A 113,150-nucleotide genomic window follows, 5' to 3' on the forward strand; every position below is an offset into this window, starting at 1 on the left:
AAATAAATAAATCTTAAAAAAAAAAAAAAAAAAAGAATGAATAGATAAAAGGAAATGACTGGCTTCAAAATGCTTATTTAAGTGAAGTCCTCCTATGAGTAAAATCTTGTTTGCCAAGGGTCAAGTCATTAACTTCACAATGATCTTTAAAGAGGTCCTTGTTGGGGCGCCTGGGTGGCTCAGATGGTTGGGCATCTGCCTTCAGCTTGGGTCATGGTCTCCAGGTCCTGGGATCAAGCCCTCCATCAGGCTCCTAGCTCAGCGGGGAGTCTGCTTCTCCCTCTCCCTCTGCCTCTCCCCCCTGCTTGTGCTCTCTGTCTCTCTCTCAAATGAATAAATAAAATCTTTTAAAAAAAATTAAAAATTGTACATATCCCAGCTGTCGAAACCCACATACGTCTTTATTAAGCAGTACTTCTTGTTAATTAAAAAAAAAAAAAAAAAAAAAGAGGTCCTTGTCCAGAACAGAAAGTTTGGTTATACTGCTTGACATGAAAAGCATTAAACTAATTCTCTTTCTGAAAATGGGAAAATAACACCATACAATTCAGGTTTCCTTTGAGTACCAAAGAAGATGTTTTAAAAATGTGTGCTTGGGGCGCCTGGGTGGAGTCTCCCTTCGGCTCAGGTCATGATCTTGGGGTCCTGGGATCGAGCCCTGCATTGGGCTCCCTGCTCAGCCAGGAGCCTGCTTCTCCCTCTCCCACTCCCCCTGCTTGTGTTCCCTCTCTCGCTGTGTCTCTATCAAATAAATAAATAAAATATTAAAAAAAATAAAAACGTGTGCTTAAAATAAAAAGTACACAGACACATATAATAGTGTCTAGGTATGGTACTATACACATATAATAGTCTCTAATCTCTATTATTGATCTGGTTATATTTTTAAAGTATCACTATGAAAAAATAAAAAAATAAAAGTATCACTCAATTAAGACAGAAGGAGAAGTAAATCTCTGTGGGGAAAGAAAGCACAACAATTATATCAGTGAGTCCTTTAAGTTGTTCTTGTTGTTGTTTTTAAGATTTTACCTACCTATTCATTTGAGAGAGAGTGGGAGAGAGTGAGAGAGCACAAGCCGGGGACAGCAAGAGGGAGAAGCAGGGAGAAAGGCTCCCTGCTCAGCGGGGAGCCCCACTCAGGGCTCAATCCCAGGACCCTGGGATCATCACCTGAGCCAAAGGCAGATGCTTAACCAACTGAGCCACCCAAAACAAACCTCGGCAATCAGGCAGCTTCCCAGAGGCCACAAGGATCCATAAATACATCCATATCTTTAAAATGCTCTTTTCCCTCCAAACACTTTTAGTGTGTGATCTTAGTCTATCTCAAACTTCCTCTGGTTCTGCTGAATATTCTTCATATATGACCCCTAAGCAAGGTAACTTCTGCTTGCCCTACCTCTCACAGTTTGGCCAGCTGCACAGCCCTATCAGAACTTCCCCTAATCCCAATGCTTCCCTTCCCTGGTCAATTCCTCTGTTACCTAAGTGGCATTATCAACACCACCATAAGTTCTTAAAGATGGATGTTCAATCATATTCGACGCAAAGCCAAGCTCTAGGTTTCTACTCTCACGTGCTAATACCACCCAGGAATCTCTTCACTAGTGGAAGTATTGTCCCTTCTACTAAACAATTTAAGAAACCTCCTATCTGCGACTTGCTTTTCTAAACCTTGGACTTTTAATCTTTTCATCTAGGCTCTAAGCTATCCTCCTCTCCCACTCCAAAATACTGCTGCTACAATTATTTTTGACATCTGCCACCAAAATAACCCGGGGCTCTCAAACATTTGTTCAACTTCTGACCTTGACATCTGTTCCGCAGTTTACAAGTTACAAAAGTATCTACTTCTGAACTTCTCAACCCATAAGGTGGGGGTGCCAAATATTGCTACCCTGGCTTTAACAGTAAGGCACCAGGGCCTGGGAGATGTGGTCGCCTTCGCTCAAGGTCACACAGCAAGTCCTCGAAGGTAAAAGGCTCTTCCCATCCAGAAGGTCCCCGTAAGCACTCCCCTACTCCCCCTCCTGCAGCCCTTGCCCCCACCGGATCCGCCCTCTGGGGCTCCGAAAGGGCCAGGACAACCCTCACACTTTCCCCGAGGTGATTCTGCGGTTCCTCTCCTGAGAGGCAGGGTCCAGGACACCCTCTCAGAGTCACTAACACCGCCCCCGCCCGGCCCCTACCCAAGCCGGGAAAGAGGGGTCCGGTCTGAGGGCCAGAGCCCCTGCCCCTGGGCCTGGGCGGCGTAAACGCGGGTCCAGGGCTCACCACTGCGCCCCACGTTGGAGCGTGGTCCTCATCAAGGCCCCGAGCTCGGATTTCTGGGTCTCCGCATCCGGTCGCTCACAGGAGCCTCCACCTTCCGCCATCTCGTCCACAGCCCCGGCCCAGCCGGCCCGGACATCCGCCTCGCGCACGGCGTGCTGTGGGCCGCGCCCACGCACGCACGCACGCACGCACGCGCGCGCGCGCGTGCTCCAAGCCCCACCTCGCGCCGCGGCCTCGAACGCCCTCCCTCCCGCCTCTGCCTTTCCTCCCCGCCTCTCACGCGCCGTCCCTCTCCCACGGGTGCGCCGCGGAAGCCAGGAGGGGGCCGGAAGAGGAGGTGGGCGCTGGCAAACTAGTCGCCCAGTGCTCCCGCCCTGTGGGCGGAGCCGCGGCGTGGTTATTCCGAGTCGCTTTCTCTGTCTAGCCCGGCCATCTCTAGGCCCCTGACCGCAGGCCCCTTGACCCCTCGGGCAACCCATCCGGGCCCGCGGTGTTAGCCTACTCTTAGATAAACCCAGGGCCAGGTACGAAAAGCCCAGGAACTAGCTTTTCTTGCTTTGAGCTGGAGACCTTAGGCCAGTCGTTAGCCGCCCAAACGTGAGATCGGGGTGCCTGCCCTAGCCCTACAGGGATTTTGGGGACTGCTGGGTGCACCAGCGCGTTGGGATCGGGTCTCGATGGTGTGGTCTAGTCGTTAACACTCCTCTCAAACAGTCTAGACGCCAGAATCACCCACGACAGAATTCCCCAAGCCCTCCACACTGAGCTAGCTACTTGCCTTGGCAGGGAGACAAGCAGCCGCTGAGTGGCGATAGCAACGGGGGAAGAAGGAGAGGTCCAGGTGTGTTCTCCACATTAGGTGCTCAAGCTGCTTCTTAATTTGTTGCTGCAACAAGATGCAGTGTCCTGAACACTATGTTTTCCACTCAACCCTGCATACAAAAAAAAAAAAAAAAAAAAAAAAAACCCAGCCCTCCTCATGGAGTGGGAAGTAAGCCCAGAGCAAGGAGGAGACCGGGCAGCTGGCTAGCCGCTTGTCTAGCAGTGACTGCCCTCAAAAATAAGTCCCGGGCACCTGGGTGGCTCAGTTGGTTGGGCGACTGCCTTCGGCTCAGGTCATGATCCTGGAGTCCAGGGATTGAGTCCCTCATCGGGCTCCCTGCTCGGCAGGGAGTCTGCTTCTCCCTCTGACCCTCCCCCCTCTCATGTTCTCTCTATCTCATTCTCTCTCTCAAATAAATAAATAAATATCTTAAAAAAAAAAAAAGTCACAGTGCCCGACTTGAAACAATCTAATGGAGAAGAGATCCTCCACAAATAACCCCAGGGTCAAGCAGTGTGTGGTAGGTAAGTGCCATTAAAGGGTATGAACCAAAGACTGTAGACCCCCCAGCTTGTGAACGGCAGACTTTGGCTTGGTAGCATTTGAGTGTGGTTTTAAAGAAGCATAGAAATCGTGGTGCATGCTATAGGAAGGGAAATTACCGGATCAGTTTTTGGAACAAGAAGGGCAGAATCAAAGAGTGAGTGTTAGACTAGTTAGGTTGGGCACAGACTACTGGAAAGAACCTTCGATCTAAAGCTAAAACAGAGGCCAGATGGGCCACATATTCTGCTTTAAATGGCCCACAGATATTGTAAAAGGTTTTGGAGCAGAGACAAAATGGCTGAGGGTGCTTTATACCCACAATGGTGAAGCCCAGGAGAGACCTATTAAGAACCTTTAACTGGAGAGATGGCAATGAGGGAGGAGAGGAGAAAGAGATGAGCCTTGTTCAGTGTTGGGGATGGAGGAAGGAGCACTGGCTAGGTGAAGGTGTGGTAGGTCTTTTGAAAAGATTTACTATTTTAATGTCCGGGTTTGGCTAATTGAAATTAACATGAATGGAATTTGCACTGCCTGGGACACCCCTCAGGTACCATCTGGTAACACAGGCCTCTTGGTAGTTGGGTAGATAGGAGAGGAAAAGAAAATTTGGAATTAAAACCGCCTTGAATAGGGCGCCTGGGTGGCTCAGTCGTTAAGCGTCTGCCTTCAGCTCAGGTCATGATCCCAGGGTCCTGGGATCGAGCCCCACATCGGGCTCCCTGCTCGGCGGGAAGCCTGCTTCTCCCTCTCCCACTCCCCCTGCTTGTGTTCCTGCTCTCGCTATCTCTCTCTCTGTCAAATAAATAAATACAATCTTTAAAAAAAAAAAAAAAACCGCCTTGAATAACCGAATAACCTTATAGCTGTTAATCCTCTGCAGACAAGAGTTACCACCATGTGGTAATTCTACATCTGGGAAGCCAGCCCTGACAATCTGAGTGCCTTTCTGTGAAAGTTATTTGAAAGCATTAAAAATGTTGTGAAATGAGAAACACTACCTTTAGCCCTGTTGTTTATGGAAAAAGAAAGCTGGGTTATCGACATGACTTCAGAACCTACATTAGAGGGTGTCTACTCTCTTCTTTTTCTTTAGCAACTTCTCCTATACCATTTATGACATGGGTCAGAGTCTTAAGGAAGTAGGACAAGTCCTCGGCTCCACTAGAAAAGGGGACAAAACCTAATTGTAAATAAGAAAACTTTGGAAAACCTTTTTAAGGCAGGATCTCTTCGGTGCTATTAAATGGCTGTAAAAATCTTGCTCTGATTGTGGGTAGTTCCTAAAAAATTTATACTAAGATCACAAAGTGCCGGTAGTTAAAATACCAGGAATAGGGGCGCCTGGGTGGCTCAGTCGGTTAAGCGGCTGCCTTCAGCTCAGGTCATGATGGATCGAGCCTTGCGTCGGGCTCCCTGCTCAGCGGAGAGCCTGCTTCTCTCTCTCCCTCTGCCTGCCTCTCTGCCTACTTGTGCTCTCTATCTCTCTGCCAAACAAATAAATAAAATCTTTAAAAAAATATTAATGCGAGGAATAATGTGAAACTTCATAGTCAGAAAATCATTATTTCCAAAGTATTAAAACATTTTTAATGGGGTGCCTGACTGGCTCAGTCGCAAGAGCATGTGACTCTTGATCTCAGGGTTGTGAGTTTGAGCCCCATGTTGGGTACAGAGATTACTTAAATAAATAGAAATTTTTAAAAAATAAATTAAAAAACAGAACAGTTTTAGTGAGTTTCATTAAAATGTTAAAGGTTGGGAACTAGAAACAATGAACATCTGCCTGTGTGTTCCTGCTGCTGTGGATGACCTGTGGATTTGGGAGGAAATGAGTGATTCATCTCAGGAGACACCCTGGCACCAGGGCATATTCTCTGTTGGGCCTTTTACCCTAGGGGGAGGTGTAGTCCAACTAGGGCACTCACCTGGCCTCATAACCAAACTCCAGGACTGAACAACCCACCCATTGCCATGATAGCTTGGGCCACAGGGACAGGAAAGAAAGCATGAAGGGAGCTAGAGGAAACAGATTTGACTGACTGGTCACATACTGCTTGATCGTGGACTGTGATGACCTAATTGAGAGTTTGTAATGTCTGGGTGTGTGAACTTGAAGCTTTATTTGGTTCCAAATCATAAAGTTCTTGCCTTGGCTGGCACTGTGGCTTGCTCTACACCTAACTAGAGTCGGCCCTCCAGGGCAAGCGGCGGTGCACACTAGGCCAGCAGTGACAGGGCATGTGTGGCAGTGCTCACAAACACTGGGCAGCTTCTGATTACAGTTCTCTTCAGGGAAGAATGATTGTCTCCTTCTTGTCTGTGCTCCTTTAACCCGCCCAGGGGACTGTGAAAAAGGAAAAGCCTCTAGAAGTACATTTCAGAAGAATTAAACATCTTATCAGTGGCATTATCACTTCTGTTACAGAAGGATTAGATTGCTGGGGAAGGTGACAGACAAAGACCTGAAGGAATCTCAGAGAGGAAGTGGGATCATCTTTCGGGCAGTGAAGACTCATGCTGTTGGACAGATTCCATTCTGGTTATGCCACTATTGGTGGCCAGGCCTGACTGGGCAGAAGGGGGGTGGGTTCCTGGGCCCAGGTGTGGCCAGTATCTTCTCTTCCTCCTCTAATTCTATTACCATTGGTGTCTTCCCAAATACACAAGTATTTAGCTTTTAATTGTGTTGTTTGCCCTTTGTACAGAGAAAATTCTCAATAGGCCTTTCCGGGATGAATGAATGGAAGAATACCAGATACTAGTCATTTTTTCATTTGACTAATAATCTATTACACACTGGTACTCATAGTCCCTTCCCTCCACAGAGATAAACAGCCAGTATGGTTGGGGTAGATGTTTTCACATGTAATTACAGTTTGTGTGGTGTGTGACAAAGTGCTCCAGGAACATGGAGGGTGATGCTGCAGACACTTTGCTGGGGAGGAAACCTAAGCAACTGGTACAGGGGGCAAGAGATGCTAACATTCCCACTGGACTTTGGGCATGTATGATGAGTCTGCAAGGGATGCTCAGGGAACCAACACGTCTTTGGATTCACACACACATGTACAGAGGCATAGCTATGTGCTGGGGACAGAGGAGGCTAGGGTAACAGGTGCTTCCTCTGCAGGGAGAATCGGATCCCCTCTACTTGCCTCCCTGTGGGAGCCAGGTGGCCTGTAGGACTGTAAGACACCACCCAAGGCCGGCTACACATTCCCCTGGATACTGCTTGGACTCTAGGCATTTGGATGAAGTGGGCCTGTTTTGTGGTCTCTTACTCTAGCCTTTCTGGCTGCAACTATACTAGGCCTGGGGAGGGGGGCATTGGGAGGGGGTGTTCTGTCTGAGAGATGAGTGATGGAAAGGCTGCTGGGCCTCTGCCTAGCACAACACTGTCATATCAGGTCAGTCTCCGTGCCTCTGGATGCAACTAACAGAATACCCATCAGCAGGCTGCCTACCTAGTTGATGATTTTTGTTTTGCTTTCTCACATGACAAATCTAGAGTTGAGTTCTTAGGGAGGTCAAAGCTGAAGGATGTCGGGGCTCAGAGTTTGCTTCTCTGTTACTCCCAGGGTTAGGGTCCGGACCCATGAGCCCTTACTGCTTAGGCAAGAACTTCTCTTATTTGGGCTCCCAGCTCCCAATCCAGCAATGCCTGATGCAAAGCATGTGTCTGGTAACTTGTGTGACCAGCTGGAGCTGGGCTTTATTTTAGAGCCATCCCAGCCATGTCACACCTCCGTATATGAAAGCATGTTCTTCCAGCCTATTTGTTGATTGTTAATATAACAAAAACCTGCCAACTTCAGGGTCCTTTGGCAGGAATCACTGCCCATTCTTTATAGATCCATGCTGCGTTCTCTTAGGGAAATCTTTAGGCAGTGTTTTTTACTTAGTATTATCCAAAAGTTTAAACTTAAGAGATTTATTGAACTGGGGTGCCTGGGTGGCTCAGTCGTTTGAGCGTCCGACTCTTGATTTCCACTCAGGTCATGATCTCAGGGTCGTGGGATCAAACCCTGTGTCAGGTTCTGCGATGCATATGGAGCCACTTGGGATTCTCTCTCTCTCTCCCTCTACCCGTTCCACCCCACACCTCCCTTGTGCACGTGCTCTCCCTCCCTCTCTTTCAAAAAAAAAAAAAAAGATATAAAGAGATTTATTGAACTGATAAGGCCAGGAGTACTTCTGAGAAAATAAACCTGTTTTACTTGTTTATTCATTTATTTTTAAATTTTTAAAAAAGATTTTATGTATTTGTTTGAAAGAGAGACAGAGGGACCATGAGCAGGGGGAGGGGCAGAGGGAGAGGGAGAGAGAGAGAAGCAGACTCCCCGCTGAGTGCAGAGCCAGACATGGGGCTCAATCCCAGGACTCTGAGATCATGACCTGAGTCCAAATCAGACGTTTAATCAGCTGAGCCACCTAAGCACCCCTATTTTTAATTTAAAAAAAAATAAGCTAGTTTTAAATGTTGTTTGTGGAACTACACTGAGACAGAATGAGGAAGTCATCTGATAAAGAGCTAACTGTGCAAGAAGTGTCTATTTTATCAGATTTTTTTTTGTTTTATTGAGGGTTAATTGACCAATAAAATTGTAAAATTTATAGGGTACATAGAGGTAATTTGATGTACTTCTACATGATTTTATGAGATTTAATGCTTTAAAAACAAAAAGAAAACCCTATTTCTGGAAGAACTGCAAAAACTAAAGCTTCCAAACCTGAGTAACAGCAGGGCCCATTCCGTTTTCAGAAGGCCTGTGGCCGAAATGCTGTTGCCTGCTCCCAGATCAAGCAATGTCCTGCGGCCACTTTAACTAAACACTTGGACCTCAGGCAGGCTTGCTGGGATTCCTTTGCTTTTACTTGTTCATTTGAACTGCGGATTCACGATGGGGTGGGGTGGGTGCAGATCAGAGCCAGTAGCGGTTTCATGGTTGAATGATAAGGAATGTGTATGTGTAGGAGTGTGTATTTGTATGTGTTGGGGGAAGATGTCCAGTTTCTTGGGGAGGAAGAGGTAGTGTTAATTGGCTTTACTCTTGATTCTTCCTGAAGGACAACGAGTTGGAAATGACTTTCAGTTAAGGGAGGCCGGCAGCTTGAAGTCTTAGGAGGACAGGGGCAGCCACATTGGGAACTCAGAAGTTCCCTTCTTTGGCAACCCAAGGCAAAAACTGAGAGGAAAAAAAAGTGAGCGAGTAAGAGTGAGTCACCAAGCAGCTTGGGAGGGAAGCGGTTGAAGTTAGTCTGGAAAGCCTTTGGGTTCCCATTTAGAGCCTAACCAGACAATGTGGCCTGGGCGGCACTGACCCTTTACAGGAAAGGGGACACTTGGAGCAGAAAGTCTGTCCTCAGGTTCAGCTGGTAGGTAGCTGAGTAGGATCCTAAGTCCCCAGACTTTCCAAAGCACCATCTCTGGGTGAGGGCCATGGAACATTTTAACAAGTACCCTGGCGATTCTTGGGGGCTCTATGTTTAGCTCCTAGAACAGGACCTGACACATCTCGGACACTTGGTTATCTGGTTTCAATTCCAGCTGCCCCCCTGCAACTGTACTTGCTGAGGAACACTCAGTCCACAAGCACTTGCCCCAGCCACCGTTATGAAATATCCCTCCTCACGGCCCCTTGACTCCATCCTGGTTCTACCAGCTGTTCCTGTTAGCTGACCCAGGATTGGGAATCCATAGGCCTCGGGCCTAGGCCCCCCTGGTGTATTTCTTTTTCTTTTTTTTAAATGTTTTATTTATTTATTCATAAAAGTCAGAGAGAGAGGCAGAGGCAGAGGGAGAAGCAGGCTCCCCACTGAGCAGGGAGCCCGATGTGGGGCTCGATCCCAGGACCCTGGGATTATGACCTGAGCCGAAGGCAGACGCTTAACGACTGAGCCACCCAGGAGCCCCTCCCCCCCCCCCCCCCGCTCTATTTCTCACCATTCTCCCCAGGTGATCTGTTACTCTCCAATGGCTACTTACTGTCCCCGGGGCTAGATCTTTGTCTCCAACCCATACTTCTTTTCTGAGCCTCTTATAACTACCTGCTCCAGACACTCCATCTGGATGTCTCATGCAAAATGTCTGAATCTGAACACTCTTCTCCCCAAACCTGCTTGTCCTTGTGTTGTCCAGCTCAGTCAGTGGTGCCCCCTTCCCACTCAGACCCTTGCACACTGTACCCCTTGCCTGTCCACCCTCCATCAGTTCATTCCTCAGCTAAATGCTTCTTGACTTCTCTTCAGCTTCACTGTCATTTCCTCCAGGAGGGAAGCAGGGTCCTGCCTACTGGGCCAGGCTCTCTTAGTCTCAAAGTACCCTGTACTGCCTCAGAACTACACATGCTTTTCAGAACTATATATTTCTGCCTTTCTGAGGACTGCATTCCTGGCAGCCAACAGAACACATGACACAGGACCGAACGATGAGCCCACATTCTGGACTGGGAGACGCTGCTAATGTGTTTTTGCATCCTTGTCTGCCCAAGTAGGAGCTGCATCCAAGCCGCCCAGAGTCCCCTGGGCTGTGATAGGAAGTGGCTTCAGGTCTGTTTCAAAAGATAGGCATTAGAGACAGGAGAGGGAGAGAGAGGTTAGACCCAAACCACACCTGAGAAGCAGCAGCTGGCTTCGAAGATAAGCCCCTACCGGGGGCCTGACCATGCAATTCCAACTGCTAAGTGCCAAGCAGGGCATGGTCAGAAGGCCCAGTTGCATACTCTTCTCACTCTGAATACATGAGAGGCAACAAGCAGTAAGGGTGGCATGGGAGTAGACATAAACAAGCCTGGGCGGCAACATGCAAAGATCTAACAAATAGGAAAAAATTTATAAAATTGCATGGGCTTACAACTGTGTGAAGCGGGTGGACCTCACACTTGGAGAAGCCACAGATTCTGAATGTGAGTGGGAACTCGTGGTGTTCTCTTTTATGAATGTCCTTTCATGCCTCAATACTTAGAAAGGTGGCCTACTGCTGGGATTAGGCAGTTGGCTCTTGACTTGTCTTCCTCTTTTTGGAATCTGGATTTTCTCTTTTAACAGGACCTTGGGATGGCCCTACTAAATATCCTGGCAGAAGGAAAAACACTGGGACAGGAGTTAGGCTTTCCAGACACTATAGACAAAAGCTTAGGAAGTTCAGGCTTGGCTAAAACAAAGGCCAGGGGCGCCAGGGTGGCTCCGTTGTTAGGTGTCTGCCTTTGGCTCAGGTCATGACCCCAGGGTCCTGGCATCGAGCCCCGCATCGGGAAGCCTGCTTCTCCCTCCCCCACTCCCCCCGCTTGTGTTCCCTCTCTCGCTGTGTCTCTCTCTGTCAAATAAATAAACAAAATCTTTCAAAAAAAATAAATAAAGGCCAAGGGGTGGGGGGGGGACACGACACTTAAGCTCACAGCCCTGTGACAATGAGGTTACTAGGAAAGATGTCCCCAACTGACACAGGACACACACAAAGTTGGCTGACACCCACCACTTTATTACTGAGGAGGCTTGTTAGGGAGGGGGTGCTGGGATGGACAAAAGCGCCTAGCTCAGGGGATTTTTCTGGAAATCAGGTGTTCCTCCATGCAGATTTCGAGGAAACACCGTCATCGATGAAATCCCGAGGGCAGCGCTGCCAAGCATCAGGGGTAGGAGGGTTGCCTAGGCACTGCTGGGCCCCTGGGACAGCAGGGCTTCGATGTCAGGCTCGATATCGATGGTTGGAAAGCGGCGGCTGTACCTGCGCACAGGCACACCATCTGGGCCCACCAGGAACTTCTCAAAGTTCCAGGCGATGTCGTTGCGGCACACGGGAGACCAGATGATGAACTTGGGGTCGGTCATGAGAGCAGTGGCATCGTCACTGGGGGCAGGCAGGGACTCCCGCAGGAAGGCGAAGAGGCTGTGCGCCTGTGCGCCATTCACTTCACACTTCTCAAAAAGGGTGAAGTTGGGCTCGAACCCGTCGCCAGGTCGGACGTACTTGAGGGAATTCAGGATCTCTGCGTTCTTAGCGTTCTCCTGATGCCCGAGCTGGTTGCACGGGAAGGGGAGCACAACCAGGCCCCGGGGCCCGAGGCGCCGCTGCAGCTCGTTCATCTGGGTGTAGTCCCGGACCGTTGTGCCTCAGAGCGACGCCACATTCTCGATGAGCAGCACCTTGCCCCGCAGGGAACCCAGGCTCAGGGGCTCCCCGCCGGCCAGCGGGCGCGCAGAGAAGGCATACACGGAGCGCGGGGCCGCCGCCCCAAGGGCGGCGGCGGCGGTGGCGAGCGGAGCGGCACACATGACGGGCTTTCTGACTACAGTGCGTAGCTTCGGCAGCGGACAGCGAGGACTGCGGGGTCACGTGGCGCAGGGACTTTTCCAGCCGCTCCCCCCCCCCGCCTCGGCCCCGCCTCATCCGGCCTCCGCCCTCCCTCCAGCCGGGTGGGAGGGTGCGGCCTGGCCGGATGCGGGCACCGCCCAGGCAGTGCGGAACCGCAGGCACGCCAGGTCCCGTCTAGGCAGCGCGGGGCTGGTGGCGTTCCCGCGAGTTACCCAGGGCTCGGGTTCAAGAGGGCTCCGGTTCCTTCTCAAGGGTTTTTAGTTAAGGGATGGGGCAGGGCCCAAGGAGACTGGGCAGCAACAGCAGCGGCTGCCGCTCCTGGCCACACAGCCCTCCCAGGCTAAGCCACATTACTTCTCTTGCACTCTGTCTCCTATTGTCGCCAGGTGCACAGAGCGAGCTGTGACTTGCGGTGGCGGTGCAGTTGGCAGTGGCTGCCAAGGCAAGTTCTCTCTGCGATGACGCGCTGTGGCTCTAGGAAGGTTAAGTTGGAGGAAAGTGGGCATTGCCGGGGGCAGCCAGGGCTCAGGCTCCAAAATGCAGCTCTTAACTCTGTTCCCTGCATTCTGGGGCTGCCTGGCGCGTCTTCTCATCCAGGCCTCTGGTCTCTTTTTAGATCTCCAGTGTGGCACTGTCCTTAACACTGGTTTTCCCAAGGAGCACTGAGACCCAGCCCCCTCCCTGGCTTCTGGGGTGGACCCAGCCGATTTCAGGCCATCCTCTATACCTAATCAGCTTAATCTGAGGCTCAGGCCTGTAAGTAAAAGACACTGAAAATGGGCAGGAAGAGAAAAATGTCACTCCTGAGATTCCTCCAGAAGAATGACTGCTTGGAGTACCCTTCATGTATCCTCCATACAATGCATTCCCCACACTAGGCCACTGTGAACTTTGACACAAAATGATCCTTTCCACCTTCTTAGGAGCAGCCAGGTTAGTGCCAAATTGGGGGGGGGGGTTGTGTCAGAATGGGGGCAAGCTGGTTTTTGCACTTTGAAGGAAACTTCCAAGGAGAGCTAAGCTGGATATATCCTCCCACTCCCGGCCCTGGAGAGAGCAACACAAACACCAGGATACAGGAAGTTTAGAAAACTGCCTTTATTCTATTAGTAGTTGGAAAAATTAACTGGTACAGAAAAAAAGTTCAGTCAGCTGGAGAGAAGAAAGAGTGCCACCCAAGAGAACTGGTGGCTCCTGTGGGAGGGAACCTGGATACAGTGAGGAAAAAGAGCACTGTGAACTAGAGCCAGACCCTGCAGTCCAGGTGAGACAGGTCATGCCACCTTCTGAAGTGTCTAAGTGCCTCAGGCATGAAACCAAATTCCTATTTATTTAGCCCAGCTCTGGGGAGGGGGTACTGGAATATGTGGGGCCAAAAACAGGTGATATGGGCCATCTTTTTTATCAGAGAAACTGACAAAACGGGAATTTTAAAAATGAATTTTTCCATCTGACTTTATTTTCAAATACACTTTCTTTTTTAAAAAACCAATACACTTTCTGCAGGATGACAAATATCAGTATTAGGAAATCCAATTATACAAAAAATACTACATCTAGTCTGGGGTAGATATATTTATTTTTTGGTAACATACATTAAGTGGCACTAATTACACAGTAACTATAAGGTAACTAACATGAAACCACAGAACTGTAACTCTGCCACAGCTGCATGGACTTGGGCCTTTCTGGATGAGCATTTTCAAAAAACTGGATGCCCATCACAGAGCTATGCCAATAAAATCTGTTAAGGAGTAAAGCTCTGAAGTAGGGACTCACCAGAGTACCTTGCAGCTGACAGATGGCAGGCAGGACATGTTAGTTATAAAGTAGTTACAGCCTAATTCACAAAAGTTACCAACTGTTTCTCTTTCTAGAAAGAAGCAGGAAGTTAAGAAATCCCTTGAATTAGCGCCTGGTGTGTCAGGTGGGAGTGCAGAGGAGGGCTGTTAGAGCAGTGTCAGAAGGACCCCGGTGGTCGGGTAAGTTGGACATCATTAATAATCACGGTTGGCTTCTAAATACTGGTAGCAAGATGACTTCTGATTTGTAATCTTAGGTAAATTATAGATAAATGAAAAAAGGCCAGTAATCATACACTAAGATTAATAAACAGCACTTCAAAATTAACCGCATGAGGGCTGTGCTTGCAGCAGGGTTTCACAAGACAAGGCACCCAGATTTTTTCTTCCCACGTCTGGCTTGCAGAGCAGCTCTTGTGGCCATTTCAAAAACTTCCCTCACTCCATCTTTGGTCTTTGCTGAACACTCCATGTAACCGAAAGCGCCAATCCTGTTTGCCATATCTCTGCCTTCTTCCGGTTTCACCGGCTCCTAACAAAGAGAAAAGAGCACTTTCAGTTAAGTGTCACATATATGAAGTAAGTGCAAAGTACTCAAATTCAGCTTAAAAGATTTCTTTTAAAAGCTGCCAAACCCAGATTTGAGTTCTGTCTTATGAAAATCATATGCAGTGATCCTCCCTACCCCAATATAAAATCTCTATCAAACAAGCTCTTCTCTGGGACGAAGAGAGAAAGAAGGGAGAAGCCAGAGAGCCCTGCAAGGTTTAGGAGGGAATCAAGGGCAAAATGATTCAAGCTTTCAGTCCAGGGTAAGCACTTGGATCTTCCTGTAGTTAGCTTCACAGAGGAATGAATGCCTCTAGAAGGAAACAGATCCTGACCTTAACATTCAGAGAGGAACCTCAGTGGAAGAACCTGGGCTGAAGACCTCAAGGCTCTTGCCCTGCACTAGGGAAGCCCTGCCATTGGGCCACCTGGCTTCTCAGAAGCCAAGATGCGAACTCCATCATGCCTTTTATAAAGGCATCAGGGCTCTCTGGACTCCTTGTCCTCAGGATTTCTTGATCCTTTAGTTGCCACCAATTTAATCTTTGGCCTCACATATACCAAGATAATAACTAGAGAGGGAAATCAAGAGCCTGATAAAAAGTTCCTGCATTTGGAGTACTGACTACTGCTATTGATAGTCCCTTCTCAGGCAGGCAATCCTTGGAAGCACAGTACTACCTCACTGGAGAGCTTCCCATCTCACATGAATATGGAGTCTTAAGGACCCTATGAGCAGGCCCCAGTGAATGACGGACAGGTGGAGAAAGAAAGGCTTCTGGGACTCTCTGAAATAGCCTGGCTTGTGAGTTTCTGCTGGGCCCCCTCAACAACCAACCTTCGGCCCTGGGTTTTAGAATACTACAGGACAACAGAGCCCTGCCCCAGACAATACCTGCTTCATCTTGGCTAGCTCCCGCCTTGTGTGCTCATCATTCCGAAGATCCTTCTTGTTCCCAACCAGGATGATGGGCACGTTGGGACAGAAGTGCTTGACTTCCGGGGTCCATTTTTCTGGGATGTTTTCTGAAAGCAGCAAAATTTGGATATACAATTCTACCCTGAACAATGTCCAAGAGCCCTAAATTGCAAGGAAACTACTTAAAAAAGTATGCTCAACATTTAATGGAGTCTCACTAGTTTCAAAAGCACAGAAAAAGGCAAAAATCTAACCCCCTTCCATTAAGCACAGAATCACCAGCTTTTCCTCAGTCCCCACTAAGGAACTCAGTTCCTGTAGAAGCAGGGCCCAGTTAAAGCCTTTGGAGGAGCAAAGGATCCAGGACACAAGGTGGCTCCACAACGGTACAACCTGACCCAAGGAGGGAAGCTATCCATGGACCATTTTGTCACTGCTGGCTAGTAATTCTGACTACATCTTACAGAAAGGGTCTCCATTCAAGGGCTGCAGCTGGCCCAGGGTCCCCATGTTCTCTCGATACCTTCCTTTTGGACCTTCAGCATGACCCCCATAGTGTAGGTTATTGGTATTTCAAATGGCTCAAGAATGACTTATGAAAATGAGTGAGTTTATAGCAGCAATGTCCACAATAGCCAAACTGTGGAAAGAGCCAAGATGCCCATCGACAGATGAATGGATAAAGAAGATGTGGTATATATACACAATGGAATATTATGCAGCCATCAAAAGGAATGAGATCTTGCCATTTGCAACGACGTGGATGGAACTGGAGGGTGTTATGCTGAGTGAAATAAGTCAATCAGAGAAAGACATGTATCACATGAACTCACTGATATGAGGAATTCTTAATCTCAGGAAACAAACTGAGTGTTACTGGAGTGGTTGGGGGTGGGAGGGATGGGGTGGCTGGGTGATAGACATTGGGGAGGGTATGTGCTACGGTGAGCGCTGTGAATTGTGCAAGACTGTTGAATCACAGATCTGTACTTCTGAAACAAATAACGCAACATATTTTAAGAAAAAAAGAAAAAGAAGAAGATAACAGGAGAGGAAGAAAAGGGGAGTATGTCAGAGGGGGAGACGAACCATGAGAGATGATGGACTCTGAAAAACAAACTGAGGGCTCTAGAGGGGAGGGGGGGAGGGGGATGGGTTATCCTGGTGATGGGTATTGAGGAGGGCACGTTCTGCATGGAGCACTGGGTGTTATGAACAATGAATCATGGAACACTGCACCAAAAACTAATGATGTAATATATGGTGATTAACATAACAATAAAAAAATTAAAAAAAAAAAAGAAAATGAGTGATAACCAGCTTCTCGCCAATACTGTACTAATTTACAAAGGTTGGACGTACATCATGGTGTGTAAGTGGCCCAGGTTCAACCTCCCACAACCTGGCCTTGGGCATCTGCATCTCAGTGTCAGGCATTTTATAAAATGGGGATAACAGTATTACCTATCTCACATAGGGTTATTCAGAGTCAATGCATACAAAGTACTTATTGACAATCATTTAAATAGTCTGCTTGTAATCTGAGGCTATATTTTGGAAATAAATTGTTCAGGGGCGCCTTGGGTGGCTCAGTTGGTTAAGCGTCTGCCTTCAACTCGGGTCATGATCCCAGGGTCCTGGGATGGAGCGCCATGTCGAGCTTTCTGCTCAGTGGGGAGCCTGATTCTCTCTCTCCCTGCCGCTCTGCCTGTTTGTGCACGCTAACAAATAAATTAATAAATAAAATCTTAAAAAAAAAAGTAAACTTCATTCTCTGACTTCAAGACAAATTACCAAAAGGCAAGAGTTATTTAGAATATGGAAAGATGCTCTGTCTTCTGGCTGAAAGACCGTATCAGATAAAGAAGATATATGAGTAAGGTCAGGAAACTTATACATACTACTCTTCAGCACACAAAATGGACACTTGACTGTGCTTTGCTACAGCCAACAATAGAGTCAATTGTATTACTAATGTCACAACTTAAAACTCAAAAGTTTTATTCTGAAACAAAGAGGTTTCCAAGAAGTGCAGTGTTCCAGTCCTCAGAACAATACAGAGTAATACAGAGAAAAGGGCCAACCCATCTAACAACCACGCCAAACAACCTCAGCCTGAACCTTGCTCTCACCTCTGCACCTGCGGTCACTTTTCAGTTCAGCTGTGACAGTGATCACTTTAAAAGGTAAGTGAGACATCACTCCTTTGTTCAATCCTTCTCACAATCCAGCTCCCAACTCACTCATGATGAAAGGAAAAGTCCACACCATTAAGCACATGGCTTTGCAACCCTCATTCCCACCTCTTCTGCTACACTGGATTCCTTCCTTCCTCTTCCTGCCTTGGTGACTTTGCATCTGCTGTTCCCCCTACCTGGAAGGTTCTTTTATTAGATATCTGTATTTGCTTCCCTCAGATCCTGTAGGTCTCTCCCAGAAGTCACCTTTTCAGTAGGGTTGCTGACCATTCTATGGTCATCCTCTAAAACAGAATACTACCATGGCCCATTCCATACCCACCTCTAAGAATGCTATTTGTAAAATTTCTTGCTATCAGATTGGTTTTTTTTTTTTTTTGGATTTACTGTTGTTTTTGCTCTTCTGTCTCCCTTAATCTAGAAATTTCTTCCATAAATAGGTGCTCAGTAATTATTTGCTGAATATATGAAATTATTACTCCAATAGTCTCCTCACCCCCTGGAATTCAGGACACATATATTAAAATGAATTGCCTCTGTCTTGCCTTCTCTTTTCATGAATAACTTTAAAATGTAACTTTTTTCTTTTCTGCACCGCCCCCCGCTTTTTTAAAAGTAGGCTCCATGCCCAATATGAGGCTTGAACTCACAGCCCTGAGGCAAGAGTCTCATGCTTTACTGATGACTGAGCCAACCAGGCGCCCCTAAAACTTTATTTAATCCAATGATGGCAATCACCTATAGTACCTCCCACCCCCAAAATAATCTGATAACATTGAGCCTTATCACTCTGTGTGGATTTACAGTGGGGTTGTATGAGGGCCTTTGGGAATTCCAGAAAGCTAGAGAGTAGAAATCCTTATCATCTAGATCAGGGTCAGCAAATAAAATCTTGTCTGGAGTCTACTTTTAAAAAATACTTATAAAAATAAGGGGCACGTGGGTGGCTCAGTCAGTTAAGCATCTGCCTTTGGCTCAGGTCATGAACCCAGGGTGCTGGGATGGAGCCCCACATGGGGCTCCCTGCTCAGTGGGGAGCCTGCTTCTTCCTCTCCCTCCACTGCTCCCCCTGCTTGTGTGAGCACACATGCACTCATTCGCTCTCTCAAAAAATAGCATCTTTGGGGAGCCTGAGTGGCTCAGGCAGTTAAGCATCCGACTCTTGGTTTCAGCTCAGGTCATGGTCTCACAGTGGTGGGACTGAGCCCTTTGTCCAGCTCAGTGCTGAGTACAGAGTTGGCTTCAGATTCTCGTTCCCTCCCTCTGCTCCCCCCACCCCTGCTCTCTCAAACTCTCTCTCTAAAATAAATAAAATCTTTTTTTCTTGGGCACCTGGGTGGCTCAGTTGGTTAAGCGACTGCCTTCAGCTCAGGTCATGATCCTGGAGTCCCGGGATCGAGTCCCGCATTGGGCTCCCTGCTCGCAGGGAGTCTGCTTCTCCCTCTGACCCTCTGCCCTCTCGTGCTCTCTATTTCTCATTCTCTCTCAAATAGATAAAATCTTAAAAAAAAAAACAACTTTTTTTTCTTAAAATAAGTTTTACTGGAACATAGCCAAGCTCATTCATTATATATATTCTGGGCTGCTTTTGTGATACAACAGTGTGAAATTGAGTAGTTGTGGCCAAGTTTGGTACAACATATGGCCAACAAAGCCTAAAATATTTACTATTTGGTCTTTTACAAGTTTGCTACCCCAGGTCTCAACTAGAATATAGACTCTAGAACAACTGCCAGTCCAGATAACAGACGCTCAAAAAGTAAAATTATCACAGGGTTGGCTGGCAGCAGGGCTGAAACCTTCACATCAATATTCTGATTCCTGATCAAACTTGTTACCCTATACCTACATATGGGACCATAGTCTAGTAACATCCAATCAAGTAAAACAAAGTTTAACATTAGGTTGACATTAGCTTTTCATTTTCTTGATCCACACTTTTTGAGTTCCCATAACACATTTTACTTGGGCAAACTACTGGTGAGATTCTCCCCATATCCAAGCCAAGACAACAGAACTTTTAAAAGGACTTTGGCATAACTTGGCAAAACCAAGCTAGTTAAGTCAGCTCAGCAAAGGGGTTCCACCCAACCACACTCCTGCAATGACCTCCAGGGAAGGCAGAGCATCCTCCAACATCAGACCCTCTCCCCAGGTGTATCTGTATTTCAGAGATCTCTCCTTTGCCTCTTTACTTTCTACCTCTGCTCTCCTCCCCAGGGCCTGCCCTCTGGGAGAAGGGCCAGCAAAAAACAAGTCATGGCTAGTAAAGAGAAGTCAAAAGCTAAAGAGGGGCACCTGGGTGGCTCAGTCAGCTAAGCATCTGACTCTTGATTATCAGCTCAGGTCTTGATCTCAGGGTTCAAGCCCCACACTGGGCTCCACGCCGGGTGTGGAGCCTACTTTAAAAAAAGGGAGGGGTGCTAAAAACCTCCTCTGAGATGAGGAAACATGGAGAAAAATAACTTTTGCCTCTGAAGTGTTTTTGTCCCTAAAGGATTATACCTTGGATGATGAGATATAGGGCAGCATTCCTCTGCATTCCCACAGGACTTAGACAAAGTCCACAATGTGTGTGTGAAGGGAGGGTGTCGCATGGCTCTATTTTTTCTATGCCCCATCTTCTCGGGCCTTCCAAGAGACCCCCAAAGGAAGTCAGGTTCGTTTGAGAAACCAAAACTGAAACAACTGTTGAAAATAACCAAAGTGAACCAATGGCAGAGAGTACCTGCTCTATCTGTCTCAGTCTTGGGAGACACTGCACAGAGGGCTCAGTCTCAGCTTGATGCCTTGGGATGCATAACCCTGATCAAGGGGCTCAAAATCTTGGAGCACCCAAATATTGTCATTGAGTATAACCATGACCAAAAAAAAAAAAAAAAAAGATCATATAACCCTAACTGGCCAGCGCAAGCCCACATCACCAGCAGGCCCTCCAAGGTTGTTTGTGTTAATGATGACAATATTCTTGGCCTGACTGCTACCTTGTAAAGACAGCGCACTACATCACCAAGAGAGACATTTTATCCTCTTAGGTACAAACCGAAAGTAAGTTCTGTTTCAGACCTTGGTGCCTTGCTTCAGAGAGTGTGAGGTCAGTGTTTTACTTGGTCTTTTTCTGAAGGAAGGTGGCTTCTGAGACATGTGACCAACTGAGCTGGTGAAATGAAAATAACTTGAACTTGACGTTCAAGTCTCTCTCTATTAGCTAAGATACTTTAGAAAACGGCTAAAATGAATACTACCAGGAGGGGTGCTGGGTGACTCAGTTGGCTAAGCATCCAACTGTTGATCTCAGGGGAGTCTGCGTCTCTCCCTCTCCCTCTGACCCTCCCCGCGCACTCTCTCTCTCAGATAAATAAATAAACCTTTAAACAAACAAACACACTACCAGGAAACGGCAAATCACCAGTTTAGATACTGGGAAGCAACAGGTTCAATACGAAGTACTAAAAAAAGGTGTGAGCACCTAAAAAAGCCTTCCTCAAATTTTAGTAGAAAAGATGGCTTTGTATTTGGAATCCACCTACTTTACAAGGTAGACACATAGGAGACCTAGGCTGAAAAGTGACCCAGGGCCCAGGCTTTATAGTCCCAAGGCTCTAGGACTCTGGTCACTGATGATTCCTTCTATGAAGTTCATGTTTGCTTTTCAATGACTTGACGCACAGAAATGACCTGAGAAACCAGGTGTCAGCCAGGCACACAGACAGTGACAAACATCAGGCTGCAGAGTTACTCACCTAAACTATCAGGGCTGTCAATGGAGAAACACATCAGTATAACATCAGTGTCCGGATAGGAGAGAGGCCTCAAGCGATCATAATCTTCCTGCCCAGCTGTATCCCACAAAGCCAACTCTACCTGTGATAGGAAAAATAAACACAAGAATGCAAGGTTAATCCTCTCCACTTTCAGACAAAGTGGTACTCACCAAAGTACATTCAAATGGCAAACTGTCCAAAACAGTAAAACAAGCCTGAGCTGGATGGTGTGTTTAAATTGTTTTAGGTTGTGGCGCCTGGGTGGCTCAGTTGGTTAAGCGACTGCCTTCGGCTCAGATCATGATCCATGAGTCCCTGGATCGAGTCCCGCATCGGGCTCCCTGCTCAGCAGGGAGTCTGCTTCTCCCTCTGACCCTCCCTCCTCTCATGTGCTCGCTCTCTCGTTCTGTCTCAAATAAAGTAAAAAAAAAAATTGTTTTAGGTTGAAATTTCTCAAAATATTAGAGTACATAAAGTATATAATAAAGTACATAATTAGTACATAATTTAAAATACCAAGTCAAAAAATAACTTTATAGTTTGTAAAAAGCATAGTATTTAATTATAAACATTCTACATAGAAAAGCAGATGAACAAGGAAAATCAAACTATAAAGAACATTCTACCAGGTGTACAAAGCAAGACAAGGAAACACCAGACCTGAGTAACTTTTCCCAATACATTGTAACTCAATTGTTTCCTTTGTCTCATCATTCTGCTCCAATGTGCAAAAACGGAGACAAGACTGTATTTGAGGGGCACTTGGGTGGCTTAGTCGGTTAAGCATCTGCCTTCTGCTCAGGTTGTGATCCCAGGGTCCTGGGATTGAGCCCCACATCAGGCTCCCTGCTCAGTGGTGAGTCTACTTCTCCATCTCCCTCTGTTCCTTCCTGCACTCATGCTTACTCTCTCTTTCAAATAAATAAATAAAACCTTAAAAAAAAAAAAAGATTACATTTGAGTAGGTGGGTAAGAAAAGACACCATCATGCTGGACGTTAGGCAAGGTCTCAGTGGACAAGAAAGGTCTCTGGACCTGCCTTTTCTGCTCAAAAAAGATATGAATGAAAGCATCACTAAGAGAGCAAGGTACTCCTTTCACACCTGGGAACCTGCTCACCTTCCTGTGGAAGGAGGGCAAACTGATGCCTGGGCTCTGAACACAGGTCCCCTTCCATGTTGTCCAGCACTGCAGACAGCCCTGTGATTTCTCACAACCAGAGTGGGATTTTAATACTTCTGCTCAGGGAGGCTTTGGAGCCAAAAGCTCTCCTTCTAGTACTCGGAATACCCTTTTTTCCTAGAGCCTTCACAGCCCATATTTCAAAATTTCTAAATATCATTCTTTCCTTAAAGTTGATGGCTAATTATCTCTTCCACCCTCAACCTCTGCCCTAGGATGCATCACTCACAACCTCCACTAGACCCACTGCACTTCTGTCATGCACACACACTACTGGTTTGGTATGTGTATTTCTAATACACTGATGCCCAAGGCTCACAACAGAACGAACCTCAGAATGGTACAGCTCATTCACTCTCTGCCTAATCGTACTACCTTGGCCCCTCCAAGCCTCATGTGTGCTCAGTCAGACACATCCAACCCTATCTCCTGATAAATGCTTTGGGATGTTGGCCCTATCTCTTGTCAGAATGGGCTTTTCCAACTTTGGTAGGTCTGTTCCTGGGACCACAATCACCTAGAATCTTGGATGGTTTCCTAGACTATTACTGTATACTCTTAAATGAACATTCCTAGCACCCTCTCTCAACTTGTAGGCTACTGAGTTGCTAAGAAGCACTTTTATTTCAGGGACCCTAGAAATCTGAATAGCTGGCTTAATGTGCTTTCCATACCCGGTGCCACAAACTGAAGCTAGGTAGCACTGGGACAGAAAGGGGTAATAGGTAAAGCAGGAAAATGAGAAAGGAGAAAGGGCATGGAATTATGGGGGCCATAATGTCTCGTGCTAGCAGCATGAGACATGTGAATGAATGCCCAAGAGGACTGGATATATTGGAGAAGAGCCCCTTGTTCTAGTTTCTTTTCAGCTGACCCATCTGCAGTGGGAATTTCATGCCTCTCCAAAAGTTGTACAGGAGCTGGGTAAGACATTATTTGACACAAAAGGGAACAAAAAGGGGCGCCTGGGTGACTCGGTCGTTAAGCATCTGCCTTCGACTCAGGTCATGGTCCCAGGGTCCTGGGATCAAGCCCAGGGGGGTTGATCATGGGGCTCCCTGCTCCTCCCTCTCCCACTCCCCCTGCTTGTGCTCCTTCTCTGTGTCTCTGTCAAATAAATAAAATCTTAAAAAAAAAAAAAAAAGGAACAGAAAATTAAAAAATATATACATATAAACTCTAATTCCAGGAGAGTTTTGCTCCGGTCTTGCCAGTGGACTTTCAGGACAGACACGAAGAAACACTGTCCTTGTTGCCAGTGACAGGTAATTGAAGCAATGGTGGCAGCCTATTTATGTTAAAGTAAAACACCATTAAAAAAAATTAAATATGAGGCTATTACTTAAATGTCACATTGCGGGTGGTGTACATCAGTATACCCTTTTGAGACCCATAAAATGACCTCTTGACCTAGTAATCTCATACTTCAGCACTGAATGATATATGACAGAACTGGGGAAGTCCATCCATACGAAGAGATTCAATTTAGCGTTATCCATCTGGCAACAAACTAAATTTCAAAAATAAAGCTGTAAAGAGGCTTCCCTATGTAAAATACATAGGGATGTGATTAAAGTCTAGATGACAGCAGTTAAAAATGAACAAAGTTGGGCTATGATGGCAGGAACAGAATGGATTTCTCAAACATGTTTATTATTATATTGTGTACTGAAGAGACAAAAAGACCTAATTCTCTACGGGCTCTATGAACATCTTTGCCTAAGATGCAAAATGAAACCAGTTGTTATGAAAAGTGTACTCACCTGCTTTCCATCAACTTCAATATCTGCCACATAGTTCTCAAACACTGTGGGTACATACACTTCTGGGAACTGGTCCTTGCTAAAGACGATGAGCAAACAAGTCTTGCCACAGGCTCCATCACCAACAATCACCAGTTTCTTCCGGATGGCAGCCATGCTGAAACATGAGACAAAGGTGTTATCTAGAACGCACAAGAAGCTATTAATAGCCTCAGGCTATGACACACACTTTTCTGACCATGGGGCACAAGCCTCTATTAGCACACCCAAATACAAAATGTTAGTACAACTTTCCACTTGACACCAAAACTCCACAACTAATGGTTATACTTTTTTTCTTTTTAGGATTTTTATTTATGTATTTGAGAGACAGACAGAGAGAGAACAGAGTGGGTGGGGGGAGAGAGAGGGAGAGAGAATCTTTAAGCAGACTCTGTGCTGAGTGTGGAGCCTGACGCCTGGCTCTATGCCAGGACCATGAGATCACGACCTGAGCTGAAACCAAGAATTGATGCTTAATTGACTGCTGCCCAGGTGCCACAAACTAACTGTTATAGTTAAGGGTAAAAAGACTGGAAGCTTATCCTCAAGATTAGAACAAGACAAGAATGGCCACTTTTGCCACTTCTATCCAACATGATAATGAAGATTCTAGCCGGAGTAATTAAGCAAGAAAATGAGATAAGACATCCAGACTGAAAAGGAAGAAATAAAACTATCTTATTTTGCAGATGACATGACCTTATATATATATGGAAAATCCTAAGGAATCCACTAAAAATTATTAGAACAAATTCAGTAAGGTTGCAGGATACAAGATGAACATACAAAAATCAATTGTACTTCTATAACCTGGTAATGAACAAAGTGAAAATGAAATTAAGAAGACAATTTCATTTACAATACCTTCAAAAAGAACAGGGACAAATTTAACAAAAGTACAAAATACACTCTGAAAACTCCAAAACAGGGGCACCTGGGTGGCTCAGTTGGTTAAGCAGCTGCCTTCGGCTTAGGTCATGATCCCAGGGTCCTGGGATCGAGCCCCACATCGGGCTCCCTGCTTAGTGGGGAGCCTGCTTCTCCCTCTCCCTCTGCCTGCCTCTCTGCCTACTTGTGCTATCTCTCTGCCAAATAAATAAATAAAATTAAAAAAAAAACCTGAAAACTCCATAACATTGTTGAGAGAAAGATCTAAACGAATGAAAAGACTTGGAAGACAATACTGTTAAACGACAACATCCTCCAAATCATTCTACAGATTCAAGACAATCCCTATCAAAATACCAGCTGGCTTCTTGAATTGAGAGTCCAGAAATAAGCCCCCACATTTAGGGTCAAGTGATGGATGCCAAGACAATCTGATGGAGGAAAACGTCTTTTCAACAAATAGTGCTGAGACAACTCAATAGATCCACACAAAAGAATGAAGTTAGAAAGCTACACCTCACATCATATACAAAAATTAACTCAAGATGGATTACAGGCCCAGGGGTACCTGGGTGGCTCATTAATTTTACCACTAGCTACTTCATGTGGAAGGATGTGGAATCAAGCAGCATTTGCCCTTTTGGGACTGGCTTATTTCACACAGCATAATGTCTTCAAGGTTCATACATGTTGCAGCATGTGTCAGAATTTCCTCCCTTTTTAAAACTGAGTAACATTCTACTATATGTGTATATACTACATTGTTTATCCATTGATCCACTGATAGACACTGGGTAGCTTCCACCTCTTGGCCACTGTGAATAATATATTTAAGAATATACTGGGGGCGCCTCGGTGGCAGAGTTGGTTGGGTGTCCAACTCTTGGTTTCAGCTCAGGTCAGGGTCTCAGGGTCCTGGGGTCCTGACATCAAGCTCTATGTCAGGCTCCATGCTCAGCACGGACTCTGCTTGAGACACTCTCCCTCTCTCCCTCTGGCCCACCCTTCCATGCATGCTCATCTGCTCTAATAAATAAATTTAAAAAAAATATATATATATTTATCACTAGCAACCAAAGAAAAAATAGGTAATTGGACTTTCATCAAAATTTTTAAAACTTTTGTGCTTTGGGGTACCTGGGTGGCTCAGTTGTTAAGCGTCTGCCTTCGGCTCAGGTCATGATCCCAGTGGGATCGAGCCCCACGTCGGGCTCCCTGCTCTGCAGGAAGCCTGCTTCTCCCTCACCCACTCCCCCCTGCTTGTGTTCCCTCTCTTGCTGTGTCTCTCTCTGTCAAATAAATATATAAAATCTTAAAAAAGAAACAAAAACTTTTGTGCTTCAAGAGATACCATCCAGGGGTGCCTGGGTGGCTCAGTCATTATGTGTCTGCCTTCGGTTCAGGTCATGATTCCAGAGTCCTGGGATTGAGCCCCGCGTTGGGCTCCCTGCCCAGCGGTAAGCCTGCTTCTCCCTCTCCCACCCCCCCTGCTTGTGTTCCCTCTCTCGCTGTGTGTCTCTCTCTGTCAAATAGATAAAATCTAAAAAAAAGAGAGAGAGAGAGAGAGAGCGATACCATCAAGAAAATGAGAAGACATGGGGTGCTGGGCTGGCTCAGCATGAGTTTTGATCTCAGAGTCCTGAGTTCAAGCCAAATGCTGGGTGTCGAGTCTACGTTTTACAAAAAAAGAAAGAAAGAAAAAAAACAAGAAGACAGCCCACAAATAGGAGCAAATGTTTGCAAATAACATACCTAATAAGGCATGTGTATCTAGAATACATAAAAAACCCCTAGAACTCAACAACAAAAAAGCAGCTTAGGTTGGATGGTCTGGCTCAGGGTCTCTCATGAGACTGCAATAAGGATATTGATTTGGGGGGGGTGCCTGGGTAGCTTAGTCGGTTAAGCATCTGACTCTTGGTTTCGGCTCAGGTCCTGATCTCAGGGTGGTGAGATTGAGCCCCACGTTAGGCTCCGCACTCAGTGCAAAATCTGCTTGAGATTCTATCCCCCTTTCTCCCCCCCCCCCGTTCCTCCCCCTGCGCTCATGCATTCTCTAAAAAATTAAATCTTAAAAAAAAAAAAAATGGGCAAAGGATCTGAATAGGTATGACCCAGCAATTCCATTCCTAGACATACATCTGAGAAAAATGAAAACCTATGTTCACACAAATACTTGTACACAAACGTTCAGCAGCATTAAAATATTCATCACAGGGCGCCTGGGTGGCTCAGTTGGTTAAGCCACTGCCTTCGGCTCAGGTCATGATCCTGGAGTCCCAGGATCGAGTCCCGCATCGGGCTCCCTGCTCTGCAGGGAGTCTGCTTCTCCCTCTGACCCTATCCCCTCTGATGTGCTCTCTCTCTCTCATTCTCTCTCTCTCAAATAAATAAATAAAATCTTAAAAAAAAAAAAATATTCATCACAGTTGGGGAACCTGGGTGGCTCAGTCAGTTAAGTGTCCAAATCTTGGTTTCGGCTCCGGTCATGAGATCGAGCCCCATGTTGGGCTCAGCACTCAGCAAGGAGTCAGCTTGAAGATTCTCTCCCTCTCCCTCTGCCCCTCCCCCTGCTCCTGCACTCTCTAAATAAATAAAAAAAAAATTTTTTTTAAGATTTTATTTGACAGAAAGAGAACAAGCACACGGAACAGCAGGCAGAGGGAGAGGGAGAAGCAGTCCCCCAGGAGCAGGGAGCCCTCTGTGGGGCCTGATCCCAGGACCCCAGGATCATGAACTGAGCCAAAGGCAGACACTTAACCAAATGAGGCGCCCAGGCACCCAAATAAAATCTCCCCCCCCAAAGAAAGCGGAAACAAACCAAACATCCAACAACTAATGAATGGATAAAATGTGGTATATATATCCATAGAATAGAATGATGTTCAGCAATAAATAGAGGAAAAAGTGCTGATACATACCACAGTGTGAATGAAACTTGAAAACATTACATATGTGAAAGAAGCTTGCCACAAAGAACCACATACTGAGTGTCTCCATTTGAATAAAATTTCCAGGGTAACCTAGTTGGCTCAGTCAGTAGAGCACAGGACTCTTATCTCAGGGTCATGAGTTCAAGCCCCATATTAAAATTTAAACAAAAACAAAAACAAACAAACAAACAAAAACACAATACAGGGTGCCTGGATGGCTCAGTTGTTAAGCGTCTGCCTTCGGCTCAGGTCATGATCCCAGGGTCCTGGGATCAAGTCCCATGTCGGGCTCTCTGCTCAGCAAGAAGCCTGCTTCTCCCTCCCTCTGCTTGTGCTCTGTGTCAAATAAAATCTTAAAAAAGTGTGTGTGTATATATATGTATGTGTATGTGTATATATATGTATATATAAAATGTTCAGAATAGGAAAATACAGAGACAGAAAATAGGTTGGTGGTTGCCTAAGGGAGTTGGAGGAGGGAGGAAAGAAAATGATTACTAAGGGAACAGTGGGGTTTCTTTTGGGGATGACAAAACTGTCATGAGATGGATGCAGAGCCACAGCTCTATGAATGTATTATATAGTATGAATATATGACATTGAATTGTACACTGAAATGGGTAAACTCTAAGGTATATGGAGTGTATTTCAATAAAGCTGTTACCAAAAAAAAAAAAGAACCTCCAGAATCCTTCCATTTGCCAGAGACTAATTAATGGTCAACCACCCCAATTTCCACCATTCCCTCTTAGAACAGCACCCCAATCTTTAGCTGTGTATGTTGTTGCCTAGTTAAAAGACTACATTTTTTAGCCTCCCTTACATTAGGTATGGCTATGTACAAAGTTCTAGCCCATACGATGGGAAAAGTTTTCAATTAGCAATAATCGCGCCTCGGATAAACCTCATTGGCTACGATACTGCCACTGCGCAAAGCTCTAGCCCATACGATGTAATCAGCAATGCTTGTGGGACTTCCAGGAAGTCTTCCTTAAAGTTAAGTCCTATGTCCTTCCTCATTCCCTGCCTCCTTCCTGGTGCTTAAACCTGGAGCCAAGGCTGCTTTCTGAACACCATCCTGGAATGTGAAGATATGGATGTGTAGATGAAGAACGTAAGTGCCACATTCCGGAGTTGGAGGATTAAAAGGTAGAAAAAGCCTGGATCTTAGCTGCTCTTGGGAGCCACCATCTCAACCCCAGACTGCCTACACTTCTACACTCCTTTATGTGAAAAATAACTGTCTTGTTTAAGATGATATTTTTCAGATCTTTGTTACCTGTAGTCAAACTAATCCTCAACAATACATACTCATAAAACCAGACTATCTAAAGGGAATGCTTCCCAAACTGGAGCAGGTATAATTCACTGGGGGTACATGAAAGAAACACAAGAACCACATTTTTAAGTCTAGAAAACCTAAGGAATTTAGTTTTTTTTTTTTTTAAAGATTTTACTTATTTGAGAGAGAGAGAGAATGAGAGATAGAAAGCACGAGAGGGAAGAGGATCAGAGGGAGAAGCAGACTCCCTGCTGAGCAGGGAGCCCGACGCGGGACTCCAGGATCATGACCCGAGCCAAAGGCAGTCGCTTAACCAACTGAGCCACCCAGGCGCCCAGGAATTTATCTTTAAAATTTTAATTGCATAAACTCCTAAGCAGAAGATCCCATAATGGGAAGGGCTCACAGTGCTGCCATCATGCATTTGTGAGTTCTCAGTATGCTTAACATACGGCAGTATGTGCCTCACTAAGTATATACACAGACTTTATGAAGTTTTAACCAAACCCAAAACTGATCTAGTGATTTTTAAAGATCTTTTATTTTTTTGCACAAAAGCATTAGATTGAGGATAATACTAATAATGAAAGTACAATAATAAGCATAAACAGGAAATGTGCTTGATATCATTCTTTCAACAGCAGGAGTATGCAGGGGTGCCTGCCTGGCTCAGTCAGTAGCAAGCATGTGACTCTTGATCTCAGGGTCGTGAGTTCAAGGCCCACGTTGGGCTTGGAGCCTACTTTAAAAAAGAAACAAACAATAGGAGCATGCAATCAAAACAGTATTATATTGAGACCAGCCTTTAAACTATGGCCCAGTACTCTGGCCACCCCTTCAGCTCCCCTTTCCTTTTTTGCTTTGGATTCCTAATGGATATGGGACCGGTCTCAAGGTCCTGTAGTTTCACTTGTGTTTTGTCTTCCAACTGGACTGCAAATCACCTAAGATCAAAGAACGTATCTTAAATTTCTTTGCAGCCTTATTCAGTTTGGTACTTTAGTGGGCATGCAGTAGATATTAAATAAATACAAGAAAACCAAAAACCAAAAAACATTTCTTAAATGAGAAAGGAGAGAGATTACCTCATTTTCAGAATCCAGGGCACAGACACTAATGGATTTACCTCTTAAAAATTGTTCCTCTAGGGGCACCTGGGTGGCTCAGTTGGTTAAGCAACTGCCTTCGGCTCAGGTCATGATCCTGGAGTCCCGGGATCGAGTCCCACATCGGGCTCCCTGCTCAGCAGGGGATCTGCTTCTCCCTCTGACCCTCTTCCCTCTTGTGCTCTCATTCTCTCAAATAAATAAATAAAATCTTTAAAAAAAAATTGTTCCTCTAGGTTCAGTCTGACTGCTAACATCTCGATAGGATTTGTAAATCATTTTGTTTTTCTCATGTTCTCAAATTCACTTCTAGATTTTATATACTTTACACACCTCTTCAGGCCCAACTTGTATTGGTTTGTGCCCCAAGTCAAACAACCAGGGCCTCATGGGATGCAAACAAAATTCATCAGGAAATCCCTGGTTCAAAAATAAGGCTGCCAGCTTTGAATACCTCCTTCCTAGAAGGCACTCAATTCTCAAGAAATAATTTCTCTCAATCTAATGTGGTTAAAGATGTACAAAATGCAAATGCCAGGGAGCAACCAAAAAGGCTTTGGAAAATTTTCCTTGGGGAACATTTGGCCCAGGAAAAGTGTTAAAACCAACCAGCCTCTACTGGTGAGAAAGACAGAAATTACAAGTGATTATGGGACAAAATGAAAATGAAAGCCTAGAATTACAAATTGATTTCTGGGAGTCTGGCCACACAACCAGACTTGTTGACAAGAAGTGAGAAGTACAAACATCAGGTCATTTCCTGAAATGACCCAAGAAAATGTTACTCTTGTCTTTTCCTTTAACTTTGCTATAAATCCAGCATCTTTTTCAAGTACATGTCTTGCCACAGCTTGAGAAAGGAAATCACACCGGGCTCTCTCTGCAGTCTCTCTGCCGCATGTGTCATTTTCTAGGCTGAATGCAGTCTCAGAAACAATTCTTAAGAGCTCTGAGGAGAGATTTGTCTAGTAAGTCATGACATATTTAAGTCACCTGTAACTTTATGTAAAGGATTGTAAATTTCCTTCCTCAGTTCAAAATCTTTTATAAAAGTTACTGTGCCACCCTCACGAAAGTCAAAAGGAAAAAGAAAGGTCGAAAGGAGATCTCCCATGGTGCTGAGAGGACACAAAAAACACCTGCCACTGGCTGTGGACAAAACTTTGGCAAATTACATTAAGCAGTTACTGTTAACGAAGACAACTAATACTGTAATATATTTCCCACCCACATGCAAATAGAAATGGATCCCCAAGGAAAGCAACAGAGGGGCTACATGCAGTGTCCCATGTAATCCTGTGCTTCATACTCAACAGACAAAAGAGCAGACAGCTCACTGACTCGGGAGGCGGCACCACAGGCCTCCAGGGCAGTACTCCTCTCCAGGGGATGCAGTATCTCAGCAAGCATCTCTTACGGGGTCTGGCATCAGAGGAAGCACTCAGTAAACAGCAGCTCCTACTACTATGGTCTCTCCCTCCAGCTAGGCCTAACCTCACGTCCTCTAGCACCTTTCAATTCATACAGTATTGCCACTTGTGGTATCCCACACCTCCTCTCTCCCTCTCTAATGGCTTCCTTCTCTCAGTCTACAATAAAGTGCAGAGTGCCCCTACTTTAAAATAATAAATCTTCCCACATTCACGCTTTCTTCTGGTTACTGTTCTCTCTGGCCTGTTTCAAAGAGAAGGTATACCCACTGGCTTGCTTAAAATCCCTCCAACCTGCCTTCTGCCCAAACTACCAAAACTTTCTCAGAAATCACCAATGACCTCCCTTCACAAAATCCAGTCCACCTTCTCCTTGATATTTTTTGTTCTAACTTAGCTCCCTAACAAAATACGCCGATGTGCTGATCTCTGCTGTCTGTCTCGTTAGCTACAACCTCCACACCTAATCACTCCCAGCCAGGCTGGGTTTTTCCCTCATCTCCTAATACTCTACCTATCTCTGGGAATCTCAGTTCTTAAAAAAACAAACAAACAAAAAAAACACTTCTATGAATGTCATTCCCAAATCTCTCTCTGACCCAGTCCCTGTTCTAAAACTTCTGATACACCTCAATTCTATTCTCTACTTCCATCTCAAATTCAACATCTTCCAGACATCATTCCAATCTCTGTCCAATCTTCTTTTCCCAGTTACCTCAATCTTGGTGATGAAAACAAAATTACACTCCTAAATACAGGTAGAAACCCTGTGGTTGGGGCGTCTGGGTGGCTCAGATGGTTAAGCATCTGACTCTTGATTTAACTTAGGTCATGATCTCAGGGCTGTGAGATGGAGCCGAGTCTGGCTCTGCACTGGGCATGGAGGCTGCTTAAGATTCTCTCTCTCTCCCTCCACCCCTTCCTCTCTAATAGAAAAGAAACGAAATGAAGAGAAGAAAAGAAACCCTGTGGTTACACAATTCTCCTACTTCCTTTGTTTCTCACAGCAAGACTGCTTTCAAGTTCTAGGGAATTCTGCCCCTTCATGGGTCTCCCTTCCACCACTACCACTTTGACTTCCCATAATCATTGTTCCATTTCAAGTCCTCAGTCCTCAATACTGCCTGCCTGGAAAAAAGCAAAAATGCAACTGGTCTCACCTCACTTCCGTCCTGCTTGCTGCAGGCAATTTCTCCATTCCTACACCTGGGCTTTAGCCCATAACGCCTTTCTGCAAAGGCCTTCAGAAGGTCCTCAATGCCAAAATCAGGTCAAAACCTCTCAGCCTTAACATCAGGGTCCTCTGAAATTCTAATTTTCTCTTCCCACCTTCTCTCCATTCCTTATCACACACCTAATTCCACTAATTGGACTTGTAACACTCCCCCACCTCAGCTCAAAGTAATGCCTTATTTGAATTTTTTTCTCCCTTTCTCCAGAAAATAACACCTCATCTGTCCACCCCAAGCACTGCCCTCTGTTCCAAAGCCTATTTTTTTTTTTTTTAAGATTTTTTAAGTCATCTTTATGCACAACGTGGGGCTCAAACTCACAATCCTGAGATCAAGTCATATGCTCTACCAACTGAACCCGCAAAGCCTATTTCTCATTTCTGGTCCTACATCTTTCACTCCTCAAAATCAAATGTTGCCTCCAAGTGAAGCTTTGGTCCTCCTCTCTTGGTCCTTATACACCTCAATTCAACCACTTTTACCAGGCATCCTACTCTATGGAAGAGATGGCAGTTCTATTTCTTGTGTGCTTGACTCATATCCGTTCTTGAGTGTAAGTTTCTTAAAGACAGAGACCACATCTGGCTTGGTCTGTCCCACTTGGAGCTGCATTATTAATGTAACAAGGATATGCTGAATGGGATGCTTATACAGAAGAACAAAAGTACAAAGAAGGGGCATGTTTCCCGAAAATACTGATAAAAAACTTGACTCCTTGGCATTCTCTGTTTATTCTTTTCTTGAAGCAAGGACTGTTTTGTTTTGTTTTTGCTTTTTTAACATTTTATTTATTTTTTGACAGGGAGAGAGACAGCGAGAGAAGGAACACAAGCAGGGGTAGGGGGAGAGGGAGAAGCAGGTTTCCAGCTGAGAAGGGAGCCTGATGAGGGACTCAATCCCAGGACCCTGGGATCATGACCTTAGCTGAAGGCAGATGCTTAACAACTCAGCCACCCCCCCAACACCCCCCCCCCGCAAGGAGTGATTTTTATAGGATTCAGGAGATTAAAAAAAAAAAAAACAGGTGGAACAGTGAAGAATCTAATTCTAATGAAATTCTAATCAAACACAGGCCAAGCACAAAAATAATGAAAAAGACTATTTGGACCTGCATATATGCTATACTCAGAGAATTTCAATGATATTCCTTTGAAAAACAGACTAATTAAAGTAGGTCAACCTGAACCTGACTTATTAGGAATGATTTTGGAGTCTCAACATTCCAGCTTCCCCTCTTTAGGTCTGATATGCCATGTATAATATTTGCTATCTGCCTTTCAAAAGCCTCCAATTTTAAGTATATACTTTCTACCATCACTGTATTGCAATTGGATCCTTCACACCTGACACCTCCGTAAAATGCTGCCAGAAAGCCAGGTAACACCTGAGCAAAGAGTGGTTACTGTTCATAGTGGGACACTGTACCAAGTATATTAGGCCTCGTCCTGCCCTTTGATTTACACGGCCATGAAAATTCCCTGGAAGGGAAACACAGGCAGTTATCAGTATCAACAGAGGCTGCCAATCTAAATCAACCACAATGAGAAGAAGGCGACCCTGACTTGGATAAGGAGCCTGCCTTGCCTCTGGTACCCTGCTTTGGTAATAGGCAGCTACTATTCTACAGGAAATTGTAAGCCCCTCCATTCTCCTGGTATAGTCTCACTCACAAAGTTACTGATAGTCACACACACAAAGTCAGTAAGACCTTCTGTGTACAGAATGCTTGGACACAGAGCTTTAAGTTACAGCAATAGGAAAAACAACAATGACACATGGGTGGCTATCTATGGCTAGTATTCAATCATCTTGTAGTTAAAGTATAAAAAAACAAAGCAAAAACAGAAAAACCCGTTAACTGCTATTTAACGATTTCTATTAAAAGAGTAGGAACCATTGTTTTACTGGTTCAAAGACTCGAAACTTATCAAAGATTAGCTCTTACTTGGAACTTGAGGATGGATGGGACTGGCCCTGCTGCTGAGGTACACAGTGCTGGGAATGAATGGCAAGATGACACCCTTGTGTCTTCCCTTCACAAGTGGAAATAAGGTCTGTCTGGACATAAATATTCTCCCCTGAACAGCAGTGAGGACAGAGGGTAAGAACATCTTTTTTGTGATGTGCAAATCCTGGCTGTCATGGTCACAAGTACTCAGGAGTTGGGGCATCTGGGTGGCTCAGTTGGCTAAACAGCTGCCTTCAGCTTGAGTCATGGTCTCGGGGTCCTGGGATAGAGCCCCATATAGGGGTCCCTGCTCAGTGGGGAGTCTGCTTCTCCCTCTCCCTCTGCTCTCTTGCTTGAGCTCTCTCAAATGAATAAAATCTTTTTTTTTTTTTTTAATAAGTACTTGGGGGGTGCCTGGGTGGCTCAATCGTTGGGCATCTGCCTTCGGCTCAGGTCATGATTCCAGGGTCCTGGGATCGAGCCCCATATCGGGCTCCCTGCTCAGCCAGGAGCCTGCTTCTCCATCTCCCACTCCCCCTGCTTGTGTTCCCTCTCTCACGGTGTCTCTGTCAAATAAATAAAATCTTTAAAAATAAATAAATAAATAAAAATAAAATAAGTACTCGGGAGTAATGCCTCGTTTTTCAGGGTGACTCCTCTGCTGGCATTATTGATGAAGCACTTTCCAAAGCATATACCTCACTGGCCCCATCAGAGGGACACAGCAACCACAAGATACACTTCACTGCCATGTCTGATAGTGATGCCTACCGCTAATCACAGGCTGGTTGCTCTAAACTCCATTTCTGCCTATTACCTGACATACAACTTCTTTAAGAAAAAAAAAAAAAAAAAAAAAACCACACTATACTAACCATTCTCCTGACGTTCTCTTTAATACAAATGGTGTCAGAAGTTCCAAAAACTGCTACAACAAATCCTAACAAACTGTGTGGACCTTCATGAGTGACCATGACACCTACACACTAGTGTATCACAATGCCCTTTCTACACATTTGACAGGAACTTATTTGATCCTGAACTTCCAAAGGCAGGTATAATTATCATTAATTTCTATTTTACCAACGGGGAAAGAAGCTTAGTGACTAGAATTTATTAAGTGTAAGGCCAATATATTAAAACACATTAATTTTCAAATTGAAAAACCATTCCGGCATAAGGTACACCATTTCCCATCTGTTTTTAGAGACGTTGCTGAAATATAACTTATGCAATTGGGACAGACAAGAAAGGATTTACTCATTGCCAAAGAGGCCTACAAGTCAGTCATACTTCAACTCTATTAGCCTCTATTTCTGCCAGTCAACAGATAAATTAAGCCAGGTCTACTCAGCAAACATGTTGTGGAAGAACACCTAACTAGTCACGGGGGGGCAGTTTGGAGACATGTGAAAAGAAGCTATTCTATTAAAGTGTGGTACACATGTTCTTAAAAATAGCTTTATTGAAATATAATTCACATACCATACAATTTACACATTTAAAGTATACAATTCTGGGATCTAATGTACAGCTTAGTGATTACAGTTAATACTGTATTATATACTTTAAAGTTGCTAAGGAGTAAATCTTAAGTGATCTCACCACAAAAAAGACATGGTAATTATGTGACATAATGCAGGTCTTAGCTAATGTATCAACACTTTGTACACCTTTAACTTACACAACGTCATGTCAATTATACCTCAATAAAGTGGAGAAAATAGTATACAGTTCAATGGGTTTTAGTATATTACATGATTTTTAGAAGTTGTGATAATATATAACAAAACTTGCCATTTTAATTATCTTTAAGTATACAACTGTGATACTGTGATTTACATATATTTGGTCTTAGTCCCTGTTCCTGGCACAGGGCTCCTAAAACCCTTCTAATTTCCTAAATTATATCAACAATGGAAGAATTTTTGGGCGCCTGGGTGGCTCAGTTCGTTAAGCGACTGCCTTCGGCTCAGGTCATGATCCTGGAGTCCCGGGATTGAGTCCCACATCGGGCTCCCTGCTCGGCGGGGAGTCTGCTTCTCCCTCTGACTCTCCTCCCCCTCATGCTGTCTCTCATTCTCTCTCTCTCAAATAAATAAATAAAAAATCTTTAAAAAAAAAAAAAACAATGGAAGAATTTTTATGTTTGATATTTTGTCCTCAAATACCTCCAGTTCCTGAAATAGCTCTGGAATGATCGATCAAAGTCAAAGGCGTGTCTTGTTATTTATAACAAACTCTCTTTCAACCACACCAGAGTTTATGTAAATGAAGGGACTTTGGAAAATCCCTTAAAGATGGAGGCTGGTTGCCAGGGGAACCAACCACGGGGGGCGGGGGGGGGATTGCAACTTTCAGCCCCTTCCTGCCATCCTAGAGTAGGGAAGAGGGACTGGAGGTTGAAGTAATCACCAAATGCCAGTGATTTAATCAATCATGCCTACTTAAAGCCTCCTAAAAGGGCAGGCTTCAAAGACCTTCCAGGGTGGTGGACATGTGCAGGTACTGAGAGAATGGCACATCTGGGTGGGCGGGCAAGCTAGCTCCACATCCCTTCCCATGTATCTTGTCCTATGTATCTGGCTGTTTTGGGGTTATATGCTTTTATAATAAACTGGTAATCTAGTAGGTATTTTCCTGAGTTCTGTGGGCTGCTCTTGGAAAATTAACTGAACTCCAGGAGGAGACTGTGGGATCCTGGGATTTACATTCAGTCCGTCAGAAGCACAGGTATAACCTGGACTTGCTATTGAGGTCTGAAGTGGGAGGCTGTGGGGCAGTCTTGTGGGTCTAAGTGCTTAACCTGTGGGATCCGATGCTAACTTCAGGTAGCTAGTGTCAGAACTCAATTGAATTGTAGGACACCAGTCAGTGTCGCGGAATTGCTTGGTGTGGCAACGCCCACCCTCCATTTGGTGACCAAAAGTGTGAGAAGTGGAAGGTGTTGTAGGGGAGTATTGAGAGTAAAGGATACAAACAGGAGATTTTTTTTCCTTTACAATAATTTAGTGGCAGTAATTACGTTCACAATGTTGTGCAATCACTGCCACTATTTTCAAAGCTTTCTTCTCATCACCCCAAGGAGAAACTTGTAACCATTAAGCCGTAACTCCTCATTCTTCTCTCCCCTTAGCCCTTGATAAACTCCTCTAATCTACTCTCTTTATAAATTTGCCTATTCCAGGGGCGCCTGGGTGGCTCAGTCGTTAAGCATCTGCCTTCGGCTCAGGTCATGATCCCAGGGTCCTGGGATCAAGCCCCGCCATCAGGCTCCCCGCTCCACAGGAAGCCTGCTTCTCCCTCTCCCACTCCCCCTGCTTGTGTTCCCTGTCAAATAAATAAATAAAATCTTTAAAAAAAATAATAAATTTGCCTATTCCAGGGGCGCCTGGGTAGCTCAGTCGGTTAAGCAGCTGCCTTCAGCTCAGGTCATGATTCCAGGGTCCTGGGATTCAGCCCCACGTCAGGCTCCCTGCTCAGCAGGGAGTCTGCTTCTCCCTCTGCCTGCTGCTCTGCCTACTTGTGCTATCTCTCTGTCAAATAAATAAAATCTTTTTTTAAAATTTGCCTATTCTAGGGGCACCTGGGTGGCTCACTCGGTTAAGTATCTGCCTTCGGCTCAGGTCATGATCCGAGGGTCCTGGGATCGAGCCCCACATCGGGCTCCTTGCTCAGTGGGAAGCCTGCTTCTCCTTCTCCCTCTGCCTGCCACTCCCCCTGCTTGTGCGCGCCCTGTCAAATAAATAAAATCTTTAAAAAAAAAATGCTCATCTACGTTGTAGCATGTATCAAATTTCATTCCTTTTTATGGCTGAATTATATTCCATGGTGTGGATATACCACATTTTGTTTGTCCATTTACCTGCTGGTGTATGCTTGGCATTACTTTCATCTTGTGGTTACTGTACTAATGCTGCAATGAACAGTGGCGTCCAATAAATATCTGCTCAAGCCTCTGCTTTCAACTCAAGTATATAGATATATATAGATATAGATATACACACACACACCTAGGAGCGGAACTGTTAGGCAATTATATGATTTTGCTTTTTAAAGAACTGCCAAAATGTTTCCTACAGTAGCTGTACCATTTTACATTCCCATTAGCAATGTACAAAGATTCCAATTACTTCACATCCTTGCCAACACTATTTTAATTACTGCCATTTGAGTGGGTGTGAAGTGGCGTCTCATATGGTTTTGATTTACATTTTCCTAGTGACTAACAATGTTGAGCATCTCTGCATGTGCCTATTGGCCGTTTGTATATTTCTTCGGGAAAAATGTCTGTTCAAATCCATTGCCCATTTCTGAACTGGGTTGCTTCTACTTTCCTGATGGTGTCCTTTGAGGCACATTTTTCATGAAGTCCAATTTTATCTAATATTCTCCTTGGTTGCTGTCGATTTGTGTCAAAGAAACAAGAAACCATTGCCAAATCCAAGGTCATGAGAAATCTGTATTTTTTTCTAAGACTTATACAGTTTTAAGTCTTACATTTAGGCTTTTTATCTCTTTTAGGTTAATCTTTATACATGGTATGAAGTAGGAGTCCAAATTTATTATTTTGTCATGTGGTAATCATGTCATCCCAGCATTATGAACACTTCTTTCCCCACTGAATGGTGTTGGTAACCATACTGAAAATCAACTGACCCTAAATGTGAGGACTTATTTGATTCTCAATTTTATTCCACTGATCTGTATGTCTGTCTTTATGCCAGTAATCACACTGTCTTGATTACTGTCAGTTTGTAGTAAGTTTTGAAATCAGGAGGTGTGAGTCCTCCAACTGTGTTCTGTTTCAAGACTGTTTTGGCTATTCCAGGTCCCCTGGATTTCCAAATGAATTCTAGGAGCAGCCTGTCAATTTCTGCAAAGGCGGCAGCTGAGATTTTTAATAAGGATTGTACTGCATCTATAGATCAATTTGAGGATTACTGCCACCTTTACAGTATTAAGTCTTCTGATCCATGAAGACACGATGTCTTTCCATTTAGGTCATCGTTTGTTTTTTTCAACCTTCTCCTCCACAGCTTCCTTTTTCTCCTACTTAGACCTAGACCCATAAGCATTTAGCTAAAGGTGGAGAAATATTGTCTTCTACCACTTCCTGGAAAAATGCCAAAAATAGTAAACATTTTAATAATGCTGTTAGAAACTTTTTACTTTTTATTAACACATTTAATCCTCATAACTGACCAATGAGATAGAGCCCAGTAATCTAATTTCCCTGAAGTATCAAAAGGCTAACTTGCCCAAGGTCACACAGCTAGCTAGTAAGGGGCAGAACTGGGCACTGAATAAGCAATCTGTTCCAGAGCCCCCATGCCTAAACACTCTGCTTTCTTGCTCTCCTTCGTTCCTCCCAAATGTCAAGGAGCAATCATACAGCTTATAGTGTCCTTTTTGCCTTTGCTACCCAAGTAAACCTTAGTGACATTGTGAGCAATCAGTTAATATGTGACTGAAGGTGACTGATTACTCTCAATTATTTCTTCTTGAGGTTTTGATGTATTTGATCAAAAGCCGTGTGGTTTTGGGGCACCTGGCTGGCTCAGTAGATAGAGCATGCAACTCTTGATGTCAGGGTCTTGAGTTCAAGCCCCAAGCTGGGGGTAGAGATTTTTTTTAAGAAAAAAATTTTAAAGATATTATTTATTTATTTGGGGGTGGGGGGAAAGAGCACAGAGAGGGAACTCCATCCTAGGATCCTGAGTTTATGACCTGAGCCGAAGGCCGACACTTAACTGACTGAGCCAACCAGGTGCCCCAAGATTACTTAAAAAAAAAAAAAAGTCTTGGGGTTTAAAAATTATGTTAAATTTATCTGACATTTCCCAGGTTGTTTTCTAGCCTTTTGTGATTTTTTTTGCACACATTCTTTTTAGAATGTCATTTACATAAAAAGAGGAAGAAAGAGTTGCCAAATGTCAAGTATATTTGAGTTGCTGTGAAGTTAGCAACTCTTAGTTCTAGTGTGTCTTAAGTCTGTTTACTCTCACTGGGGGACAGATGATGTCAAGCAAGGGTTGTGGCTTTCTGCACTGCAGGAAACTCTGCTACAGTAAGACTGATAAGCGGTGGCCAGCCCTTTTCACACTTTTTACAAGTCTAATGATTTCCTGTAGTCTAACTACAACCGATTTGTATTTGCACTCCTACTTGCCTTGCTCATCTAGTTGCAATGTGGGAGTGGTCTGTCCATCAGACATTTTCAGCAGTTAAAGAGTGGCTGCTTCCTGCACTTGGGCAGGTAAACCACAACCACGCATTAACATTCAGTTCTCTCCATTTCACACAGCAGTCTTTGGTGATTTCCTCATGTTTCTGTGACCATCATGTAGACTCATATTTGTCTAAATAGCTTCCTGAAAGTTTTCTGGATTGTTCATTTAGCCTAGAGTTTAGTATACAGCATTCTAGTCTTCCTAGTTTAATTGGTCTGACATTAAAAAGAACTGCTCACTGGACAAAAAGCAAATACCATAAGACACTACTGACTGACCTAATGTCCTGTATTTTTAATCCTTCAATCATCAGTTTTCACTTAACAAAATAACCTTATTAAGACAAATATCTAGCCATGACAATTCAACTAGCTATTTTGTTAGAATCGAGTCTCTTGTCAGTGGTTATCAAAGTGGTCCCCAGACTAGGGCTATCAAAGTCACCTGACAACTTGATAGAAATGCAAATTCTCAGCTCCCACTACAAACCTACTGATTCAGAACTCACTCCCAGGAGTTCCGATTCATCTGGGTTTAAACAAGCCCTCCAGGGGAGCCTGCATTGGGCTCCCTAATCAGTGGGGAGTCTGCTTCTTTGTCTCCCTCTGCCCCTCCCCTCTGCTCGTGCTCAAAATAAAATATAAAATAAAATATAATATAAAATAAAATAAAATTATATAAATAAAATAAAAATAAACAAGCCCTCTAGGTGATTCTGACTCATGTCCAACTTTGAGAACCTTTGATTTAGTGTATGCTTATTTTTACTGTACCGGTAAAAAGAAGCATTCACCCACCAGGTACCCAAAACTAATTTTTTGAGTCTTATAATTTCTCTGAAATCTTTTTTTTTTAAATGTTTTATTTATTTATTCATGAGAGTCAGAGAGAGAGAGAGGGAGAGGCAGAGGGAGAAGCAGGCTCCCCGCCTAGCAGGGAGCCCGATGCGGGACTCGATCCCAGGACCCCGGGATCATGACCTGAGCCGAAGGCAGACGCTTAACCATCTGAGCCACCCAGTCGCCCCTCTGAAATCTTTTTATTTGCTTCTTAGTGATCGTCTGAACTACTCTGCCACTCTTTTGGCTTGTATTATAAAATTTCAGTCTACATCTTAGTATGTTTCATAAGCATCTTATTTCCCCATTAAACTTCTTAGTCCAAAGTAATCCTTTTTCACAAAAGCAGCTTTCTAAAATGGCCAATAAACAGGAAAAGGTGTTCAATACTATTAGTCATCATATCAAATTAAAGCCCCAATGAAGGGCATCTGGGTGGTCCAGTCAGTTAAGCATATGACTCTTGATCTCAGCTCAGGTCATGGTCTCAAGGCTCGCAAGATCAAACCCCATGTCAGGCTCCATGCTCAGCATGGAGTCTGCTTGTCCCTCTCCTTCCCCCTTGCTGCCCCCCATGCGCACACGCGCTCTAAAAAAAAAAAATAAAATCTTTAAAAAATTTAAAGACACAATGAGATATCACTACACACCCACCAGCACGGCTAAAATGTAAAAAGTGCTGGTGGGGGGAACCTGGGTGGCACAGTTGGTTAAATGTCCAACTCTTGATTCCAGCCCAGGTCATGATCTCAGGGTCATGAGATGGAGCTCCAAGTTGGCATGGAACCTGCTTAAGATTCTCCCTCCCCGGGGCGCCTGGGTGGATCAGTCGTTAAGCGTCTGCCTTGGGCTCAGGTCATGATCCCAAGGTCCTGGGATCGAGCCCCACATCGGGCTTCCTGCTTGGCAGGAAGCCTGCTTCTCCCTCTCCCATTCTCCCCGCCTGTGTTCCCTCTCTGTCTGTCAAAACATAAATAAAAATCTTAAAAAAAAATTCTCCCTCCCCTCTACCCCTCCCCCAACATGCACCTTCTCCCTCTTAAAAAAAAAAAAAAAAAAAACAGTGCTGCTGGATGTGAATTAACTGGAACTCCAATTTACTGCTGGTGTGAGTGCACAACTACTTTGCAAAACTGTTTAGTAGTGTGTACTAAAGTAGAACATTCAATCTTAGGTATAAACCCACAGAAATGTTTAGTAAGTAAGTATACCAAACACATGTGCAAGATTTCCTAATAGAAATCATCATCAGTCAAGTTCAGTGGATACATAGTGTTATATCAAAGACCAGAATATTGGGGCGCCTGGGTGGCTCAGTCGGTTAAGCGTCTGCCTTCGGCTCAGGTCATGATCCCAGGGTCCTGGGATCAAGCCCCACATCAGGCTCCCTGCTTGGCGGGAAGCCTGCTTCTCCCTCTCCGGCTCCCCCTGCTTGTGTTCCCTCTCTCACTGGCAAATAAATAAATAAAATCTTTAAAAAAAAAAAAAAAAAGGAAACAAAACAAAGACCAGAATATTACACAGCAATGAAAAGTAAACCAACTGCTACTTGAAGGAACTTGGATGAATCTCTGAAAGACTGTTAAAATAAACCAGGCCCTAACAAAATCCAGCGAAGAAATTCAAATCCGAGCAAAACCAATCAATAGTGAAAGAAATCAGACTAGTCCAGTCCCTTAAGAGAGGAATAAGACATAGGGAAGCTTTGGGGATGGATGCTTATTGTGTTGCTTCTTGATCTTAGTGGTGGCTACATGGATCTGTTCTTTGTGAAATTCACTGAATTGTGCACAATACTGTTTATCCAAAAATTAACTCCTGTACTATTAGTTTTTCTAACTTAACAGTTCTTTTCTAGTGCTCTGTATCATGGTTTTCTTTATTGCTTCCCTCTGATAAATCTTAAGACTTTTTCAGAGTTTAGTCTTTACTTTCTCTTTTTTATATACCTTCCCATGCCTTTTTTTTTTCTTCCAAGCACAGACTATTTAAGTTATTTAGAGTGGCCAAGGAATAGTAAAGGAAGGTCTATTTCTCATGTAGTAATCATCTAAGGGTGTTTATTTGGTTTATTTGGATTTTATAGGTTCTTATAAAATGCAAATGCAGCTGAAAGAGTCCAACCTATCACACTTTATATATTACACCTCACACCTAACTGAATCAGTCAAGAAATTGGAATTTGTATTATAAAAATTAATTTGGGAAGAAAGGAGTACTTTTAGAAAGGCCAGAATAGATGCTGGCTGGTTGTCTGCTTTTGTTCCATCTAGGAAAGCAACTTTTCCCTTCTGCAAATGGATTCTCTTATCACTGTTATAAAATTTTTCAGGATTAGGAGTAAGGTATATTCAGGGTTCAGCATCACTCCATTTCTGTCATCATAAGGAAATGTCACCACATAGATGATATGGTACAGCAAAAGAGCTCCGAAGGCCAAAGACCTGTATACTGGAAACTACGAAACACTGGTGAAAAAAAATTAAAGACATGAAAAGATATCCCATGTTCATGGATTGAAGGACTTGATATTGTTAAGATAACAATACTATACAAAATGATCTATAGAGGGGCACCTGGCTGGCTCAGTCAGTGGAGCATGAGACTCTTGATCTCGGAGTTGTAAGTTCAAGCCCCACATTAGGTCTAGAGATTACTTAAAAAAAATTTTTTTATATGATCTACAGACTAATACAACCCCTATCAAAATGCCAGTTTATAAAAACAGACATATAGTCAAACGCGATAGGACAAAGAGACCAGAAATAAACCTTCAAAAATATGGTCAACTGATTTTTGACATGGCACCAAGATATTTTATGAGATAGGGCAGTCTTTTCAATAAACAGTGCTCGGGGAAACTATATTCACATGTAAAAGAATTTAGACTCTTACCTTGTACCATAAACAAAATTAACTCAAAATGGATAAAAGACCTAAACCTAAGAGGAAAACTATAAAAAGTTTACAATATTGAGAGAAATTTTTCTTGTCAATGGATTTAGCAATGATTTCTTGGATATGACCCCACAGGCAAAGTCAATACAAGAAAAAGTAAATTTGACTTCACCAAATTAACAACTTTTGTGCTTCAAAGGACACCATCAAAAGAATAAAAAGGCAACACACAGAATGGGGGGAAGTATCTGTAAATCATGTATCTGATGAAGGATTAATATCTAGAATATAGAGAAAACTCCTAAAACTCAATAAAAAAAGCAAACACCTGATTCAAAAGTGGGCAAAGGATGTGAAATTTCTCAAAAGATATACAAAAGGCCAATAAACATATGAAAAAATAATCAACATCACTAATTATTAGGGAAATGCAAATCTAAACTATGAGATAACACCTCAAACCCATCAGGACGACCGCTATCAAAAAAAACCCCAAAAAACAGAAAATAACAAGCATTGGCAAGAATGTAAAATGGTAGAGCTGCTGTGGAAAACACTACAGCAGTTCCTCAAAAAATGAGAAACTGAATTACCATATTACCCAGCAATTCCACTTCTGGGTATGTACCCAAAAGAACTGAAAACCGTCTTGAAGAGATATGAGTACACTCATGTTCACAGCACCATTATTTATAGTAGCTAAAACATGGAAGCAATCCATGTATCCATCAAACAATGAATGGATAAGCAAATGTGATATATACATACAATGGAGTATTACTGTTTTATTTTTATTATTTTTAAATAAGATTTTATTTACTTGTTAGAGCGTGCATGCGCACAAGCAGCGGGAGCAGCAGGCAGAGGGAGAAGCAGGCTCCCTGCTGATCAAAGAGCCCAATGCAGAACTTGATCCCAGGACCCTGGGATCATGACCTAAGCCGAGGCAGATGCTTAACTGACTGAGCCACCCAGGTGTCCCTATTATTGTTTTTGGTTTTTTTTTTTAAAGATTTATTTATTTGAGAGAGAGAGAGAATGAGAGACAGAGAGCACGAGAGGGAAGAGGGTCAGAGGGAGAAGCAGACTCCCCGCTGAGCAGGGAGCCCGATGTGGGACTCGATCCCGGAACTCCAGGATCATGACCTGAGCCGAAGGCAGTTGCTTAACCAACTGAGCCACCCAGGCGCCCTATTATTCAGTTTTAAAAAGGAAATTCTGCAGTATACCAGAACATGGATGAACCCTGAAGACATTATGCTTACTGAAATAGTCATTTACACAAAGTCAAATACGTTATGATTCCACTTATGTAAGGTACTTAGAGCAGTCAAAATCATAAAGACAGAAAGTAGAATGGTGGTTGTCAGGGGCTGGAAGTAGGGGGCAATGGAGAGTTATGAGTACAGTTTCAGACTTACAAGATGAAAAGAGTTATGGGGATGGATGGTGGTGATGGTTACACAACAAAGTGAATGTGTTTAGTACCACTGAATTGTACATTTAAAAATGGCTAAGATGTTATGTAAATTTGTTATGTGTATTTTAACTCAATAAAAAAAAGTGACTGGGGCACCTGGCTCAATCAGTTAAGTGTCTGCCTTCAGCTCAGTTCTGGGATCGAGCCCCACATCGGCTCCCTGCTCAGTAGGAAGCCTGCTTCTCCCTCTCCCACTCACCCTGCTTGTGTTCCCTCTCTCGCTGTCTCTGTCAAATAAAAATCTTAAAAAATAAAAAGAAATTTTGAGTGAAGTGAATAAAAAAGTAAAATATTGTTTAAAAAAAAGTGATTAGTAGACCCAAGTCTGCACACTGATTCAGAAGACAGAAGCAAATGAGTTTTATAAAAGAAAGGCTTTCTTCCCCTCCCTTTGTTGGCAGGTGCCTGTGTTTCATCCATTGTGTCCAAAGGTTGTAAGAGGCAATCAGCCTGATAGCCCATGCCATGATTTAGTCCCGACTTTATGTGAAATGCTATCAGTTTGAAACAGTGAACATGTAATGAGAAAATACAGATGGAACAAAAGTTGGACTAGGAAAACATATGGCCTAATCCAGGGCTCAAGATTCCAAGGAAAATTTACAAATGTTAATGGTGGCAATAGGGAAACTAAATAAAACTCTCTCAAGAAAGGTCAAAAGAGGGGATTCCTGGGTGGCTCAGTCAGTTAAGCATCTGCCTTCGGACAGGTCATGATCCCAGGGTCTTGGGGATCAAGTCCCACACTGGGCTCCTTGCTCAGCAGGGAGCCTGCTTCTCCCTCTACCTGCCACTTCCCCTGCTTGTGTGCTCTGACAAATAAAATCTTTTTTTAAAAGATAAAAAAAAAAAGCCCAACCCAGGGCTCGATCCCAGGACCCCGGATCGTGACCTGAGTCGAAGGCAGACACTTAACTGGCTCACCCAGGTGCCCCGGGTGCCCCGGGCATGGAGCCTACTTTAAAAAAAAGGCCAAGGGCGCCTGGGTGGCTCAGTCGTTGAGCGTCTACCTTTGGCTCAGGTCACGATCCTGGGGTCCTGGGATTGAGCCCCGCATCGGGCTCCCTGCTCTTTGGGAAGCCTGCTTCTCCCTCTCCTTCTCCCCCTGCTTGTGTTCCTCTCTTACTGTGTTTCTCTGTGTCAAATAGATAAATAAAATCTTTAAAAAAAAAATAAAAAATAAAAAATAAAAAAAAGGTCAAGAGGAATCATGGTTACTAATATGAAAGAACAGACAATCAAAGGGGAAAATAGGGAATCAAAGTGAAAAATTTACTTAATGAAGAAGAGTGAAGAAGTCACCTAAAAGGGCGCCTGGGTGGCTCAGTTGGTTAAGCGACTGCCTTCAGCTCAGGTCACGACCCCGGAGTCCTGGGATCGAGTCCCACAATGGGCTCCCGGCTCAGCGGGAAGTCTGCTTCTCCCTCTGACCCTCTCCCCTCTCATGCTGTTTCTCTCTTTCTCTCTCAAATAAATAAAAATCTAAAAAAAAAAAAAGGTAATCTAACAGACAGCGCAGGTAACAAGTTGCTACAAATGCTGTTGTGACTTGGGGTTTAAAAAGCATACCTTAATTACAATTTAACTGAAACAAAGATGAGCAGAAAGCTGCTCAAAGTTAGGGACCTGCAGGATTCATGAGACATTTCAATGACAGAAAATGCAAAGTACCTACTACTCTATGTTTATATACCAATCATTAATAACTATGTAACTGCTGGGGTGCCTGGCTGGCTCAGTCAGTGGAGCATGTGATTCCTGATCTCAGGGTTGTGGGTTGGAGCCCCATGTTGGGTGTAGAGATTACTCAAAAATAAAATGCCCCGGGGCACCTCGGTGGCTCAGTTGGTTAAGCCACTGCCTTCGACTCAGGTCACGATCCTGGAGTCCCGGGATCGAGTCCCACGTCGGGCTCCCTGCTGAGCAGGGAGTCTGCTTCTCCCTCTGACCCTCTTCCCTCTTGTGCTCTCTATCTCTCTCTCTCTCTCTCTCTCTCTCAAATAAATCTAAAATAAAATAAAAAATAAAATAAAATAAAATAAAATAAAATGAAATAAAATAAAATAGAATAAAATAAAATAAAATAAAATGCCCCGCACTGGGCTCCCTGATCAGCATGAAGCCTGCTTCTCCCTCTCCCACTCCCCCTGCTTATGTTCCCTCTCTCGCTGTGTCTCTCTTCCAAATAAAAAAAAAAAGTCTGAAAAAAACAAAAAAAAACCTATATAACTGCCAACGAAGTTGACTTTACTAAGTAAGCAATGAAGCTAGTATAACAAGAACTTCACCTAGAGTTAGGTAAGAAAGGTAAGAAAGATGGTCAGATAGAAAAATCAGCTCAAGGATCAAAGATAAGAAATTTAATTTTTTTAAAGATTTTTATTTATTTGACAGAGAGAGAGAGACAGCAAGAGAGGGAACACAAGCAGGAGGAGTGGGAGAGGGAGACGAAGGCTTCCTGCAGAGCAGGGAGCCTGATGCGGGGCTCGATCCCTCATGACCTGAGCCAAAGGCAGATGTTTAATGATTGAGCCACCCAGGTGCCCAGAGAAATTTAATTTAAACCTGGATCACAAAGACATCTTCTGGGTTTTAAGGACTGCACTGCAGAATCAATGTTTTCCAACAAAGTTCTCTGAAATTAAAAGTCACCTCCAAGTCTCCAGGTAAAGGGTCTAATTCACTGTATTCCATCATGATCTTAGCATCACTACACAATTTTATAAAATTAAAGGTATATTTGGTCCTATATACATACATCTTCCTTCTGCCTAGGAAACCTCCCCACCTCTTATCTAGTAAATATTTACCTTTCAAGATGACAAAAAGTCATTTCTTTCCCGATAGCTTCTATTTCCTTTTCCCAGCCCACACAACTTACTTCATAAATATCTTCACACTTATTTATCATTCATACTTAATCAAGACTCTCTTTACTAGACTGAAAGCTAATTTAGGGCAGGGATAGTATTATTCATCTTTACACTACCAATGCCAGAATACCATTAGGCTCTCTACATATGTCTGCTGAATGGAAAAAACAACAACAAAAAAAACCACTCTGTAATCTACCAGTGGCTGCTATAAACAGAAATAAAATTTTAACTTCCAATCTACCTTTCAAAGGAAGCACATGTGAAGCTCTCAACACTATGAAGAAAGACTTCCTTCATGTCTGAATCATGCATAAGCAGGTAGGAAGCCAAAGACTTCTACAATAGTTATAAAGTGGAATACAAAAATAGTGAAAAAAAAACTTATATGGGGAGCAGTCATTATTTGAAGCACTCAAACACGAGACAGAATGTTTGGGCTGCATTCACTCCCAAAGATGGTACTGTCACAGTTTCACTGCCCAACACAGTAGCCACTAGTCACATGTGACTATTTCTTTTCATGTTTTTTTTTTTTTAAAGATTTTATTTATTTATTTGAGAGAGAGAGAGAGAATGAGAGACAGAGAGCACGAGAGGGAAGATGGTCAGAGGGAGAAGCAGACTCCCTGCCGAGCAGGGAGCCCGATGCGGGACTCAATCCCGGGACTCCAGGATCATGACCTGAGCCAAAGGCAGTCGCTTAACCAACTGAGCCACCCAGGCGCCCGTGACCATTTCTTAATTAATTTTTTAACTGAAATTTTGAAATTTACTTCCTTGGTCCCAATGGCCACATTTCAAACATTCAACGGACACACAGGACTTTTGTATCGGACAGGGCAAATACTGAACATGTCCATCGTCACAAAGTCTACTGGACAGCACTCTTCTAAACAATTCTCCCAAGGCTGTTTGGCAGACACAGAATTCTTACTCAATGTTTTGTTTTGTTTTTTGCATGCTACAAGGATCTGCCAAAGAAAACATACCCATAATTTCATTCTATAGGTTTCTGAGAAAACATTTAATTAGGTCACTTAAAGATAAATTCTGGCAGGCACTTCCACCCATCTCTCATGCTTCCTCCAAGTCTCTCTTCCACCCACAACTTCAGTCCAACGGCAGTCACCTTGCCAGGTCCAGTGGTCTTGTCTCGATTCTTATCTCCCGTAACACTTGATCAGCCTAACACAAACCATGGGTTTTCTATGGGCCATTCTTTGTTCTAGGTGCTAGAGAGCAGCCTTATCTGGAAGACAGTCTTAGAGAAAACAATACAATGTAATTAAGTGCTATAACAGAAGTTCTTCCTCGCTGGTATGAATAAAGAGAAAAGTAAGCAATTCTGCCAAAGGGCTTCAGAGAAGGTAACATCTGACCTAGACCTTGAAGAATGAGACCAAGTACCCTGAAAGGAGTTGAGAAGAGTAATAGCAGCTTAGGAATACTTCCTGGAACACCTGCTCAGTCAGTTAAGCGTCTGCCTTGGGCTCAGGTCATGATCTCAGGGTCCTGGGATCGAGTCCCATGCTTCCTGCTCAGTAGGGAGCCTGCTTCTCCCTCTGCCCGCCGCTCCCCCTGCTTGTACTCTCTCTGACAAAATTAAAAAAAAAAAAAAAAGGAATAGAAATACTTCCTAATGTGAGAAACAGCCCAAGCAAATAACCCCAATGACCCTTAATATAAGAATTCAGAGAAGAGATTGTTAGAAAATGAAGCTAGAAATATGAGTGTGATGGCTGGACTGGAGGATCTGGTATGTCATGCACAGCAACCTGTATTCTATTCTGTAAGCAAGGGAAAGCCATGAAACAGCACAATCAGACTGTGATTTACAAAGACAGCCCTGGCAGCAGCATGACAGATGGCTAAGTGGTGAACTGGACAGGGATGAGAAGACCATGGTGAGGGCATGAGAGTGCCCTGCAGGAGAGAGAAGCCTAATGAAAGGGTGAGGTGGAAGGAGCACAACCTACAGGCTTTTCCCTAACCCCACATGCATCCCCCACTCCCCAACCAGCTGAAAAAGATTAGACCCCAGGTAAGTTGTTATTACAGGTAAAAACCGCATTGCCCTCAAGTGTATGGAATGAGGAGAAGCAGTGATCTATCCATAGAGACTACTATTAACATGAAAAAGGTAGGCATAAAGAAGCCAGAGATATTTGAGGGACACCTGGGTGGCTCAGTCGGTTAAGCATCTGCCTTCGGCTCAGGTCATGATCCCAGGGTCCTGGGATGGAGCCCCCCATCAGGCTTTGCTTGCTCAGCCTGCTTCTCCCTCTGCCTGCCGCTCCCCCTGCTTGTGCTCTCCGTCAAATAAATAAAATCTTAAAAAAAAAAAAAAAGCCAGAGATATTTGAAAAGAACATTCAGAAAGCTATGATGACAACCCGCACCAAGAGAAAGGAAGAGGGCATTTCAAGGAATGGGTTCATATTACATGGCTAGTGAAAAGGGAATAAACAAAGCAACCAAAAGGCCTCCAGCAACACAGGGGAAACCTGTTCAGTTGGCCATGAGGAAAGAGTAGCAGACTGTGGTGGATTGAGGAGATGAGGGTTTCGAGGAAGGTGGTATAAAATGCTCTTTCAAAAAATCAGGAAATACATGCTACAACATGGATAACTTGAAAACTTTATGCTAAGTAAAAAAGAAGCCAGTCACAGGGGCACCTGGGTGGCTCAGTTGGTTAAGCAACTGCCTTCAGCTCAGGTCATGATCCTGGAGTCCCCGGATCGAGTCCCGCATGAGGCTCCCTGCTCAGCAGGGAGTTTGCTTCTCTCTCTGACCCTCTTCCCTCTCGTGCTCTTTCTCTCTTTCTCACTCTCTCAAATAAATAAAATCTTTAAAAAAAAAAAAAAAAAAGAAGAAACCAGTCACAAAAGACCAAATATTATGTGGTTTCATTATATGAAATGTCCAGAGCAGGCAAATCTGCAGAGACAGGAAGATTAATGGTTGCTTAAGGCTGGGGGTGGTGATGGAGAGATGGAGGAATGACAGCTGATAAGTTTCTTTTTGAGGTGATGAAAATACTCTAAAAATTGATTACACAACTCTGTGAATATATTAAAACCCACTGAATTATACACTTTAAACGGGTAAATTGTATAGTATGTAAATTATACCTCATAAAACTGTTAGCAACCAGCAAAAGTTTTTTTTAATTAAGAAAAAACGGTCTGGAAGGTGTGGTAGAGACTGCTTGTTGTCTGCCTCATTATCTCTCATTCTCCTTTTTGCTCACATGGCTGCCAATAAGAAAAACTACATTTCCTGACCTCTGTTGCAGCTAGGTGAGGTCATCAAGGTCTGGCCAGGGGACTGGTATGCCAAATTGGGGCAGGAGAGGGAAGAATTGCTACGGCAATGTTTTGAGATTAAGGGGAAAACATCTAGCACCCAAGTGGAGGGGATGACCCTAGACATGAACTATGGACTCCTAAGGGACTACTCCACTGTAACAAAGGAGGAAGCAGACCACAAGACCCAAACAGGCAAGTGAGTGGATGCAGTGGCAGACCTTTCTAACTGCTTCCATTTTCTCAAGTAAGTAAGATCATCAGTTGACAGTGAAGCTGGGGAAAGGAAACAAAGTTTAGGCTAAAGGTGGTGGTGCTATCTAAAAATAGGAGGGGGGAGCACCTGGGTGGCTCAGTCATTAAGCGTCTGCCTTTGGCTCAGGTCATGATCCCGGGGTCCTGGGATCAAGCCCCACATCAGGCTCCCTGCTCTGCGGGGAGTCTGCTTCTCCCTCTCCCACTCCCCCTGCTTGTGTTCCCTCTCTTGCTGTTTCTCTGTCAAATAAATAAATAAAACCTTTAAAAAAAATAAAAATAGGAGAGGGGCACCTGGGTGGCTCAGTCGGTTAAGCATAACAGGTCTCTTGATTTCAGCTCAGGTCATGATCTCAAGGTTGTGGGATGCAGCTCCTACAGCCCCGCACTCAGCGGGGAGTCTGCTTGAGATTCTCTCCCTCTGCCCCTCCCCAGCTTGTACGCTCTGTCTCAAAAAAAAAATAAAAGATTTTATTTTTATTTATTTGACAGAGGGAGTACAAACAGGGTGAGTGGCAGGCAGAGGGAGAGGGAGAAGCAGGCTCCCTACTGAGTGCGGAGCAATCCCAGCACCCTGGGATCATGACCTGAGCCTAAGGCAGACGCTTAACTGACTGAGGCACCTAGGCGCCCCAAAATAAATCTTAAAAAAAAAAAAAAAGAGGCAAAACAAGATTATCTGTTCAAGTACAGTATATAACACTGCCAACAACTGATTCCCACTACTCATAATACTTCTCTTTATCTCCTTTTAGGCCACGAGTTACAACCTCCCGCACAGAGGCCTCCATGACTACTCATTCTTCTTCATCCCTGAACTCCTATAGCACTTGGTCTACTAGGTGCTGCTTCCCAAACGATTACGTAAGCCTACATCACTTGATATTCTGTTTGCAATGGTAGAGAGAAGGCTCTGAAGCAAGGTACTAGTATTCAGAGCAGCTGTGAATCTTTAAGCAAGTTACTTAACCCCTGTACCTCTACTTCCTCATCTGTACCAATGGGAAAAATAATGGTTCCTACCATCACAGTTAGTGGTAACTATTAAATGAGTTAACAGAGGAAAGGGCTTAGAATAAACAATACTTAGCATATAACAGCTAATGTTTTAACTGTTGGATACTATTATCTGTAAATTCCAGTAAAAAAGACTGTATTTTCATTTCTATATTCCCTACAACCCCTGACGAGGTCAAAAACAGCACTGAACAGAAGCGTTTGCCAACTCAATCAAGGATAAGAAACCTAGCCTTCCTAAGTTAATGGATAAAAAATGCATTTGCATGGGGCGCCCGGCTGGCTCAGTCAGAAGAACATGCAATTCTTCATCTCTTGTTCATGAGCTTGAGCCTCGTGCTGGGTGTATGTAGAGATTACTAAAAATAAATAAACTTTTCAAAAATGCACTGGTTTAAGAAAGAGTTAATTTAACTTTTTGAGAGGAAACTTTCAAAATCTCAAGTTACTAAGATTAGACATTAGCCTTCAAATTTACTTCCTCTAAGCACTTCCCTTCTTTTCAAAATTGGTCTTCAGTCTCATTCTTCAAGTAGGAAGTTACTTCTTTTCCAACAAGACTTACAAGTAACAAACTACTGTATATAAAACTCCCCAGTCCATACATTCATATACAAAACAACATGGGGAGGGGAAAAAAAGATGACTAAATATCTTATCATCTTAGATATGGCAAAAAGTGTTGAAGACAAGTAAGTACTCTTGGAATAGTTTTTGTTAAGTTTATTTTTTTTTTTTAGTAATCTCTACACCCAATGTGGGGCTTGAACCCAGACCCGGAGATCAAGAGTCACCGGTTCCACCGACTGAGTGAGCCAGGCGTCCCATTCTTAGAATACTGTAGAGCAGCAATTTCAACTGCTGAAGAAATTCATTATGGAAAATCAAAAATAATTTAACAGCTAAAACACTGAAGAGCAAATTCAAGGTTACCTGAATACAGTGGTGTTTCTTCAAAACTAAAACGTGTCCCAATCTAGCAAATAACTATTTTTTAACAAGAACTTTTTTTTTTTAAGATTTTATTTATTTGAGGGCGCCTGGGTGGCTCAGTCGTTGAGTGTCTGCCTTCAGCTCAGGTCATGATCCCAGGGTCCTGGGATCGAGCCCCACATCGGGCTCCCTGCTCAGCGGGAAGCCTGCTTCTCCCTCTCCCACTCCCCCTGCTTGTGTTCCCTCTCTCGCTGTATCTCTGTCAAATAAATAAATAAAAATCTTAAAAAAAAAAAAAAGATTTTATTTATATGAGAGAACGAGCACACACAAGTGGGGCGGGGCGGGGGGGGAAGCAGACTCCCCGCTGAGCAGGGAGCCAGACTTGGGGCTCAATCCCAGGACCCTGAGATCCTGACCTGAGAGGAAGGCAGATAGATGCTTAATGGACTGAGCCACCCAGGCACCCCTAAGGACAACTGTTTTTAAGGCCTATTAGGATTCCTTTCTTGTATTCTAATAAGTGTTCCCAAGCAGCAAAGGCCTGGAAATTGTGCATTATAATCACTGTATCTTAACTTGTGAATGAATAATCTTGACTATGCCCTATAGTTGGAGGAAGGTGTGATCACATGCACTCCAATCCCTACCCCAACCACATATTCTAGGAGGGGCCACCTGACACATGTTCTCAAAGAGTTCCAGATGATTCTTACCCACCTCTCATCCCCACCCAAAACACTACCAAAAACCTTACTTGACCAAACATTGTTATCTGGGTTTCAAAATCTGAGTCCCATCCTGTGCGTGTCTAATGAACAAACAGCATCTACCATATGGACTACTCAGTAAAATCAGAAATTCATTACACGGACAGGTCCCAGACTAGCCAAAGGAAAAGATTCTACTAGAAATTAATTTCATTTATAGGCAGCAATAGTTATTACGTTAATAGGTACTTAACAGAAGTGGTAAACCAGTTTCCTTGTGTGTCAAGTGGAGAATGAAATCTTCTAAAAAGGGTTGGTATGAAGATTTACAATAAGACAGAAAGAGCTTACCAACTGAAAACAGGTCAGTGTACAACAAATGTTTCTCATTATTATTTAGGTCTTATTTTGGACAAATGGCAACTCCCTCCAAATTCCAACTGTCCAGAACTTGAAGACCAGTTTGTAATATGCCCTAACCTGAAAAGAATTTTGTTTCTCCTAATATTTCCTAAATTTTCCTACCTAGCAAATATAGTTGACCCATGAACAACATAGGTTTGAACTGCACTGGTCCACCTATATGCATATTTACATCAGAGTAATAAATGGATTTTCTCTTCCTTACGATTTTCTTAGTATCCTTTTTTCCTCTAGCTTACTTGACTGTAAGTATGTAATACTGTATAACATCCTTAATATGTGTTGTTTATGTTATCACTAAGGCTTCCAATCAATAGCAGGCTGTAACAGTTACATTTTCAGGGAATTAAGTTATACTCAGATTTTCGACTGCACAGAGGTCAGTGCCCCTAACCCCCATTTGTTCAAGAGGCAACAGTAATTAGTTTTCCAAAGTATATATTACATCCATACCTCATCCCACCCTCTTCTTTCCTATTGATAAAAGTACTAAGTTATTATTTAGCTTCTCTCTGTGTGGAATTATAGGCCCACAATGCTTCAGCCAAAAGCCTTGGGACTAGATGTTTTTTTTTTTTTTTAAGATTTTATTTATTTATTCATGAGAGACAGAGGGAGAGGGAGGGAGAGAGGAAGAGGGAGGGAGAGAGGGAGAGGGAGGGAGAGAGAGGGAGAGGGAGGGAGAGAAGCGGAGGGAGAAGCAGGCTCCCAAGGAGCAGGGAGCCCGATGTGGGACTTGATCCCAGGACTCTGGGATCATGACCTGAGCCAAAGGCAGACGCTTAACCATCTGAGCCACCCAGGCACCCTGGACTAGATGTTTCTAAACTCAGAATTTTTCAGATTTTAGAAAGATGATATGGCGCAAATGCCAAATACTCCATAACACACCCAATGGGTTAATACCTCAGTAAAATAAATGAACATTCATACTAAAGAGGATAAAGCCTAAACAACCTCTCATCAGTTCAGTTCAGGTTTTGCCATCAAATGAGTTTGTGATTTTCAGAACTTTCCAAAAGGCGGCTATGAAAATCCTTAACCTGGGGTACATGGGTGGCTCAGTCACTTAAGTGTCTGCCTTAGGCTCAGGTCATGATCTCCGGGGCCTGGGATTGAGCCCCATGTCAGGCTCCCTGCTCAGAGGGGAGTCTGCTTCTCCCTCTCCCTCTGCCCCCTCCCCCTGCTTGTGCACTGGTGCATGTGCATGCTCTCTCAAATAAATACATAAAATCTAAAAAAAAAAAAAAAAAGAAAGAAAAAAATCCTTGGGGTGCCTGGGTGGCTCAGTTAAGCGTCTGCCTTTGGCTCAGGTCATGATCCCAGGGTAGCTCTCCCTCTGACCCTCTCTCTCCCCTGCCTGTGTGCGCATGCTCTCTCTATGGCAAATAAAATCTTAAAAAAAAAAATCCTTAATTTAATGCCAATTTGTTTTAAACATACACACACACAATCACAATCCTCTCAATACCTTTTAAGCACCTTTTCTAATGCCCTCAAGTCTGATTTTCCTTGACTGATAACCACGCTATTACCTCAGAGAAGTGGACTGAGTCCCTCCTGCTATTTCTCTTGGGAAATTATAACAAAATAGGCTTTAAATTAGGTAAGTTGGAGACTGGGTGTAGTGTTCATTTAAACTAAACTTCAGGGCTGACAGTAATTTGAATTCTACAACCTAAATTAGCTGAATAATTTCAGTAAGTTGTTCAGGGACTACACATTTTGTAATACTTATTTTCTTAGACTCAAAGTAAATTTGCCTCTCTGCACAATTTTTAGCTTATTTATGGCAGATAAGAAGCCACCAAAGATGTTTCAGACGGTGCTACTAGGTTACAATGCATGTTATTATACATTTATTAGCCAAGCATTCATTATAAGCAGGCATAAAATAGTTCTCCAGCCAAGAAACAGAAGCAGAAACAACTCAACTGAATAACTCTGCTGCTTCTGCTGGATCTTTACAATATTTTGGAAAGATAATGAATAAATTTCTATGCAGATAAAATAATCACAGCTTTAAAAATGATTAATTTAGCATACTTGAGATAATTACCATTTTACCTCATAATTCTTCAAAGGAACTAATTACGCAAAAGAAACAGTGATGATTACAGCAAGCTTTCTACCATTTCTCAACCACCCAAGAAATAAATGCATTTAATACAGCAAGCTTTGAACATGACTTAATTTTTACTTTTTACTGTACTCATTACTTTAAACACAGTGGACACAACAGATTAGAAGTTGAATTCATGAAACTTACCTTTTTAACATCCATATGCCTCAATTATATAATCCAGTTTGAAATTTTATACCCTGTGGTATCCCCTTCTCTGCAAAGGATAAATTCCAAGACCCCCAGTGCATGCCTGAAACCACAGAAGGTACTGAATCCTATACACTATGCTTCTTCCTGTATATACATACCTATGATAAAATTTAATTTACAAATTACACACAATAAGAGACTAAACAATAACTAATAGAACAATTACAATATACTGTAATAAGTTATGTGACTCTAGTCTCTTCCCACCCCCTCATAATACCATATTGTATTCACCCTTTGTGTGATGATGTGAAATGATAAAATGCCTATATGATGAGAGGAAGTGATGTGAATGACGTAGGCACTGTGATGTAGCATTAGGCTACTACTGACTTTCTGACAGATGTCAGAAAGAGGATCATTACTTCCAGACCACGGCTAACCACAGGTAACAGAAACCATGGGTAAGAATAACTCGTGTGTTTTATTTCTCTCTCCAAGTAAGTTGTTAGGAATCAGTATTGTACTGATGACTATTACAAAAGCAAAAGCTGTACAGTCTTTTGGAAAGTAAACTTAATCTTGTGAATTTCACATAGAAGAATGATGATCCTTATGCACATTAAAAACTTCCTCCCCAAAAAAACAACAAAAACTTCCTCCCAACCGCAGGTTTTGTCAATGCCGGTTTCCGCAAGAGGGTGTAGTGTCAATGAGAACTATGCAAAAAATTCTTTGGATGAAACCTGGACACAAAATGTCATATTGCAGATAAGAAAATATATAAATCCCAACACACCTATTTTATGAAATTATAAAACCCAAAGGATACAACCACCCTCAGCCAAAACAATATAATATCCTATAACTCAAGCTATTAAGCCATGATTTCTTCTTTCCTTTGCCCTGATTGTACCCCACCTACCCTTCCCCCACTTAAGGTAACTCATACTTTAGGCTAAGTCACTGTCTCTCAGGGCATTCATTCCCTGAGCTCCCAACTTAGATCAGGTTCCCTCGGATACTCCTCCAGCACCAAACATTTCTTTCTGCCTCACTCATCACACCCCTCCAAAGTTTCTTCCTCCCCAACTCTATTAATATTAGAATCATATCTGTCTTATTCACCATTGTCAGACAAACACAGGTGCAAGCACACAGTAAAGTGTTCAAATAATAACTCTGAAAAAATACACTTCCAGGAGCAAAGCAGCTTTATATAACCAATTGGCTGAACACAGATTTTAAAAAGAAAACAGTTAACAACATCAGCTGTGTACACTAGGGGTGAGGCTATCTCCTAGGACACTTGTTTTAGTAGTTCAAGAATTTGCCCCCAGAGAATTATAGAAACCCCTCATATAAATCAGAAACTTAAGTTATCTGTAACAGGAGTGGTAATCTGTAACAGGAGTGTTAAACAGATCCTCCCTATGAACTAACTCATTTGCTCTTATTTTAAAAACAACTCTGTAAGTCTAACTGGCCAGTAGCTGAATTCACAGCAGTTAGAAAGATGCATGCTTGGGTGAGAAAGAGGTGCAGCCTATGACAAGACATAGGAAACAGAAAACCCTGTAAATCAGGCTCAGAAATATAAAACGGGGAGCAAGAGAAGTGCCAATCTGGCCAGTCCTAAAGCAGGCCAACATACTCCAAGAATAGAACTCAAAAACTCTTTCCCTTAGGAGGAAAGACCTCAATTATTACAAAGGGAAGCTTAAGTCCCAGATACTGCAAGACGGAAAAAGACATCCACTACAGAAATAAAACAAAATTTAAAGCTTAAGAAAGCAAGCTTCAGTTATTTAGAACACAGTGATACGATTTTCGTGGTTTAAGATCTCAATTTTTCCCACAAGAGCCATATTGTACCTAAACACACATGAATCCCATTAAAGCTTAAAAGATGCCCTACAATGCATTCTCTGGAAGCAAAGCTATTAGAATTACGAAACTGAAAATAAAGGTCAAAATACAGCCTTTTCTCTAGACAGTCCTAAAAGTAACAACCATATTAGAATCCTTTGTTCAAACAATAAACCTGCTTTAAAGTGTAGATTTTCGGGCGCCTGGGTGGCTCAGTTGGTTAAGCGACTGCCTTCGGCTCAGGTCATGATCCTGGAGTCCCGGGATCGAGTCCCACATCGGGCTCCCTGCTCAGCGGGGAGTCTGCTTCTCCCTCTGACCCTCTTCCCTCTCGTGCTCTCTGTCTCCCATTCTCTTTCTCTCAAATAAATAAATAAAATCTTAAAAAAAAATAAAATGTAGATTTTCCCAGGCACTCCCTTCTCCAATACCTTCCATTCTACTGCTTTTGTACTTTGTTAAAGTACACGTCTAAAATGAATAAAGTACATACCACTTCATTAAGTCAAAGAAAATCACTACATTGAAACTGTTTCAGAGCAGTGGGCAGAAACCTGTCCTGTCAACTCCAGGTTCACCCACCCACAGCAGCTCTGTGCCTAGCACACAGGAAACACCATTAAACACTAGGAAACTAAACTGAAAACATAAAGCCATTTATTTTCGCTGCAGACAACATAGGAGACCTCTGACAAAAAGGCTCAAACCATCTGTCCATTTGTTCATAATGCCCTCGAGCCTGGTACTGTTGTTATTTTGCCATCTTGATCAAGCAGTTGTCAAGGGTCGATGTCGTTCAAGGGCCCTTAGAGATGAAGAGCACCAGGCCTAAAGCACATAAAGGCAAGCAGAGGAGAATCCCACAAAGCCTGTAATATACGGCCAAATAAGAACAATCCCAGATTTAAATTCTTTGGGGCTGGAGAAAAGAAACACTCTCTTTCTGGCTTCCTAAGTAACACATCTTATTCACCTCAAAATGTAAATATTCTAGGGTTAACCTTAATGGATGAGCAGAATCAGGATTTGACTTTGTGCAGCCTAATTCTCCATTTACATTGCCCACAACACAATGCTTGTCTGGAGAACTGCCATACAGAGAAGAATAAACCAAGAGGTAGCTCCAGTGAGCTGCCTAGGTGTTTCAGCAATGACAATACATAGCCAGACACCCTGCATTCTGGCACAAACATCTCTATTCCTCTCAAGGTTCCACAATTAGCAAATGAAAACTCCTCAGGGTGAGGCCTGCATCTATTTAAACTTTTTTCTTTTTTAAAATTGAGGTGAAATATAAATAATATAAAGTTCACCTTTTTTTTTTTTAATATATTTTATTTATTTGACAGAGAGACAGACAGCAAGAGCAGGAACACAAGCAGGGGGAGTAGGAGAGGGAGAAGCAGGCTTCCTGCTGAGCAGAGAGCCCGATGTGGGGCTCGATCCCAGGACCCTGGGATCATGACCCGAGCCAAAGGCAGACGCTTAACGACTGAGCCACCCAGGCGCCCCTAAAGTTCACCTTTTTAAAGTGTACAGTTCAGAGATATTTAGCACATTCACAATGCTGTATAACAACCAAGTCTACCTAGTTCCAAAACATTTTTTTTTAATTTTTTTTTAAAGATTTTATTTATTTATTTGATAGAGAGAGAGAATGAGAGATAGAAAGCACGAGAGGGAAGAGGGTCAGAGAGAGAAGCAGACTCCCCGCTGAGCAGGGAGCCAGATGCGGGACTCGATCCCGGGACTCCAGGATCATGACCCGAGCTGAAGGCAGTCGCCCAACCGAGCCACCCAAGCGTCCCCAAAACATTTTCATTACCACAGAAGAAAGCTCCATACCTATTAAGCAGTCTGTCTCCAGTTCCCCCTCTCCTAGCACCTAGCAACCACCAAATTTGCTTTGTCTCTCTATAGATTTACCATTCTAGATATTTCATATAAATGAAATCATACAGCCTATGACCTTCTGTGTTTGGCTTCTTTCATTTAGCATAACACTTTTTTTTTTTTTTTTAAGATTTTACTTACTTATTTGACAGAGAGCACAAGCAGGGGGAGTGGCAGACAGGGACAGAGGAGAAGCAGGCTTCCTGCTGAGCAGAGAGCCCGATGTGGGGCTTGATCCCAGGACCCTGGGCTCATGACTTGAGCCAAAGGCATATGCTTAACCGAGTAAGCCACCCAGGCGCCCCAGCACAACACTTTTAAGGTTCATCCATTTTGTGGCAGGTATTAGTACTTCACCTTTTTAAATAGCTGAATAATATTCTATTGTATGTACATAACCACATTTATTTATCCACTCATCTGCTGGTCGACATTTGGATTGTTTCCACCTTTCAGCTATATGAATAGTGATGCTATGAACATTTATGTACAAGCATTTTGTCTGAGTACCTGTTTTCAATTCTGGGTACAGATCTAGGAATGGAACTGCTGTGTTGTATGTTAACTATATAATTATATGAGGAACTGCCAAACTATTTTCCACAGTGTATGCTATGAAATATCTTGCCATATAATCACCCAGACCTATTGTTGAGAAAGAATAAGATCCATAACAGTGTGATGTGCAATAGTACATATCTAAAAAAAGGAAAAATATGTAACATACATACACAGTATCTCTAGAAGGATACACAGGAAACAGTTACAAGGTTTTCTTTAAAGGAGGAGTTTGGGAAGCAGGGAGAAAGGCTTACTTTTCATGCCCACCCCTTTTGCACTGTTTCATATACATGCTTCATCAACCTCCTTGCTTTAAAATAATATATATTTTTAAAAAATTTTAAGGGTGCCTGGGAGGCTCAGCTGGTTAAGCATCTGCCTTCAGCTCAGGTCATGATCACAGGGTCCTGGGATCGAGTCCCACATCGGGCTCCTTGCTAGGCAGGGAGTCTGCTTCTCCCTCTGCCTGCCACGCTCACGCTTGTTCTCACTCCCTGTCAAATAAATAAATAAAATCTTAAAAATAAAAAAAAATGAAGGGGTGCCTGGGTGGCTCAGTCAGTTTAGCGTCTGCTTTCAGCTCAGGTCATGGTCCCAGGGTCCTGGTATCAGTCCCAAAGTCGCCTTCTTCTCCCTCTCTCCCCTGTGTTCTCTCTCTCTCTCAAACAATTAAAATCTTAAAAAAATAAATTTAAATTTAAAAAAAAAATTAAAAAACTTCTTAAAAAGATTTTATTTATTTGACAGAGACACAGCGAGAGAAGGAACACAAGCAGGGGGAGTGGGAGAGGGAGAAGCAGGCCTCCCACCTTGCAGGGAGCCCAATGCGGGGCTCAATCCCAGGACCCTGGGATCATGACCTGAGCCGAAGGCAGACACTTAACGACTGAGCCACTCAGGCGCCCCCCAAAATTTTTTAAGTAATCTTGGAGCACCTGGGTGGCTCAGTTGCGTGTCTGCCTTTGAATGGAGCCCCACATTGGGCTTCCTGCTCAGCAGGGAGTTGGCTTTTTCTCTCCCCCTCTCCACCACTCCTCTCTCTCCATCTCAAATAAATAAAATTAAAAAAAAAAAAAAAGTAATCTCTACACGTGGGGCTCAAGCTCTGAACCCCAAGAGGAAGAGCTGAATATTCTAATGAAGCCAGCCAGGTGCCCCAATAAAATATTCTTAAAGCCTCAAAGAAAGCAATACAATGAGAGAAGAGCACTATTCTCTGGAATAGGAAGAATATACATCTTTTTTAAAGTAAACTCTACCCTCAATGTGGGGCTTGAATTCACAACCCCAAGATCAAGAGTCACATGCTCTACCAACTGAGCCAGCCAGGCACCCTCATCTTTTGTTATAAACTTTTTTAAGATTTTATTTATCTATTTGAGAGAGAGCACAAGCAGGGGGAGGAGCAGAGGGAAAGGGACAAGCAGACTCTGTGAGCCTGGACTCGGGGCTTGACCTACATGGGACTTGACCTCACGACCTAAGATCATGACCTGAGCCAAATCCAAGAGTCAGTTGCTTAAGTGAATGAGCCACGCAGACACCCCTCCTCTTTTATTATTGCGGTAAAATATGTATAACATAAGCAGCCAACTATGGATTTCAGCTCAGGTCTTGATCTCAGGGTCGATGAGTTCAAGCCCTGTGTTAGGCCCCATGCTGGGTGTGGAACCTACTTAAAAAAGAAAACTTCGGGGCACTTGGCTGGCTCAGTCAGTGGACAACTCTTGACCTCGCAATTGTGGGTTCAAGTCCCACACAGGGTGTACAGGTTACTTAAAAATAAAATTAAGAAGTATATATTCCAAAAAAAAAAAAAAAGAAAACTTTAAAGCTTTCCAAAGAAATGCTTTGTATCTTGATTGGGTGGCAATTACACGTGTGTATGTATTTACCAACACTTGCCAACCTGTCACTTAAATACATGCATTTTACTGCGTGTAAATTTATACCTAAACAAAGGTGATTAGGAAAAAAGCAAACAAAAAAACCCTCCCAAAGTGACTCCAAGTTTGGGATCCACCAAGTTTGGGAGCTACTGTTCCCAAGCATCAGAACCCTGCTGTATTTCCCCAAGAATTACGTCTTAGGATGCTCTCTCCCCTTTCCTCCCCCCAAAAATTTCTTCCACATTGGGGCACCTTGCTGGCTCAGTCAGTAGAGCATGCAATTCTAGATCTCAGGGTTGTGATTTCAAGCCCCACGCTGGGTGCAGAGATTAAAAAAAAAAAAAAAAACCACTTAAAATAACAGTTTCTTGGGACACCTGGGTGGCTCAGTTGGTTAAATGTCTGCCTTTGGCTCAGGTCATGATCTCAGGGTCCTGGGATCGAGTCCCGCATCGGGCTCCCTGCTCTGCAGGAAAACTGCTTCTCCCTCTGCCTGCTGCTCCCCCGCTTGTGCTCTGACAAATAAAATCTTAAAAAAAAAAAAAAAAACCCACAATTTCTTCCACATTCAATTAGTGTGATTATTGGGTACTACAAACTGTAGCCTGAATAGTGAAAGTTAAAAGGCTACATGTCTGGCACTGGAGCTAAGTGCTTCTCTCTCACTGAACCCTCATAGCATTCCGATATTAACCCTATATATACACTAAGGCATTTAAAAAACAAGTGTAAGAACTAGTACTTAACTGTCAGCCTCTCTCCAGAACCCATGTTCTTACCCAAGATATTCTACTGCCTTCCTTTTCTGAACTTAAGACCTTCAAGAGATAAACAGGAGCTTCCTTCCAAGTCACTAAAAAAGTTAAAGAGACTTCATCCAGAAAAGAACTTTTCCACAAAAAATTAAATGCACTACTTCCAACAAAACTGCCAAATCATGGGGCGCCTGGGTGGCTCAGTTGTTAAGCGTCTGCCTTCAGCTTGGGTCATGATCCCGGGGTCCTGGGATCGAGCCCGGCATCGGGCTCCCTGCTCGGTGGGGGGCCTGCTTCTCCCTCTCCCCTTGCTTGTGTTCCCTCTCTCGCTGTGTCTCTCTCTGTCAAATAAATAAAATCTTAAAAAAACTGCCAAATCATATAATAAAATTATCTCGTGGCAAAAAATGCATAGCTACAGTATTAAATATCCACCTTAAATGTACTTCCTTAGGCTCTCAAAACCTAAATACCAAACAACAAAGTTACATAATAGTACACCAGAAAAGTGACATAGCATTTGCTCTATGGATTCATGAGAGAGACATCAGAGACCAACTGCTCTGCACCAGAGAGACTTGGACACAATGAGAAAAAGGTAAAAATATATATAAAAACAAAAGCAGAATTTTCAACCATATGCTTAAAGTCAAAAAACAATTTCTTAAAGTAACAGAATTAAATCTCTGTGTTTTTAAAGTAGCTAGGTGCTGGGCGCCTGGGTGGCTCAATGGGTTAAGCGATGGCTTTAGGCTCAAGCCATGATTTAGATCCTGCGATTGAGCCCCACATAGCTTCTACCTCTCCTGCTCCCCCTGCTTGTGCTCTGTCAAATAAATAAAATCTTAAAAAACAAAACAACAACAAAAAAACACATTTTCCCATACGTTTTAGAAATTTGTTTTAGGTACACCTGGCTGGCTCAGTTGGAAAAGCATGCAACTCCTGATCTCGGGGTCATAAATTTGAGCCCCATGATGGATGCAGAGATTACTTAAATAAAACTTGAAAAAAAATTGTTTTAGTGACTACGGTCAGGATGCAGCGTTAGTAAAATTGGGAAACGTAATTAATGAAAATGATAACTTCTAAAAGAATAAGCCTGAAAGATAAATGAAGTGTGCATATAGCAGGTACATGATATATAAATGCTTCTGGCTTCATGACTGAACCCTCTTAAGCCACAGTTCAACACACAAGTATACAAGAGAGTTAGCATGGGTTAGAAGTTGTCCAAGAGGGGCGCCTGGGTGGCTCAGTCGTTGGGCGTCTGCCTTCGGCTCAGGTCATGATCCCAGCATCCTGGGATCGAGCCCCGCATAGGGGTCCCTGCTCCGCGGGAAGCCTGCTTCTCCCTCTCCCACTGCCCCCTCCTTGTATTCTCTCTCACTGTCTCTGTCAAATAAATAAAATCTTAAAAAAAAAAAAAAAGTTGTCCAAGAACCCATTAAGTTTATAAAAGGTAGTCTCAGCAGAAAAAAATCTTCACCCCACCATCTACTTTTCTGCCTACCTGTTGGAGAGTGCCATCTCTGCCGCTACTATTTACTGTTGCTTAAGAGTGGAAATAAATGACACCAGAATCAAATAAAGGCGGAGTCCTTACTACAACCCAAGAATGAATCAAGATAATTTGTAATGTATATTATCTGCTGTTATCAAACTATTATTTATGTCAAGCAACATTTATAAAAATGATGGTATCTTTAAAAAAAACGATGGCAAGTGTGCCTGGGTGGCTCAGTCGTTAAGCGTCTGCCTTTGGCTCAGGTCATGATCCCAGGGTCCTGGAATCAAGTCCCACATCGGGCTCCTTGCTCCGCGGGAAGCTTGCTTCTCCCTCTCCCACTCCCCCTGCTTGTGTTCCCTCTCCGGCTGTGTCTCTCTCTGTCAAATAAATAAATAAAATATTAAAAAAAAAAAATGATGGCAAAATCCTAGGACATAAATCCCAACATACTAACTCCTACAGTTAAACAAGTGAAAGACAAGAAAATGCAGACACCAAACATGTGTTTCTCCTAATTCAGTCAGGTGGCAGTAAAGAAATTCGCATAACTTTTTGCTTCCTACCAATAAAATCCTTGTCACTCTGAAAGCAGTCACTATATAAATACAATGCACTGATAACCTGAAAGCAAAATATCCTTAAAGAATCTATCAGAATTAGAACAAGTATTTCCACTAAGGGAGAAAACTAGTATGCATTGAGCACTGTGCTATTTCATCTAAAATTCCTATAAAATGGGGTCACCCAGGTGGCTCAGTCAGTTAAGCGTCCTCTTAGCTCAGCTCAGGTCTTGATCTTAGGGTCTTGAGTTTAAGCTCTGCATTGGGCTCCACAATGGGTGTGGAGCCTACTTTTAAAAAAATTCCATAAAATTCCTATAAAATGAATGTAATCTTCATTTCATAGGTCCTGAGGCTCACAGAAATAATCTGGTTAAAGATATATATATATATATATATATATATATATATATATATATATACACACCTCTTCTATGACAGAACTTCTTTGTAATTACAGGGCCATGAGCATTTTTGGTGAAGAATCTGATAAGCATAACCTTCCTTACTTTTGGTTTTACATACAATGATGTAGAAATACACAACTGAGAAAACAACTTTGAAACGGTCTCCCCTCTTACAGGGGAGGCCATCAATCAAACTACTCTAATGCATCACTCAAAGTACTTAAAGGAGAAATTTCAAGCCTTGTAGACAACAATAGAGTACATATCCAGGGGTGCTGGGCTAGTTGTCTTCCTATGCCCAGCAGTTGCACTGAGCTAATCTTGCCATGGATCAGATTCAGGAAGCCACATCTTCCAATGTATCAGCAAAGCCTATGAGCACTCCTTACAATATACTGTGAATCCCTCCACTTCCACTGTTACCATTCTTGTCCAGGCCACTATCATCTGTCACTGGATTTAAAGAGCCTCCAACAGGGGTGGCCTGGGTGGCAAAGTCAGTTAAGCATCTGATTCTTGGTTTCAGCTCAGGTCATGATCTCAGGGTCGTGATATGGACCACCGCATCAGGCACCGCGCTCAGTACAGAGTCTGCTTGAGAGTCCCTCTCCCTCTTGCCCCACCACTGTGCGTTCCCTGAAATAAATAAATAGCTTCCAACAGATCTCCCTGCTTCCATTTTTGCCTCCCTATAGTCTATTCTCCATACATGAGCTAGAAATATAAACAAATCAGATCTCATTACTCCCATTATAAACAATTATAAAAACACTTTAATAGCTTTCCAACACAACAGGAATAAACTCTAAATTTCCAGTTCCTACAAGAGCTGGTCCCTGCCTACCTGTAAGACTTTATTTCTTTTACTCTCTCCACTTGCTCTTTAGGCTCCAGCCATTCAGGTTTTTTTTTGCTGTTCCCTAAAAAAGACAAGCCCATCTCTTACCTATCATCAGACTTCCCCACTAGAACAGTAACGACACAAGCAAGACTATTAACATTTTTGTGATTAACACCTGATGTGCTTTCTACTTTCTTGTCAATGATACTGAGAAAAGTAGCTAAGATTCAAAACCAACAGACTTTTTAGTTCCAAACCAATTGTTCGTATTTCTAGGAATAAAGATATCATAAAACAAACACCATAAAACAAATGAAAAACTTCTTGAGGGAAGGGACTTTTTTTTTTTTTTTTAACGTTGAGACTTACAGTTTATCTTCCTAAGTAAGCTCTATGCCCAAAGTGGGGTTTGAATTCATGACCCCAAGATCAAGAGTCGCATGCTCTACCAACTGAGCCAGCCAGGCACTCAGAGAGTAGGGACCTTCTTTGTTTTCTTCAGATGTGTCCCAGAATAGCATCTGACATATAGTAGCTATTCAGTAACTACTTGTTCAATGAATGAATGACAAAACTACAACCCAGCTTGGTCATTCTTCTTACCATGCCAAGGAGGAGTTCAAAGCCAACCAACCATTTTATGCCCTCACTGCCAGGTAGCCCATCTCACCAAAAAATATTCATCCTCTTCACAGGTTGCTTCTCCATACAGAGTTCCCTCAGACCCAAAGAGAACAAGGAAAGCTGATCAAAAAGTACCAGACCAAGATATTTATCATGGTATCTATTAAGATATTTCTATTTCCGGAACACCTAGGTGGCTCAGTCAGTTAAGCGTCTGCCTTTGGCTCAGGTCATGATCCCGGGGTCCTGGGATCGAGTCCCGCATCGGGCTCCTTGCTTAGCAGGGAACCTGCTTCTTCCTCTGCCCGCCGCTCCCCCCTGCTCTCTGACAAATAAAAAAATCTTTAAAAAATAAGTTAAAAAAAAAGATACTTCTATTTCCTTTATTTGTAATTAGTTTAAATATCTAAACAGCCCCTGGATGGGCTATTATACCAGCTGTTAACATTGCTCCCAACTAGGGCGCCTGGGTGGCTCAGATGGTTAAGTGTCTGCCTTCGGCTCAGGTCATGATCCCGGGGTCCTGGGATCAAGTCCCGCATCGGGCTCCCTGCTCCTTGGGAGCCTGCTTCTCCCTCTGCTTCTCTCTCTCTCTCTCTCTCTCCCCCCCCTGTCTCTCATGAATAAATAAATAAAATCTTTAAAAAAAAAAAAAAAAAAAACATTGCTCCCAACTAAAGCAGTAGGTCTCTGACCCCTCTGGTAAGAGGGAAGCTTGTCCTCTGATCTTCATTCTCTAGCTGGCTCATCTGCTATTGATAAATAGATATACCCGAAGCACAAGCTCTAGATAAACTGTATGATAACCAAACTATCAAAAAATGAAAACTTAAAAGACGAAAAACAGAAGGAGTAAGACGGGAATGGCCCAGAAGTAAAAGAGTATGTGTGTAACACAGGGAGTTCATCTCCTTAGGAAATATATCCTCATCTAAAAAAGAAACACCTTGGGAGGCCTGGGTTAAGCAATTAAGTGTGTGCCTTCAGCTCAGGTCATGATCCTAGGGTCCTGGGATCAAGTCCCTCATTGGGCTCCTTCCTCAGTGGGGAGCCTACTTCTCCCTCTGCCTGCCGCTCCCCTGCTTGTGCTCTCTCTGACCCCCTCCCCGACAAATAAATAAATAAGAAAAAAAGAAATATCTTAGGGCGCCTGGGTGGCTCAGTTGGTTGAGTGTCTGACTCCTGGTTTCGGCTCAGGTCATTGTCTTGGGGTTGTGGGATCAAAACTTGTGTCAGGGGGCACCTGAGTGGCTCAGATGGTTCGGTGTCTGCCTTCAGCTCGGGTCATGATCCCAGGGTCCTGGGATCGAGCCCCGCATCGGGCTCCCTGCTCAGCGGGGGGCCTGCTTCTCTCCCTGCTCATATTCTCTATCTCTGTGTCGCGAATGAATTAAAAAAAAAAAAAAAAAAAAAAAAAAAATTTTTTTTTCAGGCTCTGTGCTGGGCGTGGAGCCTGCTTGGGGTTTTCTCTCTCCCTTTCCCCCCCCCCCCCCATCTCAAAAAAAAAAAAAAAGAAAGATCACTTAGAAGTAAAAAAGGAAGTAAGAAGAGTACCTTATGGAGAGATAAGAAAATAAGATCAGAGAGAAAAGCTATGGAATAAGATAAAGAATTCAAGATTGGTGAAGAGAATCATTAACAGTAATGCACTCGCATTTCCCTAGAACTTAACGTTAATATATAATAATCTGTCTTCCATGGGAAAAGGGAAGTAAATGAAGAGGTTTCTATTTACATACCTTTCAAATGTGCTGCAAGACCCACGGCCTGTGTGGCAGAAGTTCTACAAGTGCCTTGAACTTCTCAGATGAAGGGCACTATAAAAATACAAAAATATCAGGAATTATGTCTATTGATTTACAAGGAAAAAAAACAAAACATAGGATGTAAACAGGCCTTGCTCAAAGTTCCGTGAAGTAATTTAGGATCCAAGAGAGGGAAAAAGTGTAGAATTTAATTTGTGATTGATACTCCACCAAATCAATCACATTTATACAAGTCCTAGCTTCCTTCAGTTAACAAAATGCTCACAAATCAACATTATCTTGTGATTATAATATTGTCCTTTTAAAAGCAAAAATCAAAAGCAAATGAATCCTAAATTATTTTTCCATTTTATTATAAAAATTTTCAAACACATAGCAAAGTTAAAAGAATCTTACAATGAACACCTCTAATCCTACCACCTAGACTACTATGAACATTTGAATAACTTGCTTTATCTAATTACACATTCTTAATATGGCATTACAGAGAAATTACAGGCTGAAAGGCAACTGTCCGAAAATCAATGGCTTCAAAAAATCAGGGTGAAGTCATTACATCAAGGAAAATAATATTTGGAAATCTTTCTGATATTTTTGTCAGAAATGATATTAGTTTACTACTGGGATGCCTGGGTGGCTCAGTTGGTTAAGCATCTGCCTTCAGCTCAGGTCATGATCCCAGCATCCTGGGACCAAGTCCCACATAAGGCCCCTTGCTCAGCAAGGAGTCTGCTTCTCCCTCTGCCTGTGCTAACAAATAGATAAATATTATATATACATATATATTAACTATTTGAAGTCAGAATGGACTCAGATCTACTCCTACTCTTGGAGAATGATTCTAGTTATTTGTTTAATATCAGATCATATCATTCTCCTGCTAACAAACATCTAACAAGGGGCGCCTGGGTGGCTCAGTCAGTTAAACATCTGCCTTAGGCTCAGGTCATGATCCTAGGGTCCTGGGATCAAGCCCTGCATCTCTTTGGGCTCTCTGCTCAGCGGGGAGCCTGCTTCTCCCTCTCCCTGCCGCCCACCCCCCCCCCCGGCTTGCGTGCTCTCGCTCTCAAATAAATAAAATCTTTAAAAATCTAAAAAAATCTAATGATTTATCATTTCAGAACAAACCCAAAGAACTTCCCATATCCTAACGGCCCTACAGGATTTGGTCCCTACCCACCTCTCTAATTTCATTTTACCTTCCACTTCTCCCTTTACTCCACTCCAAACATTTTGGTTGCTTATGTTCTTCTCTTTCCCTTCACATGAACAGTAAAACACTATTATAAACATGCATAAACATATTTACTTTATCCACCCTCTTCATTAAAAAAAAAAAAAGCTCAATTTGGGACAAACTGCAAATTGGCTGCAATGTAACAGAATATATCTCATATTTTGACATTAACTATAAAATGTTAACCAGGATCATCTGGAGGAAGCGCCAATAAATTCAGACCAACACCCAGAATGAGCAGCGTCAATGCGTATCTGATTTTCTGTCACATGACTACCATAATTATGAGTACACAAGGCCTTCACTTAATACTACAGCACCACAGATTAAAAATGAGTCATTTGAAATAGAAACACTTGAAATAGGAATTTTACAGTAATTACTAACTTTAAACTATCTTGGAAATTTTAATTTATTAATCTCGTAAGTACTTAACAGCGAGCATATCCCCAAAGAGCACATATGGTAAGACACGTTAACACATGTTTAAAATTTAGTTACGTTGGGGCGCCTGGGTGGCTCAGTCGGTTAAGCGCCTGCCTTCGGCTCAGGTCATGATCCTGGAGTCCCGGGATCGAGTCCCGCATCGGGCTCCCTGCTTGGCAGGGAGTCTGCTTCTCCCTCTGACCCTCCCCTCTCTCATGTGCTCTCTCTCTCTCTCTCTTTCTCTCAAATAAACAAACAAAATCTTTAAAGAAAAAATAAAATTTAGTTACGTTAAAGTGTAGGTGCAGGCAAACTAAGTTCCACTGGCCAGGGATAAAAGATAAACTAAGTGGTAGAGGAAGGAAAATAACTTTTAGGTACCTTTTACAAGTACAAATATATGTGATTAAAATCCAGTGATTATGTACCATTTATCACTATCACTAGTGCAACTAAACCCAAAGTGCTGTCTATAGAAGCTCAGCAAGTCCAAATTAGTTCTCTTAGAAGTTGAAATATCGGGGCACCTGGGTGGTTCAGCTGGTTAAGCATCTGCCTTCGACTCAGGTCAGGATCCCAGGTCCCGGGATCGAGCCCCGCATCGGGTTCCTTGCTTGTCAGGGAACGTGCTTCTCCCTCTCCCTCTACTGTTCCCCCTGCTTGTGCTCTCTCGCTCTATCAAATAAATAAAATCTTTAAAAAAAAAGTTGAAATATCAGTCTTTCTTCTGACAGAGTTAACATAAATCTCTCAGCTCTAGGACAACTAAGAAGTCCCAAAGTGGCAACTCCTCCTATCACTGCTTGAACTCTACTCCGTGGACAGGAAACACCTCAAGATCTACCTGTTTTCAACTCTCCTAATAAGAATCAGGACTAGGAGAACATTCCAACAAACTACCACCACACACACATATACACAGGGAATTGTTGACTTGATACGTGTTTCTCTCCATCCCACCTCCAATCAATAGGCAGAAGAGCCCTCAGTCACACGATAACATCTCAGCCTGACCTAATTATGTTGGATTTGGAACAGGGGAGTCTGGGCCTCCCTTTGGAAGAAGTTGTTTCCTCAAGAAGACCCAAACACCCAGGGACCCCTGGCCAGTGCAGTCAATTAAGTATCTGACTCTTGGTTTCGGCTCAATCATGATCTCAGGGTCGTGGGATCGTGCCCCGAGTCAGCCTGGAGCTCAGGGAGGAGTCTGCTAGGTTTCTCTCTCCTCTCTCCCTCCACCCCTTCCCACACTCACTGTCTCTAAATGGATAAATAAATCTTAAAAACAAAACACCAAACACCTAAAGCTAAAATTAAGCCAACCAGGGACCCTATATATTCATTTATATATTTCTATCAAGTGCTGCAGAACCATTCGGTTTCATGGAGAACTGAAATTTGTTTAGAAAATGAATTTTTCAGATTCTCACAACATATATAAAATCAGTAATACATAAAAGGAGAAAACACTGGAAATAAGTCCTGAATTTTACCTAACTCTAAACAAGCTGTTTTAAAGTACAAGGAGAATACCTTAAAGAGAAAACAGTTCTGGCCTGCACCTAACTAGAAAAATGACCTTAGGAAATTTACATAAGCCTCTGGGACTCAGTTTCCTCATCTGCGAATAGGGTTGGACCATATAAGTCCTGAAGATTCCTTTTGGGTCTAAAATTCTTGATCTATGAAAAAGTTGGTGGATTCCTATTCTCTTCTTCCCTCCAGTACAGATTTTTATGAGAACAGAAGCCATAACTCTAGCACTAGACTCTGACTTAAAGCAAGTTTTCTTCTATTTTGTTAGGTCCCCAAGAGCCACCACTGCTCTACAAAAGTAGATGGAACTACTCTCCAATTTATCAAAAGAGATCTTTAAGTAAATTATCCTTCACGATTAGGAATTAGTCTTGTACTTTCAGGTCACTTGCGCCCAATGCTCGAACCAGTATCTCTACCAACTTAGCCATATCTAAAGTGACAATCATGCAATGGTATATACATATTATACATATGGGTATCTGACACTAAGTGATTGAAAAATTCCCGCCACATATAACATTTTTAAGAATTTTTTTAAAGTATTTTTTTCCCCTCAGATCTGGGAGGGTGGACTATAATCCGACTGCACACCTGCAAGAAACATTTACTTCAAAGACAAACTTACAAACACAAAAAGAAGCAAACAAGTCACCAATATTGGTAAAAATTTTAAATCAGGACCATTAAAAAACACAGTGAAACCAACTCTGAGGCAAAAAGGATGCCAATTTTACACTATAAACTAAACATTGTTTTGACAAAATCGATTTGCGTGCAAACAGTGGTATTTAATAAAGACGGCTTGTTAACTGGGTTCAATCGGTAACTAAGGACAGCTGTTCAGGTGATTCCTATCAAGGTAGTAACTTAGACTAAGCAAAATTCCAAATTAATGTTCTATTTCAATGCAACACAGTTTAAATCATGAAAAAAAATGTTTTCAACTGGAAAATTCCCTTTCCAATACCCAAGAATCCTAACTCGTAAGATTTCAACACTACTTAACTTACACAACCTCCGAGAATACTGCATTTAAAAAGAAAATCTACCCAAAACATAACTGGACTTCACCCTGTATAAAACGGTGATTCATGTTTCATATTCAATGTAAAAGCCAAGATGGAGTTGTAAAGAGTTTCTTTCCCATTTCAACTCTCGACAGCCACGCGCGCTTCGCCGGGGCCGGCTGCACTGCGCGGTCGCCGGACCCGGCTCGAAGCCCCCGCCCTGCCCGGCACAGCAGTGAGAGAGGAAGAGCCGGGGACCGCGGGCGGGCGGCTTGGGCTCCACCAGGCCTGGCCGGGCGGGGGAAGGGGCGCGGGAGGCCGCGGGGCGCGCTTCCGGGGACTGCGCGGGCGGGGCCGCCGCTTTGGGGAGCGGGGAGCGGGGCCCGGGCCAGGAGGCAGGGGCAGGGGCCGGGGCCCAGGGGCAGCCGGCTGAGAGCAGCAGGTGGGGCGCGGCCGCGGCGGGGCGGCGGGCGGGCGGCCGGAAGAGTGCCGGGAGGGCGGGCGGGCCCGGGGCGCCGCAGCGCCAGGAGGGAACCCTCTCGCTCACCTCAGGCGACGACTCGCAGTCCGGCCTCTCTACGCCGAGGACGCCTGTCCGCGAGTCGCAAGCTCGGAGACGGGCGGGTGGCTGAGGAGACGGCAGCAGACTAACGAGAGAACCGACGAAGAACGGCGGGCGGCGGGCGGGGAGCGCGAGCGAGCGAGGGCGGTCGGCGGCGGGAGGGCGGGGAGCGACGTGCGCGCCCCCGTGTGCCAGCGGGCTCGAGCCAGCCCCAGTCGCGGTCCCGCGCGCGCGCGCGCACCCACAGCTCAGCCACGATTGCTCAGGAGCGCGTCCACGCCCTAAAAGCAAGGCGCTTAACCAATCACTGCAGCTGCGTGGGGCATCACGGGAACTCCGGGGCTATAAAAGACCTGGTTGCTATTTTATGCTCCTCCGCTCACTCATCCTTTAAGCAAGCAGGGTGGGGCTAGTGCGCGTGCGCGGTTTTATTTCTCCGCCCCAAACTGCCAACTCTTCGCGCAAGCGAAGTAGGCTCACGTTGCCTGGCTTACGCGTGCGCACTAATGGGCCTGGGCCCGGAAGACCAGACGCCTGCGCTGTGGGGACTACGGTGACAGCCCTCGGGGTGGGGCATGGGCCAGTCATGGCGGAGCCTTGGTCTGGGCAGTCCTTGCAGGCTCTACCGACCACGGTGCTGGGCGCGCTGGGCACCCTAGGCAGCGAGTTCCTGCGGGAGTGGGAGGCGCAGGACATGCGCGTGACCCTCTTCAAGCTGCTGCTACTGTGGTTGGTGTTAAGTCTCCTGGGCATCCAGCTGGCGTGGGGGTTCTACGGGAGCACGGTGACAGGGCTGTATCACCGCCCAGGTGAGGCTCCCCACCCCCACCGGACTGTACCATTGGGCTCCCCAGAACCCCCTAGACTACCACTGGTCCCCAGAGAACCTTATCACAACTTAACGCGGTGCCCTGGCCCATGCCAACATACCATTTCATGCCAGAAACCCCGGTCCACCCATCACATTTTAACTGTTTCCTTGGACCTCCATCAGACACTACTAGTCCCTTTAGGGCCCCCATGAGACCACCAGACAACACCACTGGGCTGATACCTGCTCAGATCCCCACCCTCAGCCTGCTGCAGCTTTGGATATGTTCCTGCCCCCAGGTCTGGGCGGCCAGAATGGATCCACACCTGATGGCTCCACGCATTTCACTTCTTGGTGAGTAAATCTGTGCCCATGGCAACCTCATGCTTGGCAGGCAGAGGACACACCTGTGCTAGGAACAGGGACAGGGGCAGGAAATTCTTAGGGCACGAGTCCACCAGTTTAGTGGCCTTTGCAGCAAGCTCCAAGGCTTGCAAGTAGAGCTCAGGCTTCAAGTGACACCAGTTTCTGAACAGCCCATCAATAGGCTGTTCAGCAACCTGTGAGGCTGGTGGTGATTTCAGAGATGAAATGGCAAGTCTCTTGGGTTCCACTGTACTGCAAGCCCCTCAATTAGGAAGGTAGGAGCCTCTGTCCTTACTGCACTGACTGGCCTCATCAGGGTCAGCCTCCTCATCTGTAAAACCAAATCACTAATCAGAGCATTTGTTCAACTAATCTCTGAGCTCCTACCATATGACGGGGCCACACTAAGTCCAGAGAACAAGGACAACCCAGGCCCTGTTTACAGGGGGAGCCAGACATTTAAAAGGGAGGGCAGCAAAAAACAAACAAAAACAGAACAAAACTAAAAAAAAAAAAATAAAAGGGAAGGGGCAGTAGAGCAGGGGGTGAGGGCAGGAAGCTGTTGAAGGACTCAGCAAGGCTATGGCCTGATCTAACTTGTCTTTGTAACTGCCTGCTTCATGGCAAGAAGATAAAGGGGTCCAATAGAGAAGGCAAGAGGCCAGTTAGGAGGCTTGCCACTGCCCAGGTCCTGGGCAACTGGGGAAAGACAGGAACACCGTGATAAGGCAAGGAACCAGGAGGAAGAACGTGTTGGCAAGAGACAGGTGGGGGACCCAGTGTGGGCCGTGGGAACTCAGTAGAGAGGTCTAGGTTGTAGTGTGGCCTTACTGAGCCCACCTCAGCTCCTAAAGGGCTAGAGAGCCAATCAGGGACTATTAGACTGCCTGTGGAATAACCTCTTTCTTCTCTCCATCACTTTTAGGGAAACAACAGCAAATGAACCTCTCAAAACCCACAGAGAATAAGGGAAGGCAGCAGAGGGATCTCCAGGGACATCACCGGGTCTGCTGGTTCCCACACGGGGTTCTGCTGCTGCTCAGACCCCAGAGACAACGGCAGGGAGGTCAGGGTTGGGGGCAGGGATTACCCCAGTGCTTGCAGGCCTGGGCTTCCACTGTGCTTGGCCTTGCCTCCATCAGCTCCAGGCATTGGGCCAGTAAAGTTTGCCTCTACCCTGATCTGGGTGCCTTAAGGAGAAGGCATGCTCCTCCCTCCTCTCTTAGGGGTCAGCTCAGAAGCCTCTGGGTTGGAGAGGCCAACAGTCCATTTTCTGCCTTGGCTTTTTCCTGTCCCTCTTCCCATCCCCCTGGGATGTGACCCCATAGAAATTTGTCCTGAGAGGAAACTTAAGGTTGACCAGCTCTGGGATTTGTAAGGGAAGCCTGTTTTCCCCTAAGCTCTAGGTTTCTTGAATTTGTTTTTGCTTTGTTGGCAGGGAGCCAGGGAATTCTGGACTGGACATGGCCTTACACTGTGTAGTTACTTAGCTGGCCCATTCAAGTGTAAGGCACGGGGGAGCTGGCACCAAACACCCACCTCCCTGGCCCATCCAGAGCTTTCCAGGTGTGAGTCAGGCTATGGAAATGGTCTTTTCCCGGATATCAACTCATTCGTACTTCTCTCTGTCCTTCTTGTTGGGAAGCCAGGTGCCTGAAAGGCTGAGCCCTGGGGGGTGGCCTTCCACCCCCACCATTTTTAAGTGCCCGTGGGGTTATACCCTGCCCCCTCACAGGGAGACACTAAGCAGTTAGTGAGGAGTTGCCCTATCCCACCACGCCCTGCAGCTTCATCACTTCCCATCTTGACCCGAAGCCACAGGAGCCTCATCCTAAGAGGCCAATGTCTCCCCACTAGCACCATCTCAGCCCCCCGAGAACTGTCAAACGGGAAGAGCCATGGGCCTGCCACCTTCACTGTGGGCCGGGGGAGCTTACAAAGGTGTGGGTGGCACATGCAGTTTCTGAAAGCAGCATACCGCTAGAACTGCCTCCCAAGGCCATACTCCTACCTGCTTCTGCTGTGCCACCAGCTACCTCAGTGTCCCGCCGCCTGCTTGCTCTATTAGAGGTCACATTTCCATCTAGCAGCCTTTGGCTGGCCACCTTGGCAGCAGAGGTGCACTGGAAGTAGGACCACACTGAACTGATGGACGTGGACTTCCTCCGGAGCTACCTTCTGGCTGGTAGGATGACAGTTTTGTAGCCCCAGCCCTGCCCATTGACACCACCCCGCAGAACCAGGGTCTCACGTTTCACCCCAGGTTCAACTGAGGATGTAGCTTATTAAACATGGAAGTGCATCAGCTGTGTGATTATTGAGATAGGACAAGGGTGTGCATGCACAGGGGAGACTGGAGAGGGAACATTGCCCCTCAGCGCCCAGAATGCAACAACTTGCAGAGGTGGAGAGGTGATACCAGCTTCCTAGAGGAGCAGTGGTGAGTGCCTGACAGGGAGGGGCACTATCATTAGTTTTTATAGACCTGCCCCTCTCAGGGGGAACCCACTCTGAGCCTGCCTCAGAGGCCAGGCAAGCAGACATTGGGCTGGCACCCCAGGAACCATGTGGACAAAGGACAATGAAGCTAGACACTGGCAATCAAGAAGAAAAGGAAGCTCGTTTAATGTTTTTTTAGAAGTCAGTGGAGTCCAGTAATGGGCCCCAGGGGCAAAGGGCAGCCAGGGTAAGTCCAGTCCAGGAGAAGGCCCCGCCTGTCCTACAACAGCCCTGGGGCTCAGGACAGGTGGTGAGCCTGGCATGGTTTACTACTGGGCAGCAGGCTGGGCTAACTTGGTAATGTGGAAGAGTGAGTCTGTGCCTCCTCAGCGGTCTCCGAGTTTACACAGGCGCAGCAGCCCTACAGGGCCAGCCCTCGGTGAGTCAGGAATCATTCCTTTCCAGGGAGAGGCCCCAGTCTGCATTCATGGAAAGTAAACTGAAGGAGATGGCTGGCATGACCCAAGGTAATAAGCCCCTTGCAGTGTGAGAAACCATGGTGAGGTAGGCTGGGCAGGCCTTATCCCCTCCCTAAATGTGAGCCTCTGCTCCACAGCCAGCACCTGGCGGAGTATAAGGGACAGATGCCAGAACTAAAGCTTCCCACAGCCCTCCGGCAGGCAGACAAGAATGGGGTCCATGGGACCACAGGCTGACATTGCATGAGCTGGTCCCTTGTTCCGAAATGGGGTCTTAAAGTTAGAGAGGCACAGGAGGCGGGTGGGAACAGGTGGTATGGGCCCCCCTCAACCAGACAACCAGAACCAACCTCCACCCTAGCCACCTACCCCCAATGTATTCGGTCTCAGCTTCCTGACTAGCCCTTGTAGAATGCCCTCAGGTCCAGTCTCCTGGATGGGAAGGGCCCTGTCCCAAGCCACTTTCACTTGAGGGTATAGTAATTTGTGGTCACAAAAGGCATCTTGCTGACCACAGCCATTTGCTGCTTCCGCCGCACCTCTACCAGCAGTGGGGTACCTGGCCGACTGTACTCACAGGGCACATAACCCATGGCCACATTCTTCTTCAGGCAGGGAGAGGGGCAGCCACTGGTCACAGAACCTGTGTGAGCAGAGGCCATATGTCAGCATCACCATGCCAGTCCAATGCCCACCTTCCTGGGGAAGGGACAAGGGCTCTCCAACTTTTCTGGTCCACCTACCAATCACAGTGCCCTCCATATTCAGGATGGGACTGTGCGCCCGCATCGGCGCCCCCTCGCACATTAATCCCACACGTCTCCGCTGCACCTTGCCCTTCAGCTGGGCAACAATGATCGAGGCTCCAGGGAAATCCATGGCAGCTCGGCGGCGCTTCCCTGAAGCATGACACACCAGGATTAAGCCACAGTCCATAAGACCCCCGGCCACAGGAGGTCCTAGTTACAAGGACCCCAAGTAACATCCATCCAGCAGTGAGGGCCCTTTGCTCAGGTTCCCCCAAGCCCCATTTCTCCCCTGCAATGCAGTCAGCCACCCATGTCCCGTCCCCAGGTCTTAGAGGCTGTGCTGCCCACCTCAGCCTGCTGAAGATCCTCAGTGTCTAATGGGCAAAGCCACAATCAAACCTTCAGGGAAAGGAGGCTTAGGGAGGCTGAGTCACTTGCTCCAGGGTACACAGCCTTGGGAGTAGTCATGGGCTGGCCACTCCAGTCTTCGGGATTCTATCCCTGAGTGCTAGCCCAACTCACCCAATGTCCAGCTGAGGCTGCTTTCTACAGGTGTGGTGTGTTCATCGATGTCACTCCCATACAGGCAGAGGCCTGCCTCCAGGCGCAGGCTGTCCCGGGCCGCCAGCCCCGCCAGCTTCACCTCTGGGTTTTCCAGCAGAGCTGTTGCCAGGTGGACTGCTGCCGCCGCCGGCACCGAGATCTACATGCGACACCAGAGAGCAGGCGGGCAACTGGCTCCAGAGTCCTGTGCCCTACACTACCCTACACCCACTTTTTGACATCTTGACATACCTCCACACCGTCCTCCCCTGTGTAGCCACAGCGGGTCACACGGCAGCCGGACACACCAAACACCTCCATCACAGCACTGGTCATGAAGGGCAATTTCCTCAGGTCATCTGCCACACCAGCCTGCAAAACCTGCGCCGCAGTGGGGCCTAGGCCCAGGAAGCCAGTGACCCAGTGTCCAGGTCCCAGTTTCCCCTCAAAGCTGGACCACAGCCCCTACTCAGGGGCCAGAATAAGCCCTGAGCAAGTCCTACTCTGCAGGTCGGAGAGATGCTCTCGCCCACAGGCCCTGAGCCTTGTAGCAGGTGGAGGGAGGGCCTAACTGCAAACTCAGAATTATGGCACACAAATACGACACCATCCACACCTCCCTCCTGGAATGGCCCCTGTGCTGAGCAGTCAAAAAAGCCAGCAAGGCAAAGGTTGGCTCCAACCCTAGCCTGGCCTGCTCACCTTGCAGGGCTAGCAAGGCATTATCTACCACCTCCAGGCTCACGTCACTGCCCATGTTCTGAAGCTCCCTGACCTTGTCCTGAAAGGAAAGACAGAAACACCACATGAGCTTCTGGGACCGCTTACTGAGCACCTACTGCGGGCTGAGAGCTGAAGAGCTAAGGCAGAATAGGCTGGGTTCCATCTTACAAGGTCATATAACTAAGCGGTAAGAATGACCCAAGCCCAGGTCTGCCAGTGTTCACATCGGGCTCCAGCCTCCACCTTCACCAGAGGATGCTTGCTTGGGAACCGGGGCCAGTCTCACCTTCCCTACTCCCCCCATCACTGAAACCTGGCATTCTCCATGGAGGGCCCACTCTGGCCTGCTGTTCACTCACTCAAAGACCCATTGTCTGAGCCCCTTGTCCCTGCCAGGTCTGTCCTGGACAACAAGGATGCTGCTCTGTGAGCAAAGAAGACAGGTTACCTAGAACACAGAGGAGCCATACCTGCATGAGAGCCACATCCTTGTCCCAGCAGCCAGCGTTGGACACCACATACAGGTACCCCTCAGAGGTGCTGGTCACAATCAAGTCATCTAAGATGCCTCCAGCCTCATTGGTAAACAGCGACAGTGTCCCCTAGTGCCAAAGTGGAACATCTTTGCCTCCAGGTCCAGGAGGCTCAGGTCAAGAATGAGTCAGACACACCCCTGGCCCACTCAGCCACCACAAATTCATGAACCTTCAGGCAAAGGGCTGGGAGGGGAGGAGGAGCAAGGAGCAAGGCTAGGTAAGCCCAGGCCCCTCCCCAGCCCAGGGTTTTTGATCCTCATGCACTGAGAAGTTTTTTCCCCTTCCCCATCTTGGGAGACCTCTGCACTTCTCCCCACTCAGTACTGATAGCCCCACTTCACACTTAATCCAGGACATCTAGGACTTGCTTCATCCCACCCAGACCTGAGACAACTCAGTCCATGCCCCAAACCCCAAGGCAGAGACTTCAGAGTCCTTCCTGGTGATCCCATGAGTGCCACAGCAATACTCCAAAATACCGTGAGGCCGGCCTCACAGCCTCCCCACCGGATGGACACAGCCTGAGGTTGCGAGATCACATGAATCACCTGGGGATCTTGTTAAAACGCAGGTTCTGATTCAGCAGGTCTGGAGCAGGGCCTGAGAGTGTATTCCTAACAAGCTCTTGGTGATGATGAGGCTGCTGGATTAGGGACTACCTTTGCATTGCAAGGGGTCTGACAGCATGGAAGGTCACAAAACAGGACATAAACCTGGGTTTCTGGCTTTCCAGCCTGATGTGGTTAAGGACAGAATAAGCCCCCTCCCTGCAGACAACTGGACATGACTCAGGGACCCCATCCCCCAAGACTGCAAGCCCTGAGATGCTGTGTCTGAGCCTTGGCTGCGCCCCCACCCCTCCCATTTCCTGGCTTAAAACTAAGAACACCCACTGAGCAGAAATATGAGAGAAGAGGGACCCACCTGGTTTGGCCTTAGTTCTGCAATATCTCCAACCACTAGACTCTCCATCAGCTTCACCCGATCACAACCAAGTATCTTGGTCTGGGAAAGAGATCAAAAACCTCAGGCCACTGGGCAAGGAGGCACCCTCCCTGCTGTTCACAATCCGGTCCGACTCAGCCAAAATGCCTGAGAAGTCCTTTGATTCTGCAGATGGCAGAGCCCCACTTTCCGATTCCCCCACCTCCGCCACTACAGAGAGAGTGCAGTGGGGGAGGTTAGGGAACTTGAAAGGGCCCAGCACCATCCTGAAATACCGCCTTTTCCAAACCAACACCCAGGAGAGTCGATGGGAATGGGCGCCAGCCCTGGGGAACCCAGGACACAGAGGCACACACCACTGAGTGGGAGCAGGCTGAAGAGACTGAAGAGGAGACAACCAAGAGACCCTCTGAGTTCATTTCCTGGGGGCCATAGTCTATGACACCGGGGACCTACCTCTTCTGCGAGGATGGTGGCCCTTGGAATCCAGCTCCCCACAAAGCCAAGGGTTGCACCACTGTAGACAGGGAGGAAGCCCTGATCGGGCAGCTGGCGTGCTCCCCTGGCTCACCTGCAGCATGTGGGACACGTCAAAGAGCGAGCAGTGCCGGCGTGTGTGCAGGTGTGAGTCCACGTGGCTGTCCCGGTACTGCACAGGCAGACTCCAGCCTGCAAATGCCACCATCTTCCCGCCATGAGCCAGGTGGAAGTCATAGAGTGGTGTCCTGCGGAGCACGTCCTGCGGGTGGCCGGGTTCAGGGCCACCAGTGTCCCGGCCTCCACCCTCCTCCCTCCCCCACCTCCAAAACTGGCACAATGCCCCGGAACCCTCGATCCCACCTGTGCACAACTGAACAGACGGCCCAGGGCCGACGGGAGCACCCGCAGCTGCAAGCCCAGATGGGCCACCATGCTCACTGCCCGCTGCATTGTTGCCCGCAACCGGTGCAGCCGGCACACAGAGGCCACCACTCTGCCAGGCACGCTGGGAGATGTAGTCCCGGCTCTGCTTGGACAGGTCTCTTTCCCACAAAGGGGATCAGAAGGGGCGGGCAGCCCCAAAGGCAGGCAGCCCCAAGGGCAGGCGGGGCTTTCAGTGTGCAGTGACTCCAATCTGTAGGGAAACAGCCCCAGGCACTTCCAGTTCATCTTCCAGGGCCGATTAGGCAGTCCAAACCAGTTAAGCTGCTCTGAGACAGAGCTAGGGGCTAGACCTCCCCTTGCTGACTGCCCTGCCTCCAGAAGGTCAAAGTTCTATAAAGGGCCAAAAGGCCTGAATTGCGCATTCAGGACATCAGGAGTGTAGGGTCACGTGGGAGGAGGGGAGGGGGTGGAGAGGACGCAGGAGGGTGGAGCCGGCCTGGCCAGCGGAGCACATCAGTAATCTGGCTTCTAGTGAGGGTCTCCGGCTTTCCCACTGGGAGGACACAGGTAGCCAAGTCTTGCTTTCCACAAGTATTTATTGATCTTGCTGCACACTAGGCCCTGTGCTGGTTATGAATGAAGCACAGTCCCCACCACCGCCCCAGGGACCTCCCCCCACTCTCTTACACACACACATTCTCTCTTTCACACTCTGAGGGCTGCTACTCCCTGAGTACCGGATTGTGGTCATTACCCTCTTAACAGAAGCCGAATGGGGCGAAGTAAATGACCATGCGGGCAACACCTGCAAGAACTCTGGTACGAGCAGAGAGGGTGGCCACCACAGGGGGCTGACCTTCCAGAAAGCTGTTGAGCCCCACAGAGGTCCAGTTTTCCAGGTCTAGCACGAGTTACGGTACTGCTGCATCATAGCCCCGGGGGGGGGGGGCAAGGCCAGGAAAAAACGGAAAAGGAAGACTTTCTCATAAGAGCAGCCTGCCTTATTCAGCAGCAGGCCTGGGGTTGTACCAGACCTCAGCCTCTCTGAGAGCGCTCACCTGGACCCACACCCTACCAAGGCTGATCTTTCATCACACTGAGCATGACTCTTGGAAGGGGGCAGCTGGGAAAATGGACAAGAACATGCATTGGGCACAAAGGTCCCGGAACTCATTCTCGCACCCTGGCCTTGCCGGAGGCACCTGCCCAGGCTGGATGGGCAGACCCATTTGAACACACATCCAGGAGCGAGCTCAGGGACCAAGGGGTTCAGGCTGCCCAAATCCCCAGCTTTGCTCCCTAGGCAGGCAGCAGGAGTTAAGACAGGAAATTTCTTCTTAGGGGCATAACACAAAGGGAAAGAAGACCACTAGAGGGCGCAGAAGGAAGAAATGGGCTCCTGTTTTTCCCTCAAGCTTCCAAACTACATGAGTGCGATGGCTACAGCAGCCTTCTAGCAACAGCTAGAGCAGGTTTAGTAGGTCACCCCAACCCACTGCACTCAGGGTGAAGGAGCAGGCGGAGTCTGAAATGTGCATTTTGGCAGTAGGAGCAGAGGGCACAAGGGGATTCTTAGTATGTAGAACTGAAATGTTTTTAGGGTAGGAAAAGGAGTTTTGGGTTACAGTCGGATGAGGGCAGAGTACACCCCTGCCGAGAGCTCATGCTGAAGCAACACAGTGAGCCCTCAGGAATCTTGAATCTGTGAACGTGGCCCAGACCCAGTGAGCATGCAGGCAACACTCGGAATGCACAGGGAAAGCACTCCAGCCTCTGGTGGCCCAAACCGGGTCTGGGTGGGCACGGAAGGCCAATATCTTGGCTAACAGCCACAGTTCAAGTGTAGGAGAGCAAGTTCAGGTCGTAACAGCCATCCACCTGCAAAACAAAAGACCATCAGATCTGACCCGCTCAGGGCAAAGGGAGCAAAGCAGAGGGAAGCAATCACTCACATCAAAGCGGCCGATCCTTGTGGAGGTGTGACTGGCCCGGATCATCTCTGTCAGCGCCCACATCTGCTGCACCTCAGAGGATACCCTGCTGGGGTCTGGGAGACCCTGCTCCAGAAGGAGGGGTCAGTGGCCATGGGTATCTCCCCAGCAGTGCCCTTAAAGCTCCACGGAGACCAAGTTGGGCTATGGGGCCCTCCAACTGAGACCAGTAACATTCCCAGATGACTTGCAAAACATGAGGTTGGGGCCCGATGTGCAGGAGGCAGCCCAGCCCCATTCAGATATGCCTCAAATCCCAAGGACCACCCAAGAGGAAGATTGCACAAAGTGAACAAAGGGCCCTGGGTCCAGCCCCAAATTCTTGTAGAAAGAGGCCCACCTGGGCCTGTGCTGGACACAAGAGCTTTTCACACATGGTTCTGACTCACGATGAGGGCTTACCTCAATGAGGGGAGGAGGCTGCTCACAAGGCACTGGGTGGGAGAGCCACTTGGGGAAGGTCATGGAGGGACTCTGCAAAGCAAAGGCATACAGCCCTGAAGGAGGCAGAGTGGAAAAGCCCTAGGACCAGATTCCAAGGTCCTCAGAGAAAAGAGAAGGGCACCTGAGCTTCAAACACTGAGAAGGCCCTGTTCAGGGGTCCATGAGGTCTAAGGGGCAGTCAGACTATCTAAGAGCTTAGAAACTACCTAAGCTCGGGTGCCTGGGTGGCTCAGTTGGTTAAGCGACTGCCTTCAGCTCAGGTCATGATCCTGGAGTCCTGGGATCGAGTCCCACGTCGGGCTCCCTGCTCAGCAGGGAGTCTGCTTCTCCCTCTGACCCTCTTCCCTCTCGTGCTATCTCTCATTCTCTCTCTCTCAAATAAATAAATAAAATCTTTAAACTTTAAAAAAAAAAAAAAGAAAAAAAGAAACTACCTAAGCTCTTCTGCTATGCAGGAGGCCCCAGGAACACAAGGAACAGAAGCATCTCCCAGCACTTGAAGGCTCAAGCTCTGAGAGAGGCAGGTGGCCTCAAAGGTCAGGGGATATGAGGACATGACCTCACCGCTCACCCTTAGCTTCCAACATTCCCTCCTGGCTAGTTTCCTTCTGAGTCCTACCATCCACTCCCAGCCCCACACCCAGCTCTCCTAGCCATAGCTAAGAGCCTCCTAGAGAAAGGGCCAACCAACAGCCCTGAGCTGGCCACTTACCTTTGGTCCCTGCTGGTAAATCTGCAGTTCCTCCACTGTGAAAGACACCCACAGTGGTGATGGCTGTCGCAGAATCAGGCGCAGCTCCAGTACTCTGGCCATGTCACACAGCATCTGACATAGATACACACACACACAAGGACCCAGCGAGGTCCTAGCTCACTGCCCAAGAGCCTCCCAATCAGCAGTGACCCAAAACACTGCCTCCCCAGGCCTTTAGGAAGGAAAGAACAGTAATCCCTCCAAGGTACAAGCCCAGGCCAGCCTTACCTCCCCTCTTCCCTCCAGATATCCTGGTCCAATCCCCAGGCCCCCTGAGAGCCCTCATCTGGACTTCCCTAGCCATGCTGAGTCCCCTCTGACCTGGTGCTTGAACAACGATACATACTCCTGGGCTCCCTCCTCACTGTGCGGGTCGGGCATGAGGCAGTAGTCCCGCAGGCAAGTCACCCACTTGGCCGGTGTGTGCGGTGAGCTGTGCTGGCGAACACGGATGCTCAGAAAGGCTGTGTAGTAATTCTTAAACATGATCTCCTGTAACTAGAGCACACACAACCCACCATAATAAATCAAACCCAGGCCCGAGGCCTGAGAGGCTCAAATGTACCATGTACCATCTCCTCCTTCCCTTAGGAAGGTACTCATCTACCAATCTAGCAATTTCAACAAGCATCCACCGGGGCCCAAAGACAATTTCACTTTCCTAGAAGAGCTCACAGTCCAAATGAGCAGGTCATGCAAATAAACCATGACCACAGATCTTTTTCACAAGTCTAAGATGCTGCCAGAACCTTAACTCTGGAGAAGGCAGAAAATGTACAAGTGAGGCCTCAAGAAGGAGGAGTTCACCAAGTGGACTGGGACAGAGAGAGTGTAAAAGTATCACAAGCAGGGGCGACTGGGTGGCTCAGTCGTTAAGCATCTGCCTTCGGCTCAGGTCATGATCCCAGGGTCCCGGGATGGAGCCCTGCATCGGGCTCCCTGCTCCGTGGGAAGCCTGCTTCTCCCTCTCCCACTCCCCCTGCTTGTGTTCCCTCTCTCACTGTCTCTCTCGCTCTCTGTCAAATAAATAAATATCTTTTTTTTTTTAAGATTTTTTTATTTATTTGAGAGAGAGAATGAGAGATAGAGAGCATGAGACGGAAAAGGGTCAGAGGGAGAAGCAGACTCCCTGCCGAGCAGGGAGCCCGATGCGGGACTCGATCCCGGGACTCCAGGATCATGACCTGAGCCGAAGGCAGTCGCTTAACCAACTGAGCCACCCAGGCGCCCTAAATAAATAAAAATCTTAAAAAAAAAAAATTATCATAAGCAAAGGGGCACCAAAGGATGAAACAGCAGAGATTCAGCATGGCTACAGTAGTTCTCATCACTGGACACTCATCAGAATCACCCAAATAAGGTTTGTTTTTTGTTTTTTTGTTTTTAATATAAATGTACAGGCTCCACCCCAGACCTAATGAATCAGTATTTACAGGGTTGGGCCCTTTAATGAAGTTTCCCAGCTTATGGTAAGGAACAGCTTGGCAGAGGACCACATACTATGGGACAAAGTGCATGGGGTCAAAAGGCAGGCAGGGCACAGACACAGAGTGGCTCTAAATGCCAAGCCATCAGAAAGTGGACTTTGTTCTCTGTGCTGAGGTCTTGTAGTGTCAGTCACTCTGCCCGCAGATGTGGACGGGCAACTGGAGATTGGAATCCGGCGCCATTGGGATGATCCTGACCTCCAGCAGGGACTGTAGAGAATGGGCAGGAGGCAGGTTTGGGGGTAACTCATTGTCTAATGGTCCCCAGCCCAGTGGCCAGGAACAAAATGACCTTTCACCTCTGTTTGGTTCACAATTGTATTTCCAGCATCACCCTACTATCTTGGCACTTCTACGCCTGCGCTGTCCTGGACATCGGGGAGAGTGGTTGAAGAGAACAGGACAGAAAACTGCATTCTAGTAAATATGTGTTTACTGAAGTAATAAATGAATGGTTAACTGATTTGCAAGGGCGAGGACGCTGCAGAGTCTTTCGGTAAAAGATTAAATGCCTGGGACACGCCCGAGTTCCCAGGTCAGCCCCGCCCAGGAGCCCCGGTCGCGCCCACGGGGCTTGCTCACCTCGAAGGGCGCGACGCTGGGGAAGGTGACATCGATGACCAGCACACCAGGCCGGCCTTGGGAGGTTCGCACGTCGCCCACCTGCAGGGCCACCGTGCCTTTCACATGGCAGGGCACCGACACGCGGGACATAGCGTCAGCAGCCTCGACCAAGCCCAACTGCCGCTCCTGGCCTCTGACCACTGGTCCTTCCCGGCGTCCCCAGCAGAGCCCCAAGAACTACAACTCCCGGAAAGACTCGCGCTGGGCCAGCTCAGCCAATTACTGATGCTCTGGGCTGGCCGGGAGTCGGAAGTGCCTGAGGAAGTGCTCTTTCAGCCAATCATGGCGGGAGCCTTCAAGAGCTGTGGGCCCTGCCCAGAAACGTCCGAGCCCTTCGGTATCTGAGCGATCCCGACCCTTCTCCGCCAGCCAATCTTGCTCCGTTACTACCGCTGTGCGGGGCGGCGGTTAGTTAAAGCAGATAAAGCCCTGAGCACTAATGAGCATAGTGCCCGGCAGACACTAATTCCAAAAATAGGTATGAACACCCCCCCTTTTTTTTATGGACAAAGGATTTGAACAGATAAGTCACAAAAGAGTATAAATAGCGAATAAACCCACGAAAAGATGCTTAATACGATTATTCATCAGGGACATTCTAATGAGAACTCCCACAACCCCAAGGAAGAGGCTAAAATTAAAGACTGACCAGGATGTGGAGTGGTCCATTGATAATTTCCAACCATTTTGAAGAAGCTTGGCATTTCTTTAAAAACTAAATTCATGCCTACAATGTGATCCGGCCATTGTACTCCTAAGTATTTACCCAAGAGAAATGAATGCATAGGCCCGCTCAAGGACTGTTCTTAATAGCCAGAAATAGGAAATAATCCAAATGTCCATGAGATGAACAAATAACTAATTGTGGTGTATCCATACAATGGAATACTGCTTAGCAATAAAAAAAAAAATGAGCAAATCCAAGTATCTATCAACATATGAGTGGGTAAACAAATGGTGGTATATACATACAATGGAATTACTCAGCCTTCAAGATGAATGAAACTGATAAATGCTTTAGTGTGAACACTGAATATATCATGCTAAGTGAAAAAAGAAAACAGATAATGAAGGAACATTGTGTTATGATTCCATTTACATGAGGTACTTAGAATAAGCGAATTCATAGAGAAAGAAAGTAAAATAGAGGTCGCCAGGGACTGGGGGTGAGGGGAAATAAAGTTAGTGTTTAACAGGTACAAAGTTTCTGTTTAGGATGATGAAAAAAATTCTGGAAATAGTGGTGTTGATTATACAATATTATGAATATACTTAATGTCACTGACTTATACACTTAAAATGAGTAAAATGGTAAATATTATGAATACCAAAAGAATTTTTTAAGATTTTATTTATTTATTTATTTATTTATTTATTTATTTATTTAAGATTTTATGTATTTATTTGACAGAGAGAGACACAGCGAGAGGGGGAACACAACTAGGGGGAGTGGGAGAGGGAGAAGCAGGCCTACCGCGGAGCAGGGAGCCCCATGCGGGGCTCAATCCCAGGACCCCGGGGTCACAACCTGATCCGAAGGCAGACACTTAACGACTGAGCCACCCAGGCGCCCCCCCCCCAAAATTTTTTTAAAAGAGTGAACAGCTAGTATGCGCACCACCACCACTAAATCTCAAATGTACTATGTTAAGCAAAAAAAGTCAGGCCTGAGGGCACCTGGGTGGCTCTGTCGGTTAAGTGCCTTCAACTCAGATAATGATCCTGGAGTCCTGGGATCAAGTCCCACATTGGGCTCCCTGCTTGGTGGCGAATCTGCTTCTCTCTCTGCCCTTCACCCTGCTCGTGCTCTCTCTTGTTCTCTCTCTCTCTCTCTCTCAAATAAATAATCTTTTTTAAAAAAGTCGGACCCCAAAGAGTTCATACTGTATGATTCCACTTACATGAAATTCTAAAAAAGGCAAAGCTAATCTATAGTAATATAAATCAGAACAGTTTTTCCTGGGGCAGGGAGAGAAGGGAAGGGATTGACTATGAAGAAGTACAAGGGAATACTTTGGGGTGATGGAAAGGTTCTATAACTTGATTGTGGTGATTTGTAATTTTTTTAAAGATTTTATTTATTTATTTGTCAGAGAGGGGGAGAGAGAGAGAGAGAGCACAGCAGGGGGAACGGCAGGCAGAGGGAGAAGCAGGCTCCCTGCTGAGCAAGGAGACTGTGCGGGGCTCAATCCCAGGACCCTGGGATCATGACCTGAGCTGAAGGCAGATGCTAACTGACTGAGCCACCCCGGTATCCCTAACTTGATTGTGGTGATAGTTATATTTGTATAGACAATTTTCAAAATTTATTAAACTGAATGCTTAAGATTTGTGAATTTTTTAAAAGATTTTATTTTTAAGTAATCTCTACACCCAACCTAGGGCTCAAACTCACAACCCCAAGATCAAGAATTGCATGTTCTACCGACTGAGCCAGCTAAGTGCCCCAAAATTTGTGCATTTTTTTTTAAAGATTTTATTTATTTATTTGAGAGAGAGAGAATGAGAGATAGAGAGCACAAGAGGGAAGAGGGTCAGAGGGAGAAGCAGACTCCCTGCTGAGCAGGGAGCCCGATGTGGGACTCGATCCCAGAACTCCGGGATCATGACCTGAGCCGAAGGCAGTCGCTTAACCAACTGAGCCACCCAGGTGCCCAAAATTTGTGCATTTTTATTGCATCTGTTATACTTCAATAAACATGATTTTTTTTAAAGATTTTATTTATTGGGGCACCTGGGTGGCTCTTTCAGAAGAGCATGTGACTAGGGGCGCCTGGGTGGCTCAGTCGTTAAGCGTCTACCTTCGGCTCAGGTCATGATCCCAGGGTCCTGGGATGGAGCCCCACATCGGGCTCCCTGCTCGGCGGGAAGCCTGCTTCTCCCTCTCCCATTCCCCCTACTTGTGTTCCCTCTCTCCCTGTGTCTCTCTCTGTCAAATAAATAAGTAAAATAAAATTAATTAATTAATTAATTAATTAAAAAAAAAGAGCATGTGACTCTCAATCTTGGGGTTGTAAATTTGAGCCTCAAGTTGGGCATAGAGATTACAAAACAAACAAACAAAAACAACTTAATAAAAAAACAACAACGAACCCGTTCCCTTCCCCAAACCTGCACCTTCACTCCAGTTCCTCCCAAATGGTGCCCACTCTCTCCTTCTAGTCTGCTCACAGAACACTCATTAGATCACTTCTACCCTACCACCAACCACCTATCTACTCTTCAGTTCTTGGTTTAGATTTTGATTTTTCAGGGAGTACTTTCTTGATCTCCTGGACTAAGTTAGATCATTGTACCTTGTCAGAGGCTCTCCACATTTTAATGTAATCATTCCCCCAAAGCTTGTCTCCCACACTGGGCTACATACATGGAGTAGGAAAGCAGGAATTTATTCTGTTGGCTTGTATCCCACATTTCCTAACATCATGCTGGACATAGATGGTGCTCAATAAATACATTCCAAATGAACATATTGTTTGATTTTAGAGACTTCTACTTCCAGCTAAGATGGAGTAATTGGGAAAAGATTTACCCTCCCACCCGACCCAACTAAAGAACCAGACAAAATCTATGAAGCAATCATTTTCAGACACTGTCCATCAGGCAGCACAGAACAGTGATCCCTAAGAGAGGAGAACAAAGAAAGTAAGCTCAATGATTGTCCCAGTTTACTGCCTGGAAAGAGTTTCCAAATACAATGAGGAGGAACCTAGGTGGAGTTTGTCAGACTCCCTGAGTTGAGGAGACAAAACTGTGAGTTTGGGGAGGCAAAGATGGCTAGTAGCTAGACTGGACAGAGCTGCACAGAGACATGACTCCAGAGATCTCTAGAGGGATTCCCCCTGAGGCTTCAGCTTAGTAATAATCAGTACCTGCATATGAGGAAACCACCCAAGGCCAAAGAAAGAACTACCCAAAAGAATTAAAAGGTGATAACATCAGATCTTACTTAGAGCCAGAAAGTTTGTGTTTGCATCAGCCATTAGTAAAAAACAAAACAGAACAAAACAAACAAAAACAAAACACTAATGAGACAGGGAAACTGCAGGGACCCCACAAAAATAGCCAGTTTTTTCCTTTGCTCTGGATTTTGTTTTTTTAAATTCAATTAATATATAATGTATTATTTGTTTCAGGGGTACAGGTCTGTGACTCATCAGTCTTATATAATACCCAGTGCTCATTATAACATGTACCCTCCCCAATGTCCATCACCCAGTTACCCCAGCCCCCCACCTCCCTCCCCTCCAGCAACCCTCAGTTTGTTTCCTATGATTAAGAGTCTCTTATGGTTTGTTTCCCTCTCTCGTTTTGTCTTGTTTCATTTTTTCCTCTCTTCCCCTATGATCCTCTGCTTTGTTTCTTTTTTTCTTTTTTCTTTTTTTCAAGTCAGTGGCTGATCCCTGCAGGGCTGGGCTCTTTTTTTTTTTTTTTTTTAAGATTTTATTTATTTATTTATTTGACAGAGAGAGAGCGAGCACAAGCAGGTGGGAGTGACAGGCAGAGGGAGAGGGAGAAGCAGGCTTCCTGCTGAGCAAGGAGCCCATGTGGGGCTCCATCCTAGGACCCTGGGATCATGACCTGAGCTAAAGGCAGATGCTTAACCGACTGAGCCACCCAGGCGCCCCTCTGCTTTGTTTCTTAAATTCCACATATCAGTGAGATCTTATGATAATTGTCTTTCTCTGATTGACTTATTTTGCTTAGCATAATACCCTCTAGTTCCATCCACATCATTGCAAATGGCAAGATTTCATCTTTTTTTTTTTTAAGATTTTATTTATTTATTTGACAGAGAGAGAGACAGCGAGAGCAGGAACACAAGCAGGCGGAGTGGGAGAGGGAGAAGCAGGCTTCCCGCCGAGCAGGGAGCCCCATGCGGGACTGGATCCCAGGAACCTGGGATCATGACCCGAGCCGAAGGCAGACGCTTAACGTCTGAGCCGCCCAGGCGCCCAAGATTTCATCTTTCTGATGGCTGCATAATATTCCACTGTGTGTGTGTGTGTGTGTGTGTGTGTGTGTGTACTGCATCTTCTTTATCAATTCATCTGTTGATGGACATCTGGGCTCTTTCCATAGTTTGGCTATTGTGGACATTGCTGCTATAAACATTGGGGTGCAGGTGCCCCTTCCAATCACTACATTTGTATCTTTAGGATCTTTGCTCTGGCTTCTATTCTTACTAGGACCAGCACCCTCACCCCACTCTACACATACCCAGTAATGCAAATAATGTATGTCTTCCTTATAAGGGATAGAGAGATAGTGATATCTTAGGAATCTTCTAGCACAATAGATCACATCTAAGGAGTGATGGGGCAGGGTCATCATGAGTGTTCTCCAAGACCACTGACACCAAACACCTTGACACCAAGACCCTTGACTTCAGGAAATGAATGACTTCTGAAGAGCACTGGACCCTGTCCTTCTTCTAACCAGTTCCTGATACCTAAGAAGACACGTGCACCAGACCACAATCTCCAATAAAAACCCCAGGCCCCAAGCAAAAATGACACCCATGCTCTTTCAAAGTTTCCTGGACACTCTGTCCATATCATTCTATATACATATATCTTCAATAAACTCTGCTTTCACCTTCTGCTGGCTCGCATCTGATTTCCATCCTTCCTGAAGCCAAGACCCTATTAGCTAGTCCTGCAGGACCCCCTCTGGGTCCTCAGACCCAGTCTGCCTCCATCACTAATTCATTGTGCAAAGTGCCTAGAAAGGTATTGCTTCAGTTGTGGATAAAAATTTGCCCTAGTTGGGTGCCTGGGTGGCTCAGATGGTTAAGCGTCTGCCTTCAGCTCAGGTCCTGATCCCGGAGTCCTGGGATCGAGTTCCGCATTGGGCTCCCTGCTCGGCGGGGAGCCTGCTTTTCCCTCTGCCTCTCTCTCTCTGTCTCTCATGAATAAATAAAAATAAAATCTTTAAAAAAATAAAATAAACTTTAAAAAAAATTTGCCCTAGGCTAAAATCTGCTTGCACTCCACCTAACAAGAGCTTAAAATCAAGCCTCAAAATGATCAAAATGCCTAAATGTATCCCAGAACAAAGTGCACAAATATTTATAGGAACACAATAGTATCAACACCTAAAAAGGTAAAACTTGCAATGTCTGGCATCCAATTAAAAATTACCAGTCTTGGTGCACCTGGGTGGCTCAGTCGTTAAGCCTCTACCTTCGGCTCAGGTGATGATGCCAGTGTCCTGGGATCGAGCTCTGCGTCGGGCTCCCTGCTCAGCGAGGAGCCTGCTTCTCCCTCTCCTACTCCCCCTGCTTGTGTTCCCTCACTCACTGTGTCTCTCTGTCAAATAAATAAATAAAATCTTTTAAATAAATAAATAAATAAAAATTACCAGTCACGGGGCCCCTGGTTGGCTCAGTTGGTAGAGCATCTGACTTTTGATCTCAGGGTCATGAGTTCAAGCCCCATGTTAGACAGGCAGAGGGAGAAGCAGGCTCCCTGCTGAACAAGGACCCTGTGGGACTCGATTCCAGGACCCTGGGATGGTGACCTGAGCGGAAAGCAGATGCTTAACTGACTGAGCCACCTAGGCATCCCCCAAAAGGACTTTCATATGCTAAAAAGGGACTCAGGATCCTGGAGGAATGTTATAATCTGCCTATCACAAGTATTTGTCAATGGGCTGCAGGATATAAGGAGATTTAATTTTATCTACCTTTCATTCTGCCTTTGTTTCTTTTTTTTTAAATTTTTTAAAAAGATTTTATGGGGTGCCTGGGTGGCTCAGTTGGTTGGGCGACTGCCTTCGGCTCAGGTCATGATCCTGGAGTCCGGGGATCGAGTCCCGCATCAGGCTCCCTGCTGAGCAGGGAGTTTGCTTCTCCCTCTGACCCTCCCCCCTTTCATGCTCTCTCTATCTCATTCTCTCTCTCAAATAAATAAATAAATAAAATATTTTTAAAAAATAAAAAAATAAAAGATTTTATGTATTTATTTGTCAGAGAGAGCACGCACAAGCAGGGGGAACAGCAGAAGCAGGCTCCCCGCTGAGCAGGGAGCCCTATTCAGGGCTCAAGCCAATCCATGGGATTATGACCCAAGCCAAAGGCAGATGCTTAACCAACTGAGCCACCCAGGCACCCCCTGCCTTTGTTTCCTAAATCAAATATAACACCTATATTAACTACCCTGGAATTAAAATCAGAAAAAATAATTTAAAAAATTGAAAGTTAAAGAGAAATGTTGAGTATATTTGTTTTTAAAGATTTTATTTTTAAGTAATCTCTACAACCCAATGTGGGGCTAGAACTTACAACCCCAAGATCAAGAGTCATATGTTCTACTGACTGAGCAAGCCAGGTACCCCATGGTTTGTTTTTGGTTTTGTTTTGTTTGTTAAAGATTTTATTTATTTATTTATTTGAGAGAGCGAGAATGAGAGAGAGAGAGAGCACATGAGAGGGGGAAGGGTCAGAGGGAGAAGCAGACTCCCCGCTGAGCAGGGAGCCCGATGCGGGACTCCATCCTGGGACTCCAGGATCATGACCTGAGCAGAAGGCAGTCGCTCAACCAACTGAGCCACCCCAGGCGCCCCTGTTTTTGGTTTTTTGAGTATGTTGTATTATGCATAGATGGAGAGAGAGAGAGAATAAGGAATTGGCTTATGCAGTTTTGGAGGCTGAGAACTCCCCAAGATCTGCAGATGGCAAGCTGGAAACCCAGGAGAGCCAATGTGCAGTTTAAGTTCAAGTCTGAAAGCCTAAGAATCAGGGAAGTTGATTGTATAAATTCTAGTCCAAAGTTAGCAGGCTCGAGACCCAAGAAAAGCTGGTATTTCGGTCCCAGTCCAAAGGCTGGAAAACACCAATGTTTCAGCTCAAGCAATCAAGCAGGAGGAGTTTCCTCTTACTAAACATTTCTGTTCTTCCAGGTTTTCAACTGATTGGATGAAGCCCACCCTTATTAGGGAGGGAAATGTGCTTTATTCAGTCTATTTTTTAAAAAGATTTTATTTATTTGACAGAGAGAGACACAGCGAGTAAGGGAACAAAAGCAGGGGGAGCGGGAGAGGGAGAAGCAGGCTTCCCGCCGAGCAGGGAGCCCGATGGGGGCTTGATCCTAAGATCCTGGGATCATGACCTGAGCCAAAGGCAGACACTTAACAACTGAGCCACCCAGGCGCCCCTATTCAGTTTATTTGAATGCTAGTCTCACCCAGAAACACCCTCATAAACACACTCACCCAGAATAATGTTTAGCTAAATGTCTAGATATTCTGTGGTCCACATAAAAATTAACCATCACAGAGTATGTTTTTTTGTTGTTATTTGTTTGTTAAGATTTTATTTTATTATTATTTTTTTAATTTATTGTTACTATTTTCTAAATAGGCTCCACCCCCAGCATGGACTCCCAGATCAAGATCTGAGCTGAGATCTAGAGTCAGACACTTAACTGACTGAGCTACCACCCAGGCTCCCCTAAGATTTTATTTTTAAGTAATCTGTACACCCAACGTGGGGCTCGAACTCACAACCCCGAGATCAAGAGTCACAAGCTCTACTGACTGAGCCAGCCAAGTGCCCCAACCATCACAGAGTATGTTTTTAAATTTCCACATATTTTGTGATCTTTTTTGTAGTTTTCTTTCTGTTATTCATTTCTAGTTTAATTCCATTGTGATTAGAAAAGATACTGTGTGTTATTTCAATCTTTTAAATTTTCTTTTTTTTTTTAAAAGATTGATTCATTTATTTGAGAGAGAGAGAGTGAATGTGTGCGAGTGAGCTCACACAGGGGAGAGGGCAGAGGGAAAGAATCTTTAAGAAGACTCCCTGCTGAGCGAGGAACCCCCCCACCCAGCCGGGCTTGATCTGCCACCCATGAGATTATGACCTGAGCCAAAACCAAGTTGGACCCTTAACTGACTGAGCCACCCAGGTGCCCCTAAAATTTCTTAGGACTTGTTTTGTGACTAACATATCCTTGGTCTATCCTGGAGAATGTTCCATTTGTACTTGAGTACCTGTACTATCCTGTTAGGTCTACTTTGGTCTACAGCATTGTCTAAGCCTTCTATCTCCTTGTTGGTCTTCTGTCTGGTTGTTCTAGCCATTATTGAAAGTGAAGTATTAAAGTTTCCAGTTATTATTGTAGAACTATCTACTTCTCCATTCAGTTCTGTCTATTTTTGTTTCATGTATTTTGGGGCCCTGTTGTTAGATGTGTACATGTTTATAATTGTATCTTCTTGCTGTGTTGTACATTTTATCAATATTATTTCTTTCTTTGGGGCACCTGTTTGGCTCTGTCAGTAGAGCATGCGACCCTTTTTTTTTTTTTAATTTTTAAAAAGATTTTATTTATTCATTTGAGAGAGGAGAGAGAGTAGGGGTGAGAGGCAGAGAGAGAAGCAGACTCCCCACTGAGCAGGGAGCCAGACACGGGGCTCGAGATCAGAACCCAGAGACTATGAACTGAGCCGAAGGTAGACACTTAACCAACTGAGTTACCCAGGCTCCCCGAACATGTGACTCCATCTCGGGGTTGTGAGTTTGAACCCCACGTTGGGTGTAGAGGTTACTTAAATAAATAAATATTAAAATACATTTCTTTGTCTCTGTAAGCTGTTTTGACTTAAGTTTATTTTGTCTTATAATAGTACAGCCGCCCAGCTATCTTTCGGTTACTATTTGCATGGAGTATATTTTTCTACCCTTTTACTTTCAACCTCTCTGTGTCCTTGTATCTAAAGTGAGTCTCTTGGGCGCCTGGGTGGCTCAGTTGGTTAAGCGACTGCCTTCGGCTCAGGTCATGATCCTGGAGTCCCGGGATCGAGTCCCGCATCGGGCTCCCTGCTCAGCGGGGAGTCTGCTTCTCCCTCTGACCCTCTTCCCTCTCATGCTCTCTCTCATTCTCTCTCAAATAAATAAATAAAATCTTTAAAAAAGATAAAAAATAAAGTGAGTCTCTTATAGATAGCATATAAATAGATCTGGGCTTTTCTAAAAGCCAGTCTTCCAGGGGCACATGGGTGGCTCAGTTGTTGAGCATCTGCCTTCGGCTCAGGTCATGATCCCGGGGTCCTGGGATCAAGCCCCACATTGGGCTCCCTGCTCAGCAGAGATTCTGCTTCTCCCTCACAGCAAGAGAGGGAACACAAGCAGGAGGAGTGGAGAGGGAAAAGCCGGCTCTCCACTGAGCAGGGAGCCCGATGTAGGGCTCCATCCCAGGACCCTAGGATCATGACCCGAGTGGAAGGCAGATGATCAACGACTGAGCCACCCAGGAGCCTCAGATAAAATTGTTAAAAAAATAAATAAATAAAATCCAATCTTCCAAACTTTTACTAGTAAAGTTTAATTCATTTACATTTGATTTGATTACTGATAAAGGATTTACTTGTGACATTTCGTTTAGCTGTATGTATTCTGTATGTTTGTTGTTGTTCCTCAATTCCTCCATTTCTGCCTTTATAAAATTTAGTTAAGGATGCTTGGGTGGCTCAGTTGTTAAGCGTCTGCCTTAGGCTCAGGTCATGATCCCAGGGTCCTGGGATTGAGTCCCGTGTCAGGCTCCCTGCTCAGCAGGAGGCCTGTTTCTCCCTCTCCCACTCCCCCTGCTTGTATTCCCTCTTTCACTGTCTCTCTCTCTCTCTGTCAAATGAATAAATAAAATCTTTTAAAAAAATTTTTTAAAATAAAATAACAAATGCATAAAACAATTATAAATTTGTCAGTAGTCATAAAGTGTATAAAGATTATTTTTGACAATAACAATATAAAGGGGGAGGAACAGAGATGTATAGGAATAGAGTGCTTATAAACTTGTTGAAACTAAGTTGGTATTATTTAAATTCACTTGTTATAAATTTAAGATGTCAATTGTAATCCCATGTTAGCCATCAAGAAAATAGTTTAAAAATATACAAGGGGAATCTGGCTGACTCAGTGGGTAGAGCATGAGACTCAACCGTGTGGTCATAAGTTTGAGCCCCACATTGGGTGTAGAGCTTACTTAAAACAAAACAAAACAGGGCACCTGGGTGGCTCAGTTGGTTGGGCGACTGCCTTCGGCTCAGGTCATGATCCTGGAGTCCCGGGATCGAGTCCCGCATCGGGCTCCCTGCTCAGCAGGGAGTCTGCTTCTCCCTCTGACCCTCTTCCCTCTCGTGCTCTCTGTCTCTCATTCTCTTTCTCTCAAATAAATAAATAAAATCTTTAAAAAAAAAAAACAAATATACAAAAAAGAAGAAAATAAATTTAAAAAGGAAAGAAGGAAAACAAAGTAGTACACTACAAAAAAATTAACTAAATTTTATTTATAATTTTTTAAAAGATTTTTATTTATTTATTTGTCAGAGAGAGAGAGAGAGCACAAGCAGGGGGAGCAGCAGAGGGAGAGGGAGAAGCAGGCTCCTCACTGAGCAAGAAGCCCAGGGTCCTGGGATCAAGCCCCACATCGGGTTCCCTGCTCAGCAGGAAGCCTGCTTCTCCCACTCTCACTCCCCCTGCTTGTGTTCCCTCTCTCGCTGTCTCTCTCTCTGTCAAATAAATAAATAAAATCTTTTAAAAAAATGAAGATTTATTTATTTGAGAGAGAAAGAGCACATGTGCAAGTGTGAGTGGCGGGAGGAGCAAAGGAAGAGAATCTCAAGGAGACTCCTCCTTGAGTGCAGAGTCAACCCTGGGCTCCATCTCATGACCCATGAGATCATGACCTGAGCTGAAATAACATGTGGAACCCCTAACCAACTGATCCACCCAGGTGCCCCAAGATTTTATTTTTAAGTAATCTCTTAAACCCAACATGGGGTTGAACTCACAACCCTTAGATCAAGAGTTGCATGCTCTACCAGCTGAGCCAACCAGGCACCCTGCCTCTTATTTATTTATTTATTTATTTATTTATTTATTTATTTATCTTCCAAGTTTTTATTTAAATTCAAGTTCATTAACTTATAGTGTAGTATTGGTTTTAGAAGTAGAATTTAGTGATTCATCACTTACATACAACACCCGGTCCTTATCACAACAAGTGCCCTCCTTAATGCCCATCACCCATTTAGCCCATCCCCCACCCACCTCCAGCAGCCCTCAGTTTGTCCTCTATAGTTAAGAGTCTCTTATGGTTTGCCTCTCTCTCTGTTTTTATCTTATTTTATTTTTCCTTCTCTTCCCTTATGTTCATCTGTTTTGTTTCTTAAATTCCACATACGAGTGAAGTCATATGGTATTTGTCTTTCTCTGACTTATTTTGATTAACATAGTACCCTCTAGTTCTATCCATGTCATTGCAAATGGCAAGATTTCACTCTTTTTGTTTTTTTTTTTAAAGATTTTATTTATTTATTTGAGAGAGAGAATGGTAGAGAGAGAGAACATGAGAGGGAAGAAGGTCAGAGGGAGAAGCAGACTCCTTGCTGAGCAGGGAGCCCGATGCAGGACTCGATCTGGGGACTCCAGGATCATGACCTGAGCCAAAGGCAGTCGCTTAACCAACTGAGCCACCCAGGCACCCAATTTCACTCTTTTTGATGGCTGAGTAATATTCCATTATATATATACATATGTATACATGTGTGTGTGTGTATGTATATATATACATATACCACATTTTCTTTATCCATGCATTAGTCGATGGACATTTGGGCTCTTTTCATAATTTGGCTATTGTCGATAGTGCTCCTATAAACATTGGGGTGTATGTGCCCCTTTAAATCAGTGTTTTTGTATCCTTTGGGTAAATACCTAGTAGTGCAGTTCTATTTTTAACTTTTTGAGGAACCTCCATACTATTTTCCAGAGTGGCCACACCAATTTGCATTCCCACCAACAGTGTAAGAGGGTCCCCCTTTCTCTGCATCCTCGCCAACATCTGTTGTTTCCTGAGTTGTTAATTTTAGCCATTCTGACAGGAGTGAGGTGGTATCTCATTGGGGTTTTGATTTGCATTTCCCTGATGATAAATGATGTTGAACATTTTTTCATGTGTCTGTTAGCCATTTGTATGTCTTCTTTGGAGAAATGTATGTTCATGTCTTCTGCTCATTTCTTGACTGGATTGTTTATTTTTGGGGTGTTGAATTTGGTAAGTTCTTTTTTTTTTAAATTCTTTTTTTTAATATTTTATTTATTTATTAATGAGGGACAGAGGGAGAGAGAGAGGGAGAGAAGCAGAGGGAGAAGCAGGCTCCCAAGGAGCAGGGAGCCCGATGCGGGACTTGATCCCAGGACCCTGGGATCATGACCTGAGCCGAAGGCAGACGCTTAATGACTGAGCCACCCAGGCGCCCAAATTTGCTAAGTTCTTTATAGATTTTGGATACTAACCCTTTATCCCATATGTCATTTGCAAATATCTTCTCCATCCCGTAGGTTGCCTTTTAGTTTTGTTGATTGTTTTCTTCCCTGTGCAGAAGCTTTTTATCTTGAAGTCCCAACAGTTCATTTTTTTTAAAGGAAGTTTCTTTTTTTTTAAGATTTTATTTATTTATTTGAGAGAGAGAATAAGATAGAGAGAGCATGAGAGAGGGGAAGGTCAGAGGGAGAAGCAGACTCCCTGCTGAGCAGGGAGCCCGATGTGGGACTTGATCCTGGGACTCCAGGATCATGACCTGAGCCGAACGCAGTCACTTAACCAACTGAGCCACCCAGGCACCCCTCATTTTTGCTTTTGTTTCCCTTGCCTCTGGAGATGTGTCTAGTAAGAAGTTGCTGTAGCCAAGGTCAAAGAGGTTGCTGCCTGTGTTCTCTAGGATTTTGATTGTTTCCTGTCTTACATTTAGGTCTTCCATCTATTTTGAGTCTATTTTTGTGTATGGTGTAAGAAAGTGGTCCAGTTTCATTCTTCTGCATGTTGCTGTCCAGTTTTCCCAACACCATTTATTGAAGAGACTGTCTTTTTTCCATGGGACATTCTTGCTTTATTAAAGATGACTTTTAAATCATGTAGAAAAAAGGAGAGAAGTTACAAACCAAACCAAAATCCCAGGCGCCCGAGTGTTCTTTATTTTTTATTTAATTTTATTTTTAGAGAAAGAGTGTGCATGCTCTAAGAAAAGTAAATGAGGGCGCCTGGGTGGTTCAGTGGTTAAGCAACTGCCTTCAGCTCAGGTCATGATTCTGGAGTCCTGGGATCGAGTTCCACATCGGGCTCCCTGCTCAGCGGGAAGTCTGCTTCTCCCTCTGACCCTCCCCCCTCTCATGCTCTCTCTCTCATTCTCTCTCTCAAATAAATAAATAAAATCTTTAAAAAAAAAGAAAAGTAAATGAAATTAAAGTTTAAATATTAAATTTAATAAAAAATAAAAATAAATAAGCAAATAGTTTAAATTTTCTCAGTTTTAATTTCTAATATCATAAACATCCATAGATATCACTCACATAAAATCTCTCTTAAGTCTTCATTAATTTTAAGAGTGTAATGCTCTGTGATTAAAAACTGTGAAACTCACTACTCTAGGGTTTATTTCCTTTTTAAAATATTTATTTATTTATTTATTTATATTTTAAAGATTTTTATTTATTTATTTGACAGAGAGAGACACAGCGAGAGAGAGAGCACAAGCAGGGGGAGGGGGAGAGGGAGAAGCAGGCTTCCTGCGGAGCAGGGAGCCCGATGTGGGGCTCGATCCCGGGACCCTGGGCTCATGACCCGAGCCAAAGGCAGACGTTTAACGACTGAGCCACCCAGGCGCCCCTATTTATTTATCTTTTTTTAAAAAAGATTTGTTTATTTGAGAGAGGGGGTGCACAATCGTAAGCAGTGGGGAGGGGCAGAAGGAGAAGGAGAGGGAGAATCTCCAGCAGACTCCCTGCTGAGCACCAAGCCTGCCTTGGGGCTCAGCTTAATCTCACCACCCTGAGATCACAACCTGAGCCAATATCAACAATCTGATGCTTAATCGACTAAACCACCCAGGTGCCCCAGCAATAATCTTTTAAACTGTACCACTGGCCCTCTTCTTACTTATACTCCTCACTGCCCTTCTCTGACCACACCAGCCTCCATGTTGTCTCCAGGCTCATGTGTTTATTTCCACCTGTTTGTTCACTCATTTCTATCACTTCTCAGCCCCAATAGCTCCCCATCTGACATCATATTGCACATTTATTCATTTGTATGTTGTCTGACTCACCTTCTAGAACAGAGGGTGTCTTTTCAATATAGAAATATAATGCAGGGGTGTGGCGCTTGCTCAGTCAGTGGCGCATGGGACTCTTGATTTCAGGGTTGTGAGTTTGAACCCCATGTGGGCTCAAGATTACTTAAAAATAAAGTCTTAAAAAAAAAAAGGAGGAGTGCCTGGGTGGCTCAGTTGGTTAAGTGTCTGCCCTTTGGCTCAGGTCGTGATCCCAGGGTCCCAGAGGTATCGGGCTCCCCACTCAGCCGGGAGTCTGCTTCTCCCTTTCCCTCTGCCCCTGTCTCGCTCTCTCTCAAATAAGTAAATAAAATATATATATTTTTTAAAAATCAGTGTTTGCTGAATTCATGAAAGAATGAAATGGCTTTGCACTCCTTGGCACTGTCTCCCGGGCCTGGTCTAGGTTCCAGCCTTATGAGAACAGCTCTAAGCTGGCAACCCTTACACATAGAACAGCAGCGCCACCTGCTGGGAAGTGGAGTCATCCTTCCATTAGAATCAGGCTTCCCCCATCAAGGCTGGTGACCGGCACAGGCTAGAGGTGGGCTCTGGAGGTCCAGAATGGTATTCTTCACTTGAGCCTTGGACCCTCAACTTGCCAAAGGTCTTTTCCAGACATTATCACTATCACCACGGCAACGATTTTTTTTAACTTTATTATTTTTTAGTAATCTCTACACCTAATGTGGGGTTCAAATTCACAACCCTGAGATTGAGTCTCATGTTTCTCTGACTGAGCCAGCCAGGTGCCCCCCAACACAACTATTGTATTGAGAATCTCATGGATAATTAGAAACAAGACCATGATGGGCTTCTCATTGCACGGTCCACACCTGAACCCTGGAAATAGCAACCGGAAAGAGTCTCCTACAAGCCAAATTTCTTTTTTTTCTTCTTTTTTTTAAATAATTTTTTATTGTTATGTTAATCACCATACATTACATCATTACTTTTTGATGTAGTGTTCCATGATTCATTGTTTGTGCATAACACCCAGTGCTCCACGCAGAATGTGCCCTCTTTAATACCCATCACCAGGCTAACCCATCCCCCCACCCCCCTACAAGCCAAATTTCTGACCAGTCCTTCTAAACTTCCGTTTGATCTAGGCCTTTTGAGAACCTGCTGAAAGCCAACTTCCTCCAAGGTTGTGCTGTGTGTGTGTATGTGTGCACTCTCTCTCTCTCCCTCTCTCTCACAAACACAAGTTGTTCTTACTTGTAATGTTTGGGGATCCAGAAAGAGTAAGTATGTATAAACTTGTCCTGAGTGAATAGCACCTTGGGTCTCCAATAGCAATCAACTTTCTGATCCAAGTGGGGAAAGCTCCTGGCAAAGCCGAACGAACAAATCAGGTTGAGAATAGTAACAATAATAATAATCACTAGCACTTACCTAGCATTTACTATGTGCCAGGCACTGTTCTCTCTTTTTTTTTTAAGATTTTATTTATTTATTTGACAGAGAGAGACACAGCGAGAGCAGGAACACAAGCAGGGGGAGTGGTAGAGGGAGAAGCAGGCCTCCCGCGGAGCGGGGAGCCCGATGCAGGGCTCAATCCCAGGACCCTGGGATCATGAATTGAGCCGAAGGCAGATGCTTAACCGACTGAGCCACCCAGGCACCCCGGCACTGTTCTCCTGATGCTCCTGTTCTTCACTCCATCCACTCCCCTTTAAGGTAGAAATCATAATTACTCTCATATTGCAGGAAGAAAACTGAGTGGAGGGGTGCCTGAGTGGCTCAGTTGGTTAAGTGTCTGCCTTTGGCTCAAGTCATGATCCCAGGGTCCTGGAATCAAGTCCCACATCAGGCTCCCTGTTCAGTGGGAGTCTGCTTCTCCCTCTCCCTCTGCCCCTCCCCCCACTTGTACTCTCTTTCTCTCTCTCAAATAAATAAATAAAATCTTAAAAAAAAAGAAAAAGAGGGTGCCTTGGTGGCTCAGTTGGTTAAGCGACTGCCTTCGGCTCAGGTCATGATCCTGGAGTCCCGGGATCGAGTCCCACATCGGGCTCCCTGCTCAGCAGGGAGTCTGCTTCTCTCTCTGACCCTCTTCCCTCTCGTGCTCTCTATCTCTCATTCTCTCTCTCTCTCAAATAAATAAATAAAATCTTTATAAAAAAAAGAAAACAGAGTGGAAAAGGTAATAACTTGCCCAAGGCCATACTGTCAATGAGTTGCCATGCTGGGGTTCAACTCTGGCAGAAGTATACCACGTTGTATATAGAATCTGGCCTCAACCTTATGAATTTTCTTATTTAGAAAATATTTACTGAGCATTTTTAAAAAATATTTTATTTATTTATTTGACAGAGAGAGGGCACGCAGAAGCAGGCAGAGCTGCAGGCAGAGGGAGAGGGAGAAGCAGTCTCCCCACCGGGCAAGGAGCTAGATGTAGGGCTGGATCCCGGGACTCTGAGATTATGACCCGAGCCAAAGGCAGCCACTTAACCGACTGAGCCACCCAGGCGCCCGAAACTGAGCATTTTTTTTTCACAGAGACATACAGCAGTAAACAGTCTCTGCCAGAAGATAAAACAAATAAAACAGTTTACATATAATGTCTAGTAGTGATAAGCACTCTGAACAAAATGGCAAGAAACACATCCAACATACTCTTGCCAGGATTCAGCCAGGGCACTTTGTTAAAGGTCCCCTGGATCCTAGGGCAGACAGAAGTTCTTTCCTCACTTCTTACTGCGGGCTCAAAGTTACAACAGGAGGTAATAAGAAATGAATAAAAAGGGCAGGCTCTGCCTAGAGGTGGCCACTTGGGCAGCCTACCAAAGGTCCACATGAGTGGAAGAAGGATTCGATTTTAAGGTAAAACCAATTGGGAGGGCTGCACTGGGTAGGGGCCAGTCAAAGGTGGGGAGGACATGAGATTCAGGTAGGACCCAGAAGTATGGGCAGTATTTGGACTTTTGCCCTCTGGAGCCAAGCCCTGATACATAGTGGGTGCTCAGTAAACGTGGTGAATGACTGTTAGAGACAATAAATGAAAAGACAAACAGGGGGCAGGCGCCTGGGTGGCTCAGTTGGTTAAGCGACTGCCTTTGGCTCAGGTCATGATCCTGGGGTCCCAGGATGGAGTCCCACATCGGGCTCCCCCTGCTCTGTGGGGAGCCTGCTTCTCCCTCTTCCTCTGCCTGCCACTCCCCCTGCTTGTGCTCTCTCTCTCTGTCAAATAAAAATAAAATCTTAAAAGAAAAACAAGAAAAACAGGGTCTGTCTGGGTGGCTCAGTCCTTAAGCATCTGCCTTTGGCTCAGGGCATGGTCCCAGGGTCCTGGGATCGAGCCCCACATCAGGCTCCCTGCTGGCAGGAAACCTGCTTCTCCCTCTCCCACTTCCCCTGCTTGTGTTCCCTTTCTCGCTGTGTCTCTCTCTGTCAAATAAATAAATAAAATCTTAAAAAAAAAAAAAGAAAAAGAAAAACAGAAGGTGTGTTGGTAAGTGTACATGTGAATGAGAGCCCAGAACTCAAAAGCTCCCAGGGGCCCACATATTGGCAGCCAGACTCATCGGGATGGGTAGAAGTTAGGCGGGCAACAGATACTGTTGGGAATCCAGGAAGCTTAGTGTGAAAGGGACAGCCCACCTCTGATGAGTGCAGGTCTAGATTCTCAGCTGGGTTTAAAGCTGTTGTTTTTTATAGTCTCCAATAAGATGATCGGAGATAGCTCCAAGCAGATGGCAGAGCCTGTGGGCCCCTTGAGGCTCTAGAGGGCAGTGCAAGTCAAGATGGCCAGGAGATGGCCCATGACTCACAGCCAGTAGAGGCAGAAATAGACTGAAATTTCACCGACCTTAAGCACACTCCAGAGGCTCCTAGCCTAGAGTCCCTCCAAGCACTGCCAGATGTTTAGGACCCTTTTAAATTATAGGCAAGATTGTGGGTGTAGGGAGTGTTTGGGAAAAGTGTTAATAGCTTTTTCAGATTATAGAGGTAAGGAAGTTTGGGGACCCTTGCCGCAGGGAATGAAATCCATGGTACCCCCTTCCCAGGCTCTGTCCCAGACAGGACCTAGGCTGCCTTTCCAAATGTTGACTGGCAGCCCCACCTTCTCCCTTGGGGCCTGCCGTTGAGTACTCAGCCACCCCATCCAGGACTCTCTCTGTGTCCAACCAGAGGGATGGCAAGAAACAAGACTTTCTCCTGTCCATGGGGGCTGCTAGGCACAGCTGGGAGCCTGGAGCAGCTTCCTGCAGCTGCTGGGGACAGGAAGCCAAGGAATGTGCTTCCTGTGCTTCCCTGGCTTTCCTGGGACCCAACTGTCCTGGCACTACAGTCACTGGGCTCTACCAGACCCCGCTCTGGGCTTCACTGTTGGTACATTTTATCCCATTATGAAAGGAATCTGGAACAGATGACTCTAGTGTTAGGCAATGCAAGTCCAGCTGCCTATCTTGTTGGTGCCCCTATCTCCTTCCCTGGGCTCCCCCTACTTGACCTCACTCCAGACCATACTGCTCAGAGTCAGACAAGTTCCAGCAAAGTCCAGGAGGCCTGGTCAGGGCCTGCTCGGGCAGTCACCTTTGCCCCATTCTTGTCCATCTGGCCAGGCCTAGACAGGCTCTGCTACTGCTGAACACCTCCTGGGAATTTAGCAAGCCAGCAGGAAACTCAGAGGCTCCGCTCCCGCAAAGACTCAGCTGCAGTGACCCCCCTCCTCCAGGTGCCGCCTTATCCCAGGCAAGCTGCTTGACTCCCCTCCACACACCTTGATTCCTGGATTTCTCCACCCCCTGCAGAGCGGAAACACATGCTTCTTAGTTGTCCCAGCTGTGACTTCTACTTTTCTGCTTTGGGCCTTCTTGCATGTCTGGGGACAGAGTAGATGCTCAGTAAAGGAAGGGCTTTGTGATTTGACTTGCCTACTTCCCTGCCCTCCACCCAGTTCCTTACCCTTTTACAATTCAGGACTGAAGTGAGCTTAGATTAAATGCCAGAACTGCGTAATCCGATAATCCTGCAGAAATTTATAATCGGGCTATTTTTTTTTTTTTAAAGATTTTATTTATTTATTCATGAGAGACAGAGAGAGAGAGAGGCAGAGGGAGAAGCAGGCTCCCAAGGAGCAGGGAGCCCGATGCGGGACTCGATCCCAGGACCCTGGGATCATGACCTGAGCCGAAGGCAGACGTCTAACCATCTGAGCCACCCAGGCGCCCTATAATCGGGCTATTTTGAGAATACCTCTGTCCAACCACTGGCCCCCAGGCCTTTTTGCTGCTTTTTGAAATAGGCTGGCTGACCTGGAGGCCTCTGCCTTTTCTTCCTCACTGAGGTTGCCCTGAAGCCTCTTCCCTCCCTTACTGGTTCCTGACTTACTCTCACAGCTCAACAGTGTCAAGACTCTACTGAGGGGAGGCCGAGTGGCCACTGGCTATGTGCACAAGTGGGGAGGGAAGACAGGGGCCTGGTCATGTTTCTTCCAAGTCCGGAAGCCCCTCTCCTGAGTCCAAGGCCTCTGCGTCCTGGGCCCCCCAGGTCCGGCTACTTGAAGTTTTGATGCAACTGTATCCATTCGTTCCCCCCTTCAGCAAACATCAGTGGAGTCCCTTACCCTGGGCCAGGCACAGTGAAGGCTGTAAAAGTGAACACAGATCCACAGCTTGGCCACTTCCTGTGTAACCTTTGGTAAGTGACTTAAATCTTGGGCCTCAGTTTCCTCATCTGCAACATGGGGCCAATAATTGCCACAGAGGGTTTTTGGGAGGCATGGAGAAATTTCGTCTGGCCAGGGGTGCAGGACAGAGCCCAGTGATGGTAGATGTTATCATAAAGGGCTATCTTTGCCCTCTAGGAGCTTGGGGGTCTCCCAGAGATGATGGGAAGTCAGATGCTAGGAAGGCTTGAGGGTGTTGTTCTTAAGTAGGATAATCAGGACTTGGGTAGGTGGAGGAAGAGGGACCCTCACAGGTGGTACTCTGCAGGGAGTTGGGGGAGGGTATGAGACTGGTAGGTTTCGACTAGCCTAGGGCATGTCCTTACTGCCCACAGTAGTGTCGGGTGGGGCTTAAATTTATTCTGCAGGTGGCTGGAATTCCTGAAGGTGTGTTGGCTTCTGGAGTTTGGGCTCCATAAGGCCAATTGGATTCTTCAGGAAATCTCTCCAGAAGGCTCCCAGAGGCCTCATTTTCAATCAAATGTTCATTCATTCATTCCAATTTTATTAGGTACGTTCTAAGTGCCGGGCCCTGCCCCAAGTTCTAGAAGATCCTGGAATGGAGGGGTGGGAGTAGGCAGACACAGATCATCCAGTCTGTGCTAGGGAAAAATTTTTAAATCTGACATACTAATATAGTGGGCTCAGCAGGGATCCAGAACAGGGACACCTGCCCAGGCCAGAAACAGACTGGGATGAGCAGGAATGAGGTAGGCTAAGAGGGTAAAGAATGCTGTGGGCAGAAATGTTGCATGTGGGAGGGCTTGAGAGGAGCTGGCAAATGCCTGGTGTGTTTGTAACAACTGAAAGAGGTTCCATGTGACCCGGGTCATGCACAAAGAAAAAACTGGGGTAGGGGGCCCCTGGCTGGCTCAGTCAGTACAGCAGGGGGCGCTTGATCTCAGGGTGGTGAATTCATGCCCCACGTTGGGTGTAGAACCTGCTGTTTGTTTGTTTCGGTTTTTTTGGTAATATTTATTTATTTTATGTAAGTGATTTCTACACCCAATGTGGGGCGTGAACTCACCACCCCGAGATCAAGTGTCTCCTGCTCTTCTGACTGAGCCAGCCAGGCACCCCTGGGCATAGAGCCTACTTAAAAAAAAACAAAAACAAACAAACAAACAAAAACTGGGGTACAAAAGAACTGGGGGTAGGTATTGAGAGAAGTGGAAGTGGAGATGTATGGAGAGGATGCAGGGTGGAGAGGTGGGAGGTAAGGTATTGGGGGGGAGGGGCCAAGCTGGGCAGGTGAGGGGGATGCGAAGAGAGAGTGAGGAGTCCCTGTCCTCCAGCAGCAGGAAGTCAGGCACAGCCCTGAGTAGGACAGGTAGGTTTGGGTTTGGAAGTTGGTTCTTGCTGCTCCCACAGGAGGACTGGGTCAGTGGGTAGTGTGAAGGTAGCCTCCCGCAGAGGACAGGGCCCCACAGTCCTTCCTCCCTGAAGCCCCCTCCCATTGTTTTATGGGAGAAGATGCTCAGAAGACCAAGGCCCAAGAAGACAAGGGAGACGTGCAGGGTAGGGGCGGGCACCTCACCCTCAGGCTGACAGGAGGCAAGGGGACCTTGGCCCTGGAGGAGCCTGGGAAAAAGGCAGCTGTTGCTTCTTGCAAAGGTGCAGGTGGCCCACAGCTGTGGTGGGTCTCTGGGATTGGAGGTCAGGGACATTTGAAAGGCACAGCTGTGGGGGGTCCTCGCGGCCATTGTGACAGGGGAGGAGAAGGTCCTGGCAGTTCAGCCTGAGGCAGTGCCTCACAGTGGTCCAGCTGTCAGGGAACAGCTGCGGGCCCAGAAGAGGGAGAGAGCCGGGGCAGCAGCAGGTGAGGAAGCTCCCTGATCGCTGGCTGGGCCGTGGGAATGGAGAACGGCAGCCAGGGAAGAGATGGGGGGTGGGGTGGGATTGGGAGAAGGGGAGCATCTGCTTGCTCCCTTGCATTCAGATGCAACTGGAATACCCAAGGAAGGAAAAGCTAGGGTAGAGAAGGGAGCTAGGGAGGAAGCCAAGTGCTCTCCTGCCCCTTCCAGAGGTTCCCCTGAAATCCATCCTCCTGGCGTGCATTGCCTCCCTCAGGACCCCTCTGGAGCCCAAGCCCACACTAGTCCCTGGGTTGCTTTTTCCCCTCTCTTCCCCTCCTCAGCTCCTCATATGCACCTGTGTCTGGACCCTTCTAAGAAGAAGAGGAAACAACATGGGCCTTTTGTAAAACTTTGGCCAACAAGGGTCAGAAAGGGAAAGGGTCTGAAGAGGGAAAGGGGTTTGCCCAAGTGCCCAGTCAGTCAGAGGCAGGCTCCAGGACCCCTGCCTGTGTGCACCCAGCCCTCGGGGCCTCAACCCTGGCCTGCCCACTAGTACCCACCCGCCTTAAGTACAAGGAGCCCTGTGGGTACCCCAGGCCCTGCCTCCTGGGAGCTGAGGAGACCCATGGGGGTGAGATTGGTCCCAGTGTCTCTGGGTGCTGCAAAGAGGCCTGTAAAGAGGCCCAGTTTTCTGCCTACCTCAACACCAGGGCTGCTGACATTGAATTAATCCCCGAGGGTCCCAGGCAGCAGGGTACAAGGAAGTTTCAGGCAGAAGGAGGGTAGGGGGTCAGCTGAGGCCAGCCTTCTTTCCTGGGGCCCCTCCAACATGAAATGAGCAGCTGCTGGGCCCTGGCTCTGAGATCCAGGATATCCCTTTCAGAAGCAGCCTTCCCTCCACCCCCATGTCCCCACCTTTGTATTATACCAGCTGCCACATTCACTTCTGTGCCTGGGGGCATGGGGATGGCCTGGGGGAGGCAGAGATGAAATGTTTCTTAAGGAGAAAGAAAGAAAGGAAAAGAAAAGAAAAGAAAAGAAAGAAAGAGAAAGGAAGAAGGAAGGAAGGAAGGAAGGAAAGAAAGAAAAAGAAAGAAAGAAAGAGAAAGAAAGAAAGAAAGAA

General features: G+C 45.3%; 6 protein-coding genes and 1 non-coding gene across 13 annotated transcripts in view; 1 reads left to right on the plus strand and 6 right to left on the minus strand.

The window, feature by feature from the left end:
* Positions 1–2,458, minus strand: part of USP4 (ubiquitin specific peptidase 4) — a 49,350-nt gene extending 46,892 nt beyond the window's left edge. For 2 of the 4 annotated variants that reach the window (XM_025884734.2, XM_025884733.2), the window contains exon 1: positions 2,278–2,432. In XM_025884734.2, the coding sequence (XP_025740519.1) occupies positions 2,278–2,378 (101 nt within the window). In that variant the 5' untranslated portion in view covers positions 2,379–2,432. Of the gene's footprint in view, positions 1–2,277 lie in introns of all 4 variants that reach the window. The other 2 variants (XM_025884735.2, XM_073901196.1) reach the window with 2 other exon arrangements.
* Positions 2,459–11,105: 8,647 nt separating this feature from the next.
* GPX1 (glutathione peroxidase 1) lies at positions 11,106–11,978 on the minus strand. Its single transcript, XM_025885371.2, has one exon. The coding sequence runs from the start codon at positions 11,918–11,920 to the stop codon at positions 11,294–11,296; it is 627 nt and encodes a 208-aa protein (XP_025741156.1). The 5' UTR covers positions 11,921–11,978; the 3' UTR covers positions 11,106–11,293.
* Positions 11,979–13,034: 1,056 nt separating this feature from the next.
* RHOA (ras homolog family member A) lies at positions 13,035–75,861 on the minus strand. Of its 2 annotated transcripts, XM_025885565.2 has the most exons (6): positions 75,674–75,861; positions 70,891–70,968; positions 24,138–24,294; positions 21,172–21,292; positions 15,207–15,337; positions 13,035–14,294 (listed from the first exon to the last, which is right to left on the minus strand). In XM_025885565.2, the coding sequence occupies exons 3-6, from the start codon at positions 24,291–24,293 to the stop codon at positions 14,121–14,123; spliced, it is 582 nt and encodes a 193-aa protein (XP_025741350.1). In that variant the 5' UTR covers position 24,294; positions 70,891–70,968; positions 75,674–75,861; the 3' UTR covers positions 13,035–14,120. The 2 variants fall into 2 exon arrangements, with proteins under 2 accessions (XP_025741350.1, XP_025741351.1); XM_025885566.2 differs by lacking the exon at positions 70,891–70,968.
* LOC112834332 (U4 spliceosomal RNA) lies at positions 28,800–28,938 on the minus strand. Its single transcript, XR_003210856.2, has one exon. It is a non-coding gene; the product is annotated as a U4 spliceosomal RNA (small nuclear RNA).
* Positions 75,862–75,909: 48 nt separating the features above from the next.
* Positions 75,910–79,167, plus strand: TCTA (T cell leukemia translocation altered). Of its 2 annotated transcripts, none has more exons than XM_025885567.2 (3): positions 75,910–76,497; positions 76,751–76,853; positions 77,791–79,167. In XM_025885567.2, exons 1-3 carry the CDS (start codon positions 76,275–76,277, stop codon positions 77,831–77,833), a joined length of 369 nt encoding a protein of 122 aa, XP_025741352.1. In that variant the 5' UTR covers positions 75,910–76,274; the 3' UTR covers positions 77,834–79,167. The 2 variants fall into 2 exon arrangements, with proteins under 2 accessions (XP_025741352.1, XP_025741353.1); XM_025885568.2 differs by having other exon boundaries at positions 75,985–76,497; positions 76,799–76,853.
* A 299-nt stretch (positions 79,168–79,466) lies between these two features.
* AMT (aminomethyltransferase) lies at positions 79,467–85,370 on the minus strand. Of its 2 annotated transcripts, none has more exons than XM_073901197.1 (9): positions 84,120–85,370; positions 83,851–83,964; positions 83,259–83,339; positions 82,269–82,400; positions 81,778–81,856; positions 81,328–81,473; positions 81,055–81,235; positions 80,527–80,682; positions 79,467–80,426 (listed from the first exon to the last, which is right to left on the minus strand). In XM_073901197.1, the coding sequence occupies exons 1-9, from the start codon at positions 84,426–84,428 to the stop codon at positions 80,248–80,250; spliced, it is 1,377 nt and encodes a 458-aa protein (XP_073757298.1). In that variant the 5' UTR covers positions 84,429–85,370; the 3' UTR covers positions 79,467–80,247. The 2 variants fall into 2 exon arrangements, with proteins under 2 accessions (XP_073757298.1, XP_025741354.1); XM_025885569.2 differs by having other exon boundaries at positions 83,851–84,018.
* A 342-nt stretch (positions 85,371–85,712) lies between these two features.
* Positions 85,713–89,618, minus strand: NICN1 (nicolin 1, tubulin polyglutamylase complex subunit). The gene is made up of 6 exons (XM_025885564.2): positions 89,402–89,618; positions 87,654–87,830; positions 87,291–87,404; positions 86,537–86,608; positions 86,096–86,200; positions 85,713–86,021 (listed from the first exon to the last, which is right to left on the minus strand). Exons 1-6 carry the CDS (start codon positions 89,531–89,533, stop codon positions 85,980–85,982), a joined length of 642 nt encoding a protein of 213 aa, XP_025741349.1. The 5' UTR covers positions 89,534–89,618; the 3' UTR covers positions 85,713–85,979.
* Positions 89,619–113,150: the final 23,532 nt, after the last annotated feature.

The sequence above is a fragment of the Callorhinus ursinus genome, unplaced genomic scaffold, assembly GCF_003265705.2.
Source record: "Callorhinus ursinus isolate GAN/ISIS: 27379988/994484 unplaced genomic scaffold, GSC_fseal_2.0 scaffold15, whole genome shotgun sequence".
Lineage (NCBI taxonomy): Eukaryota > Metazoa > Chordata > Mammalia > Carnivora > Otariidae > Callorhinus > Callorhinus ursinus.

Bases quoted from the DNA above. Each gene is read 5' to 3' on its own strand.
- NICN1 (XM_025885564.2), bottom strand. From the start codon at position 89,533: ATGTCCCGCGTGTCGGTGCCCTGCCATGTGAAAGGCACGGTGGCCCTG. The intron at 87,405-87,653 runs GTCAGAGGGGAC...TATCTATGTCAG, and splicing joins TATCGTTGTTCAAGCACCAG to ATGCTGTGTGACATGGCCAG. The intron at 86,201-86,536 runs GTAAGCCCTCAT...CTTCTGGAGCAG, and splicing joins AGCCTCCTCCCCTCATTGAG to GGTCTCCCAGACCCCAGCAG.
- AMT (XM_025885569.2), bottom strand. From the start codon at position 84,428: ATGAACTGGAAGTGCCTGGGGCTGTTTCCCTACAGATTGGAGTCACTG. The intron at 81,474-81,777 runs GTGAGCAGGCCA...TCCTGGGCCTAG, and splicing joins TGCCTTGCTAGCCCTGCAAG to GCCCCACTGCGGCGCAGGTT. The intron at 81,236-81,327 runs GTATGTCAAGAT...TGTCGCATGTAG, and splicing joins CAGGGGAGGACGGTGTGGAG to ATCTCGGTGCCGGCGGCGGC.
- TCTA (XM_025885567.2), top strand. From the start codon at position 76,275: ATGGCGGAGCCTTGGTCTGGGCAGTCCTTGCAGGCTCTACCGACCACG. The intron at 76,498-76,750 runs GTGAGGCTCCCC...ATACCTGCTCAG, and splicing joins AGGGCTGTATCACCGCCCAG to ATCCCCACCCTCAGCCTGCT. The intron at 76,854-77,790 runs GTGAGTAAATCT...CATCACTTTTAG, and splicing joins TCCACGCATTTCACTTCTTG to GGAAACAACAGCAAATGAAC.
- RHOA (XM_025885566.2), bottom strand. From the start codon at position 24,293: ATGGCTGCCATCCGGAAGAAACTGGTGATTGTTGGTGATGGAGCCTGT. The intron at 15,338-21,171 runs GTGAGTAACTCT...TGCTGCTTTCAG, and splicing joins TGACAGCCCTGATAGTTTAG to AAAACATCCCAGAAAAATGG. The intron at 14,295-15,206 runs GTATTGTCTGGG...TCTCTTTGTTAG, and splicing joins AGCTAGCCAAGATGAAGCAG to GAGCCGGTGAAACCGGAAGA.